The sequence below is a fragment of the Ylistrum balloti genome, unplaced genomic scaffold, assembly GCF_031769215.1.
Source record: "Ylistrum balloti isolate Yb309-2 unplaced genomic scaffold, AGI_CSIRO_Ybal_v1 Utg370554, whole genome shotgun sequence".
In the NCBI taxonomy this organism is placed as follows: Eukaryota; Metazoa; Mollusca; class Bivalvia; order Pectinida; family Pectinidae; genus Ylistrum; species Ylistrum balloti.
The window spans coordinates 1,285,551-1,429,729 of NW_026782349.1; the positions used below are offsets into that span (position 1 = coordinate 1,285,551).

The window sequence follows — 144,179 nt, forward strand, 5'->3', positions numbered from 1 at the left end:
GAATTTGTTCACAACCTCTGTTTCGTACTGTTTTAGCTCCTCGGCACCAGTGGCGCTAACAAGAACGGCGGACACATTGGGACTAAGGTTACCGATATAAGCCTCAAACATCGTGTCCAGACACTCGTCTATGTCGTCCCTGCCAAGGGCTAGCAGGTTATAGTTAAGGACAATGGTGAAACGATCGCAGCGGGCTTTTTTGTTATGGCGGGTCTCGCCTCCTACTATCAGTGTTGCGATCGTTTGTACAGGGAATTCGAACACGGATCCCTGTAATACCCCTAGTACCACGACAATAATTACACCGTTCACATATTCCGTCTGGTTCCAGTCCACGTTCATTATATTTAACACTATCGCCGCAAATGCCATGAATATCCATATAGAGAAATACAGATACACTCGTATGTTTCTGTTCATTGTAAAGGTGTTTAATTTTCTTATCAGCATATTTGTATGGCGAATACCTTATGTCTATACTTCACGACTTCGCAATGTTTTCTAAACATTTTGGAAATAATTACCATAGTTGTGGATTGTAGTAGGTAGGTCGGTGATTCGAAACGTTTTGGTGACACAGGCATTCTCATCCTCCTAGTTAGTTTATTGGCTAATGGTTGCTGCATCACAGATCTACCCGTCTGTAAAAAAGACGAGGAAAAAGATAAAATGTTGAGTACATTGCAGGATAATAAATTTATAAAGTAAAAATACCAGACCCCTGTGTGCGCATGTACTTAACTAACACAGTAGGTACGACTATCAATCAAATCCTTCAGATGATACAATGCCTGGAACGTCACAAAAATAGTTTGGCGAAGGTGTGAAAAATATGTACACCTAATTATACTCCTGACCTGGCGAGGTTTCTGCACCATCTGTATGTTAATTGATATGTAATAAGGTCAAAACCACACGAGATAATGTGCAAATTTTCCCTACAGAATGACAAGGATCAGGGCCAACAGATACACAGTGTGTCTGATACTCTCAGGATAGGTCACCACAAGGAAGTATCATCATGTTATAAAGAACCATCAAAGCAGCACCTATAACGAACTTTTCCCACGCTTTTGAGATACATGTGTATATATTGCCCGTCAATGAACAGGCTAAGATAGATATTTCAACATATAAATATCATTCAGTAGTGTGTGATGAAGCTGTATTTGGCCTCCGAGAAACCAGGAATGGCAAAGGCCTTGAGCAATTAAAATCTGGTAATAAATTGGTTTAAAAGCCATATCAACATCAATGCTGATAAAGAACCCACAACAGCGTGCCTTAGAACCGGAAGTACAAGGAGACAAAATGATGCTGGAATTAAAGAACAGACAAGAATAACTCACAAAAAAAGTTTTATGATATAAGAGAGAACATTTTAATACTGACATGGCTAAATATTACAATTACAAAAAGACCGTACCAGATGAAGTCGAAAGTTAACACCTTATCAGAGACCCATTCATCCTATCATAATATAGTCATATTCACTTCCGGTTCCCATTCCTAGAGCCATAAGGACGATTTATAGCCTCGTTTACATTTAAGATTTTGTGTGTGTCGTATACTGCGGATATTTCATGACTGTGAGCTTTTGATTTAAATTAGGACATGATGAAGAGAGAACCACTGCCTTTTAAGTCCGTGCCGAATAATTCTGGAGCCATATCAATAACTGTGTGACTCGCAGTGATAAAGTACACGACAATGTAAAAACTACTCTGGACTGGTTAGTTGATGAATTGTCGAGGTAGACCGCCGCACCAAGGTTCCACGTGGCCGATCGTGCAGATGTTCTATCGACATGTCATCACTCAGCCAGATCACAAGTCTGCTCTTATGACTTTTATCTTGTTTGTGGTCTTCGTCGATAACTGATTTTCTGATGAACGACAAGTCTAAAAAAATCTACACAAGAATGTTATGTTTGTATTTAGAGTTATAAGTTGTTCTGAGTAAAACATAATTACTGACCCCTCCCTCATCCATTTAACAAGTCCCGGTCTACAACATTAATCGAAAACGCGTTGTTTTACCGCAGTGATTGTGTGAGAAGGTTATCCCTTTTTAGGCAATAATCTTGTTTATACTTTTAAAAGAAATCTGATATATAACCATGGTTAGACCACGGTATAAAAGACGTATATATTGTATATAAGTCACAAGAAAGATGCAGTGACTGTGTCAGACATCAAAAGAAACATATAGGTCAGAGGTACAGATGGATCATAATCATTGTACCAGGTCCGGTATACAATGTATTATTTTATACCGTGTATATTTGTGGTTCCGGTTCACTATATATGCTTATCAATTTTTTACTCTACATTTGTAGTTCCGGTATAAAATGTATCACTTTGTATTGTGTTCTACTGAACATCCGGTATACAACGTTTCACTCTGTACCTCCAACTGTTGAACTTCCGGCATATAAAGTATCAATTTGTACCGTGTACATTTGTAGTCCCGGTACATAAATGTCACTTTGTTGTAGTTTTATATATAATGAATGCTGTTATTCCTTTCTTTATTTTGATTGATTGATTGATTGATTGATTGATTAATGAGTTTGAACTACACTTATTTCAAATTAATTTCTAGAAGATATTTAACTAAGAAATATTCGGATTCTAAGTAATGATGGGAAAGGCATTTTAATAATGATTGATATAAATCAAAATACGGATAAAGTAAAACACGTGATTAAGGATATAAGGATATTAATATATGAATATTCATGTTTGTAATCAAATTCAAACAAATGAGACAAGGATTTGTGACTTTCGAAATGCAGATGATGGGGTGGGGTGTGTTCTTGTGGGGATTCTCTAACGCCTGGGATTGGTGACTTTTGAACTATCGGTGTAGATTTGGAGTTGGTTTGTTGCCTAGGATTGGTGACTTTTGAACTATCGGTGTAGATTTGGAGTTGGTTTGTTGCCTAGGATTGGTGACTTTTGAACTATCGGTGTGGATTTGGAGTTGGTTTGTTGCCTAGGATTGGTGACTTTTGAACTATCGGTGTGGATTTGGAGTTGGTTTGTTGCCGAGGATTGGTGACTTTTGAACTATCGGTGTGGATTTGGAGTTGGTTTGTTGCCGAGGATTGGTGACTTTTGAACTATCGGTGTAGATTTGGAGTTGGTTTGTTGCCGAGGATTGGTGACTTTTGAACTATCGGTGTAGATTTGGAGTTGGTTTGTTGCCTAGGATTGGTGACTTTTGAACTATCGGTGTGGATTTGGAGTTGGTTTGTTGCCGAGGATTGGTGACTTTTGAACTATCGGTGTGGATTTGGAGTTGGTTTGTTGCCGAGGATTGGTGACTTTTGAACTATCGGTGTGGATTTGGAGTTGGTTTGTTGCCGAGGATTGGTGACTTTTGAACTATCGGTGTGGATTTGGAGTTGGTTTGTTGCCTAGGATTGGTGACTTTTGAACTATCGGTGTGGATTTGGAGTTGGTTTGTTGCCGAGGATTGGTGACTTTTGAACTATCGGTGTAGATTTGGAGTTGGTTTGTTGCCGAGGATTGGTGACTTTTGAACTATCGGTGTAGATTTGGAGTTGGTTTGTTGCCGAGGATTGGTGACTTTTGAACTATCGGTGTGGATTTGGAGTTGGTTTGTTGCCTAGGATTGGTGACTTTAAACATTGATGGGGGTTGAGGGTTGGGGTTGGTTTGTTTTGTAGGTTACCTAGAAAACGCCTGGGATCGGTGACATTCGAAATGTTGATGAGGATATCTAAATAAGGCTGATGTGGATATCTAAATAAGGCTGATGTGGATATCACATGGTATTTGAATTCAGATTATTTAGGAAATGTTCCTGTGGACGATTATGTTTTATAACAATCGAAGCATATTTTAAGTGTTTCTTATATTATATAACACATCAACTTAACATCGGAAGACTCGCGTGACTTATTTTATAACATGTAGACGTCGGCTAAGAACCGGCTGAACTTGTATATACCACAAGACGGAAGTGGTTATTCATTATAACTGATTACGTATTTCCGAATTATTCCTCGTAGCTTTTATTAATGACCTTTTAAATATTGTATGTAGATCATATGTACTTGTGCCACAACACAATTACATTCAATATCGTATACATCACGTGATGTGTAATAAACGTGCATTAACAAACGTGGAATATATCATAATATATCACCCATTATATATCATCTAAAATATATACTATTAAGCCATCGACATATTGAAAATAATACATTGTCGTCTAACAACCCCGTGGAAAGCCCACTGTTCTGACGGGGCGAGTCGACCATGGCATGCCTATGTTTACGATTGTGTACCGGTATACTTGTATATGATAATTAAGCCGGTATATTCTTCAGTCTAATACCATTGTTTAAACTACATCCATGTTCGTCCAGATTCCATGACTAAGTATAAATCGGGTAGAGCTGACCCCAACCCCCGGGTTATAGAGATAAGCGGTACTTACAATGTCCTGTGATCGGCTATCCGTCACCTGCACATTCCACTGTCATAACGCCTGTTGATTAAAATGTAACTATGTAACGCACATTTACATGTATAAAGAGGTCATAATGACGAGGTCCACACACAGTCTTCTCAGCTTAAAACAGTTGACAATACTGTTACGTCAATGACAATATCCCCCTGTAACAGCGATAATTACGATATCAAATATAACATTCAGTAAATATTTCTGTTGTTCTAATATAAATGTTTCATTTTTTTTAAAACATTGGCATGAAGTTAACAATGTCTATTGTGTTTTGGTGACGTAACAATCCAACGATTTCTAATTGGCTGGGATAGATCAAAGGTGCAGGATGATTACTAAACATTATAATGCATATTGTCCCCTATCCCCACCCTATAACATGTAGCGGATGTGGTATGGTAACGCCTCAATGATTCATGATCGATACATTCAATACGATGAAATCTAATTCTCGTTTTCATGAAAAATTCAGATAAAATCGTTCATTGTCAAGATATCGGTGGAAATATGTACCATGTGAAAACGGTCTGTGGAGACCCATCCGCACAGACTCCGGTCACTATTTATTTTTCTATGGGCTGCTGAAAATAAATTGTGACCGGTACCTATGCGTTAATACGTTTGACATGTTTACAATTATATTTCAAAACAGGCAGTGAAATTTTATTGTGATGTTCTTTTTGTACAAACGAAAAATGAAAAAAAATATATAGGTATGTTTCCATTAGAATTAAGAGAGAAAAGTGTTGTAAAGTGAGAATTAAAACACGGAATGTTTGAGAAAATAACAGTTAATGTTTGTCAGGCTTTTTTTTATTTGTTACAGATAAAAACTGCCATGTTTATAAATTCATATAAATTTATCTAAAAACGGGTAAACTAAAACGTATTTACGGAATAAGAAACTATATGTAGTTGGGATGAAGTAAGAGAGTATGATATTGAGTTCATATCTCTTTTTGTGTTGATGAAAATAACCTCGTCGAAAGCTCATATCAATCAATATTAAATGAATATTAGTGAGAGATCTAGAAACAACACATATCAACAAATTACTACACAACATGTGGAAGATGCATGCAAATGTTACTAAGTTATTATTTACATTTGATTTCGCTAAAAATTATAAGGGACCTTACCTTCTAGAAGAAATCTTACAGAAGTAAAGACGTCGTTTGGCCATAGTTGAAATCTGGCACGTGCTTTAAAGTACTTCCGTTACATCAGGTAAATTTCCAGGCCGCTACCATAGCCTACATGGCTATTTAAATCCTCTTTTAATCCAAATCCAGAATTCCATGTTTCAGGGTCAGTAAAAGACTTGGATAGAACTTTCGCAGGACTATTTAAATTCTGTTTACTATACTCGTTCAAATTACGTCCTGCTTAGATAAACACTATTTCTCTTCAGCAGCTGTTTAAATAAGATTGAGAATTCACTTAGAAGATCCGAAAAATTTATACCAGTGCCCGCCTTTCCACTGATTCGGCAGCTGTACGCCTCTGTTGACACGTGACCGACATTACTGTTCGCTGACCGGGCGTCCGCAGAGGGCGCGGGGTGATGACGTCACTGAGGATGGCGGGACACCCACACCAACCTACAGAACACGGCGGAATATATTGTTGTCGGTTTATAGTGACAAAAACATAGTGATTATTACACGGTCGGTCTGGGACGATTCATCACGATGCTCTGACGCTCGTGTGCCCTCCGTTGCGTTGGGTCATTGATAAAGGACCGATGTCTCTCAGGGATAAATAAAAAAGTAAACTCCAGTTGGAGTGGATTATTAGGTAAAACTCGTGATTACTGCAGTAATCCATAACATTGAATTCTGAAACACCTGTCGTCTAGGTACTTAGACTTGTACAGACAACATTGGCACGAAATCACACATTAGTATATATTTGAATGTCGCTTGATAACTTTATAGCAGTGTAAAACTAGACAACTGTGTGGACGACAAGAGACTCTGTAGCAACCCCGTCATGTAAATCACTGTCTGACAATCATACATAGTTCACCGTAATCGGCCAATTGAAATAGATATTGGACGGAACAACTGATACTTTTCTCGTCTTCAGTAAATGAAAGTTTCCTGTTGCGAATTTTATACTTCAACGGCCAAAAATTCTCCGATTGTTTAAAGGTTGTCAGAGAGAACCAGTGTTTCGTGAACATTTTAAAAATGTGAATAAAACAAACTTGGGAACATTCTTCTTTTCATTTCACATATATTAATTTTTTGAAATATGTCCTATTGATGTTCTTTGATTGTCAAATTTTCTATTCAAATCACTAATTTTTCCGTGATAACAATCTCGAACTACCAACATTGTTATTTATCCTTGTCGTCGTCCCGTGTAAATGATAACAAAGCAAGCAGTTATCCTTGTCGTCATGTGTAGATGATTCCGGAGTCGGCAGTTTTCTCTGTCGTCGCCCAGTTTAGATGATTCCGGAGTCAGCAGTTATCTCTGTCGTCGTCCCGTTTAGATGATTCCGGAGTCAGCAGTTATACCTGTCGTCGTCCCGTGTAGATGATTCCGGAGTCAGCAGTTATACCTGTCGCCGTCCCGTGTAGATGATTCCGGGGTAAGCAGTTATCTCTGTCGTCCAGTTTAGACGATTCCGGAGTCAGCAGTTATCCCTGTCGTCGTCCCGTGTAGATGATTCCGGAGTCAGCAGTTTTCCCTGTCGTCGTCCCGTGTAGATGATTCCGGAGTCAGCAGTTATACCTGTCGTCGTCCCGTGTAGATGATTCCGGAGTCAGCAGTTATACCTGTCGTCGTCCCGTGTAGATGATTCCGGAGTCAGCAGTTATACCTGTCGTCGTCCCGTGTAGATGATTCCGGAGTCAGCAGTTATCCCTGTCGTCGTCCCGTGTAGATGATTCCGGAGTCAGCAGTTATACCTGTCGTCGTCCCGTGTAGATGATTCCGGAGTCAGCAGTTATACCTGTCGTCGTCCCGTGTAGATGATTCCGGAGTCAGCAGTTATACCTGTCGTCGTCCCGTGTAGATGATTCCGGAGTCAGCAGTTATACCTGTCGTCGTCCCGTGTAGATGATTCCGGAGTCAGCAGTTATACCTGTCGTCGTCCCGTGTAGATATAAACGGAGTCAGCAGTTATACCTGTCGTCGTCCCGTGTAGATGATTCCGGAGTCAGCAGTTATCCCTGTCGTCATCCCGTGTAGATGATTCCGGAGTAAGCAGTTATCTCTGTCGTCCCGTGTAGATGATTCCGGAGTCAGCAGTTATCCCTGTCGCCGTCCCGTGTAGATGATTCCGGAGTCAGCAGTTATCTCTGTCGTCCCGTGTAGATGATTCTGGAGTCAGCAGTTATACCTGTCGTCGTCCCGTGTAGATGATTCCGGAGTCAGCAGTTATACCTGTCGTCGTCCCGTGTAGATGATTCCGGAGTCAGCAGTTATACCTGTCGTCGTCCCGTGTAGATGATTCCGGAGTCAGCAGTTATCCCTGTCGTCGTCCCGTGTAGATGATTCCGGAGTCAGCAGTTATCCTTGGCGTCGCCCCTTTCTAATAACTAATGAAGGTTAACGATCAGTTCCTTGTATGAAGACGTGATTCAGGAGACATTTATAACCCTGTACTGACGTAACGTGGCCTACTCGTTTAGGTTGACAGTATGTACAACATTCATATTATATTCCGGAAACAAACAACCGACGTCCGATATATCTTTTAAATATCAAATATTGAAACAAACAAAATAAATATTTAAACGCAAACAGCATATCAAAAGTAAGAAACCGGACAATAAGTTAACCTCTCCCCTCAACTTGAAAGTAATATTTGGTTTATCAGTCACCAGAATTAATTTTTTTTTACATATGATAATCAGTTAATCTGTTAAAAGAATTAATCTCTCGGACATTTACATATGTCAGTTAGCTAATATGGGAATACAATTGATCTTTTGGGCATTTACGTATGTTAATTAGCTAATATGGGAATAGAATTTGGGTATTTACATATGTAAATAAGTTAATCTGTTGACAGAATTAATCTTTCGGACATTTACATATGTTAATCAATAAATATTCTCCAGAATTAATCTCTCGGACATTTACATATGTTAATTAGTTAATCTGTCACCAGAATTAATCTCTCGGACATTTACATATGTTAATCAATAAATACTCTCCAGAATTAATCTCTCGGACATTTACATATGTTAATCAATAAATATTCTCCAGAATTAATCGCTCGGACATTTACATATGTTAATTAGATAATCTGTCACTAGAATTAATCTCTCGGACATTCACATATGTTAATCAATTAATCTGTCACTAGAATTAATCTCTCGGACATTTACATAGGATTGTCAGTTAATCTGTCAATAGAATTAATCTCTCGGAAATTCACATATGTTAATCAATTAATCTGTTACTAGAATTAATCTTTCGGAAATTTACATATGTTAATCAATAAATACTCCCCAGAATTAATCTCTCGGACATTTACATATGTTAATCAATAAATATTCTCCAGAATTAATCTCTCGGACATTCACATATGTTAATCAATTAATCTGTCACTAGAATTAATCTCTCGGACATTTACATAGGATTGTTAGTTAATCTGTCAATAGAATTAATCTCTCGGACATTTACATAGGATTGTTAGTTAATCTGTCAATAGAATTAATCTCTCGGAAATTCATATATGTTAATCAATTAATTTGTTACTAGAATTAATCTCTCGGACATTTACATATGATAATTAGTTACTCTGTCAATATAATTTATCTCTCGTGCATTTACATAAGAAAATTAGTCAATCTGTCAATATAATTTATCTCTCGGACATTTACATATGTTAATCAATTAATATGTCACAAGAATTTATCTCTTGGACATTTACATATGATAATTAGTTAATCTGTCAATAGAATTAATCCCTCGGACATTTACATATGATAATCAATTAATCTGATGTCAGAATTAATCTCTTGGACATTTACATATGTTAATCAATAAATATTCTCAAGAATTAATCTCTCGGACATTTTCATAATGATAATCAGTTAATCTGTCAATAGAATTAATCTCTCGGACATTTACATATGATTATTAATTATCATGTCAATATAATTAATCTCTCGGACATTAACATATGATCATTAGTTAATCTGTAAATATAATTCATCTCTCGGACTTCTACATATGATTGTTAGTTAATCTGTCAATATAATTAATCTCTCGGACATTTACATATGATAATTAGTTAATCTGTCAATATAATTAATCTCTCGGACATTTACATATGTTAATCAATAAATATTCTCCAGAATTAATCTCTCGTGCATTTCAGTAAGATAATTAGTCAATCTGTCAATATTAACATATGATTGTTAATTAATTTGTCAATATAATTAATCTCTCGGACATTTACGTATGATAATTAGTTAATCTGTCAGTAGAATTAATCTCTCGTGCATTTAAATAAGATAATTAGTCAATCTGTCATTATTAACATATGATTGTTAATTAATTTGTCACTAGAATTAATCTCTCGGACATTTACATATGATAATTAGTTAATCTGTCATTATAATTTATCCCTCGTGCATTTACATAAGATAATTAGTTAATCTGTCAATATAATTAATCTCTCGGCCATTTACATATGATTGTTAGTTAATCGGTCAATATAATTAATCTCTCGGACATTTACATATGTTAATCAATAAATATTCTCCAGAATTAATCTCTCGTGCATTTCAGTAAGATAATTAGTCAATCTGTCAATATTAACATATGATTATTAATTAATTTGTCAATATAATTAATCTCTCGGACATTTACGTATGATAATTAGTTAATCTGTCAGTAGAATTAATCTCTCGTGCATTTAAATAAGATAATTAGTCAATCTGTCATTATTAACATATGATTGTTAATTAATTTGTCACTAGAATTAATCTCTCGGACATTTACATATGATAATTAGTTAATCTGTCATTATAATTTATCCCTCGTGCATTTACATAAGATAATTAGTTAATCTGTCAATATAATTAATCTCTCGGACATTTACATATGATTGTTAGTTAATCTGTCAATATAATTAATCTCTCGGACATTTACATATGATAATTAGTTAATCTGTCAGTAGAATTAATCTCTCGTGCATTTAAAGAAGATAATTAGTCAATCTGTCAATATTAACATATGATTGTTAATTAATTTGTCACTAGAATTAATCTCTCGGACATTTACATATGATAATTAGTTAATCTGTCAATATAATTTATCCCTCGTGCATTTACATAAGATAATTAGTTAATCTGTCAATATAATTAATCTCTCGGATATTTACATATGTTAATCAATTGATATGTCACCAGAATTAATTTCTCGGATATTTACATATGATAATTAGTTAATCTGTCAATATAATTAATCTCTCGGACATTTACATATATTAATCAATTAATATGTCACTAGAATTAATCTCTCGGACATTTACATATGTTAATCAATTAATATGTTACTAGAATTAATCTCTCGGACATTTACATATGATAATCAATTAATATGTCACAAGAATTAATCTCTCGGACATTTACATATGATAATTAGTTAATCTGTCAATAGAATTAATCTCTCGGACATTTACATATGATTGTTAGTTAACATGTCACCAGAATTAATCTCGTGGACATTTTATATATGATCATTAGTAATAAGAAAATAGAGATTTTCAAAATTCTGTTTTTCACGTGTTGATAATATCCAATAATATATATAATTATGTGTTGTAATGCTGTAAACAAACCACTAAACAATAGATAAGTCACAGGGTAATCATTGTGTGTCGCATTGTGAGATGTGGAGATGTCGTAAAACCTTAAACCATCACCGCAAACATGAGAACATTGATAAATAAGGGTGTAGTCGGTTACAATGTATGGTTAAGGCATTAACCTCTGATGTACAACTATGTACAAATACAGAACAACGCAAATTATTTCCATGATATAGCGACACTGCCGTGTGATATACAAAATGTAGTCCTCATTAATTGACATGTGGTGTTACACAGCAGTAAAATGTATGTAACCCTAATGTCCCCTGTCAATATATTCAAAACAAAATCTTTGTTCAACATCAAATTTTATAAAGAGACATCACTGTCGTCACTCCGTGTGAACGATAATGGACCGACCAGGTATCCAAGTCGTCGTCACTGCGTATGAACGACAATGGACCGACCAGGTATCCGTGTCGTCCCTCCGTGTGAACGATAATGGACCCAACAGGTATCCGTGTCGTCACTCCGTGTGAACGATAATGGACCCAACAGGTATCCAAGTCGTCACTCCGTGTGAACGATAATGGACCCACCATGTGTCTCTGTCGTCACTCCGTGTGAACGATAATGGACCCACCATGTGTCTCTGTCGTCACTCCGTGTGAACGATAATGGACCCGCCATGTATCCATGTTGTCACTGCGTGTGAACGATAATGGACCCAACAGGTATCCATGTCGTCACTCAGTGTGAACGATAATGGACCCACCATGTGTCTCTGTCGTCACTCCGTGTGAACGATAATGGACCCGCCATGTATCCATGTTGTCACTGCGTGTGAACGATAATGGACCCAACAGGTATCCATGTTGTCACTCCGTGTGAACGATAATGGACCAACAGGTATCCATGTCGTCACTCCGTGTAAACAATAATGGACCCACCATGTATCCATGTTGTCACTCCGTGTGAACGATAATGGACCCACCAGGTATCCATGTCGCCTTCTATATATTTTTGTCATGGATCCGCCTAAAAAAGACGAGTCTTACCAGAATTACTTTGCATCCATGTGTAGGGTAATATTACTACTATATAACTGACAAACCAGATCTAGATATCCTTGTCGTAGCAAAGGATGAATGATAAAGAGATTCAATATGTACGCTTACTATCGGATAGTGTTGACGACTGACGATTTTATCATAAATTGTCCTTGTCGCCATAAATACTTTTGTAGTCGTCAACATTAAGTCCTATACGATGTCAATGAAAAAAATCCAATGAAAATTTGTCAATATTTTTTTGAAGAATATTTTCGAAATTCAGCCATTGATTTATTATTTACTTCCATCACGGATTTATATATTCATATGTAAATATATGCATATAAATACATGCATTTGTAAGCCGGTAGCTTCATGGATAATTTACATGATATTGAATATTATCCTCCGTAAATATAGCCACGCCCTGTCTTTTCCCCATACCAATCCTTTAGGTGTAACTCTGTCTTACACCAGTGTGAACAGCGGTGCATATATATATATGTATGTGTGTGTCCTGTTCATAAGTAATAAATGTCCAGATTATCCAACAACAAATCTCTGACAGGAACCATTAAATATCTACACGTCCTACAGTATTTGTTTACGGCTTTTATCAATGGACAATGTTGTACAAGCACATACTCAACGTCGTTTAATTGTGTAAAAATTCCGTAAAAAGAATTATTTATAAAACAAAAGCATAACATTATAAATAAAGTAAGATGGATTGTGGTACATATAGATGTACATGTATATACATAACACTAAGACGTGTAACAAACAGACAACGAATTCATCATCAAAATTAATGATCAGCGGTACTCTTGAGAAGGAATGTCACGTTTAAGTGTGAAATTCATGGAAAAAGTTAGAATATCGTCAGAAACATCCACAATAAGAGGGATTGACATGGACGACCAAACATGTAGGTTACAACATATCAATTTTGAACTAGTTATATTCTAACGCACGAATATTAAAGTTTTCTTAGAAATTACACAGCACTCTAAAGTAAACCTATTAACACTTAAGCCTTTGTCACACATCCATTAAATAACGTAGCTTAACGTACTTATATTAACATACTTCAGCGTAATTTAACGTCCCTTCACTTACTTTAATGTGCTTACTACCAAAGTTTTACTTCAGAATAAATTGTGAAAACCTTGAGAATGCTGTTAGTAGCGATTTGTCCTTTGAACAAGCTGAAAAAATAACATGTATTGGAAGCCTGAAAACAACTGAGCGTACTTCGGCGTACTTACATGTACTTTAGTATACCTCCTCTTGTACCTGTAGTTTAACGTGCGTTAATGCAGTTGTGCATACTTTAACGTAATTTAACGTTCGTTCGGATTTTGTTTAAAACACGAAACCAAATAAATTTTTGATCATAACCTTCCGAGCCATGCTGGCATCAAATAGTATTGTTAGTTTAAACATACAAAATGGAGCTGGCAGAAGTTGTTTCCTTTATATAGAAGCTATTATTTACTAATTCCGTTGTAATTTACTAGATAATTACAAGTTACCTGTATCTTCGACGACGAATTTACCGATAATAAACGTGTTACTTTAGCGAACGCAACCGTCGATAAACAGTTTATTCTGCTGCACTGAAACACATCTTCGAATTTTTATAGCAGACGGTAAAAATAACAGCAATTTCTGGACAAATTTCTCATGTTTAAATTATCATAGCTAGTCTTTTTTTAGAAGTTATTTGGCTATATTCTTCTATATAAACTTATTTTTTCTGTTGAAATTGAAAACTGCTGCATATATTGCAATCCATTGGAATAGTGGAATTTTATTTAGAAATAGTCAGAAAGACGTATCATGACCTAAAACCAAAACTAACTAATTTCTGGGAAGATCCGGATGCAGCATGAACAAATATCCAAAAACATCTGCAAGAACTGTAACTTACAGCCGAGGTCATAGAAACTTGTATTAAACTAAGTAGAAACTAGATCCATAAGACAAGCATCGGTCATACGGCTTTAGCAGGCTAATTGTAATATATATGTACAAAACGGTTCTTCGTCAGGTCGTGTGTTAAAACTGCCTTTGAGCTTTATGTAATCAGACAAGTAACATGGCATAAAAAGTTAAACGCCAAATCACGTGAGAAACAAAATATGTGTAAGCCGGAAAGTAAGTTGTTAACAAGCTAATACCAAGGAACGCTTCAGATTTCAACGACATTTATTAAGATACTTGGGAAACAGACCCGCTGTCACCAATAAATTAAATTACACTGCAACAATATGACATTACTATTACCTCTCCTTTACGTCACCTACAATACATGCACGGTTGGTTTTACCTCCCCTTTACATTACATACACTACAAACACATACAATAAATACACAGTTGGTATTTCCTGTCCTTTACATGTCATAAAATACATGCTAGTTGGTGTTATCTCCCATTTACATAAAAAAACACACACACAGTTGCAGTAACTTCCTCTTTACATAACATATAACACATTCACAGTTGGTATTATCTCCCCTTTACATCACATACAATACATACAGTTGGTATTATCTCCCCTTTACATCACATACAATACATACAGTTGGTATTATCTCCCCTTTACATCACATACTATACCAACAGTTAGTATTATCTCCCCTTTACATCACATACAATACACACAGTTGGTATTATCTCCCCTTTACATCACATACTATACCAACAGTTAGTATTATCTCCCCTTTACATCACATACAATACACACAGTTGGTATTATCTCCCCTTTACATCACATACTATACCAACAGTTAGTATTATCTCCCCTTTACATCACATACAATACCCACAGTTAGTATTACCTCCCATTACATCACATACAATACATACACAGTAGGTGTCATCAACCCTTTACGTCACACACAATATCAACAGTTGGTATTATCTCCCCTTTACATCACATACAATACCCACAGTTAGTATTACCTCCCATTACATCACATACAATACATACACAGTAGGTGTCATCAACCCTTTACGTCACACACAATATCTACAGTTGGTATTATCTCCCCTTTACCTCACATACAATACCAACAGTTAGTATTACCTCCCATTACATCACATACAATACACACAGTTGGTATTATCTCTCCTTTACATCACATACAATACCAACAGTTAGTATTACCTCCCATTACATCACATACAATACATACACAGTAGGTGTCATCAACCCTTTACGTCACACACAATATCTACAGTTGGTGTTATTTCCCCTTCACATTACATACAATACATACAGTTAGTGTTACCTCCCCTTTACATCACATATAATACATACAGTTGGTATTATCTCTCCTTTACATCACATACAATACATACAGTTGGTATTATCTCTCCTTTACATCACATACAATACAAACAGTTAGTATTACCTCCCTTTTACATCACGTACAATACAAACAGTTAGTATTACCTCCCCTTTACATCACGTACAATACAAACAGTTAGTATTACCTCCCTTTTACATCACGTACAATACAAACAGTAAGTATTACCTCCCCTTTACATCACGTACAATACAAACAGTTAGTATTACCTCCCTTTTACATCACGTACAATACAAACAGTAAGTATTACCTCCCCTTTACATCACGTACAATACAAACAGTTAGTATTACCTCCCCTTTACATCACGTACAATACAAACAGTTAGTATTACCTCCCCTTTACATCACGTACAATACAAACAGTAAGTATTACCTCCCCTTTACATCACATACAATACAAACAGTTAGTATTACCTCCCCTTTACATCACGTACAATACAAACAATTAGTATTACCTCCCCTTTACATCACATACAATACATACAGTTAGTATTACCTCCCCTTTACATCACGTACAATACAAACAATTAGTGTTACCTCCCCTTTACATCACATACAATACCACCGGTTGGTATTATCTGCCCTCTACATCACATACGATACAAACAGTTAGTATTACCTCCCCTTTACATCACATACAATACATACACAGTTGATTTCATCTGCACATGCAATACCTAGAGTTAATATTATCGCATGCATGTAAACAATACATACCTGAATGGAACAATCCTATTACATTATATCTACCAAACTGATCTTGCAATAAGTCAATAGTTTATTTCAAGACAATTACATAACTATTTTATTGAACAGCCAAAAAGTATGAGCTGTATCATTACCAGGCATGCGTTTTTTGCTGTGTGAATACATATTTGGCTGGTCACTTTCTACGGTATATATATATTCACTGTTGCTGTAACTATTCTAAACATGAACCATTGAATTACATAAAGAATACATATCTGGCAGGCATTTATCTGGGAACCATACATAAACAAGGGGCCCATGGGCTTTAACGGTCATCTTACTACAAATACTTTCAGCAGGAAGAAAGGTAATTTTTTCTACTTTGAATGAAATCTTACTAAGAAGCTGTTTTCCATGATGCAGATGGTAGTTTTGGTAAGGAGTAGGTAACTGTAACAAGTGTTACCTATTCTTTGACAGTAAAGTTGGAGCTCAATCCAACTGGTGAAACTTGAGAAGAGGTGTTGCACAGGAAAACAAAAAATTGTGCAATCACGTTACAAAATAACCTCCCTGGCTGCTGTATTGAAGTTTTGACAAGGTCAAAAAATAACACTTTTTAGCTCAATAGCTCAATAAGTTCAAAATATGTTTTTCAAGATGGTGGCCATTTTGGATTTCAGACAAACCGGTAAAATAAAAACACTTGGTCAGAACCACCTCAGGATCATTTCATGCAATTTTGAGCTCAATCCCACTAGTGGAACTTGAGAAGTTTGAAATGTCAAAAGTTTACGTACAGTGCACGATGACGGACGAAGAACGTCATCATAACCCTTCGGGTCAGATGACCTAAAAACTGATAAACAATAAGCAATGAAGATATAACATTTATAAATATATATATGAGGTAAATACGGTTTTGAAATTTATTTGATAAATTACAGCCATCTATGTATCATTTAATCATTTAATTTAACTGGGCTAAAATTTCATGTTTATTTCTTTAAGATCTAGGATGAATGTTTTTGCTTTTGATGAAGTCTTATATGAATTTTATAGTAAACAGATATCTTCAAATATCTTATCAAAGATGGAATTTTCAGCAGTCTGAAATGAGCAAAAGTGATATAAATTCCCCATGAATACAAGAAATTATATACATAGTGTATTGTTTGTTCTGCACTTCCCATAAATGCAATTCTTCACATCTAGAAAAAATCACATTGAATTAGTTTTTTTGAACAATATTATACAATAACAAGCATAACAATTATTGCTGAAGCAATAAATGTTCCCTACTGGTCACCACAGGTGACCTTGACCCAACAACCCTGAAACTTGAACTTGAAGATATTTTGAGGCTTCATAAGTGTGTGAAGTTTGATTTAAATACCTTAAGGAATGAAGCAGCCAGAGCACTGACAAACTTTCATAGATAAAGGGACGGACAGATGGACAGAGAGGAAAACTAAATCCCCAAATCTGCCTTAAACAAAACCTTTGTGTGTAGGGAAAGGGAGAGAACTCCTATCCATCTTTATATGTATAGGTTGATTACGTTCGGAATTGTTGGAAATAATTGATGCTACTGTTTTTCTTACTTCACTCTTTATTACCCAAGAATGTAGAGAAAGAGGATGTTGAGTTTTATATTTGGTTTCATTTGTCAATGCAATATTGCCCTGTGACCAGTTATCAAAGTGAAATAATCTTTAACATAGTGTCTTTATTTCTTTATAATAGCACTTGATGTGACACTTTTCAATATACCATGCAGAAATACGAATATCAATGAATTGAGTGGTTAAAGTGCTGTCTATTTCACTAGCTCTCCACCTCTGGATCACTGGTTTGATGCCTATGTTGGGAGTCGCCAATAAAGAACCATACTGACAGCAGTTTGATTGTTTTTCTGCAACACAGGCTTTCCTCTTCCACAAAAACCTGACAAATTCTTAAATTCCCCTTGCTGTCAGGAGATTGCAAATCAAGAATAGACCAAATGAAGATAATGAAAATAATTCAAGTGGTAGAAACACTACAAAATACTAAAGGATTTCAAACCATATGCTTATGTATTCCTTCAACACTTCCTTTTGGTAGGATTACCAGTAGCCTGTGAAAGAACATGTCAAGTAAGCTGAGCACTATTTACTGGCCTTCTGTCTGTGGGATCTCATTACTCAATGCTTGACCTTCAAACTGTATAATCCCTGACGAGGTTTCCACATCACAGGTGGGTGTGATTGGTGTAGTCTCATCCATATGGATAGTGTCATCTGTTTCATTCCCTATACAGTTACTGCTGTGTATAACATCCTCTATAATATCCTCAATGTCTTCAGACTTCATCAGGTTATTAAGAGATGTGTCCTTGTTTATATTAGATGGATTGCCTTCCTGCTCATTTCTGAAAAGTTGGGTTGTATAACTTGATTAAATTCTTACAACAGTTTAAAAATAGGTAAATCATCTGTAAAATGTAAAACATTATCTGAACTGCTGACTAAAACCATCTGTGTATGTTCAGCTATCCTCTACTCTTTCAAACACCTCACATGCCTTTATGGAGACTATATTCTTAAATTCAATTCTAGTGTTGTTAATTGCTTACACAGGCAGACATCTTCAATAAATCCCACCATGCCTGAACAAGTCAGACTTCGTCAATAGTAGGACTTTATACATGGATTTAAGATTAAGTTATTCATGTACAGTTTATAGTTCCTGAACTACCTGTAATGATGAAAAGAAACTCACTCAGCATTAGATGTTGTGGTTTTGGTTTTCAGGGTCTTAATGATAATGTCACGATGTCTTGTCTGCATGTGTCGTATCAGTGTGGCCTCCTTCACAAACTGACGGCTACAGTGACCACAAGTCAACATAGAAGTCTGAAGGTGGATATTCCTCATATGCCTGTTTAGGTCACCTGAACAGAAATATTGCAGTTATTATCAAGCTTGTCTACTTGTCCAATAGAATGAATAAAATTAAAATAAGATTTTACGAGATTTTCTACAGCACATCCCAATGAAAAAAATTCCATCCTAAGAATTACAGTCACAGGAATGTGAGAACAGATCAATGGTATTTTAAAGACTTTTTCTCTTTTACTGCATGAAGGAAATTTAGTCAGACACATAAATCCATTATTTAATTAATGTCTATCTGTTCCATGAATAATGTAAATGTTCAATCCCTTTTCAATTAACGAAGTTAGGTTTGAGACCCAGAAATTTTTTTTTAAAGATGCATTCTTAACATGTTAATTGCAGAAAATTCTTACAATAACAAAAACTTATATTTCAGAGCAAACATGAACAGCAAAAATGCCAGAAATTTCAAATGAATTCAGAAACAAAGGTTAAACAAAGAAGTTACATTTCTTAGGTGTACAGTAACAAAGATAGTACATGACCATTTAATACACAAATTAAATAATTCAAACTCTGATTACCTGACTGATAGAAATTTTTGGAGCAGTAAACACACTTGAATGTCTTCTCCTTCTTGTGAAATCTCATGTGAACCACCAAGTCACTCCTTCGTATATAACCTGTAGGATGTACAAGGAAGAAAATTGGTGAAAATAAAATCAACACAAATTCAAGTTTTTTTTAAAATACAAATTCCATTCCCCTTGTCAGCTAGATTCTATACCCCAGACGACTTTTTGTCTCTAATATGCTATATTGTTATATCCTATATTAGTATAAATCTTATTCTTATAGTATTTAAAGAACCTCTTCAGCATTATACTAAACAAAAGGTTTTTAGACATGCTTGGCCCCAGAAATATTATCTAAGGTAAAGACAAGTAAATAAAGGAAAGCAGATCAAAATCAGATGGTTTCGTTAGGAGATACAACACAGACAGCTGGAAGTCTAACATTATCACACATTCAACACATAGAGTCGCAACAGTTACCTCCCCTCACAGATTAAGTCATGTCTTTATTAAGTTTGTACTATCTGGCAAATCAAATACTGAACGTAAACTAGATATGGACAGTAATCATTTTACAAACATAACATTTAATGAATAAATACATTGTATAGCTTACCTCTGCCACATTCATTACACCTGAATGGCTGCTCGTTTGTGTGGATCAGCATGTGTCGCTTCATGTCACATCGCTGGAGGAACAGTCTTCCGCACTCCTGACACTTATAACGGTAATCATCCTGTAAACAAACAAATCAAGGCTGCATTCATTGCACTATGAATGCATGTGGTAAATTGCATGTGGTAAATCAGCTGATCTGGATTTTTTCCTAAAAAAAAATTGAATTTTATTAGATCAATTAATTTAACAAACTACAATTGTACCAGTTGTGTTTCATCAAACATAAACACTAAAATGAGTCATAATCTAAGATTGAAATCATGTATTCACATACACTGGGACAATGTTTATTTCACGAACCTTTGTATTGACAGTGTGGATCATCCTATGTCGAGTGTAGTTGCCATAGCGATTGAAGGAAGCACTGCAGAGATCACATCTGTACTCATGCCTCGTACTACCCTGTAGAGTAGTTGTTTGGTCTATCACAGTTACATCTTTCATTGGTTCCTGCTCCATCTCACTAGTCTGTGAAGTCTGTCCAACAGTATGACTTGGATCCGCATGATCTTGTGAGGTACTTTGACATGTTGTAAGAGATGAAGCAAGATTCAGCTTGATCGGATTCATTTGCATGATTTTATCAACATCTGACTTGTTTTGAACTTGCACTGGTAAAGATGTTGATACTGCTGTTTGTACACTGTTTGCTTTACCAGGTAATTTAGAAGAAATGTTTGGTTCTAAAATAGACACATATTTCACCTGTGATGAATTAACTGTGGAGTTGGGTTGGACTGTAGGTATACGGCTCTTTTCTGCACTAGAGGTGCTATCAGTACCAGAACATACTAATGAAGTCTTCACAGTTGATGTCCCTTGTTGGGAATTTAAAACTCCTGGAATAACTTGATTTAAAGATTTATTTCTACATGAAGTTGATGGAAGTACACCATTTTTATTTCTACAGTCAAATGTCATTGATATTGTTTTACCATATATTACAATTTTTGTATTTTTCTGTCCAGCAATCTTTAAACTGTCTGTTTTGTCTTGTTCTTGGTTTACCTTATCAGAACTAGCTGCTTCTGCAGCAGTCTCCTCTATCTTATTTCCATTCTTCCCACAATGCATCTGCTGGATACTTCCTGTTGTATTGACACTATGCAAAGAACTGGGACCTGTCTGAGCAACACTAAATAAAGTCGTCTGAACAGGCAAGTTTGTGCCAGTTGTCACTGAATGTGTGCAACTACTGGGTCGTGGAACAATCTTCTTCAGCAGTGCTTCAGAGGTATTTAAATTGGAAGAAGTTGCACATGATGGCTGCAAAGTTGTGTTAGTATTGTTTACACATAAAGAGCTGTTTGGATCTAGAGAAGTTACAGAAGGCTGATTCAAAGCCATATTTCCTTGTAGCTGGCTAGCAACAGGTTGTAACACTAAAAGATTACCTAGTAAAAATGCTGAAGTGGAACCTGACTGTAAGTTTATCAGTTGTTGAACAGTTTTTGAAGCATCTGTTGAGCACTGGTTAGAACCAATTGACAATTTCTGATTTTCCAAGTTGGAGAGACCGAGCACCTGGTTATTTTCATGTTGAAGCAGTGGAATAAGTTTTGGATTGTTTGTCTGCTGTGATCCCAGTTGAAGTATATGTCCCATCTTTTGATTCGCAGACAGAAGTTGTGCCACTGTTGAGTCACTGTTAGTTGGTCTTGCTGATGTAAGAAGCTGGAGTTGCTGAAGATTGGCAATGGGAACAACTTGTACAGCCTGGAGATTGGGTAAGATTGAGCCTAAAGGTAATGTAGGAATTGTATTGACAGTGGCACGAGATGGGGCCATGTGTTGCTTTAGGTCGGGATTGCCTTCCAGTGCAGCGTTTAGTATGCTATAACCCTCACTGTTCTCCTCTGTACCTCCATCACTTGTGATATCTGTGACCGAATTTTCAATAGGAAAATCTGCAGCAGATACTAAATCATTTGCTGGACCCAAATCAAGCTTGAAATCTGCTGCAGAGAGATGTTTGTCATTACCATCATGATCACCACATGCCCTTGATGGAGGCGAGACTTGATCAAGTACCAATAAATGATGAACTGCTTCAGTATTTGCACCCAAATTAAGCTTATCCGACAATTCTGTGCTAGAGGATACAAAATCACTCTCCTCAAGATTAGAGGTCTCTGACAATCCTGTTCCAGAAGACACAAAATCACTCTCTTCAAGATTGGCAGTCTCAGCAAAATGTAATTCCATCCCACAGTTGATATCCATGTTTAAAGGAGTTTTGGATCAGCTTCCCTTTTACAGTCAACTTGGATATCTTCTAGGTATTAGCTACATCTTTAAGATCACCTGAAGATGGAAGTTATACTTTTATCATCTATTCAATGCAATGGACAGTAAACTAATTGTTGTGCAGGATGAAATAAGAATCATGTTGCATTTTGCAGATTCAATTCATATTTGTACAAAATACAGAACAAACAAGAGTACAGGAAAGGACGGAATCCAGTATCATTACATTTACAGAGATAATACAATCAATGCTGGCTGTTTCTTCTGTTTAAAAAGACAGGTTAAAAAAATGAGCATTTTCTGTTGGACTAACAAGTTTGGTGCCCTTGACAACTTAATTCATACACTAGGCCTGTAGAGCAAAGCAACATACCGGTTGTAGTTTTCTTAGATGCTGAAAACTTAGAGTGATCAGGAGAGAATTGAAGAATAAGAGAGAATGAGTCGCCTTAATTACCAGATTTGGTTAAAGAGAATTTCCATTAAGCAAACTGGTAAATGTCCACCGCGATCGCAACAGGTTTAAAGGAAGGTCACACGTTCTAGCCTAATGTTTAGTCAACCATCATCAAATGATGGGTTGTTAAATCATCCTTAGCCCGTAGTCTGGTGTCAATCCGTTTGTCTTTAATTGTTATCTGTGTTCAAGCACAGAATGGATCTTTCTTGAATTTCACACGTTAATTCCCTTTGGTCCCTTGTTGTATCCCCATAGATTTTACAACTGATCAGGAAAACAATAGGCCCAATAGGCCTGCAGCGTTCACCTAGTACTAGCTATATATTAGGAAAAAAATGGTAAAAATTGCGAAAATTTTCACAACTGCATAACGTATGCATATTTTGAATGATTACCATGTTGGTTACCATAGCTGCAATGACTAATAAAAAATCTAGGTAAAGGTCGTTCCTTTCACAAACTTTGTTGGGCTTCATCCGAAGAATATACCAGCCAAATTTGACGCCTGTGACCTCGCATAGAAGTCAAGGTCATTTCTTATCTACAAACTTTGTCTGGCTCCATTCTAGAAACATACTAGCCAAATATCATGCAGACAGGTGGTCATCTTTGCCTTGAAAGTTACGATTTGTTTTCATTATTTCTGAAGAGGAATTTTCAAATTTCATTCTATAAAGACAAAAAAAAAAAAAAAAGATCAAATAAAGATCAAACAATTGTTGGGGGCTAAAATCCCCCTTGGATCTCTTCCATTGCTTATTATCTTGTTTATGTCTTTGGTCAATGAATTTGAGAAAGAACATGGAAAATGCACATTCCTGTCAAGTGCCTCGACCAAGAATCAAACACAGGTGTCTGGGATTATAATCGACTATCTCTACCAACTGAGCCAAAGAAGCAAGATCTGTCAGCTGAGTGACAGAGACCGTATCTAACACTATATACCAGCCACGCCAAATCACTCCTACTACACTACTCCCACGTTTTTCTGGAGATTTCCTAAATCTCAACCCGAGACTCCAAATACCACTACTTGTGGGATTTTGCTGGGCACCATGTGAAAGAACAGGGAAAGTACACATTTCTGTCGAGTGCCCCAACCAGGATTCGAACCCAGGTCTATGGCATGATAACTAACCAACTCTACCAACTGAGCCAAAGAAGCATGCTCCATCAGCTGAGTGACACAGACTGTATTTAAAACTAAATACAAGCCACACCAACCCACTCCTATTGCAAATTTAAGCCGTTTGCGTAACTCTGGTGATCAAAGAACTCTTTACATACACACCAGGTCGCATTACATTGACAACGAAGTTCAAACTATTTATTATGCAATACCATAATGTTGTACATTATGCAGAGTGGACAACCATTTAATGACTTTTGCATGACTTAGCAATGAGACAAAACTCAATATCAAAATGAATCAGGTCCTATTTTCTGCACCCTAAAATGCAGCTGTATACCTTACGTGTGTAACAGGAGCGGAAAATTCAAAGCAACGCGCTTCCTATTAATGGTTTTTTGTTAATCGTTTATATCCGAGGGCTAATCTACATTGATATATTTTTAATTCATAGTGGCAACATGTCCTTGTACAAGTGCATGTTAGACTCAACGCAAGATTAACTCTTGGTAACCGATCTCCGTCTGACAATGAGCGGAAAGGTTACAATACATTCATTTGAATCATTCTTTATTAACATACCTGTGTTTATATCACAAAAATACTGCCACAGCATGATGTCGCTGCTTTTCCATCGTATGGTGACTCCATCGTAAAAACTGGACAGGCTCATGGACAGGTGCATGGCTTTGTTTATGTTTCAACTTCGCGGAGACTGTTTGACAGCTGTCCCGGCCATGGCACAGAAAAGTAGTTTTAATTGCGTAGGAATATATATGAAAATGTGCACGTTTACGGGTTTTTTATGTTCCAGTGTCAAGATAGTCCACTGAATAAAACATCGAAAACATTTTCTTATAACTCACCATGTTATCTAACTACATTGACGCAATATTATTAACTCTACCATTACACCGGAAACTATATTCTGAAGCGGTTTATTTTATGTAAATCACGGCGATAGGGTTTTTTTTTTTAAAGACTTGTAGTAGTCCGTAATCAGAGTGACTCGTAATCCAATATTTCTAAAACGGTCATGATATTCGAAATAATAATTGATAGACTGATGAATGGTATCTAAAAAATGTGCTTAAAGCCAGAGACATTTGGTCTAATTTTAGGATACATTTCAAATTAAAGCATTTTCGAGTTATCCCCCTTACACCATAATTTTCCGTGTGGTAAAGCCCTAACATATCTATGTTGATCAACAAGATTCACATTATGAACTGTAAGATTCGTGCTTTCCTAATGCGTGTTAAAATAGCTGTTTATGTCAATATGATCAGTTTCGTCAAGACGTCTTGTGTTTTGTTATCGAATGCAAGGACGTGCTTAATATGTATATTTTTGGTGGTTATCCCCCGTTTTCACCGAAACGAGGGGAATTAATTTGGGTTCGTCCGTCCGTCCGCCCATCTGTCTGTCACACTTTCGTTTCCGTGTTCTAACTTAACCAAAAAAAAAAAAAAACATTCAATTTGGGTGAAACTTTTTGGTCGGTCAGTTTTTGTGCTCTAACTTTCCTAAATATAAACTGATTTAGATGTAATTTGAAGTCCAACAAATATTATCAGTTTATCATTAAACTATATCATTCTACATAGCATTATGACATGTTTACTCCTAACCTCTAAAATATTTACTTACAATATGCTTTGAAAGCGGAGATATAAATTCCATGAAATTGCTTGTATTTGTTACAGATATTAAACACTTTGAACCAGAAATGTGACACCATCATCATCACAGACTTAAAATGAAAATGTCTAAGTAAAGTATCAGTATCATAAGCTATTAAAGTACTACAATAGTGTCCTCATCAAGCTGACTAGTACATGTATCTTTTTTTTTAAATCTCTGTAATTACCAAAACCCATCCACTGCCAAATGTTGTTTTTTCGATCACCATACCGTCATCTTTCCACCACCCTAGCGGCTACGTAATTCTATGTTCATAAGCTTGCCCAATTGATATTGAGATGAAAAATGTCATGCGCTAATTAGTCAAGTTATGATCAATCTCATTCGGGTCCGTCCGTCCGTCAGTCCGTTATTTCGGTTTGAAAGGCTTTGAAAAATCACCAATTTCACACATTCAGATGTGTTGAAATACGTCTCAGTTTAAGAAAGAGAGCTCTTGTAATTTGTGGTTTTTCAAATATCACATTTGAAATAATTTTAATTGATTATATTGAACATGTTGTTATTTATTCTAGACTATTCTAACTGTTTGATAGTGACGTATAATGCACTGTATTACGTCATTGGCGTTTAACAAGGAAGTCTTTTGGCCAGTTTTATATTACCATTGTTCTGAATGAGGATTTACTTGTATGTTTGAATAAGAACTGAAACAACATGACATACATGATTAAAAGCTGCACGTAGCATATATTCTGTTCGTACGACTCGTACGGTAGGCATGGCGACGTGTTGGCGTTGTAGCGACTTTTCCGAACGGTCCTGCTGTACGTTGAAAAGTAGAATCTACACGTTGGGTATTGGAGAGAAAACACGTGTGAAAGGACTTACACTCATTTACTACTAACACGCACTGTTCTGTATATCATACCAGATATGTAGGCTAAACATGTAGCGTAAGAGTAAATTTTGAAATATCGCACGAGGGTAATTCGTGTCCTGGTTACTTGATTTCTGTTTCTCTTAAAGTTGCACGTTTAAAAAAGTAATATTGCTAGTTCTAAAACAAAACGAAAAAGGATGAAAGAAAACACGTTGAGTACACGTTAAACGCTGAGTATCCATTTTCGGGGCCGTGATCATATGACGTCGGTGACGCCAATGTGGTGTAAAAATAGCGAAAGTAATGTTCGTTTGCACGTCTTTTTAGGTAAGAGCGGCTACATTTTAAATCATGGTTTTTAATACTGTAGATTCGTGATGTTTCGTGTTCTATCTGTTGTAAATATCACGATGTATAACACTTACAATCACAGTTCAATACTTTATTGAATAGGCAATATTTCATGATTTGCACAATGCCTATGATGCCGTTTTTAAACCCACAGATGAATCAGGAAAAGTACGGCCCTTATCACCCAAAATATCACCATGTCTCGATATTTTGTTTTTATTCACTTTGAAATGCTAGGTTGAACTTACCCTTCATGTCACTTGGACATTGTGACGTTAGAAGGCCTCCTTTTGAGGCAAAGACACGCCAACGTCGTCCCTTTGGTGTATTTCTAATAGATGTTTCATAAAGTCGTCTTTGTGGGTGTATAATCATTTGCATACACGGTGCTGCTTCACTTAAAATTCGGCGCAACTAATAAAACCAGTCTATCGAGCGGTATTCATGTTTAAAATAACCAACTACGTAGCAATATTTTCGCGAAAAAGCTGAAATATTGTGAGATTTGAAGATGTTGGGTTCTGATGCAGCGGATCTGTTTTTCATATGTTCAATATACGTTAACTACCCCGTGATGCACAATGATATTATGCCAAAATAATTGAATAGAATTAGTTAAACGGAGGTGGAGACCGAAATTTAGTTCCACAATTTTCATAATGTAATACCCGAAGCTAAGTTTGATTTCCCTGGAAAGCATGCGTTGTCACATGAAAAAAGCACCCTGGATAGTGTTCTCATTATCCCTTTACCTAATCGCTTTTATGAATGTGGCTGTGGTTCGTACGTTACGGTGAACTCAGATTTTATACACAATTGGGGTTGACCATGTACTTATGTTTTGGTATTTATTAATGAATTTCCGTTTTTTCTTTGCGTGAGGTTAAACTATACGAGATGAGCGATTCCAACAGGGTCCGTCTTTTAACGTTTAATACGTTTATTCAACTTTTAACAACTTCTGTAAATTGCATTTTGTCGATATAATAAATCGATAAGGCAAGTAAGGAGAGAGAGAGAGAGAGAGAGAGATGGGGGAAGGGGGGGGGGGGAGGAGAGATGCGAATATAGTATACAAAAACATTGAGGAGGAAGGGGGTAATGGCTGGTAGCTGTGGTTTTAAAACGTGCGCTGTTCTGATATCTTTTATGAATTTTTTCCACTTTCTTCCATTTGTACACACATTTAACAGAAGGTATCTTTCCTTTACTACAAGATTGGGCTTTCTGATGAGCAATGATTGAACATCTAGATTAATGATTAAATTTTAAGTAACAATACAGATACTTTTTTTATATCCAGAATAATCTGATTGTCAAATTTATCTCGCCTGCTGAAAGACCATTACAGCGGACGTTACATCTGTTAAATAGATAAAGTTAACTTTATATATCGAAATGTTGTTATTACTGATCTTACCCAAAATGTATGTTTGTTTATTTAATGAAAAATGTATGAATAAAGCCTTCGACAACATAGCTAGTCACTGAATTGGATTTTGGAATTGATCACGTTTTCAGTGTTATAGGTATTCATCATTAAAATCATAAAGTTCTCCCCTCCGTTTTCATTGCTCTTAGTTTTTGAGTGGTTTCTCTCTGTTTAAAAAGTTTTAAAAAATGCAATTGAACCATTATTTTTTGGGAGACGGGACAGGTTTCACGCCAAATCAGGACCTTTCGGCTGTTGCCGTGTAAGAGACGGTGTATTTTTCGTTCATGGAAAGTGACGAAAGTAAACGAACCGAATAAACGTGCTGTTATCTTGAATGGTTAAAATTGGAATTTTTCAACGAGTTGTTGTAATCTCTCCAAGAGTGCATTGCGGTACCCATATAACAATGTTGTGACTGTTGAAGAACGATAACTCTATTAGCTATATAGGAGTTGTTGTGTTACATGCGATTCAAACCAATAACGTAAATGTTTGTTAGATTTATTTGAATTATTTAAAACTTTTAAGTTTTATTTCATTTCCACATGAAAACTTGAAAATATGTTTTGTCGGTCAAAATAGGTTTTAATTCAGTCAATAGGTTGAAAGTTCTCATTGCGTGCTGCGGTAAATGTATTGTGGGTGGAGAAGTTTAAAGTTGATCGTATGGGCAGCATAAGTTTTTTGGTTATGAATTACCACACACAATCTCATGAAGCGCTCGATGCGATCGCTATTAGATATAAAATGATGTGTGAAGTATTTACATACAAACATTGGCGTACCTGATTTGGGGGATATTCCTTAAAAAAATTTCTGTTTGTAAGAATGAGTGACTCGCGTACCAGGCCACAGTACCACACATATATATGGACCGTGGGGCGGGAACTCATGCCAATTCCCTGTGTACCAGGCCACAGTACCACACATATATATGGACCGTGGGGCGGGAACTCATGCCAATTCCCTGTGTACCAGGCCACAGTACCACACATATATATGGACCGTGGGGCGGGAACTCATGCCAATTCCCTGTGTACCAGGCCACAGTACCACACATATATATGGACCGTGGGGCGGGAACTCATGCCAATTCCCTGTGTACCAGGCCACAGTACCACACATATATATGGACCGTGGGGCGGGAACTCATGCCAATTCCCTGTGTATCAGGCCACAGTACCACACATATATATGGACCGTGGGGCGGGAACTCATGCCAATTCCCTGTGTACCAGGCCACAGTACCACACATATATATGGACCGTGCCAATTCCCTGTGTACCAGGCCACAGTACCACGCATATATATAGACCGTGCCAATTCCCTGTGTACCAGGCCACAGTACCACGCATATATATGGACCGTGCCAATTCCCTGTGTACCAGGCCACAGTACCACACATATATATGGACCGTGCCAATTCCCTGTGTACCAGGCCACAGTACCACACATATATATGGACCGTGCCAATTCCCTGTGTACCAGGCCACAGTACCACACATATATATGGACCGTGCCAGTTCCCTGTGTACCAGGCCACAGTAAATGAAGTTGGTTGCTCATAATGACTGATTCCGATCCTAAATTGTTTACTCATGAGTTTGATGAATCAATATTATACGTTGAGTTTGAACATAAGCACGATACACAGGGTGATTTGTTAATGGGCCGTATTTATCACCGAGGGCCTCTGGCCATTAACTGGTATGGCCGCCTACCTTTGAATCATGTTTTATATAAATAGTGACCAGGCCCTGTGGCTATTTGCGTAACTTTTCCCAGCTTGTCCTTAGATGACACATCAAACCTACTTCAGACCACCAGCGTTGTATCGATTGTCTTTACTTTCACTTCAAACTCTGTCCATTTTACTTCGTTACTCATTCTGTCTGCTAAAAGAGCGAAAGGTCGCAATATTACACAATGTAAATAAAGATAAATGGTTATTCTCCGATGGTAGACTTTGGCCTGTAAAATAGAACCAATCTTTACTAATAATAAACTTATGAACTGTTCTGATATCAGTAAAACAAATCTGTTACTGTCGGAATATATGACGGGGTTAATCAGTCAGTGAACGCCATCAAATGGTGTGTGATGTAATTGACGTTTAAACCGTCTCCATTGACTTTAAAGTATATATATGTGTATGAACTACAGTACATTTCATTTGTGCTTTAGCTGTAGTCTGTGGACTTCATTACTGTGTCGATGGGACGTTTCTAAGTGTTGATGAAATGCTAAATTTGATACTGCCAGAACCAATTAACACTACGCTATATCCGTGTGATTTGATTGAATAAAGTTATAAAACACCTCTAAAGTCCGATTATAAAGCATGCCATATATTCTAAAACGGATGTGAATCCCGTGTAATCATGCATCTGAACCAAATTATCATTAATAGTAATCAGAGTGATACTGAAGCCCATCATCTATGATCTTCAATGGTTCTGTGTTAGACTGTTAACTTCAGCTTTTGATTTTGTCCAAAAAAAATTAAGACCCAACAAGTGAGTTATAATTCACTAATCGATCTCTTTTACAACAATTTTCATGTGAAAAAAAACCCAAATGGTACTTAAGTCATCAACTGCCCATTGGTCACTCAGTACTGCACGTGATATAGTTGATAGATCAAAGGACAAGCCTCTTATTCTTGTTTATTCGTGCCTTGAGACACACTGGTCGGTCCTCGTGTTATCTCAACACATCACGAAGTGTTCAGTTTAATGTCTACTTCAACACCAGGATCCTACTTTTACCATTTCTGTGGTATGTTAATGTCTGTACTCAGAGTTTTTATTAGCCGTGCTATGACAATGATCAGTTGTATAGGAACCTCTATAATGGATAGCCACATAATATGGCTGACTTGATCGCTAATGTGAGTGATTCCATGAACATTTTGAAATGTCAAGGTATCCACGAAATGGCTCACCTGTAACCTTAACGTTCAGGAGAGTTTTCATGTACCGAAGATATGACTGGAGATGAAGCGTGAACAACGCATCCCTGGGAGAAAAACACACAGATTGTTCTCGGCCAGAACTATCGGCTAACGTGATTGTAATAGTGCAATGATGATTCATTACAATATACAGGAAGCATCATCACTAAGTCTTGTTAAGTAGGTCTGAAGAGAAGCAACTGAGAGCTGCTATTCACGAAAATGAGAGGGAAATCTAAGAGGGGAAATATAAACTATGTAAAAATAAACTTTAGGAAATAGGAGCGGAGAATACAAGTGGAAAATTGGAGAGGGTATAGGAGGGAAAAATTTGAGAGGGTTTAGGAGGTGGAAATTGGGTAGGTTATAGGAGGTGGAAAATTGGAGAGGTTATAGGAGGGGAGAATTGGAGAGGGTATAGGAGGGGAAAATTGGAGAGGTTATAGGAGGTGGAAATTGGAGAGGTTATAGGAGGGAAAATTGGAGAGGGTATAGGAGGGGAAAATTGGAGAGGTTATAGGAGGGAAAATTGGAGAGGTTATAGGAGGTGGAAAATTGGAGAGGGTTTAGGAGGTGGAAATTGGAGAGGTTATAGGAGGGGAAAATTGGAGAGGTTATAGGAGGGAAAATTGGAGAGGTTATAGGAGGGGAAAATTGGAGAGGTTATAGGAGGTGGAAATTGGAGAGGTTATAGGAGGGGAAATTTGGAGAGGTTATAGGAGGTGGAAATTGGAGAGGGTATAGGAGGGGAAAATTGGAGAGGTTATAGGAGGTGGAAAATTGGAGAGGTTATAGGAGGTGGAAAATTGGAGAGGGTTTAGGAGGGGAAAATTGGAGAGGTTATAGGAGGGAAAATTGGAGAGGTTATAGGAGGGAAAATTGTAGAGGGTTTAGGAGGGGAAAATTGGAGATGGTATAGGAGGGAAAATTGGAGAGGTTATAGGAGGGAAAATTGGAGAGGGTATAGGAGGGGAAAATTGGAGATGGTATAGGTGGGGAAAATTGGAGAGGTTATAGGAGGGAAAATTGGAGAGGTTATAGGAGGGGAAAATTGGAGAGGGTATAGGAGGGGAAAATTGGAGAGGGTTTAGGAGGTGGAAATTGGAGAGGGTATAGGAGGGGAAAATTGGAGAGGTTATAGGAGGGAAAATTGGAGAGGTTATAGGAGGGGAAAATTGGAGAGGGTTTAGGAGGTGGAAATTAGAGAGGGTATAGGAGGGGAAAATTGGAGAGGTTATAGGAGGGAAAATTGGAGATGGTATAGGAGGGGAAAATTGGAGAGGTTTTAGAAGGTGGAAACTGGAGAGGGTATAAGAGGGGAAAATTGGAGAGGTTTTAGGAGGGAAAAATTGGAGAGGGTTTAGGAGAGGAAAACTGGAGAGAATTTAGGAGGGGAAAATTGGAGAGGATATAGGAGGAAATTGGAGAGGGTATAGGAAGGGAAATTGGAGAGGGTATAGGAGGGGAAAATTGGAGAGGGTATAGGAGGGGAAAATTGGAGAGGATATAGGAGGAAATTGGAGAGGGTATAGGAAGGGAAATTGGAGAGGATATAGGAGGAAATTGGAGAGGGTATAGGAAGGGAAATTGGAGAGGGTATAGGAGGTGGAAATTGGAGATGGTACAGGAGGTGGAAATTGGAGATGGTATAGGAGGTGGAAATTGGAGAGGGTATAGATGGGGAAAATTGGAGAGGTTATAGGAGAGGGAAATTGGAGAGGGTATAGGAGGTGGAAATTGGAGAGGGTATAGGAGGGGAATATTCGAGAGGGTATAGGAGGGGAAAATTGGAGAGGGTATAGATGGGGAAAATTGGAGAGGGTTTAGGAGGGGAAAATTGGAGAGGGTATAGGAGGGGAAAATTGGAGAGGTTATAGGAGGGGAAAATTGGAGAGGTTATAGATGGGGAAAATTGGAGAGGTTATAGGAGGAGGAAATAGGAGGGAGAGTTATAGGGAAGATTAGAATGGGGAATAGGAGTGTAAGAAAAGAAGGGGCAAACAGGACGGCGAAATTGAAACGGGAAAATAGTAGAGACAAATGGGAAGGGGAAACAAGAAGGGGAAAATTCGAGTGAAAACAGGAGGGGAAATATGAAATGGAAATAGAAGGGGGAAATATGAAATGGAAATAGGAGGGGAAATATGAAAAGGAAACAGGAGGGAAATATGAAATGGAAATAGGAGGGGAAATATGAAATGGAAATAGGAGGGGGAAATTCAGAAATGAAGTAGACCAAACGTGAATTACTTTTTCACAATAATGTTTCTGTGTATAATCGCGAATTTAAGTTTGAACATCTTAATCACTTTCCATAGATATATTTCGATTAAAGCTCCAAGTGCTTCACGTGGAACAAGATTTCCCAATGTTCATGAATTCCAAAATGTATACTTTGAGGTGTGATACGTAAATACTGTGACCAGCCAATTGATCATTTAGTACTTTAAACAAAAAAGTAAACATTCAAAAAAGAGACGCAGTATCTCTTTTAACTTAAAGCATTTTGCTATTTCAAAAAGATAAAGATCTAAATTCGACAAGTCGCGGTACCCTTCTAAAGTTTAAACATCAAAATATATACAGGCCGAAGTATCCTACAAGAATGAAATCTCAAAAGCCGACAGGTCGAGGTATCCCCCAGTGTGGACACTCAAAAGCCGACAGGTCGAGGTATCCCCCAGTGTGGACGCTCGAAAGCCGACAGGTCGAGGTATCCCCAGTGTGGACACTCAAAGGCCGACAGGTCGAGGTATTCCCCAGTGTGGACGCTCGAAAGCCGACAGGTCGAGGTATCCCCCTAGAATGAAAGCTCAAAAGCCGACAGGTCGATGCATCTCCAATAATGAAAGCTCAATGCCGACACGTCGAGGTATTACAAGAGTAAACACCCAAGAACTGATAATCTTCAAGTCAAGTATTGGCAGCATTCCAAGTCAATAGAGATACCAAAGACGTCGTGGTACCATCTCCGAGGCTAAACACGGAATGTAACAGGCACCACAAGATACACAGAGAGCCAAGATTTCCTCTACTCAATCCGTAAATACTCCATGTGAAAATTCTTAAAATGTCCTTGTTATTAGTCAAAGATAAGTACAAGACGGAATGAAGATGTGTCATTCCCGCCGTATGGGATGATAACGTTACTATGACGTCACAACAGTAAGTTAATCGTTCTATATAATTACCACAGAGTAAGATAGACTTAGCACTTTTGTGAAGTCGTCCCTGGAGCCTGGGGCTTGGAATCGGTTGTAACCACGTCCACCAATGACGAAGAAATACACCCGAGTAGGCTTAGCAACAATTTCCGGGTAAAATAGTGTAAACTGAAATAACGATTAATCATTGGTCGATATTCCACTGATCAATCACCTGCCTGTGTACCTGTCAGGTGAGTCGTCTTCCTAGCATGAAGTGTCTGAAGTCATCAGGTGGAAACTTTCGTCACAGTACAGGTGTTGTCGAAGAATCTCTACGTGTACAAAGTCATATAAAAAGGTACGTCTTTATTAGAATCTTTCATTTCGAAACTGTGACGTTTTCGGCGAGGATTTCTATTAATTTTCCAAAGGTAGGATATATATACATGTATTGGATATAACTGGAAATCACTGGAATTGTGTGTATTATATGACTCTATAATTCTGGACTTCTCAGGTAACATATGCCTAAGTGACAAGTTGTTGCGTTGACAGATGTTGAAATTAATCAGCATGCCTAGTTATGTAATGTTTTTACAACATAAATGTACATCCGGATTACACTACTATTGCTTCTCAAATTTTACCTATTTATTTGGTCTTCGAGGTGTTACAAATAAGGTGTTAATTAACACTCGAGTTGACACTTTATTGGACTAAATAAATCCGTCAAATCTGTGAAAAGGTTCTCAGAAAAATGAGCATATATGAAGTTCTTTTAAAGTTATCCGACATTGAAAATGATGAAATTTGTTGAATTGCGGGGTATTTGTCCCCTCGCCGTCTTTTTAAAATATAAGTTGGGCTGATTTTGATTTACCTCAATTTCCTAGGTTTCAAAATTTAGGCCCTTAGCATCACCGATGATTCCGCGTTTGGCGAAACAGCTGTATGATACATATCAATATTTATTTTCTGTTTATATAAATCTTCCATTTGGAGGAAGTAAAGAGAAAGGCAACATGAAAAGATGCTATTTACTTGGATGTCAATCATTAAACCCCGTCATTATCGTATCCAAGAAGGACAAAACAGCTGTATGATACTACTAAACTGACATTTATTAATTTAGCAATGTCGACCCAAAATCTTATATTTTGAGAGGTAACTTTTATGTATTATTGTATATAACATATCCCATTTGGGGACATATAGTATACTAGTATTATATATCTCTTCAGATAATTAAGATATTTTAAAACGAAATAAGAAAAAACCGAATTATTATCCGCAAATCAGGCCTTTCTGCTACTACGACATATGACATAATTAAAAACAATGATATAAGACAATGATATAAAAACAATGATATAAGACAGGTTAGATATCATGTGAGATCGATATAAGGTATGAGATATTGTATACGATATCTAATCTAATAATGTAATTATAATATCTAATTATAGAACTCAATATAATTTCATGAAGTATAGGATGAACACTTGTTTCTTGAATAACTGACAATTTACTCTGTGCAAATTGTCTTGTCACAGAAATCGTTTATTGAATCAATGGGACGTGAAAGAATAGCATCTCAGATATAAAACTATATCAAAGTATACTTTGTCATCTTTCAATGTAAGTATCAACTATCAGTATATTTCTAGATCAGAATCCGGACTTTATCTGTATAACACTAGATCAGAATCCGGACATTATAAGAATAACACTAGATCAGAATCCGGACTTTATCAGTATAACACTAGATCAGAATCCGGACTTTATCAAAATAACACTAGATCAAATTCCGGACTTTATCAGTATAACACTAGATCAGAATCCGGACATTATAAGTATAACACTAGATCAGAATCCGGACTTTATCGGTATAACACTAGATCAGAATCCGGACATTATAAGAATAACACTAGATCAGAATCCGGACATTATAAGTATAACACTAGATCAGAATCCGGACATTATAAGAATAACACTAGATCAGAATCCGGACATTATAAGTATAACACTAGATCAGAATCCGGACATTATAAGTATAACACTAGATCAGAATCCGGACATTATAAGAATAACACTAGATCAGAATCCGGACATTATAACACTAGATCAGAATATCGGTATAACACTAGATCAGAATCCGGACATAAGAATAACACTAAGAATAACACTAGATCAGAATCCGGACATTATAAGAATAACACTAGATCAGAATCCGGACATTATAAGTATAACACTAGATCAGAATCCGGACATTATAAGAATAACACTAGATCAGAATCCGGACATTATAAGTATAACACTAGATCAGAATCCGGACTTCATCAGTATAACACTAGATCAGAATCCGGACTTTATCAGTATAACACTAGATCAGAATCCGGACTTTATCAAAATAACACTAGATCAAATTCCGGACATTATAAGTATAACACTAGATCAGAATCCGGACTTTATCGGTATAACACTAGATCAGAATCCGGACTTCATCAGTATAACACTAGATCAGAATCCGGACTTTATCAGTATAACACGGAGGCAGAATCCGGACTTCATCAGTATAACACTAGATGAGAATCCGAACTTTATCAGTATAACACTGAGTCAGAATCCGGACTTTAGCAGTATAATACTAGATCGGAATCCGGACTTTATCAGTATAACACTAGATCGGAATTCGGACTTTATCAGTATAACACTAGATCAGAATTCGGACTTTATTAGTATAATACTAGATCAAAATTCGGACTTTATCAAAATAACACTAGATCAGAATCCGAACTTTATTGATATAACATTAAGTCAGAATCCGGACGTTATCAGTATAACACAAGATCAGAATCCGGACTTCATCAGTATAACACTAGATCAGAATCCGGACTTTATCAGAATAACACTAGATCAGAATCCGGATTTTATCAGTATAACACGAAGTCGGAATCCGGATTTTATCAGTATAACACTAGATCAGAATCCGGATTTTAATCTGTATAACACTAGATCAGAATCCGGACTTTATCACTATAACACTAGTTCAGAATAAGGACTTCATCAGTATAACACTATATCAGAATCCGGACTTTATCAGAATAACACTTGATCAGAATCCGGACTTTAACGGTGTAACATTTAGTCAGAATCCGGACTTTATCAATATAACACTAGATCAAAATCCGGACTTTATCACTATAACACGAAGTAGGAATAAGGACTTCATCAGTATAACACTATATCAGAATCCGGACTTTATCAGCATAACACTTGATCAGAATCCGGACTTTAACGGTGTAACATTTAGTCAGAATCCGGACTTTATCAGTATAACACGAAGTAGGAATCCGGACTTAATCAGTATAACACTGAGTCAGAATCCGGACTTTAGCAGTATAATACTAGATCAGAATCCGAACTTTATCAGTATAACACTAGATCGGAATCCGGACTTCATCAGTATAACACTAGATCAAAATCTGGACTTTATCGGTATAACACGATGTCGGAATCCGGACTTTATCAGTATTACACTGAGTCAGAATCCGGACTTTAGCAGTATAATACTAGATCAGAATCCGAACTTTATAAGGATAACACTAGATCGGAATCCGGACTTTATCAGAATAACACTAGATCAGAATCTGGACTTTATCAGTATAACACTAGATCAGAATCCGGACTTTATCAGTATAATACTAGATCAAAATTCGGACTTTATCGGTATAACACGAAGTCGGAATCCGGACTTCATCAGTATAACACTAGATCAGAATGAGGACTGCATCAGTATAATACTGAGTCAGAATTCGGAGAGCATTCTATGACTAGACACATGGTATGTTTTGCACGTAAATGCTGTTTAAGGTCACATGATACGCGGCGTAAATGAAGCTGACGCTACTGAGAGAAACAGATTTTTTAGTGTTATGGAATGCAGATGCCTTCATCATTACTTTAAAGTAGAATAATAACCATATTTCCATTTGTGATTTGTTATCTTCATTTGCTTTTTATGTGAAAGGACTTACAAAATTGCTTATTTACGTTATAAAATACGTAATAATGAATTGGCAATTTTTTTCTTTTCAGGCCAAGTTAATCATGCATGTCCTCGTATTAGTGGTAGTCGTTCTGGTCCAGCTCACCGCTGGACAACAGAGTGACCCTTTCGCTATGTTCAATACCAACAATATCGTATCGGGATCATCGAACGATCTTGATCAGCCAACACAACCAGATGCCATCTCAACAAATACATTTGGTCAGCAGCCAGCGCCCACACAGTTTGGTCAACCACAGCCCAATAGTCAACAGCAGCCTCCGGCCGCACAGTTCGGCCAGCAACAGAATCAGTTCGGCCAGCAACAGAACCAGTTCGGCCAGCAACAGAGCCAGTTCGGCCAGCAACCACAAGCGCAGCCTGGCAGTCTGCCCAACAATCAGTTCGGAGGTAACAACCCAACTATGTCGTTTCAACAGCCCCAGTTCGGTCAACAGCAGACGACATTTGGAGGTCCGCCCAACAGTAACCAGGTCGGCAATCAGCCAGGCGGCTTCAACAACGGGATGCCACAAGGAAACAACCAACAACAACTGACACCCGACCAGGCGTTTTTAGTAGGAGGGCAATGGAACCAGCAGCAACAACAACAGAACAACGGTAAGATCACCACTTCTGTCACTCATGATCTCCTTCAACAGTAGAACGACCCTTAGATCATCACTTCTATCACAAATGATATCATACAACAGTAGAACGACCCTTAGATCATCACTTCTATCACAAATGATATCATACAACAGTAGAACGACCCCTAGATCATCACTTCTATCACAAATGATATCATACAACAGTAGAACGACCCCTAGATCATCACTTCTATCACAAATGATATCATACAACAGTAAAACGACCCTTAGATCATCACCTCAGTCACTAATGATCGTTCACTCCTGTGTACTTATGATGACGAATCTTTGATGTACAAATACCTGTAAGATGTAGTTTAATTCATTATTCATCTCAATGGTATCTTATTCTAAATTTATATATAATCTATCAAAAAAAAGCAAGAATTTACCTTTGTCAGTAATATTTGATACGCACAGTAAGTTGTCAAATGAATATTTTTTTTCGGGTCGAAATTTAAAGTTGTATGGTCTTGTTTAACAGGTAGAACTATGTTCTCAAGCTTTGACCCAAACAACCCGGTCCCATTCCAACAACAAGGAGGCCAACAGAATGGTTTTGGTAATGGCCAGTTTGGCGGGGCCCAACAAAATCCCCAGACCTTAGCAGGTTCTCCCAACTTTTTGAGTTTCGGAACGTCAGGAAATGATTTTAATACTTTCCAAGATAACAACCTCCCCGTCGGAGAAGTTGACAACATCCGGTTTGGAATCGGACCAAATCAGCAGCCTTTCCGTATGGACGTTGGAACCATGAATTTCGGAGGTCAGAACCAACAACCACAGGGAGCCTCTCCTAATAATTTATCTCCATTCACTCCTTTCGCTCCCGGAAACGGTGGCATGCCAGGAGGTGCAATGGGAGCCATGCCGGGCGTTGGTATGGGAGGGATGCCAATGGCAGGTATACCTGGCGGATTCGACAGCGGTTTTGGAGGTGGATTCGGTGGTCCGGCAATACAGGGTTTCGGATCGTTTCTCCCTCCACCACCACCTCCACAATCTGGCGGAATCTTCAGTAGGCTGTTCGGCCGAAGCAGTGGCGGTGGATTTTTCTCTGGTCGTAAGTATCCTTCATGGTCTGATGTTTGACTGAATGTCTATGAGATATACAACAATAATGACAGTCCTTTCTCTGATTGTACAAGAGACGCAAGTGATAAGCAACTTTTAATACAAAAATTAAACAGCCATATAATGAATTAAACTGCACCATACAGCTGTTTCGTCCTTCTAGGACTCGTTTTTCATATTTAAGTACTGATATGCTAACTTCATTGATTGAGCTCAGGTGTGTAAAAGTATCACACGTTCATTTATTTTGTTCTTATCAATGATCCCAACTTGTTTCTTTTTCAGTTTTTGGGAAGAAGAAGTAAGCACATTTTGAAAGTGGATACCTGGTTGACGAGAATTCCACCAAGGCTACGCCGTGTGTGGACTCCATGAAGTAAATGAAGCAAATTTATTCGGGATTCTAGGATTGAAAAGCATTAATATCTTTATTTCAATTTTTCCACATTAAAACGAATCTCGATCGGAGCAAAATACCATTTGGATTGTACGCTTTCGGTGATGACGCTACCCATAACAGCACTACACAATGCTGATAAATCTAGTGAGAAAAACCGCACTCTACACAATGCTGATAAATCTAGTGAGAAAACCAAACTCTACACAATACTGATAAATCTAATGAGAAATCCACACTCTACACAATACTGACAAATCTAGTAAGAAAAACCGCACTCTACACAATGCTGATAAATCTAGTGAGAAAACCAAACTCTACACAATACTGATAAATCTAATGAGAAATCCACACTCTACACAATACTGATAAATCTAGTGAGAAAAACCGCACTCTACACAATGCTGATAAATCTAGTGAGAAAACCGCACTCTACACAATGCTGATAAATCTAGTGAGAAAACCAAACTCTACACAATACTGATAAATCTAGTGAGAAATCCGCTCTCTACACAATGCTGATAAATCTAGTTAGAAAACCAAACTATGCACAATGCTGATAAATCTAGTGAGAAAACCGCACTCTACACAATAATACATCTTTGGGATACTTTGTTTCAACAATTATGTCCATTTGTACTGATCTAACTTAGATAAATAGTAAACATTAAACGTCTGTGGTAATATATCATACCAGTCCCCATCAGGAAGTCACAGTTATAAAATGGTTCCCAGTGTGATTTGTTAGTAATAATTATCTCCCTTGCAGGCAAGGGGTAGTTTTTACGTTAGCTATATATGCCTATTACCTATTGTAGAAATCTTTGTAATATATTTTTTGTAATAAAAATAATTTTCAATATTTCACATTTAATGTGATGTCTTAATAAACTTGGCGTGAAATGATTGCCATGTTCTCAAGCAACCTACTATTAAACTAAAAATGGCTTTGTATCTTACGACGGGGTTTGTTATTGTTTCGATGTTTAAGTAAAATGGTGAAATATGTGATATGTACAGCACACCAAAGACCAGGGATCCATGAAAGAGTTGTGGTATTGGCCTGTATTAGATGATGAAAACGCCACGAAGGCTGGAGGTTTTTATCAACCAGCTTCTAGATGGAGGCGGTAAGTTCAAGTATCAAATATTGATATGAAGAAGATCGTGACAAATAAGTATAAACAGTCGCTGCGAAATTAGTAAACGTGCTAAAAAGGAAAGAAAATATCGATATTTCAACAAAAACTTCATTCAAGTATGAACAGAGGATACGTTACATGGATATCAGTAGAAAAGAAAATAGGTCCAGGTGTTCGACAACACTTCCTATGTAAATCTTAGTCAATCCAAGAAAAATTGTCACGTTTCATCCGTCCTTTTTGGATTGACGTATGTTGTGATGTTTCTTACAAAGATTGTACAATAGACACACAAGTGAATAGCATCTTCTATTACAAATTTCTAGTTGGATTCAGTGAAGTTAAGAATAAAAATAAATCGAGCAGCAGTTTCTTCCTTCTAGAACTAGTTAATGATGCTAAGGGACAATGAGGCGACTGATGAAATCCCAAAGTGATCGATGAAAAAGTCAAAATTTAGATAAGGAGATGCATTAGACCAACAATTACGCTTCAGTATAACTCATGACTATATATTTATTCCATCTTTGGAAAGGAAGCTCGCATAACAAGAAACCTAAAGGGCCTTATTGGTCACCTGATTTGGTCGAGTTTCTTTCCTTCAAACAATAAAAGTATTAAAAAACATGATGGCCATTTTCCCCTTGACGCCCCATCAATTAGACCCTAGGTTGTCAAACCCACCGTTTAAAAAAAAGTCCCATTCACAAAAAACGCTTATGACTGATCAAAACATCTTCACTTAAACAGAAGACGAAAGATTGTAAAGTTTTCTCGTATTTTGTCCCATACCTTTGTTCTCTGGGTAGAACCATTGTATGCACAAAAAAGAGTTTACAACTGAGTCTTCTTCTCCCAAGGATGCTTCAGACAAAATCCAACAATTCCTACAGAAGAATATCTGTTGATGTGCTTAATGTCTCCAATCGTCTCAAGTGCCTTTGGCCACTGCAGATGAAGACTCATCATCTATACAAAATTACTTCCCCTTCACCCTTGGAAGGTTCAGACCGAATTTTGACAAATACCTTCACCCTACCTGCAAAAAGGGTTTTAAAACATATATTTTCATTTCCCTTATTGAGCCCTGCCCTTAGGCCCGATGATCTGAGACACATCATTTATTAAAAAAAATGGACCAATAACCTTAATCTCAGCAGAACGATTTTAAAAACTATCCTTTTATCTCATGTTGCCAAAGATGGTCTGACCTACCATTTATTGAGTTTTCTGCACCCAGACTAACTTTGGGCCAAAATTCCCGTAGAAGAGTTTTTTTTTTAAGATTCCTAGTCATTGTCTATTTTTGGATTCACCGCTGAAGAACCTAAGGGCCAGGACTTATCATTTGAAAGAAAACTGATTTCCTTTCCCTCAGAATGCTGCTGACCAAATTTGGTGAAAATCTACTCAGTCATTTTGATTAATAGCAATTCAATTCATTGAAAAAGGTGACGGATAATGCAGCCCGTGATATGGGCAAGACTGTTGCTAAGAACATCAGAACAAAGGCGTTACATTAGTTTGAAATGGAATGTGGTTGCAACAGAGTGGAAAATAAAATGTTCTTAAAGAAATGTTTTTCGTATGAGAAAGTTCAAGATTGGGTAAACGCTCTTTGGAGTTCTTTAAAATCAACATACCAGTTTTACAATAAGACAAAAACCCAGATTTGATAGAAGTTTCATAACGTTTTGGTTAAAACAAGTAGATGAGCAAACAATAAAACACATATGTTCATATGAATTATTGTGAAATCAAAGAATCCAGTATAAACAGGGGAAGTCTGAAGTGTTACCAATAACAGGCAAGATTAGACAGCATTTCTTTGGAAACCTTGGATAATATGTAGGTAGGGTTTCTATCATTATCAAGCATAGTATGTAGAAATGTCTGTAGATAAGGATCCATGGACGTGTTTCATAACATTTAGGACCCCTCATGAACAGATCCTGTAGCTTAACATTTAAATCGCCAGTTACTGTGTGTCCTACAGGATCATTGTTATAAGTAGAGGATGTACTACAGCATGTTGAAGGCGGATAAATGTCTTGTTCTTCATCGACAACATCCACTACATAAGTCTTGGTCAATTTGGGTAAGAAATGTAATGTTCATAAATCAAAACAAGGTTAACAACAATAGAACCAACGGGCATATCCTACCTACTATCAAATAGACAGCATAAAATATAAATAGGTATCTAAAAGGGGCACTGTGGTAAAACCACCTGAGGACGTCCAGGAGGAGTTGGTAAAACCACCTGAGAACGTCCAGGAGGAGTTGGTAAAACCACCTGAGGACGTCCAGGAGGAGTTGGTAAAACCGCCTGAGGACGTCCAGGAGGAGTTGGTAACAGAACTACCAGAGGAGGACCAGGAGGAGTTGGTAACAGAACTACCAGAGGAGGACCAGGAGGAGTTGGTAACAGAACTACCAGAGGAGGACCAGGAGGAGTTGGTAACAGAACTACCAGAGGAGGACCAGGAGGAGTTGGTAACAGAACTACCAGAGGAGGACCAGGAGGAGTTGGTAACAGAACTACCAGAGGAGGACCAGGAGGAGTTGGTAACAGAACTACCAGAGGAGGACCAGGAGGAGTTGGTAGCAGAACCATCAAAGGATGACTAGCATGAGTTGGTAGCAGAACCATCAGAGGAGGACCAGGAGGAGTTGGTAACAGAACTACCAGAGGAGGACCAGGAGGAGTTGGTAACAGAACTACCAGAGGAGGACCAGGAGGAGTTGGTAACAGAACTACCAGAGGAGGACCAGGAGGAGTTGGTAACAGAACTACCAGAGGAGGACCAGGAGGAGTTGGTAACAGAACTACCAGAGGAGGACCAGGAGGAGTTGGTAACAGAACTACCAGAGGAGGACCAGGAGGAGTTGGTAGCAGAACTATCAGAGGATGACTAGCATGAGTTGGTAGCAGAACTATCACAGAACTACCAGAGGGAGGAACCATCAAAGGATGACTAGCCAGGAAGGAATTGGTAGCAGAACCATCAAAGGATGACTAGCATGAGTTGGTAGCAGAACTACCAGAGGAGGACCAGGAGGAATTGGTAGCAGAACCATCAAAGGATGACTAGCATGAGTTGGTAGCAGAACCATCAAAGGATGACTAGCATGAGTTGGTAGCAGAACTATCAGAGGAGGACCAGGAGGAGTTGGTAACAGAACTACCAGAGGAGGACCAGGAGGAGTTGGTAGCAGAACCATCAAAGGATGACTAGCATGAGTTGGTAGCAGAACTATCAGAGGAGGACCAGAAGGAATTGGTAGCAGAACCATCAAAGGATGACTAGCATGAGTTGGTAGCAGAACTACCAGAGGAGGACCAGGAGGAATTGGTAGCAGAACCATCAAAGGATGACTAGCATGAGTTGGTAGCAGAACTATCAGAGGAGGACCAGAAGGAATTGGTAGCAGAACCATCAAAGGATGACTAGCATGAGTTGGTAGCAGAACTACCAGAGGAGGACCAGGAGGAATTGGTAGCAGAACCATCAAAGGATGACTAGCATGAGTTGGTAGCAGAACTATCAGAGGAGGACCAGGAGGAATTGGTAGCAGAACCATCAAAGGATGACTAGCATGAGTTGGTAGCAGAACTACCAGAGGAGGACCAGGAGGAATTGGTAGCAGAACCATCAAAGGATGACTAGCATGAGTTGGTAGCAGAACTATCAGAGGAGGACCAGGAGGAATTGGTAGCAGAACCATCAAAGGATGACTAGCATGAGTTGGTAGCAGAACTACCAGAGGAGGACCAGGAGGAATTGGTAGCAGAACCATCAAAGGATGACTAGCATGAGTTGGTAGCAGAACTATCAGAGGAGGACCAGGAGGAGTTGGTAGCAGAACTATCAGAGGATGACTAGCATGAGTTGGTAGCAGAACTACCAGAGGAGGACCAGGAGGAATTGGTAGCAGAACCATCAAAGGATGACTAGCATGAGTTGGTAGCAGAACTACCAGAGGAGGACCAGGAGGAATTGGTAGCAGAACCATCAAAGGATGACTAGCATGAGTTGGTAGCAGAACTATCAGAGGAGGACCAGGAGGAGTTGGTAACAGAACTATCAGAGGATGACTAGCATGAGTTGGTAGCAGAACTACCAGAGGAGGACCAGGAGGAGTTGGTAGCAGAACCATCAAAGGATGACTAGCATGAGTTGGTAGCAGAACTATCAGAGGAGGACCAGGAGGAGTTGGTAACAGAACTACCAGAGGAGGACCAGGAGGAGTTGGTAACAGAACTACCAGAGGAGGACCAGGAGGAGTTGGTAACAGAACTACCAGAGGAGGACCAGGAGGAGTTGGTAACAGAACTATCAGAGGAGGACCAGGAGGAGTTGGTAACAGAACTATCAGAGGAGGACCAGGAGGAGTTGGTAACAGAACTATCAGAGGAGGGTCAGGAGTTGGAATCATTCTACTCTTTCTAATCTTTGAAGCCTAAACTGGACATCACAATGTGAGACTGATCATTAGATATTGCTGAACACACCAACAGAAATCCAACCTATGCTACCATCTTGACACACTCCATCTTCTAGGTATCTACTACATCCTTAGCCATTCTTCAGCTGAACAAAGGATTCCCGTAACAATAGTAGGAAAACCTACACAATATTCTGATACCAGGACATGTTTTCTTCTTCGGGACCTTCCTGACCTTCCTGGAGGTTATCCTAGTTTATCCAATACCATGTCTGTCCTTATATGGTTATTTTATTCATATCTCTTATGTTTACTCAGATCTATACTACACTGTACTAAATTATATATATCGTATGTATCTTTCACCCTACATTCTTATGTTCTCAGCCACTGAAGAGGTTTTTTATCATTTCTCTCATACATTTTACGCTTATATAACTTATTATAATATATTCTCTGATTTTGAACCAGTTACTATACAGCTATGCTTGTTTTCCTTAACCACTTCCTTACTTACTTATTGATAACGTCAGGATTTATAGTTGTAATCAGATGACCTCTGTTGTCACTCCTGGTTGTTTATCATGCAAGCTGTGCCTGATGACAGCCTACTTAAGGCCGAAACATGTCAACAACTAGTTCTAGGAGATAGAAGATAGAATAAACTTTGATATGGAATGGATTTGCAGTGCTGTCTTCTCTCCTGCATCGCCAAAGGAGGTTAGTGATTATTTCTACTTGATTTACTGAAGATTGCTTGTTCCTGAAACTTTCCAAATAATGTTGTTTTTAACCAATTCAATCTTGAAATTGTGACAACAAAAACAGGTTACCTATTGGTGATACAGTTATATATCATTGATGTGTTTCTGTGATATCTTTATCCTCCTGAAAGTTATGGACCAGGAAAGAATGCAGTGCAAGTACAACCAGCAGTAATCTCCCTTGATAAAACTTTACCTCCTTGGTACCTTTTTCCTGTCTAGATTTGTCAAACTTAGAAGAAAAACATTTTTATATGATTAGTCTAACAAATATTTCAGCTAAAAATCCCTGACAGGTACGTAAAGCAGTAATGTATTAAGAAAGAGAAAAAACAACCTTGTTTGATGTAATTTATCTTCTTTTAATGAATTACTCGACTGTCTTCAACAAGTCAATCAAATAACATGAGGGAACTTTTAAAATCAACAAATAAATTCTATGTTTATAATTAATCACCTCCATGTAATACATGTGACCTGACATGTGTCACCAGGACTATACTAGTAATAACATCTAGCCCTTCCCATGATTGGTGTCATCAATAAAATTTGATAGATCATTTCCTTATACGGATAGAAGTGATTTGTTTTAGGATCAAGAGGTTAAGTAGATGTGCAGAAATCTTGTATATATGGCCTTTTTGTTGGACAGATTTTCCATGAACACATTATCTAGACAGTGTGAGTGTGTGCTATCTAATACACCTAATTGCAGACATCCTCCCAAACCCATTTTGCCCCAACTTTTATTCATTATGCCCCATTTTCTTAACTGTTTCTGATTAAATTGGCAAAATTTTCATATGGCCCCTAATCCTTTCACCCCTTAAAGCTATATCGCCCCACAAGGTTACTTGCTCGAAAAGACAAAAACCATAACAATATCTAACATGTCTAACATAAATTTCTATCATATCTATCATCGTCTATTTCTTTTTGGAAAACAAAAAAGTGAAATCAAGCATGGTAATGAGATCACTCTTTATATAGCCTTTATTTTGAGAGCACTGGTTGTTACAAACAAATATTGATTTTAATTTGAACACTTTTTGCAACAGAAGTTAAATTTATGTACCAAATACAGTGATTAAATATGAACTTTCGATGAGGCCAAACTGTTTTGAAACATTGCAAATCCACTTGAAGATACAGATGTCTTTCACTCTCAGATAATTGTCTGAAATTGATATTTGTCTATAATGTTATGAAAACAACTTTTGCAGTGCAATATCATATGGCAAGTAAACTTAATATAGAACAACAACACTTGACTTTATTAATTGAGAACTGAGAAATATATACATGTCAGTGCTACCTTAGTTATTTCATTTTAACCATTTTTCAGGTGATATTTACTTTTGTTGCGTAACAAATTTTTGGGGCGTTATGGTTGGGGCATTATAAAGCAAATTTGGGGTGAAATAGCTTGGGGCAAAACGGTTATGGGGGAATGTCTGACACTCAATATACCATTTCAGAATCCATGTTTGTTGGTTCTGCTGAGATACGATAGATGGAATTTTGACATAATCAAAGAAAAAAAAATTACTGGATTTTTGTGAATCTTTTGAATTTGACAATTATGACTGAATATTAGTTTCTTGTTACACATACACATGGGACAAAAAATCAGATTATAGATTGATTTACAAATCAAATAAGAATAAATTTTGAAAGGATCTATGGTAATTTCATGGATACAGAACAGAGATGAAGGAATTCATAATCACAGGTACTGTAGTTTTAGTTTTCCGTGAAAGCAATGACACAAATTTGACCTTCAAAGATGGTAGAACATCTTTTTCAATAGAAACTCAAAATCAAATATCAGTGTATGAGAGTTGGAGCATGATAACACCCAACAGATGTACTTAAACTTAACACTAGAAGATATAAAGTAACAACACAGCAAAACTAGAAACTGGAAATAGCAGTTGTCTTTTAATCACATCAACTGACATACTCCTAAAAGTATTGCAACTCAAAGATAAGAGATAAAATCTTTATACAAAAGTTTGAAATTACATTTACAGAATCTTGATTATCTTTGAAAGTGTGCAGGGGTTTTTGAAAAGAGTGCACACACCTGTGTTAAGTCAAAATGATGGTAAAGTCGTGTTTTTGGAGAACAAAGCCTTTAATATTTATCATTGTGTATGTAGTATGTAAGATTTACCTCCTTTCTCAGTATTTTATCTTATTTTTTATCTTTCAGCCATTTTTCCAAGTCTTTTAGGTACTTCTTTTTATTAAATTTATCTTTCCTAGGGTGTTTCCCTAATTTGGATTCTGCTTCATTTAACATTGAATCAGCGTCCAAATCCTTGCTAAGCCTCATTAGCCTTTTTTCTGATATACCTCCTTTTTTCAGAAATTTTAAAAGTTCTGCTACAGATTTTTCACCACCTGTTTCTGTTTTTCCTATTGTTTTTGTTGGGCTGTCAGACTCCTCTATAAAAGTCTTCTCTCTTTTCAACTTGTCCGCAATACCTGCAAGTTCTGGTTCCTTTACAGACTGTGATTTAAGTTTGATTGTCTCGCTCCATGACAATTTTTTCAACAAGCATGTTACTAATCCAATTTCAATCCAAGTCTCCAGTTCTTTCTGGATGGCACGTACTCTGTGTTCCTCATGGTAAATTGTCGGAAAATACTTGCTGCAATTAAAAACAATCCTATTATGTATGTGAGAATTTCCTTTGCTAACAATCTATGTGTAAATGAATGTCTATTCCCTCCTCCTACAGAACTTCAGTATTTGTTAGGGTACCATCAACAGAACTTAGTTAGATATGATCATATTTCTTATTATTCTTATAATTCTTCTTCTGAAATTTGTGGAGTCCAAATCTTTTGATCAGTAAGAGATACGTTTACTGTTGATTTAGTACTTTGAAAGCACTATCTGAAGATATATGTGTAACATTTTTAAGTAGGTCATGAATCTATCATGGCCACCTGAAGTCACATGTTAAAAACTTTAAAAAATAGCCAGATCTCTACAATTATTGATTGTATAGGGTTTGTGCAATTATATTATTTGTCGATGATTTCCATATATAACTTTTCTCCATCACTTGTGAACACAGAATATGTCAATAAAGAAGAGGGTCATGGCTTTAATGGTCAACAACCAATGAATAGAAGGACAAACCACAAAATTCACTGATGGTGGTCGGACAAATCTGATGTATTCAAATATTGAACATTCCTTAAAAGTATCAGAAACTCATAAATGCTAGGTTCTGTTCATGAAAAACAGTTACACAATCATGTAACAAAATGGCTACTGTGGTTACTATGTTTAGGTTTTGATCAGATTGAAAACAACAACTATTCATCCCTTTTCTTTTCCTTAAAAAAACAAATTCCAAATATTTTCTAATTGATGTGAATGAAACTTAAGAAGAAGTTCAGACTATTTGTATTAGTTGAGTTATGTTGGTTTTGGACCAAAGCAAAAAAGTCAGATTTGGTCAGTACAATCTCGTGATTACTTTACGCACTTTGGATATCATTGCCACTCCCTGATAATGTTTCAGGCCAAATTTGATAGAAATCTATTCAGGCATTAAGAAGGAATACCGTTTTGAAGCAAAATATTGTCTAATTTCCCCTTTTAGGGCCCCATCCCCAAGTCCCTAGTGGTTGGATAAAATTTATGAATTCAAAATATATTTGACAACCTCTACTGATGCTACAAAATTTGAATGAAATCCATTGAAGCATTAAAGAAGAGTAGCATTTTGAAGTGAAGTATTGTCTAACTACCCTTTAGGGGCCCCACTCCCAGGTTCGTAGGGGTCAAATAAAAATATTTGAATTTAAGAAATTTTTTCCCAGCCCCCACTGATGTTTGAGACCAAATTTAGTTGATATCTGCCTAGGAGTTAAGCAGGAGTAGTGTTTTAAGATAAAGTTTATGGACGGCAAACAATAGATGGTTCATGGCGCAAGGCAACAGATCATGCACAATAGCAATAGGTCATCTGGACCCTTTGGGTCATATTACCTAAAAAGACTGAATTTGACAGCACAAAAACAATACGCCCCTGATCTTTTAATTTGGGGGCATAAAAATCTGAGAAAGAGTTGCAGTAGGTGTAAGTTTTTGAAAATGTTTGCTTAGTTTTAGTAACAGTTTACCCCAGGTGTACAGGTAATCAATTTTAGTGTCAAGCTTACCTGAACCACAGATAATTATCTAGGCACCCAAAGACAGCTTCCATCTCTCTCAGACCAGCTGTAGTTTCTGGCATCTTTAGAGGCCAGCCCAAAAGTCTCATCAACCACGTTATATTGATTGGCTCTTCATTGTAATGTTTCCTCGCACACTGTAAATCAGAATATTTTTCATGAGAAAAGTTACTACCTCTTTAAGAGCTCTATAATGATTGTTTGGGATCAGTTAGAATTTGTGGTTGGTACCGATACTGTGGTGAATTGATTTTAAGCTGACTTTAGTTATTGCCAACATATTTAATCAAGATTGTGGCCATATTTAATTTCAGAAGAATCCAAACAGGAGGCTCATGGCCATTAACAATCACCTGAGTAATGAAATATTTCAGTCAACTTGATCAATTTTGGTCCTGTCTATCTGCCTTGTAAATATGTGATTACTATCAATCTACTATCCCATATTAATAATTCTAACCAAGTGTTAATTATTTTTAATGGTTATTTAAACATATGATGCCCAAAAGTATGTTTTCTCTACAAACTGTGTTAAATTTAACCCTATCCCCAGGTTTAATGTCCACCATTACAGATTTCAGTACCTTAAAAACCTTATAAGTGGGCCATGGTTGTGTCAAGGTCATTCATTTAAACAAACTTGGTAGTCCTTCATCCCAGCATGCTAAAGGCCAAATATCAGCACCCTAGGCCTTTTGGTTACTGAGAAGTCATCATGTACAGGTTTTAACACATTGGACCCCTGTGATCATGAAAGATGGGCAATGTCATTCATGTTAACAAACTTGGTAGCCCTTAATTCGTCATTAGACTACTTCATTCAGGTTCATGTTTTTGGGTCAACACAGGTCAATGTCAAACAAAGTGTTTTTCTTTAATCCCTATCAATATCATCCTTCATTGAAAGTGTAATGGTTGTGATATGACCTACCTCTATATATGCATTACACTCTTTTTCACTTTCGATGTCAATTGGTGCTTGTGAATAGAAGAAGCGGTCTCTCATGGGCAGTCCAATCTCATCCACTATGATCGCTAGTTGTTTCATCTGATGTAGGTCGCACATGAAAAAGTTTTCCGTGTCGTGTTTAGCCATGGATTCAAATGTATCCTAAAACACATTGAAAAATCAAGCCATCAGACCATAGAACAACACTATTCCCTCTGTATAGATGGTTTTATAAGCCACATGTTAACATGTTAAACCTATAAAAAATCTGTAAAGTATCATTTGCCATATTTTAATGCATGTCATTGTTAATGCTTGACAACTTGTGATAAAAACTTGAGGCTGAATATTTCAACTTCTCAAACTTCAGCAAATCCTTGGAAATGCAATGACATTACAGTATGTAAGACACAATTTTCACACTTTTCTAAAACACAAATTAAACATATTTCACATATCACAGCAAAGCAAGTGCTTGTAGCATTCTAGTTAAACAGTTACCTATTTTCAGGCCTTCAAAGTAGCCCCTGCCATTAGGTCAAAATTCTAATGAGGAGAAAGGTCAAGTAACGCTTTCACTTGGCAGAAGTGACATGATTGGGAAGATCTCCCCTTGTAAGCAATAAGATGTGTGTTTTACTCTTACATTTCTTGTATATTCTCAAAAACAGATACATTTGGAAGTGAAGATACCGCATGGTGGACATGTATGAGACCCATGTATATTCCATGTCCATGTGAAGCAGTCAGATTATGGAAATCACACAATATTCATCTGTATTATAAAAATTTGACTGAATACTGCACCATTTAAAACAAAGACCTGACTGGTAGATGTCTATGTCTGTCTTTATAAACAACCATGAGATGCGATAATGTACGAGGGCTGATTGATAAGTTCTGAGCCTCATATTTAAAGGTTTTATTTTTGGCGGACATATTGCATTATTTTTCAAAAGATCCCCTTCAGTATCTATACACTTTTGCCTGCCACGCTTAAATTCAGACACCCACCTTTTCACTGTAGCATATAAAGGGGCATCATTCCCTAGTGTTGCTACCATATCAGTATGGATATACTTAGTTGTTAGATCTTTTAATGCAAATATTGATTCACTGCTCTTTCTGCAATTTTCTCAATTTTGCACTTGCCTTGTTTACTGTAAGAGAGCTACCACTTCGACATAAACTGACCAAATGACTTCAGTCTTCAGTAACACAGCCTTAAGAAGTCAGGGAATAGCAGAGCTGAAAAAGGAAATTCCTGCTTAACTTCTTCAATACAAGGCTCTTAACTTATCTATCAGCCCTCATAGATGTGTTCTCTTACTATCACCATAAATAAAACTTTCATTTTGTTACATACACTTGGCCATAAGTTAGGAACCACCCAATCTTTAGACTTGACTTTCGTTTGCTGTATTTAAGGAAATCATGCAAAGACAATTTAACAGGATATATAGGGATGTTTTGTTTTAATTATCTAACAAAACTGAGCACAATCTTCATTAATTTTTTTTTACAGAACCAGCAATGCTACACCATCTTGAATAGATATGTTTAAAAAGACGTTCTCAAAGTCAAGAAAAAAACTTGACTTAACCTGTCTCTCATTAACGGATCTGTTATAAAATTGCCACAACATGCTACTTGATCAAGAAGTTTAACTTATCAACAAATTTTGTTGGGTATGCAAATGTCAATATCAGGTGAAGTCACTGCTTCTAGTAAAAGTCTTGTCTGTCATTTATACCACTGACCAGATGCCAAAGCTTGGTCTGAGGAAACCTTGAGTCTTTGGCATTTAGGTCTTGTGTACTGACCTTTTAACTAAAAGAGTCCTGCAAATGCTCAATTGGCTTGAAGGTCATAGGAGCACCTATATCACTTCTTTTTGAAGAAAGTCCTGCGCTAGACCGGCTCTGTGCGGTTTGGCATTGTCATCCATTAGGATAAGATGATCTGCCAATGGATGGCCATAAAAATGATGAAAAACCAAAAAGTCCGACGATCTGATCACGATACTTCTGCCCATTCAAAGTTTCATCAAGGACATGCAAGCGTAGCTTATAGTTTAGAGAAATGTATCCCAAACAGTAAAACCAAACACTGTTGTGCCCAGAATGTGATTCTGATGATATGCTGTATTTCTTGGTCAATAAACATAAACCCTGCCATCTGTCAGACTAAGTAATAAAATGGCTTTCATCAGATTAGTGGACTCTTTGCCAAGACTTAATATTCTATGTGTTGCCTATTGAGACTCAAACATTGACGCTCTACTGTCTTCTGGGCCTGTAGGCAGTGACCATGGAGCTTGCCTTGCATCTATACAGAAGTTAATCTTCTTTATGTGAAGTCTTTCGAGGTCTGCCAGACCTGGGACACTTATCACTATGCCCTCTTTGCTTCAGACGATCAATTTACCAAGAAATAACAGATGCAAATGCTACTTTAGGTGACAAAGTGAACTTATTTTTTGAGTATGGGGTACCTCAATATAGTACTGGTTATCATGGAGTTGGGTATATCCCTTCATGTCATACAGCACCAAACACAAAATGTGACACTGCAAGGAGTACAACAATCAGTTTTGATAAAAATTTTCCTACAGATATTGATGGTCTCTTATGGCCATGTGTACAGAAAAAGAAATCAAAAGAATTGGTGGTTTAATCCCATAACCACATGGCTGTCACATTCTATGCATGTCTTAAGTATGGAATTCAACAGATTTTTTGGCTGATCTATGGCTATTTGTCCTAGCGGCTATTGACATGAAGTCAATTCTGATGTCACAAATCTAAAAACAATTATATGAGCAAAATAAATAAAATTGTGAAAAATTGTGTCTTTCTTCATTTAAATCATTGACTCTCTTTGTTTCTTCAACATAACAGCTAGTAACCTTAACCATCATATTCTTGAAACTCAGCAGAGCTATTTTGATACTTTGTATCAACTTTGATCTTGAATTACAACACTGACAGAGGTTAGTAAGGGCCCTGCTTTCTGCTTTACCATATGCTCCTATAATCATCCTAGACACTGAACAAAGTAGCTCAACACCTGACAAACTTTACCATGTGCTCCTATAATCAGCAAACTAGCAAAACCGGTCAGCAACCAATAAAAAGTATACCACTCACTTAACCCTTGAAGCTGGTTAATGTTGAGAACATTCCTGCTTATGATGTAATGATGCTATTAAGTGACTACCTAGGTACCTGTTAGTATCCATTCTCTAGCAATTTAGCTACCTAAGAACCCTACTTCTGAATGGATGAGGGTTGAATAATTCTCTCCTTTTAGATATGTCAAACTGACAAAATGTCCCACTGCCAGTCAAAATGTTTGGAACCTTTTAATTTATTGGCTATGTTCGGAGAGGAACTCATGACTCCTGAAAAGAAATTAGCATCCTGCCTGTAGAACCAATGGTAAGAATCAGAAAAAAAACTGAAGTTCTGCTTGTAAACATTTACAAAATATCCATTTCAGTTCTACATCTCCATACCAAATTTCAATTCTATTTCTGTATCTAATAAAGAGTTAATCAACACAAAGGAAATTCTGACAGAATGCTGCAAGAGGTAAAATTCATTCCTTGATATTGGTGAAAAAGTCCAAGAGGAATTGTCTTGACAAAGATACAGGCTATTCTCTAACAAAGGGCCATAACTCCTAAGAAAGAGGCCCATAAAAATGATTCCCTGATATGTAATATTAATGAATGTTATGTTATTAAGGTTCAGTGAAATTGGATAAAAAACTAGTTAAGTTATCCTGACAATGATTGAGTGATATTTTTCAACAGAAAAAAATTGGTTAGAATGGGCCTAGTTGGACAGCATGATGATGGTGGGCAGGCTAAAAGCTATCAATACTAATTCTTTGGGATAATCAGGAGGTGAAAATCACTCTGCAGTATCTTATGTCTCGTGAACCCTTTCCTCCATTATATATATATATATTACCCAACACTTACCAGAAGTTCTTTGAGGGAAGCATCAGGAAGCTGATAGGAAAACATTTCCATTTGTTCAGGTGTGGGCTTCAATCCTGCAGACTACGGAGAGTCAAAACAAAACAGTTTGTAAATACAAGGTAAAATACACACCAGTAGAGACTGTCAGCAATAGGCCACAAGCTACTTCACCAGTAAGACAAGCAGCTACTGTCCTTATAACTAAGACACAAGCTACTTCACCAGTAAGACCAACAGCTACTGTCCTTATAACTAAGACACAAGCTACTTCACCAGTAAGACCAACAGCTACTGTCCTTATAACTAAGACACAAGCTATTTCACCAGTAAGACCAATGGCTACTGTCCTTATAACTAAGACACAAACTACTTCACCAGTAAAACAAGCAGCTACTAACCTTATAACTAAGACACAAACTATTTCACCAGTAAGACCAATGGCTACTGTCCATATAACTAAGACACAAGCTTTTCACCAGTAGGACAAACAGCTACTGTCCTTATAACTAAGACACAAGCTACTTCACCAGTAAGACCAACAGCTACTGTCCTTATAACAAAGATACAAGCTACTTCACCAGTAAGACAAACAGCTACTGTCCTTATAACCAGACACAAGCTTCAGCTACTGTCCTTATAACTAAGACACAAGCTACTTCACCTGTAAGACAAACAGCTACTGTCCTTATAACTAAGATACAAGCTATTTCACCAGTAATACAAACAGCTACTGTCCTTATAACTTAGACACAAGCTACTTCACCAGTAATACAAACAGCTACTGTCCTTATAACTAGACACAAGCTTCTTCACCAGTAAGACCAACAGCTACTGTCCTTATAACAAAGATACAAGCTACTTCACCAGTAAGACAAACAGCTACTGTCCTTATAACTAGACACAAGCTTCAGCTACTGTCCTTATAACTAAGACACAAGCTACTTCACCTGTAAGACAAACAGTTACTGTCCTTATAACTAAGATACAAGCTATTTCACCAGTAATACAAACAGCTACTGTCCTTATAACTTAGACACAAGCTACTTCACCAGTAATACAAACAGCTACTGTCCTTATAACTAAGACACAAGCTACTTCACCAGTAAGACAAACAGCTACTGTCCTTATAACAAAGATACAAGCTACTTCACCAGTAATACAAACAGCTACTGTCCTTATAACAAAGATACAAGCTACTTCACCAGTAAGACAAGTAGCTACTGTCCTTATATCTGAGACACAAGCTACTTCACCAGTAAGACAAACAGCTACTGTCCTTATAACTAAGATACAAGCTACTTTATCAGTAAGATAAGTAACTACTCTCGTTATAACTAAGATACAAGTTACATTACCATGAAGGCCTGTATATACTGTCCTTATAACTCAGATAAAAGTACCTCGTCATAAAGACCAGTTGATACTGTCCTTATAATTAAGTTACAAGTTGCCTCACTATAAAGGCCAGTAACTACTGTCATTACAACTCAGATACAAGTGTACTACTTTACCTTTATAGGTGTGACCTCCCGTCTGAAAAGTTTATATAAATCTGGAAGATCTGACTTTCTGAAGGTTGTCACTTCTCCATTTGGATACCTGGTCCCAAATCTGCCTGAGCGGCCTGCGATATGTTTTGCTTCCGAGGCATTGATAATTCTGTGTACTGTCTTTCCATTATGTGCAGATTTTTTCTTTGTTAATGTGTAGAATATAATCCTTCCAATGTTGCTGAAAAAAAGACACAAAGGATCTTAGCGTCCACCAACATGTGGACTATACTGGTTCTTTATAGGATGGATATTTTCTCTTTTCCCCCCTAATATCAAGTCTCCATTATACATTGCATTGATATGTGATCTAATTATATGGTAACATCAATAAACAAAGGAAACCTACATTATGGATTAACACAAGAGGCCCATAGGGCCTGTTTTGTTCTCTTGGCTTTGCTTGGCTGAAATTGCTTCATTAAAACTAAAGGAAAAAAAATTCTAAATATCTAAGCACATGATAAAACGTATATCTATTTTCTTATTGGACTTCTACCCTCTGTCCTTAAGGGGTCAGCTAAACCATTCATTTTTTACAGACCAAATCATTCCTACAGTAGAAGTAGTATTTTAAAGAATTTGCCCCATTTTCAAATTTGGCCAGGCTCTTCCCGCTCCAGGGGGCAAAGACCCATGGTTTATGCAAAATTCATTTCCCTTCACTCAAGAACATATCAGACCAAATTTGGACAAACTAGATTCTTTCCTACTGGAGGAGTAGGATTTTAAAGAATTTTCTCTATTTCCTCTATTGGGTCCTGCCCCTCCTGTCTCTGGGAGGAGAAATACACTGTTTACACAAAATAATTATTTTTCCCCCCAACAATGCTTAAGAGCAAAATTTGGGCTAAATCAAATCAAGATAGACGACAGATTTCATTATTCACACCAAATTATACCATTAACAGTTTCAAAAAAACGAACAGTGATGTTATTGCTTTAAATTAAATCTGATTAATTTATCTTCCTTCAAGTAGAGGAAGTATGATTTTAAAGATGTTTCTGACCCTTCCCTCAGGCCTTAGGAGTTAGACCTATTGTTTTGACAAAATAAGTTCTGTTTCCTCCAAGGATGTTTTGAACCAAATTTGGAAGACAATCTGTAATTCCTAGAGTAGAATAATTTTGAAGTAAATGTAAATGCCTTTATTTCATCTACCGGTATTAGGCCCCAACCATCTGCCCCAGAGAAGGTAGGTAAACAATGTTTGGATAAAGGTTTACAATATCTGTATAAAGGTAAACAATGACTGTATAAAGGTAAACAATATCTGTATAAAGGTTAACAATATCTGTATAAAGGTAAACAATGACTGTATAGAGGTAAACAATGACTGTATAGAGGTAAATAATGACTGTATAGAGGTAAACAATGTCTGTATAAAGGTTAACAAGGTCTGTATTAAGGTAAACAATATCTGTATAAAGGTTAACAATATCTGTATAAAGGTAAACAATGTCTGTATAAAGGTTAACAATGACTGTATAAAGGTTAACAAGGTCTGTATAAAGGTAAACAATGTCTGTATAAAGGTAAACAATATCTGTATAAAGGTTAACAAGGTCTGTATAAAGGTAAACAATGTCTGTATAAAGGTAAACAATGTCTGTTTAAAGGTAAACAATGTCTGTATAAAGGTAAACAAGGTCTGTATAAAGGTTAACAATGTCTGTATTAAGGTTAACAAGGTCTGTATAAAGGTAAACAATGTTTGTATAAAGGTTAACAAGGTCTGTATTAAGGTAAACAATATCTGTATTAAGGTTAACAATGTCTGTATAAAGGTAAACAATGTCTGTATAAAGGTAAACAATGTCTGTAGACAATGTCTGTTTAAAGGTTAACAATGACTGTATAAAGGTAAACAATGTCTGTATAAAGGTAAACAATGTCTGTATAAAGGTAAACAATGTCTGTATAAAGGTTAACAATGACTGTATAAAGGTAAACAATGTCTGTATAAAGGTAAACAATGTCTGTATAAAGGTTAACAAGGTCTGTATAAAGGTTAACAAGGTCTGTATTAAGGTAAACAATGTCTGTATTAAGGTAAACAATGTCTGTATAAAGGTTAACAAGGTCTGTATTAAGGTAAACAATATCTGTATTAAGGTTAACAATGACTGTATAAAGGTAAACAATATCTGTATAAAGGTAAACAATGTCTGTATAAAGGTAAACAATGTCTGTATAAAGGTAAACAATGTCTGTATAAAGGTAAACAATGACTGTATAAAGGTAAACAATGTCTGTATAAAGGTAGACAATGTCTGTTTAAAGGTTAACAATGACTGTATAAAGGTAAACAATATCTGTATAAAGGTAAACAATGTCTGTATAAAGGTAAACAATGTCTGTATAAAGGTAAACAATGTCTGTATAAAGGTTAACAATGACTGTATAAAGGTAAACAATGTCTGTATAAAGGTAAACAATGTCTGTATAAAGGTAAACAATGTCTGTATAAAGGTAAACAATGTCTGTATAAAGGTAAACAATGTCTGTATAAAGGTAAACAATATCTGTATAAAGGTAAACAATGTCTGTATAAAGGTAAACAATGACTGTATAAAGGTAAACAATGTCTGTATTAAGGTTAACAATGACTGTATAAAGGTAAACAAGGTCTGTATAAAGGTAAACAATGTCTGTATAAAGGTTAACAAGGTCTGTATAAAGGTAAATAATGTCTGTATAAAGGTTAACAAGGTCTGTATAAAGGTAAATAAGGTCTGTATAAAGGTTTACAAGGTCTGTATAAAGGATAACAATGTCTGTATAAAGGTAAACAAGGTCTGTATAAAGTTAACAAGGTCTGTATAAAGGTAAACAATGTCTGTATAAAGGTAAACAATATCTGTATAAAGGTAAACAATGTCTGTATAAAGGTTAACAATGTCTGTATAAAGGTAAACAATGTCTGTATAAAGGTTAACAAGGTCTGTATAAAGGTAAACAATGTCTGTATAAAGGTAAACAATGACTGTATAAAGGTTAACTATGTCTGTATAAAGGTAAACAAAGTCGTTTTATCAGTTGACAAGTTCAGCATATAGGTATCAAGTCTGAACATAATCCAATTGGTCTAAAACAGAAATTTCACATATAATGAAAATAATTTCTGATGTCTATGGAGTATATAGAGGCATGCTAACTCACAGATTTACACCCATCCCAATGGCATCTGTAGCCACCAACACTTTACACGGGTCCAGGGGATCGTTGAATTTTCTGGCTTGGGCAATCTTTGTTGCTGTGAAAAGAAGAAGACAACAGTTACATGGGTGTGGTAGTTTCAGGAAAATACAAGTGAGTTACATCTGTACTTATTCTGGTCCAATAGTAACTACACTCAGTGAAACTATATGTAAAAACATTTTTTTTATATATATATACTCTAAGAATAACTAAGACAAGAGATCCCACTGATTTTGGAATCCACCGTTTAACACGAGATTCCAGAGAGATTGTGGTACCCACCGTTAACATGAGATCCCAGAGAGATTGTGGTACCACCGTTTACATGAGATCCCAGAGAGACCTTGGCATCTACCATTAACATGAGATCACAGAGACACCTTGGCATCTACCATTAACATGAGATCCCAGAGACACCTTGGCATCTACCATTAACATGAGATCCCAGAGACACCTTGGCATCTACCATTAACATGAGATCCCAGAGACACCTTGGCATCTACCATTTACATGAGATCCCAGAGAGACCTTGGCATCTACCATTAACATGAGATCCCAGAGACACCTTGGCATCTACCATTAACATGAGATCCCAGAGACACCTTGGCATCTACCATTAACATGAGATCCCAGAGACACCTTGGCATCTACCATTTACATGAGATCCCAGAGAGACCTTGGCATCTACCATTTACTTGAGATCCCAGAGACACCTTGGCATCTACCATTTACATGAGATCCCAGAGAGACCTTGGCATCTACCATTAACATGAGATCCCAGAGACACCTTGGCATCTACCATTAACATGAGATCCCAGAGACACCTTGGCATCTACCATTAACATGAGATCCCAGAGACACCTTGGCATCTACCATTAACATGAGATCACAGAGACATCGTGGCATCTATCATTAACATGAGATCCCAGAGACACCTTGGCATCTACCATTAACATGAGATCCCAGAGACACCTTGGCATCTACCATTAACATGAGATCCCAGAGACACCTTGGCATCTACCATTTACATGAGATCCCAGAGAGACCTTGGCATCTATCATTAACATGAGATCCCAGAGAGATTGTGGTACCCACCATTAACATGAGATCACAGAGACACCTTGGCATCTACCATTAACATGAGATCCCAGAGACACCTTGGCATCTACCATTAACATGAGATCCCAGAGACACCTTGGCATCTACCATTAACATGAGATCCCAGAGACACCTTGGCATCTACCATTAACATGAGATCACAGAGACATCGTGGCATCTATCATTAACATGAGATCCCAGAGACACCTTGGCATCTACCATTAACATGAGATCCCAGAGACACCTTGGCATCTACCATTAACATGAGATCCCAGAGACACCTTGGCATCTACCATTAACATGAGATCCCAGAGAGACCTTGGCATCTACCATTAACATGAGATCCCAGAGACACCTTGGCATCTACCATTAACATGAGATCCCAGAGACACCTTGGCATCTACCATTAACATGAGATCCCAGAGACACCTTGGCATCTACCATTAACATGAGATCCCAGAGACACCTTGGCATCTACCATTAACATGAGATCCCAGAGACACCTTGGCATAACTATCATTAACATGAGATCCCAGAGAGATTGTGGTACCCACCATTAACATGAGATCACAGAGACACCTTGGCATCTACCATTAACATGAGATCACAGAGACACCTTGGCATCTACCATTTACATGAGATCCCAGAGAGATTGTGGTACCCACCATTACCATGAGATCCCAGAGAGACCTTGGCATCTACCATTAACATGAGATCACAGAGACATCGTGGCATCTACCATTAACATGAGATCCCAGAGACACCTTGGCATCTACCATTAACATGAGATCCCAGAGACACCTTAGCATCTACCATTAACATGAGATCCCAGAGACACCTTGGCATCTACCATTAACATGAGATCCCAGAGACACCTTGGCATCTATCATTAACATGAGATCCCAGAGAGATTGTGGTACCCACCATTAACATGAGATCACAGAGACACCTTGGCATCTACCATTAACATGAGATCACAGAGACACCTTGACATCTACCATTTACATGAGATCCCAGAGAGATTGTGGTACCCACCATTAACATGAGATCCCAGAGACACCTTGGCATCTACCATTAACATGAGATCCCAGAGACACCTTGGCATCTACCATTAACATGAGATCCCAGAATGACCTTGGCATCCATAACTGAATGACCTGATGAAGCTTTTGTATTTGCATGTCACAGTTTATTCAATATCAAAGACATGTTCCTAGTATCAAGTATTTTGTACAAGATGTTGTTAACTAACAGACAACTCATAACATAAGATTTCATGAGATACAGTTTGATGAAAGTTATGGGGAAATTTTATGGTTGACATAATGATCTCATGGAGAAATGTTATATATCCTTGTGTCATATGAAGCTGGATGTATTTGATGCTTGTTACTTTACCTGTTGGTTCTGTTGTTGTACACTATGTTCTCATTTAAGCCAGTATCAATACATGCATACCATCATAACTGTCATCCTAAACTAATAATTTCAAATGGTAAAAAAACAACATTATGATCAAAACTGCAATTTTTTTAAATAAAAATTATAGTAAAGTTAACCTCCTCAACAGGAGAAATGTGAGACAAATTTTGGTAAAGCACTTTAAGACGCTTCCATCCATGAAGAGCATTTGATCCTACCAAACCTGGGTGTTGAGAAGAATTTTGAAATTTAAGTCTGTCTGACCCCTTTTGGCATGTCAATCAGCCCCTGGAGGTCAACCAAGATCAATAAGGATCAATATCTACCATATCTTGGTGTTCAGAAGATTTTTGAAATCTGAGTCAATTTGACCCTTTGGCCCCACCCCTCAGGCCCCAATTTTGGTAATCTTAGGCCAGGGAAAGTTTCTGCAAAATTTCATTGAAATCAGTTCAGGCGTTTTTGAAAAGAAATTGATAATGTTAAAAAGTTTACGGACATACAAAGCTGGACAATGGTGAATGTGAAGGCTACCTAAAAAGTATTGACAATAGACTTCAAATTCCTAAATGCAATTTGACTGCCAGTTGGCCATTTCGTTTACTTAATCAGTCTCAAAATTAAAACTGGCACAACTACCAATCATGCTGCATACAGACATTGAGTAAATTCCCTCCAGTATTGTTAAAGCAATAGTGATAACAACGTATACTGTCAAAATGCAAGAAGGCTGCCCATCAAGCAGTTTGCATCACTGAATGGACTCCAAATGAGTACAACTAGTGACAGATCGGAATATGCTTTTGAAGTTTGGGAAATATCCATCACTTCTCAAGAAATAGCATTAACAATCCAAAGAACTATTTGTGGAAATTGACTGAAAGATTGGAACAGTTCTTCACCTGCTGATGAACAAAAAAGTGGTTTCTGCTGACTAAACAGTGTGCTCTACTTTTATTGACAGTAACTTATAAGGAACTGAACCTTACATAATATAATTCCAAAAGATGCCGTTACAATGGATATAGACAGAGTGATGAGTATTTCTTATAGCACTCAATAACAGTTGAGAGTCCTTCTGACATATAACATGGTCACCCTCTAGAGATATTTACCTGAGGGAAGGGTCATTCTGACATATAACAAGGTCACTCCCTTGTCATATTTACTTGGTGGAAGGGTCATTCTGACATATAGAAAGGTCACTCCCTTGTCATATTTACTTGGTGGAAGGGTCATTCTGACATATAGAAAGGTCACTCCCTTGTCATATTTACTTGGTGGAAGGGTCATTCTGACATATAGAAAGGTCACTCCCTCGCAATATTTATCTGAGGGAAGGGTCATTCTGACATATAAAAAGGTCACTACCTAGCAATATTTATCTGAGGGAAGGGTCATTCTGACATATAAAAAGGTCACTACCTAGCAATATTTATCTGAGGGAAGGGTCTGAGGGAAGGGTCATTCTGACATATAAAAAGGTCACTACCTAGCAATATTTATCTGAGGGAAGGGTCATTCTGACATATAAAAAGGTCACTACCTAGCAATATTTGCCTGAGGGAAGGGTCATTCTGACATATAACACAGTCACTCTATTGTGATATTTACCTGAGGGAAGGGTCATTCTGACATATAACACAGTCACTCTATTGTGATATTTACCTGAGGGAAGGGTCATTCTGACATATAACACAGTCACTCTATTGTGATATTTACCTGGTGGAAGGGTCATTCTGACATATAACACGGTCACTCTATTGTGATATTTACCTGGTGGAAGGGTCATTCTGACATATAACACGGTCACTCTATTGTGATATTTACCTGAGGGAAGGGTCATTCTGACATATAACACAGTCACTCTGGTGGAAGGGTCATTCTGACATATAACACAGTCACTCTATTGTGATATTTACCTGGTGGAAGGGTCATTCTGACATATAACACGGTCACTCTATTGTGATATTTACCTGGTGGAAGGGTCATTCTGACATATAACACGGTCACTCTATTGTGATATTTACCTGGTGGAAGGGTCATTCTGACATATAACACAGTCACTCTATTGTGATATTTACCTGGTGGAAGGGTCATTCTGACATATAACACAGTCACTCTATTGTGATATTTACCTGGTGGAAGGGTCATTCTGACATATAACAACATATAACACATTGTGATATTTACCTGGTGGAAGGGTCATTCTGACATATAACACAGTCACTCTATTGTTATATTTACCTGGTGGAAGGGTCATTCTGACATATAACACAGTCACTCTATTGTGATATTTACCTGGTGGAAGGGTCATTCTGACATATAACACAGTCACTCTATTGTGATATTTACCTGGTGGAAGGGTCATTCTGACATATAACACAGTCACTCTATTGTGATATTTACCTGGTGGAAGGGTCATTCTGACATATAACACAGTCACTCTATTGTGATATTTACCTGGTGGAAGGGTCATTCTGACATATAACACAGTCACTCTATTGTGATATTTACCTGGTGGAAGGGTCATTCTGACATATAACACAGTCACTCTATTGTGATATTTACCTGGTGGAAGGGTCATTCTGACATATAACACAGTCACTCTATTGTGATATTTACCTGGTGGAAGGGTCATTCTGACATATAACACAGTCACTCTATTGTGATATTTACCTGGTGGAAGGGTCATTCTGACATATAACACAGTCACTCTATTGTGATATTTACCTGGAGGAAGGGTCATTCTGACATATAACACTGTCACTCTATTGTGATATTTACCTGGTGGAAGGGGACATATAACACAGTCACTCTATTGTGATATTGGTGGAACATATAACACAGTCACTCTATTGTGATATTATAACACAGTCACTCTATTGTGGTGGAAGGGTCATTCTGACATATAACACAGTCACTCTATTGTGATATTTACCTGAGGGAAGGGTCATTCTGACATATAACACAGTCACTCTATTGTGATATTTACCTGGTGGAAGGGTCATTCTGACATATAACACAGTCACTCTATTGTGATATTTACCTGGTGGAAGGGTCATTCTGACATATAACACAGTCACTCTATTGTGATATTTACCTGGTGGAAGGGTCATTCTGACATATAACAAGGTCACTCTATTGTGATATTTACCTGGTGGAAGGGTCATTCTGACATATAACACAGTCACTCTATTGTGATATTTACCTGAGGGAAGGGTCATTCTGACATATAACACAGTCACTCTATTGTGATATTTACCTGGTGGAAGGGTCATTCTGACATATAACACAGTCACTCTATTGTAATATTTACCTGGTGGAAGGGTCATTCTGACATATAACACAGTCACTCTATTGTGATATTTACCTGGTGGAAGGGTCATTCTGACATATAACACAGTCACTCTATTGTGATATTTACCTGGTGGAAGGGTCATTCTGACATATAACACAGTCACTCTATTGTGATATTTACCTGGTGGAAGGGTCATTCTGACATATAACACAGTCACTCTATTGTGATATTTACCTGGTGGAAGGGTCATTCTGACATATAACACAGTCACTCTATTGTGATATTTACCTGGTGGAAGGGTCATTCTGACATATAACACAGTCACTCTATTGTGATATTTACCTGGTGGAAGGGTCATTCTGACATATAACACAGTCACTCTATTGTGATATTTACCTGGTGGAAGGGTCATTCTGACATATAACACGGTCACTCTATTGTGATATTTACCTGGTGGAAGGGTCATTCTGACATATAACACAGTCACTCTATTGTGATATTTACCTGGTGGAAGGGTCATTCTGACATATAACAAGGTCACTCTATTGTGATATTTACCTGGTGGAAGAGTCCCATAGATAATGGCTATTTGGATTCCTAGTTTATTCAGTTTGGCTGATACTTCAAATATAGTTTCTTTACTAAAACAAATAATGCAGTCTCCAGGCCGTATATTTGTCCAGTCCTCTGAAACCATAAGTTACATTTCACTGTATGAGATCTGTTCATAACATATGTTACAATAAATAACTTGTAATAATAATAACCATATGTACATTATAATAGCTTCAGGAAAATCAAAGGCTGAACAATTCTTTCTGACAAATTTGTTATCCAGATTCACTAACGATGAACCAAATGTAAGACTTGTCTCATGATATAGGCCTCAGCAGAGGACATTAACAGCTTCATTATAACAACCTATATTATCTTAGCTCTAATATTTACCAACAGCTTCGTCCAGTAATTTCAAAGGTGTTAATCTTTGGTATGTTTTCACCTACAACAACAAAATTGAAATAAACAATTAGGTGTTCAAAAAACAACAAGAAAATACCAACATGTTAACAAAATTATTATCCAAACTCAAATGATCTAAAACTAAAGTCAAAAGTTTCTATCAGTACAAGGAAAACATTGAAGTGATAGGTCTTTGACAGTACAAGGGAAGCTATTAATCATTTAGTCACTACTTGCTTTCTGTGTAAGGCAAACCATTAAAGGTATTAGTTACTACAGGCATAAAGGGAATCATTAAACATACTACTTTCTACCTGTACAAAGAGAAACCATTAAAGGTACCACTTTCTACCTGTACAAAGAGAAACCATTAAAGGTACTAATTTCTACCTGTACAAAGAGAAACCATTAAAGGTACCACTTTCTACCTGTACAAAGAAAACCATTAAAGGTACCACTTTCTACCTGTACAAAGAGAAACCATTAAAGGTACCACTTTCTACCTGTACAAAGAGAAACCATTGAAGGTACCACTTTCTACATGTACAAAGAGAAACAATTAAAGGTACCACTTTCTACCTGTACAAAGAAAACCATTGAAGGTACTAGTCTCTACCTGTACAAAGAAAACCATTGAAGGTACTAGTCTCTACCTGTACAAAGAAAACCATTGAAGGTACTAGTCTCTACCTGTACAAAGAAAACCATTGAAGGTACTAGTCTCTACCTGTACAAAGAAAACCATTGAAGGTACTAGTCTCTACCTGTACAAAGAAAACCATTGAAGGTACTAGTCTCTACCTGTACAAAGAAAACCATTGAAGGTACTAGTCTCTACCTGTACAAAGAAAACCATTGAAGGTACTAGTCTCTACCTGTACAAAGAAAACCATTATTTATGTTATTTATTCATTACTGTCACACAATGCTATGAGCCATGTATCCAGTAAACAACTGATGAAAACAGGGTCAATCTTTGATGCAAAATGTCTCCACTCGTAGAAACACAGTTAAGTTGAACCATTGGATAATAATACTTTATATGGTACTTCTGACTTTGACTTATCTATGTTTTACTTTATTTTTGTTGTTTTGTGCCCGAGTGATGAAATCTGAAGTGTTATCTTTGATGTAGTATTCTGCTGGTCCAGTACATTTAACTAAATGGTCCACCAACACAAACATCATTTTTCTGTTTCTGATATATTGTATTTATTTCAATAAAATTGTGATAGTGAATGTAGCAGACATACAGCTAACCAATGACTTAATTCACTTTTAGTTCGACCTTATATGAATGGGCAGGCTCAAATGAAGTACATAGAAGACACCAGATTGGTCTATAGTATGCCAAATCTAAGAAATAGTAATTTTGGATATAATCATTTCAGTGATGGTTCTGATATTTTCCTAATAATCATGTAAAATTATCTTTGCTATACTGCAGGTTGAAGAATAAAACTTGAAAACTAGCAATGTTGACTTCACATATTTTTGGTTGTCTGAAGTCATTAAAAGAAAAAACAAGAAAACACTGAGACTTGAAAAAATCCTTTACACAGACTTACTTCAAATTCATCCTTGGTCAACTTTGTCAAGTTTTCTATCAAAGGGACGGCTGATTCTTCACCACAGATGTGCACTTCATCAGCGTTCACACCAAGTACAGCTCTGGTCCAGGCCCAGCCTCGATCTCGGCTACGTATCATCTGAATTTCATCAATCACAGCTACATCATCTGAAACATTAAATAAATATTCAAGGTATTAATTGAAGAAGTGACTACAGAGGAATCTTGGGGTCCATTATGATATGACCTTTACTGGTGTAAAGTTTGTTTGGTTAGCCTGTTTCCAACTAGGAACAAAGGGAAACTAGAATACTCAAAAATGAAGAGCCTATCCTGTGAATGTATGTCCCCTATCATCATCGAGAAGCCATTGTAACCCGTATCACTGAGGTTGGCATAAACGTTTGGACTTCACAAGGATGCAAAACATCTCTACATATGTACTTAACTACACCACTGTTGACTTTTTACCACCATCAGATGTCAGGATGAGTGTTTTACTAGAATATTTCCATAAATAGTATTGACTAGCATAGCATCCACAGCAATTTGGTGGAAATGTCTGGCACAAGAATCTCAGTACAGACAAGTCTGTTTCTAAACTTTCAGAGAAAGACCAACTGAAATGGGTAAAGAGTGTCAAACATTTCTCAATCTTCACCTGGTTTTGTTCAGGCCAACACTTCATAATACCTACAGTGACATGTGTTACAATACCTACAGTGACAGGTGTTACAATACCTACAGTGACATGTGTTACAATACCTACAGTGACATGTGTTACAATACCTACAGTGACATGTGTTACAATACCTACAGTGACAGGTGTTACAATACCTACAGTGACATGTGTTACAATACCTACAGTGACATGTGTTACAATACCTACAGTGACAGGTGTTACAATACCTACAGTGACATGTGTTACAATACCTAGTGACAGGTGTTACAATACCTACAGTGACAGGTGGTACAATACCTAGTGACAGATGTTACAATACCTACAGTGACATGTGTTACAATACCTAGTGACAGATGTTACAATACCTACAGTGACAGGTGGTACAATACCTAGTAACATGTGTTACAATACCTACAGTGACATGTGTTACAATACCTACAGTGACAGGTGTTACAATACCTACAGTGACAGATGTTACAATACCTAGTGACAGATGTTACAATACCTACAGTGACAGGTGGTACAATACCTAGTAACATGTGTTACAATACCTACAGTGACATGTGTTACAATACCTACAGTGACAGGTGTTACAATATCTACAGTGACAGATGTTTCAATACCTATATTGACAGATGTTACAATACCTAGTAACATGTGTTACAATACCTACAGTGACAGGTGTTACAATACCTAGTGACATGTGTTACAATACCTACAATGACAGATGTTACAATACCTACAGTGACATGTGTTACAATACCTAGTGACAGGTGTTACAATACCTACAGTGACAGGTGGTACAATACCTAGTGACAGATGTTACAATACCTACAATGACAGATGTTACAATACCTACAGTGACAGATGTTACAATACCTACAGTGACATGTGTTACAATACCTACAGTGACAGATGTTACAATACCTAGTGACAGGTGTTACAATACCTAGTAACAGGTGTTACAATACCTACAGTGACATGTGTTACAATACCTACAGTGACAGATGTTACAATACCTACAGTGACATGTGTTACAATACCTAGTGACAGGTGTTACAATACCTACAGTGACAGGTGTTACAATATCTACAGTGACAGGTGTTACAATACCTAGTGACATGTGTTACAATACCTACAGTGACAGATGTTACAATACCTACAGTGACATGTGTTACAATACCTAGTGACAGGTGTTACAATACCTACAGTGACAGGTGGTACAATACCTAGTGACAGATGTTACAATACCTAGTGACATGTGTTACAATACCTACAGTGACATGTGTTACAATACCTACAGTGACAGATGTTACAATACCTAGTAACAGGTGTTACAATATCTACAGTGACAGGTGTTACAATACCTACAGTGACATGTGTTACAATACCTAGTGACAGATGTTACAATACCTAGTGACATGTGTTACAATACCTACAGTGACATGTGTTACAATGCCTACAGTGACAGATGTTACAATACCTAGTAATAGGTGTTACAATACCTAGTAATAGGTGTTACAATACCAACTGTGACAGGTGTTACAATACCTACAGTGACAGGTGTTACAATACCTACAGTGACATGTGTTACAATACCTACAGTGACATGTGTTACAATACCTACAGTGACATGTGTTACAATACCTACAGTGACAGGTGTTACAATACCTACAGTGACATGTGTTACAATACCTACAGTGACATGTGTTACAATACCTACAGTGACATGTGTTACAATACCTACAGTGACAGGTGTTACAATACCTACAGTGACATGTGTTACAATACCTAGTGACAGGTGTTACAATACCTACAGTGACAGGTGGTACAATACCTAGTGACAGATGTTACAATACCTACAGTGACATGTGTTACAATACCTAGTGACAGATGTTACAATACCTACAGTGACATGTGTTACAATACCTAGTAACATGTGTTACAATACCTACAGTGACATGTGTTACAATACCTACAGTGACAGGTGTTACAATACCTACAGTGACAGATGTTACAATACCTAGTGACAGATGTTACAATACCTACAGTGACAGGTGGTACAATACCTAGTAACATGTGTTACAATACCTACAGTGACACATGTTACAATACCTACAGTGACAGGTGTTACAATATCTACAGTGACAGATGTTACAATACCTATATTGACAGATGTTACAATACCTAGTAACATGTGTTACAATACCTACAGTGACAGGTGTTACAATACCTACAGTGACAGGTGTTACAATACCTAGTGACATGTGTTACAATACCTACAATGACAGATGTTACAATACCTACAGTGACATGTGTTACAATACCTAGTGACAGGTGTTACAATACCTACAGTGACAGGTGGTACAATACCTAGTGACAGATGTTACAATACCTACAATGACAGATGTTACAATACCTACAGTGACAGATGTTACAATACCTACAGTGACATGTGTTACAATACCTACAGTGACAGATGTTACAATACCTAGTGACAGGTGTTACAATACCTAGTAACAGGTGTTACAATACCTACAGTGACATGTGTTACAATACCTACAGTGACAGATGTTACAATACCTACAGTGACATGTGTTACAATACCTAGTGACAGGTGTTACAATACCTACAGTGACAGGTGTTACAATATCTACAGTGACAGGTGTTACAATACCTAGTGACATGTGTTACAATACCTACAGTGACAGATGTTACAATACCTACAGTGACATGTGTTACAATACCTAGTGACAGGTGTTACAATACCTACAGTGACAGGTGGTACAATACCTAGTGACAGATGTTACAATACCTAGTGACATGTGTTACAATACCTACAGTGACATATGTTACAATGCCTACAGTGACAGATGTTACAATACCTAGTAACAGATGTTACAATATCTACAGTGACAGGTGTTACAATACCTACAGTGACATGTGTTACAATACCTAGTGACAGATGTTACAATACCTAGTGACATGTGTTACAATACCTACAGTGACATGTGTTACAATGCCTACAGTGACAGATGTTACAATACCTAGTAATAGGTGTTACAATACCTACAGTGACAGGTGTTACAATACCTACAGTCACATTGTGTTACAATACCTAGTGACAGATGTTACAATACCTAGTGATATGTGTTACAATACCTACAGTGACAGGTGTTACAATACCTACAGTCACATTGTGTTACAATACCTAGTGACAGATGTTACAATACCTAGTGATATGTGTTACAATACCTAGTGACATGTGTTGAAATACTTACAATGCTCTTGTACATCGGTCATTTCTATGGTACATGCCAGGTGTGTTCCAGGTGTTTTGTCTTCATTAGCAAATCTAATCAGTTCACCTGTCCTCAGGTCACATGGTACACCCTGTAAATTCAAACATATTTCGTAATTATCAGAATGGGCAGTGATTACAATCTCATGTGTTCTAAGGAAAATTCTATTTACAAAAGACACTAACATTAAGGTTGTTTCTCAAATGACTTGTAGTTAAATCTTTTAAAAGTGCTGGAAAATTGTATCATTATGATATGAACTGTACAGTAATTAGAGCAAGAAATCAACTGCTTATTAGATCTAGGAATACCTACCTGTTGGTTAGGTCTAGGAACACGTACCTGTTGGTTAGATCTAGGAATACCTACCTGTTGGTTAGGTCTAGGAACACGTACCTGTTGGTTAGATCTAGGAAAACCTACCTGTTGTTTAGATCTAGGAATACCTACCTGTTGGTTAGATCTAGGAATACCTACCTGTTGGTTAGGTCTAGGAACACGTACCTGTTGGTTAGATCTAGGAATACCTACCTGTTGGTTAGGTCTAGGAACACCTACCTGTTGGTTAGATCTAGGAACACGTACCTGTTGGTTAGATCTAGGAATACCTACCTGTTGGTTAGGTCTAGGAACACGTACCTGTTGGTTAGATCTAGGAATACCTACCTGTTGTTTAGATCTAGGAATACCTACCTGTTGGTTAGATCTAGGAATACCTACCTGTTGGTTAGGTCTAGGAACACGTACCTGTTGGTTAGATCTAGGAATACCTACCTGTTGTTTAGATCTAGGAATACCTACCTGTTGGTTAGGTCTAGGAACACGTACCTGTTGGTTAGATCTAGGAATACCTACCTGTTGGTTAGGTCTAGAAACACGTACCTGTTGGTTAGATCTAGGAACACGTACCTGTTGTTTAGATCTAGGAATACCTACCTGTTGGTTAGATCTAGGAATACCTACCTGTTGGTTAGGTCTAGGAACACGTACCTGTTGGTTAGATCTAGGAATACCTACCTGTTGGTTAGATCTAGGAATATCTACCTGTTGGTTAGATCTAGGAATACCTACCTGTTGGTTAGGTCTAGGAATACCTACCTGTTGGTTAGATCTAGGAACACGTACCTGTTGGTTAGATCTAGGAATACCTACCTGTTGGTTAGGTCTAGAAACACGTACCTGTTGGTTAGATCTAGGAACACGTACCTGTTGTTTAGATCTAGGAATACCTACCTGTTGGTTAGATCTAGGAATACCTACCTGTTGGTTAGGTCTAGGAACACGTACCTGTTGGTTAGATCTAGGAATACCTACCTGTTGGTTAGATCTAGGAATATCTACCTGTTGGTTAGATCTAGGAATACCTACCTGTTGGTTAGGTCTAGGAATACCTACCTGTTGGTTAGATCTAGGAACACGTACCTGTTGGTTAGATCTAGGAATACCTACCTGTTGGTTAGGTCTAGAAACACGTACCTGTTGGTTAGATCTAGGAACACGTACCTGTTGTTTAGATCTAGGAATACCTACCTGTTGGTTAGATCTAGGAATACCTACCTGTTGGTTAGGTCTAGGAACACGTACCTGTTGGTTAGATCTAGGAATACCTACCTGTTGGTTAGATCTAGGAATATCTACCTGTTGGTTACATCTAGGAATACCTACCTGTTGGTTAGGTCTAGGAATACCTACCTGTTGGTTAGATCTAGGAATACCTACCTCTTCAATAGATTTATCAGATATTTCTAAGGCCAGTAAACGCAGTGGACAACAATATACAGCCGTCTTTGCATTTAAAAACATCTGCATGGCATGATGTGTTTTCCCACTGTTGGTTGGGCCGACGTGTAAAACAATTTTACGTGTCCTCTCTCTTGCATCTGTATACCTGCATAAATATTTTAAAAAGTTCATCAAAGAAGAATTTCTTGACTGAGCAATGACACTTTCAATATTAATACAATAACAAAACAGAATGACATCATAAATGTGGTGACATCATGGAAGGAAACTCTTATCATTATATATGTACAATTTAGAGTCGATTCCAATAATTGTGTATAGCCAATCATTCTTTATGTAAAGTCATTATATGCATTGTATAACTGTTTGCTAATGATTGAAAAAAGCCAATGATTAAAAATTTTATAGTTTTCATCAAACTGTTCTGTTTTTCCAAAATAAGTCTTCTAAATTGTTTCTTTTTTGTTAAATGGTCACATTGACACTTTAATCGTAGCCACATATATATGGTCAAATGTTCAACTGATTCTAATAACATATATTTCTAATATTAAATCACTTGTTGTCTTTTTACAGTAGTCAGATCACATGGTGACTTATTACAGTAGTCGGGTCACATGGTGACTTATTACTGTAGTAAGATCACATGGTGACTTATTACTGTAGTCAGCTCACATGGTGACTTATTACTGTAGTCAGATCACATGGTGACTTATTACAGTAGTATGATTACATGGTGACTTATTACGATAGATCACATGGTGACTTATTACTGTAGTCAGATCACATGGTGACTTATTACAGTAGTATGACCACATGGTGACTTATTACAGTAGTCAGATCACATGGTGACTTATTACTGTAGTCAGATCACATGGTGACTTATTACTGTAGTCAGATCACATGGTGACTTATTACTGTAGTCAGATCACATGGTGACTTATTACTGTAGTCAGATCACATGGTGACTTATTACAGTAGTCAGATCACATGGTGACTTATTACAGTAGTCGGGTCACATGGTGACTTATTACAGTAGTACGGTCACATGGTGACTTATTACTGTAGTCAGATCACATGGTGACTTATTACTGTAGTCAGATCACATGGTGACTTATTACTGTAGTCAGCTCACATGGTGACTTATTACTGTAGTCAGATCACATGGTGACTTATTACAGTAGTCGGGTCACATGGTGACTTATTACTGTAGTCAGATCACATGGTGACTTATTACTGTAGTCACATCACATGGTGACTTATTACAGTAGTCGGGTCACATGGTGACTTATTACTGTAGTCAGATCACATGGTGACTGTCTTTATTTCTGTTGTCAGGTCACATGGTGACTGTCTTTATTTCTGTTGTCAGGTCACATGGTGACTGTCTTTATTTCCTTAGCTGGATAATATGTCAATAGGATCCAACATAAAATAGTTTTGCATTTTTTTCACTCCAATTGTGGAAACACATTCTGACTTAATTGAACACTTGGCACAGTATTTACCTCAGGTTTTTTGACTACTGAAACGTAACTTACCATTTAGCTGGCAATGTGAGGTCTGAGATACTTTTCAACTGACTCAAGTGTTTCAGGTGGGGAAATAGTGTGTGTGCATGTTGCAGGAATAATGGAAACAGCGAGACAGTACTTCCTGTCAAAAAAAATAAAATAATATAAAAGCAAGGGCAGACATGTATATTTCTAAAATAGGCTAGAGGGACCCTTTGGTTACTTGAGTATAAAGATGAGGTCAAGAGGAACGTTAAACAGTTACTTGAGTATAAAGAAAAGGCCATGAAGGGCCTTAATGTGTAACCTGAGTGTAAAGAGAAGGCCATGAAGGACATTAATGTTACCTGAGTATAAAGATGAGGCCATGAGGGAACTTGGGGGAACTTTGGGTTACTGGAGTATAAAAAGAAGGCCATGAGTGACTTTAATGTTATCTGAATACAAAGAAAAGGTCCTGAGGTACCTAAACAAAATCAATTATAAATTTAGAAATTAACTACTAACATAGACCAACAGGATCATTCACTTTGGATGAGACAAGGGGACCTCAACCCAAGAGGAACATTTTACAAGTGAGCAAACATAAGCTTTGTAAGTGATTGATCACTTTTAGTCTTTCCTCTATCTCATCTGTCAGGTCTAGATTCCCCTATGTTACTTGAGGATTGAGATTTGCCTATGTTACCTGTGGGTTGAAATTCCCCTACCTTACCTGAGGATTGAGATTTGCCTATGTTACATGTGGCTTGAAATCCCCTACGTTACCTGAGGATTGAGACTTGCCTATGTTACATGTGGCTTGAAATCCCCTACGTTACCTGAGGATTAAGACTTGTCTATGTTACCTGTGGGTTGAAATCCCCTACGTTACCTGAGGATTGAGTCTTGTCTATGTTACCTGTGGGTTGAAATCCCCTACGTTACCTGAGGATTGAGACTTGTCTATGTTACATGTGGCATGAAATCCCCTACGTTACCTGAGGATTGAGACTTGTCTATGTTACCTGTGGGTTGAAATCCCCTACGTTACCTGAGGATTGAGACTTGTCTATGTTACCTTTGGGTTGAAATTCCTCTATCTTATCTGTAGATTGAATTTCACCTATCTTATCTGTAGGTTGAGGTTTGCCTATCTTATCTGTAGGTTGAGGTTTGCCTATCTTATCTGTAGGTTGAGGTTTGCCTATTTTATCTGTAGGTTGAATTTCATCTATCTTATCTGTAGGTTGAGGTTTGCCTATTTTATCTGTAGGTTGAATTTCATCTATCTTATCTGTTGGTTGAGGTTTGCCTATCTTATCTGTAGGTTGAGGTTTGCCTATTTTATCTGTAGGTTGAATTTCATCTATATTATCTGTAGGTTGAGGTTTGCCTATTTTATCTGTAGGTTGAATTTCATCTATCTTATCTGTAGGCTGAGGTTTGCCTATCTTATCTGTAGGTTGAGGTTTGCCTATCTTATATGTAGGTTGAGGTTTGCCTATCTTTTCTGTAGGTTGATGTTTGCCTATGTCATCTGTAGGTTGAGGTTTGCCTATGTTATCTGTAGGTTGATGTTTGCCTATCTTTTCTGTAGGTTGATGTTTGCCTATCTTTTCTGTAGGTTGAGGTTTGCCTATCTTTTCTGTAGGTTGATGTTTGCCTATGTTATCTGTAGGTTGAGGTTTGCCTATGTTATCTGTAGGTTGATGTTTGCCTATCTTTTCTGTAGGTTGATGTTTGCCTATCTTTTCTGTAGGTTGATGTTTGCCTATCTTATCTGTAGGTTGATGTTTGCCTATCTTATCTGTAGGTTGATGTTTGCCTATCTTATCTGTAGGTTGAGGTTTGCCTATCTTTTCTGTAGGTTTATGTTTGCCTATCTTTTCTGTAGGTTGATGTTTGCCTATGTTATCTGTAGGTTGATGTTTGCCTATCTTATCTGTAGGTTGAGGTTTGCCTATCTTTTCTGTAGGTTGATGTTTGCCTATGTTTTCTGTAGGTTGATGTTTGCCTATCTTATCTGTAGGTTGATGTTTGCCTATCTTTTCTGTAGGTTGATGTTTGCCTATCTTACCTGTAGGTTGATGTTTGCCTATCTTTTCTGTAGGTTGAGGTTTGCCTATGTTTTCTGCAGGTTGATGTTTGCCTATGTTTTCTGTAGGTTGATGTTTGCCTATCTTATCTGTAGGTTGATGTTTGCCTATCTTTTCTGTAGGTTGAGGTTTGCCTATCTTTTCTGTAGGTTTATGTTTGCCCATCTTTTCTGTAGGTTGATGTTTGCCTATCTTATCTGTAGGTTGAGGTTTGCCTATCTTTTCTGTAGGTTGATGTTTGCCTATCTTACCTGTAGGTTGATGTTTGCCTATCTTTTCTGTAGGTTGAGGTTTGCCTATCTTTTCTGCAGGTTGATGTTTGCCTATGTTTTCTGTAGGTTGATGTTTGCCTGTCTTATCTGTAGGTTGATGTTTGCCTATCTTTTCTGTAGGTTGAGGTTTGCCTATCTTTTCTGTAGGTTGATGTTTGCCTATGTTTTCTGTAGGTTGATGTTTGCCTATCTTATCTGTAGGTTGATGTTTGCCTATGTTTTCTGTAGGTTGATGTTTGCCTATCTTACCTGTAGGTTGATGTTTGCCTATCTTTTCTGTAGGTTGAGGTTTGCCTATCTTTTCTGCAGGTTGATGTTTGCCTATGTTTTCTGTAGGTTGATGTTTGCCTATCTTATCTGTAGGTTGATGTTTGCCTATCTTTTCTGTAGGTTGAGGTTTGCCTATCTTTTCTGTAGGTTGATGTTTGCCCATGTTTTCTGTAGGTTGATGTTTGCCTATCTTATCTGTAGGTTGAGGTTTGCCTATCTTTTCTGTAGGTTGATGTTTGCCTATCTTACCTGTAGGTTGATGTTTGCCTATCTTTTCTGTAGGTTGAGGTTTGCCTATCTTTTCTGCAGGTTGATGTTTGCCTATGTTTTCTGTAGGTTGATGTTTGCCTATCTTATCTGTAGGTTGATGTTTGCCTATCTTTTCTGTAGGTTGATGTTTGCCTATCTTACCTGTAGGTTGATGTTTGCCTATCTTATCTGTAGGTTGATGTTTGCCTATCTTTTCTGTAGGTTGATGTTTGCCTATCTTTTCTGTAGGTTGATGTTTGCCTATCTTTTCTGTAGGTTGATGTTTGCCTATGTTCCTTGAGGATCAAGCTGCCTCACTTGTTTTCTTAATGTTATCATTATCTCAATGTACAAAAAGGTTACATTTCGCTAAAAGTGTTTCTCACGTCATTTAATATGTAGATACACTTAGAAAGGAAACAGTAACATCAATTAATGTACCTTTCTTCTTGGTTAGATCGAACATCAAGTCATAGAGCTCAGGCGACATCGTCTCATTCAAACATATGGAACTGAATGACCGAAACGTTGATCTGAAAATGGCATCTGAAACATCAAGAACATACATTGATATATGGAGTAATTTATGTACTTACATATGGAGTAATTTATGTATTGACATATGGAGTAATTTATGTATGGATATATGGTGTAATTTATGTATTGATATATGGTGTAATTTATGTATGGATATATGGAGTAATTTATGTATTGATAAATGGAGTAATTTATGTATGGATATATGGAGTAATTTATGTAGGGATATATGGAGTAATTTATGTATGGATATATGGAGTAATTTATGTATGGATATATGGTGTAATTTATGTATGGATATATGGTGTAATTTATGTATGGATATATGGTGTAATCTATGTATGGATATATGGAGTAATTTATGTATGGATATATGGAGTAATTTATGATGGATATATGAGTAATTTATGTATTGATAAATGGAGTAATTTATGTATGGATATATGGAGTAATTTATGTATTGATAAATGGAGTAATTTATGTATGGATATATGGAGTAATTTATATATTGATAAATGGAGTAATTTATGTATTGATTTATGTAAATATATGCTAAAGTTATTACTCTAAAATATTATTTTACTAGCTGCACTTAAGTTTTACTATGCCAAAATAAATACAGAAGTACATTTGTGTAACAAATATTTGATATTTTGGTTCTAAAACCTCTTTAGCATAGTAGTCAACGTTAACATCAATATGCAACTATATAAATTATCATGATAAATGAAGCTTATGTAGAACAAATTTTATCATAAACTGTATCCAATCTAATTGGTACAATACAGAAAGTACTAATAAATATAATAGGTTTGTCAAACAAGTTTGTCCCTGTTCTGGCAAAAAATCGGAATCATATCACTAATTATTTGGTAAATTTCTCAACCAAAATCTTCAAACAAGAACTGCACCGTAAAACATTTCAAAATTAGGAATAAAAAATGAAAGTAATCTTCTGACTGTCTAGATACGATCATTCTCTGCTTAACTGCAAGCCCTAAAGACAACATGACAGCTCGAATAGCTCTACAGGGCATGTCTGTGAAGCAAGCCCTAAAGACAACATGAAAGCTCGAGCAACTCTGCAGGGCATGTCTATGAAGCAAGCCCTAAAGATAACATGACAGCTCGAGCAGCTCTGCAGGACATGTCTGTGAAGCAAGCCCTAAAGATAACATGACAGCTTAAAGAACTCTGCAGGGCATGTCTGTGAAGTAAGCCCTAAAGACAACATGATAGCTTGAGCAACTCTGCAGGGCATGTCTGTGAAGCAAGCCCTAAAGACCACATGACAGTTTGAGCAGTTTTGCAGAGCATGTCTGTGAAGCAAGCCCTAAAGAAAACATGACAGCTCGAATAGCTCTGCAGGGCATGTCTGTGAAGCAAGCCCTAAAGATAACATAACAGCTCGAGCAACTCCGCAGGGCATGTCTGTGAAGCAAGCCCTAAAGACAACATGACAGCTCGAGCAGCTCTGCAGGAAATGTCTGTGAAGCAAGCCCTAAAGACAACATGAAAGCTCAAGCAACTCTGCAGGGCATGTCTGTGAAGCAAGCCCTAAAGACAACATGACAGCTCGAGCAGCTCTGCAGGACATGTCTGTGAAGTAAGCCCTAAAGACAACATGACAGCTCGAGCAATTCAATAAGACATGTCTGTGAAGCAAGCCCTAAAGACAACATGAAAGCTTGAGCAGCTCTGCAGGACATGTCTGTGAAGCAAGCCCTAAAGAAAACATGACAGCTTAAAGAACTCTGCAGGGCATGTCTGTGAAGTAAGCCCTAAAGATAGCATGACAGTTTGAGCAGCTCTGCAGAGCATGTCTGTGAAGCAAGCCCTAAAGACAACATGACAGTTTGAGCAGCTCTGCAGAGCATGTCTGTGAAGCAAGCCCTAGAGAAAACATGACAGCTTAAAGAACTCTGCAGGGCATGTCTGTGAAGCAAGCCCTAAAGACAACATGACAGCTCGAGCAACTCCACAAGACATGTCTGTGAAGCAAGCCCTAAAGACAACATGACAGCTCGAATAGCTCTGCAGGGTATGTCTGTGAAGCAAGCCCTAAAGAAAACATGACAGCTTGAAGAACTCTGCAGGGCATGTCTGTGAAGCAAGCCCTAAAGATAGCATGACAGCTCGAGCAGCTCTGCAGGGCATGTCTGTGAAGCAAGCCCTAAAGATAACATAACAGCTCGAGCAACTCCGCTGGGCTTGTCTGTGAAGCAAGCCCTAAAGATAAGATATGAGCAAAGAATAAGGTGAAAAATGATCATCAATAATACCAATCATAAAGTTGAGGTCTCAGTCATGTTTTATGCCAATGGCAGATGGCAACATAGCGGACATAGCAACAAATGGCCTTGTTCACTCTGATGCTTGATCACTTTGTAATTACTGAGGTAGTGTGTGCAGATAACAAAATCTGGTTGAACGACGCTAAGAAATAAGTATCTTATCCGACAAACCTGTCAAGGTTGTCCAAACGAATAGACTAAGAAAGGCGAAACATGATAAATTAGGAAGGAACACAATAAATACAGTACTTAAGGGAGAAAATGTTTCTTTAACTCTAGGTGTAATAAATATTCAAGCTTAATATTTTATCACCTTAGTTAACCACAATACAAAATCTGATGATACTACACTCACTCCATATGGCTGTGCCATAATAAATATAATTTATTTTAGTGCTAGTATATTTCATTAATCCATGAATACCAAATTGTAAATAGTATATATCACCATGAACCTTATGGCTACTGGATTCTGTGAGTACAATTTCTTAAATAACTCAAGTGCCTACAAAACTTTTTTGATAAACCATGCCATTGAGCCTCTACAAAATATACAAATTTACAGTAAATCTAATGGATGACGTCACAATCTACCAAGTATCCGTGTACACTATATTGTCACTAACTGATAACTGATGACATCGCCATCTACCAAACCGCTGTGTAACACTACTCTGTCACTAACTGATGACATCGCCATCTACCAAGTCGCAGTGTAACACTTCACTGTCACTAACTGATGACATCGCTATCTACCAAGTCGCAGTGTAACACTTCACTGTCACTAACTGATGACATCACCATCTACCAAGCTGCCATGTAACACTATACTGTCACTAACTGATGACATCGCTATCTACCAAGCTACCATGTAACACTACACTGTCACTAACTGATGACATCACCATCTACCAAGCTGCCATGTAACATTAGACTGTCACTAACTGATGACATCGCTATCTACCAAGTCGCAGTGTAACACTTCACTGTCACTAACTGATGACATCACTATCTACCAAGTCGCAGTGTAATACTTCACTGTCACTAACTGATGACATCGCCATCTACTAAGCTGCCATGTAACACTTCACTGTCACTAAATGATGACATCGCCATCTACCAAGCTGCCATGCAACACTTCACTGTCACTAACTGATGACATCGCCATCTACCAAGTCGCAGTGTAACACTACACTGTCACTAACTGATGACATCGCCATCTACCAAACCTCTGTGTAAACTTCACTGTCACTAAATGATGACATCGCCATCTACCAAGCTGCCATGCAACACTTCACTGTCACTAACTGATGACATCGCCATCTACCAAGTCGCAGTGTAACACTTCACTGTCACTAACTGATGACATCGCCATCTACCAAGTTGCAGTGTAACACTACACTGTCACTAAATGATGACATCACCATATACCATGCCTCAGAAAAAATTTGGTCGAAATCTGTGTGGTCATTCTTGGCTTGTAGAGATTTTCAGTAAAAAGTAGATGGACGCAAGACGCCAGAAGCAAGGACAACAGATGTGGGATGTCCTTTGGACCAGGTCAGCCTAAAAACAACTGCAGTTTGACTGATAGATAATTGCAATTACAATTCATTAATAACAGGAATGCTATGTTTGATAAAGACTTCAGCCTTATGGTAAATTATAAATTAAACTTACAAGTCATGTTGGCATCTTTGCACATCTTATTGACCTCAGCAGTATGGCTGAATTGAGAAAGAACCCTTTTGACAGCATCTGAAATACGATAGAGAGAAGAAAACAATTAACATTATGATATATTTACATGACAATGTGATAATGTATTCACATAAGCTTGGACTTTCTCAAATCAGTTACTTTGGGATAATGCAGCTAAATGTATATTTTCTCCATACTCATTATGTTTTTCTTCATAGCTGAATACTATGAAATTCTTCCATCATCAAGTACTGATAACCATGTTTGACAGTGATAAAATTAATCAGGGCTGTTTTTTATGGGAGAAGTCTATTCAGAATTTTAATTAAAGCCTAATTAAGTGGTTGATCCCTTAACAGATTTTCATCAGGACTAAATGATGTGGCAAAATGTCTAAATAACTTATTCCAACAAAAAATAAAAATGCTTAGTACAGAGGTCCGTTTCAAAACCAAATGAAATCTTGGATAAAAAGGGCATTTATTGCTACTTTTTCCTGTGGTTAAGTTGTTGATGTGATGTTTGAAAGCATCATATCATATTGTACTGATTTGTTAGATTATTCATTTATAATGGTAGTATAGGGCTCTCATGAACAAAATGTCCAAACGTAACAGATTTCATTGTGGTCTTAAAACTCTTTATCAACTGTAAGACTGCAAACATTTCCTCATTTTTATCTTGGAGTATTTTTTTTTTCAATCATATCACCTGAAATTTTATTCTGTGTGAAACAGAAAATTTTCTAACTATATAAAGCCAAAGGAATAAATTTGTCAAAAACAAAATAATATTCCAAGTAAAAACCTCTCAAACAATATCTTTATGTGATTTCATGATAAATTAGCAATATCAATTACTTCTAATCATTCTTCACAAAATAAAATAATCTGCAATAATGAAGACAAATTCTGTTGCAGCCATGACATTGTTAGTAATGACATAACTTACTGTTCCTGTTACAACATATGTTGCCAGAAACATCTCCACCTGTGATGCAATATTTTGGGCACATACTGGATAATTCATTACCTTTTGTTTTTGTAACATACTCTGATATCTTTCATTTAAATGATAGCAAATGGTATCTTACTCTTTGCTTATACTCTCAGCATGAATGTGAATATTGATCATCAACTGACATACTTTTCATTATTACTAAACATAAAGATGGTTTTACACAAATGATGAAATTGGTATGCTCTAAAATTTATTGAAGCACTAACCAGTTAGCCAAAATTTATCAGTGTTTTATTTCTTTCTGAAGTGAAAGACATTGAGCAAATGTGCTCTGCACTTTACCCGTAGCTAATGTTAATTAAAAAACTATGACAGCATTTTCACGTTCCTGAATTTGTTTGACTTAATTTTAATTATTTCTGAACAAAAAGATCATTTACACAAAATTGAATAGACATAAAGCAAAACTTCATCACCCTTCCAAATACCCAGCGTATAATGCCAACCAATATCATGATGTCACAATAGTTGCAATAATTGTGTAATCAATCACTCGCTGTAGTGTTCCAAATTTGCTTCATTCTTGAAGCACTATTTATTGGTGTTTTCTTTTCTTGAAACCTTCAACTGATTCATACTATAAGTTCTACAAATGTACATGTACATATGTATGCACAATTACCTGCGATTTTAACCGGTTATCTGCTGATTGGTTTAATCTTTATTTCTTTTTAGTAAACTCACCAATGTTAAGTGTGTTGTCAACATTTTCTTCAGAATTATCCTTTTCTGGAATACCGTGATGTTCAGATTCAGGAACGTCAACAGTGTTAATGGTGGGACGAATTCCTGAGATACCGTGAAGTTTAGGTTCATGAATGGCTACGGATTTAATAGTTGGACTGATTTTTGGAACACTATAAAGTTTAGCTGTAGGCCTGACGTCAGCTTCAGTCGTTGGAAGGTTGTTTGGAACACCGTCATGTTTAGGCTTTGCAACTGAACGGTTATTCATTCTTTTATCACTGGCTATAGCAATTCTATTTCCAGTTTTTGGTGTTCTTGTTGCAAAACTTGAATAAAGGAACGCATATTTCCTTTTGCACCAAGTTGTCGACAGCTGTTTACAAAGGGGCGCGGTTCGTAGTGTCGCCATTCGTGTAAACTTGATCATTGACATACACGAGCTATCAATATGACTTTTGGTCTTGTGCCATGCGGGCTGCCATCTTGTATTTGTGACTAATAAACAAAACGGAACCTGCCCTGTAATTATACATATATCATGTCAAACGCAATGTTTTACTTAATAAAATAACACTATACGGAGTGAATATTTAATTAAGTAAAACAACACAATACAGAGTGAACATTTATTTAAATAAAATAACACAAAAAGAATGACGATTTACTTAAATGAAAGAACACAGTTCAATCGAACGGTAGAGAGTCCGGCTGGAGACCAAAGGGTCGCTAGTTCGAATACCATATGTGGCATGCATTTTTCATTACCCTTCCTATTACAGTTGATCCAGAGTTAAATGACAATTTTTCTCTATTATTACCAAATGTTTTCCGGAAATTGGATCGCGATACCGGTTTAGTTTCTATAACCAAATTAACGTCAGTCAAACGCTTACCCCCAATGACTGGAAAACCAATCGCAACACCTCGGGCGATTCCCATGATGGAAACAGCTAGCTAAACGTCTTCAGGATCGCGATTTCGTGTTTTCCTTTACCATGGCATTTCGACATGTCACAACAGTATTTTGAAACATAATTTCAGTACATGTAAAGATGTTGGATAGAAGCCAACATTCGTGTATTGTTTGCTTTTATAACGATTACTCAATCGGGGTCTTTATAAACTTTTACGATGGATCAAATCCAACACAAATCAAATATGACGAGAACAAATTTGAAACTGAGAGGTGAAGGTAAAACAGACGGGCATATTGGTTCTCTTGACTATCTGCCCGATGATGTTTTGTACGTTATCCTGCTAAAACTGGATATACAGTCCCTAGGAAGGGTATGTCGCACGTGTCGACGACTTCAGAGATTGGCAGGGGCAGATTTTGTATGGGCCAGACATGGAAACAACAGAACCTTGATTCAAGAGTCCGGGTGGTGCCATCAAAAACAAAAAATCACGTATGTCCTAGTATTACAGTCAACCATTCAACATTTATGAGACTGTTTGTGTGCCTGTCACAATAAGAGTTTTGTTTATGAGTTATGTCAAGTCGCGCTGTTTTAGAGCTTTACAATATACAGATACATCTACAACTTTATAAACACTGTCAGACTGTCCTAGCACATGTTTCATTATTTCGGTCCTTTTATTAGGTCATCTAACTGGAGGATCAGGTTTACCTATAGCTATTGTGTTTTGTCTGTCATCGTGCACTGTGAATTTTTCATTCAACTTACTTTTTCATAGAAACCAAAAGGTACAGGGTGCTGATATTGAGCCTGTAGCATGCTGTAATAAAGGGCTACATACCAAGTTTGTTCAAATGAATGACCTTGGCCAAATTTCAAGGTCACATGGGTCAAATGTGTTAAATTCATTAAATGACTTCTTCATGGAAACAAAAATGTCCAGGGTGTTGATATTGTATTGTAGTATATATAGGAAATAGAATTTTAAATTTTGCAGAAATTGACTGATAAGGTCTTCATGGTAAGCTGCAGAACATTTGAGCAATTCAAGTTCATTGAGCCACTGTCATATACATTGTGTGTATGGTAAAATGACCTCTAAGGCCCATGGGCCTCATGTTTTTAATGTTGAGGTCTTCAAATTTAGGTACTAGATGGTAACAAGGTTAAGACATGTGATACACACATGATAGACTAAGAATGTAATGCCTTGAATCACAGTTAGTATAACCTGGCATATTGAGATGATAGTGGATTGTAAAATGATGTTGTTGTTCTCTTATTTTTATGCAGATTAAGACATACAGAATGCTCTTATAAGGAAAAGTTACGTCTATCTTATAACTGGGAAAATGCTGTCTTCCACAGTACAGTGATCACACAGAATTCAGTAAAGTGAGTAAAATGTATTCTAGCAGTAATGTTCATGTACACTCTTTCATTTAGTTAGAGAGAAATTCATATAATTCTGCAGCCCCATTTATTGATTTTTAAATGTCATCAAGTAAATACCTAGTAAAAAGTTGTTATGTAAATTCTTCCATCAATGATACTAGGAGATTTTCTAAATATTCAAAAGGTCTAATATTAGCAGGTTAGGAAGAAGACAACAAATACCTAACACATGCAGTTGTTTCAGTGATAATAAGTATTACTATAACAATATTTCTGTTTACTGTTTGTTTGTAGTTGTGTATGTCAAAATTTGAAGATTGAAGATTTATTTAAGTTGCTTTACACAATGTATGTACATTGATAATGACTGATGGTCTGTATACCTGGCAGGCAGATGCCCTGGCTGCAGTGTGATCAGGGAGGACTGTGGGTCTCCACTGAACAGAACATCAAGTGTTTCAGCACCAACCGACACAGACGTTCCAAAAACCATCTTCACACACTCAGCGGAGTTAAACATGATGTAACACACTTTATTCTTCATGAAGAGTCTGTGATAGCTGGCTGTAGGTACGTATACCAAAGAACTGTTACATTTAAATGTATTGCTTGTGTTTGTGTACTCAGTCAATCTCTGCAACAGTAAAGTTTGTTAAGTCAAAACTCATCCTTCTAGCATGTAAATACTCAGCTCCTCAGTTCAACAATCTGTTGTGTAGAGACTTAATTAGCCCCTCTGATCAGTGTATTTCTGTACTAAGTTCTTCAGCTCTATGTAATGCTGTGTTTACAGTGATGGCAGTGTGGTCAGATGGAACAAGACATCAGATAGTCCTACATTTACACACAAGGTCCATGAGAGTCACATACACAAGGTAGACGCGAGAGCAAATCTGGTTTTCTCAGGCTCAGCAGACAACACAGTCCGCGTAAGTTAGATTGTATTGGAGTTATCTCCCCTGAATTGTTTTTGGTTGTCTCTGATTGTGGTACATATTACTGTACTTGGTAAATCATAAAAAGTAAACATTTGCATAAGTTTGGAAAATGTTTATATCTGTAATATGTTTTCCAGTCATCCTCAGTGTTTATGGAGTACATCATTATAACAAGCTAGTCAATACATAATCTTTCATAACAGGTTATAGACACCCTATGATCAGGTAATATAAAGATAAAACAAATAATGTACAGTAATGTCATTAGCTGCTGGTATCAGTCATGATCACCATCTATAGGTCTGTCACTTATACTATCTAAATCCCTGGAGCTGAAATGTAGCCAAAGTACGAAGTAATGTTATATATGCTACATAGTCTGACCGCTTATTGAATGATTTTTTTTTTTACAATTTTTTGAAAGCAATAAGCACATCATTGCTATTTTAAGGCATGCAGGTATGACAGAAACTAGTCATTAAATAATTTTTTGTTTAGTTTTTATCTGCACCAGAAATACTCTAATGACAGCAGTACATATCACAGAAATGTAAGACTATGCTTACTTAATAAGGTAAATTTCTGATCAACAGATTTTAGACACAAATCTAGGAGCAGAAAACAGAGTTGTGAAAGTGTTTGAACTAGAGGACAGAGTATGGTCAGTGGGTGTGTCACCAGATGGCAGGTCAGTATCACACTTTTTCACACTATCTGACAGGTCATTGTCATTCTCTTTTCACAACTAATGACAGGTAACTGTTATACTTTGTTTTATCACCAGTTGGTAGGTCAGTGTTATACTTTTACACAGCAGATGATTGGTTGGTATCCTAACATTTTCATAAGAACAGTTTTCCTTAATCTGATGGATGGAATTCAAATAAGTACATAGTCATGGTGCAATTTGTATCCAGCAATGTTTAGTTTCATTCAAAATAAATGTCATAAGGAGTCACATCTGGCAATTCCTATCTTGAGATCTAGAAGTTACCGGTATTTCAGCTATATGAATTGTTATAATTTTGCTTTTAGATGGTGTGTAGGAGGTACTGCTGCAAGCACAGAACAGACTCCGCCATTGATTGTGTGGGACGTAGCCAGGTTAGTACTCTATTGTGTGGACTCTAAACCTTACTGTATGTTGGTCAGATAGAGAAGGTCATTATCTGGAGATGAATGCTGTGATGTACAACATGTCAAAAGGTATAATGTGATAATTCATATATGATAAGTAATAAGTACGACTAGCTATAAAACTGTAACTGTTATAATATTCAGGTGATAAAATAAAAACATATGATATACAATTTAATGGTTTATTATGTTTCATTTAACACCTGATCACTATTGCAGTTTGACAAAGCTATGTAATCTTGGAACACATCACAAAAAAGGTGCTGGAGTGTTTGACATGAAGTTTGAGTCCCCAGATATCCTTCTTACGAGTGGCTATGACACGGTGTTAAGGATGTGGGACATGAGGACTCACACATGGTAAGTGCTACCACTAGAATAGGGCGGTAAAAATCTTTAAATCACTTCTGAGACTGACAAAATAAAATATTTATTGCAAATATTTTATCCCCTTATACAAACTTAAACGGCAGAACTTCAGAACTTGCCTAATGTTTTGCGGTTAGCTCGTACATTTGAAATGTCTACATGTCAGAGAAAGAATTAATGTGTTGATTGTAGTTCTTTTAGTGATAGAGACTTACTATGTTTAATTACAGTGTACGAAACTGGGTGGAGCCCTTTGATTATGCTAACTACTGCATCCAGTCAGATAATAACATGACCATGTTTACTGGGACGGCTCGCAGCAGTATGACCAGACTTTGGGACAAAAGGAAATCAAACCCTATCACTGTAAGTAAAGAAAGAGCATATCTTTCTTGCTGAACTTGTCTTCACAGTACAACTACAACATTCTGTTCCACTTTAAATACTTTGAGTTTGGTGGGATATCATTTTGTGATACAAGTTGTTTTTATGATATTGTGCCATTACCTCATATTATATAACAATATATGAATTAGTAGTTAACAACTAGTATCATTACAATCTTTAAGATTAATGTATCAAGTAAATACATTTCCTTTCAGTGACTTATCATGATATATTTATTTATACTCTACATCATTGTATTGGACAGATGTATCACCCACCCTGCCGGAGGAGAGATAGTCCAGTGTACTCAATTGCTCATGACACTTCACGACTGTTTATTGCTCTTGACCTTAGTATCCACATGCTAGACTTCTCAGTGAAAGGATGAAGGAGACATCCAGTTAACCTTGCTAACTCACAGTTTGATGCAGAACTAAAGGAGATGATTGTTTTCTGTCATACTGACTGCTGGACTGGATGTTGAACTGTTAATGAAAAAAAGATGACTACATGTAACTTAGAATTCCTAGGCCTGTGTTTTACAGGAATTCCCACTGATAGTCATATCATAACACATGCTTTTGTTGCCAGTAAGTCTATGAAAAAGGCATCGACTACATAAGAGCTGCAACTTCTCAAATGATGGACAATTCTATAATCAGTAAAACAAAGAGGACCTGCCTTACCATGACGACACATGTAGGTGTTATCAGTGAAATATAAAGAAAGGTGTACACCAGGTCAGAAGTAATGACCTGTCTGCTGACCCCAGTGAGAAGGAAGAAACAAGATTCAACAAAACAGAAAACATGCTCATTATATGTTGCAGCTGAACTGTAATGTCCCTGTCATTTTAGTAACCAGGTACTTCACTGACAGCTATTGCGTGGAGACTGTACAAAATGTATCATACTCTAAATCTGTAAATAAACTATTTCACACAAGTTCAGTTACATTGATTGATTTGTAAGCAGTACTTCCCTTCAATAATGTTGAGAATGTTTGTTGCAAATTGTAAAGTCATCTGCCCTATAGCCATCACAGTTCATGTGTTGTCTTGTGCCATACCTCATAAACTATAAAACAAGGTTTTGCTCATTGGATGTTTGTTATAAAAGACATGCCAGCTAATTTGAGAAATGATAGTGCAATCATTTCTTTTATTAAAAAACACAACTCTCAAAGTCTTCGAGTGCTATGAGAGGGATATAGTTAAAACCTGCCATATAATCCTGATATATTCCTTATCAAGTGTTGTTTTTTTCCCAAAAAGATCAACAAATCCAACAAGAGCGTCATTTTGCAAAACACATTTTTAGGTCACCTGGGACAAAGTTTCATCATGGCTTATTGTGATTACCTTTTGTTCTATGGCATCAACTTTTGACATTTTTTACTTCTAGGAAACCCCTGAACTGATGTCAATTAATCTTTGCAAAAACCTAAGGCAAAATGTTGAACCAAAATTGTAAACCCTATGGTCAGAACCCGTAGGGGACTGAGGGGCGGTGCCAAAAGTGGTCGAACTGACTCAATTATCATAAATTTTCCTCTCAACGCCCTAGATTTGTTGAATCAAGTGTTCTAATTCAGGGATTGAAGGGTCTGCAGCTGCTCTACTAAAATTGTAAATTTCTTTACCTCTGTGTCTAAGTTCCCTTTGAGGAGGAGATCCTGGCTATATATAGGTCGTAAGTGTTCCAAACAACTGTCGATGTCTAACATAGAAATCCTAGCTATATATAGGTTATAAGTGTTCCACTCAGCTGTCGATGTCTAACATGGAAATCCTAGCTATATATAGGTTATAAGTGTTCCACTCAGCTGTCTACATCTCTCACGGAAATCCTAGCTTTATATAGGTTATAAGTGTTCCCATCAGCTGTCGATATCTCTCACGGAAATCCTAGCTATATTCAGGTTGTAAGAGGCTGTCGATATCTCTCACGGAAAAGCTATATATATCCACTCAGCTGTCTACATCTCTCACGGAAATCCTAGCTTTATATAGGTTATAAGTGTTCCCATCAGCTGTCGATATCTCTCACGGAAATCCTAGCTATATTCAGGTTGTAAGAGTTCCAATCAGCTGTCGATATCTCTCACGGAAATCCTAGCTATATATAGGTTATAAGTGTTCCACTCAGCTGTCTATATCTCTCACGGAAATACTAGCTATATTCAGGTTGTAAGTGTTCCCTTCAGCTGTCTATATCTAACACGGAAATCCTAGCTATATATAGGTTATAAGTGTTCCAATCAGCTGTCGATATCTAACACGGAAATCCTAGCTATATATAGGTTGTAAATGTTCCAATCAGCTGTCGATATCTACCATGGAAATCCTAGCTATATATAGGTTATAAGTGTTCCCATCAGCTGTCTATATCTACCACGAAAATCCTAGCTATATATAGGTTGTAAGTGTTCCACTCAGCTGTCTATCTCTCTCACGGAAATCTTAGCTATATTCAGGTTGTAAGTGTTCCCTTCAGCTGTCTATATCTAACACGGAAATCCTAGCTATATATAAGTTATAAGTGTTCCCATCAGCTGTCTATATCTAACACGGAAATCCTAGCTATATATAGGTTATAAGTGTTCCCCTCAGCTGTCTATATCTATTACGGAAATCCTAGCTATATATAGGTTATAAGTGTTCCAATCAGCTGTCGATATCTACCACGGAAATCCTAGCTATATATAGGTTATAAGTGTTCCAATCAGCTGTCGATATCTACCACGGAAATCCTAGCTATATATAGGTTGTAAGTGTTCCCATCAGCTGTCTATATCCAACACGGAAATCCTAGCTATATATAGTTTATAAGTGTTCCACTCAGCTGTCTATATCTATTACGGAAATCCTAGCTATATATAGGTTATAAGTGTTCCCATCAGCTGTCTATATCTATTACGGAAATCCTAGCTATATATAGTTTATAAGTGTTCCACTCAGCTGTCTATATCTAACACGGAAATCCTAGCTATATATAGTTTATAAGTGTTCCACTCAGCTGTCTATATCTAACACGGAAATCCTAGCTATATATAGTTTATAAGTGTTCCACTCAGCTGTCTATATCTATTACGGAAATCCTAGCTATATATAGGTTATAAGTGTTCCCATCAGCTGTCTATATCTATTACGGAAATCCTAGCTATATATATAGTAACACGGAAATTATATATATGTTTCCAGTGTTCAGCTGTCTATATCCAACACGGAAATCCTAGCTATATATAGTTTATAAGTGTTCCACTCAGCTGTCTATATCTATTACGGAAATCCTAGCTATATATAGGTTATAAGTGTTCCCATCAGCTGTCTATATCTATTACGGAAATCCTAGCTATATATAGTTTATAAGTGTTCCACTCAGCTGTCTATATCTACCACGGAAATCCTAGCTATATATAGTTTATAAGTGTTCCCATCAGCTGTCTATATCTAACACGGAAATTCTAGATATAATTACAGTAACAGATCGTCAGATAGTCTCTATCTACAGTGACATGTCATTAGACAGTCTATATCTAAGGTGACAGGTCATTAGATAGTCTCTATCTACAGTGACATGTCATTAGACAGTCTATATCTAAGGTGACAGGTCATTAGATAGTCTCTATCTACAGTGACATGTCATTAGACAGTCTATATCTAAGGTGACAGGTCATTAGATAGTCTCTATCTACAGTGACATGTCATTAGATAGTCTCTATCTACAGTGACATATCATTAGATAGTCTCTATCTACAGTGACAGGTCATTAGATAGTCTCTATCTACAGTGACATGTCATTAGATAGTCTCTATCTACAGTGACAGGTCATTAGATAGTCTCTATCTACAGTGACATGTCATTACATAGTCTCTATCTACAGTGACAGGTCATTAGATAGTCTCTATCTACAGTGACATGTCATTACATAGTCTCTATCTACAGTGACATGTCATTAGATAGTCTCTATCTACAGTGACAGGTCATTACATAGTCTCTATCTACAGTGACAGGTCATTATATAGTCTCTACCTACAGTTGCTGGTCTATTTACAGTGCCTGTGAACCAGACTATTAGTGTTGACATTATTGATTTCTCACAACAAGGAAGAATGCTTTATATATCTGTAGCCATGGGGACCACCGGAGTCTGGCCAGTGAGTGTGTTACTTTATCTTACAGATAAAATGAAAATAAGGACGCAGGTGAGAGGAACTTACTGCAAGTAGCAGTCTTCTAATGGATTTTGATTCCGATGTCTTTGAAAATGATGTAGGTGAGTATCATATTTCAGTTACCAGAGGGATCGGTTCAACAATTAAGTTGTCACCGTGTATGATACTTTCGTTTTCACATTGCTGTTGTATAATACTTCACACCCAGGTGTGCACCACATGCATCCATGTCATCTTCAAAGTGTAGAAGAGTCCTTTTCATGTCTGCATTTTTATATCGCTTACATTAATGATATATCAATACACAGATACAACGTATAAAGCGCTCACACATTGTTATGACGTCATATTTTTAAGTCCGCGATAATAAAAGTGTATGACTACAATACGCTACGATAAAAATCCATGTACAGAAAGTGGTGTAAATATGACGTCATATACCATCATATGAACGTAACCATTATACAAACTCAAATTCAGGAATGCAAAATATGAACAAAAGAAGCATTTACACGGATACATGAAAAACAAGGATAAAAAGACTAGGTGTTCCGGAAGAGTAAGCGTCTTCTGTTATATCGACAACAGCTTCTATCTATGTTAATCGATCAATCCATGTAAGTAATACCGGGTTCTCACTTGAGAGCAAGATAGGGATAGGAATATATCTGCCTAAAATTACTTGACAATGACGTCATATAAATAAATCCGTCAATATAGTGGTGTGATTCCAATTCACCACAATGTAATCACTTCAAATGGTACCTGTGTAAACACTGTTGACAAATATCACAACATCACCAGTTTGTATTGTCTAGTCAACAAAAGGAGAGCTCAGGTTATTCCCCATGTTAGTTACATCCACTCTTATTCTTCTTGGCGATATTTCTCTCGTTTTACGTGTTATAAAATCCTAAACGCTTGATTCTTTTTGTGTTCTACAGTTAATTTCTTCTTATATTTCCCGGCACCTTTATTTGATGTGACAGTATGTATTATTATCGTGTGCTTTGAACGTATGACAGAATCATGGTGCACCTTCCTTTCTGTTTTCAGTTTAGCATACTGAAGACTTCGCCTGTTTTTTTTTACTGTAACAAATCTTTAACATTACCTCCCTCCTACACCTCTTCTTCCTGAAGGCACGTTTGCCATATTAACGATTACTACACATACACATCTCATTTTAGACTTTAATAAATGCCATAATTCTCTTGTTATGAGGGCTTTACATTAAAAAAATTCCAACATATGAACGTAATCATAATTCAATTCAAATTCAATAAAACTAGAGCAAAATATGAACAAACGGAAGATACACCAAGACTCCTAAAAATTACAGGGAGAACAGACCAGACGTTCCGGAAGAGTAAGAGTCTTCTACTAACCTCAACCTCAACCTTTCTCTTGACTGATTTGTTGTTAAACCTTTCCTACAAACTATTGACACACCCATCAGAACATTCTCTATCCTTCTGTTGGCCGATTTGGCGGTAAAACTATAAACAAAACACCAGAACAAGTTCGACCCTTCTCTTGACTGAGTTGGTGGTAAAAACCTTCCAACAAACTGTTGACATATTCACCAGAACAATCTCGACCCTTCCCTATTCTTTTCCTCCTCAGAATTCTTGGTTATATTGTCCAAGGATACTTTACTACAGAATCAGTATAATGTTATGACCATGTGACCCGATCGATCTTTTGACAGCGTCGTTGATAAAGAGAACCAGGTGCACGTTGGCTATGTCACTGATCTTAAATCACAAGACCTAAAGATTTTCTCCTCTTGTTATGGTCATCTTGTGTATATGAATCGCCTGTCTGTCGACATTGTGTCTGAATCACCTGTCTGTCGACTTTGTGTCTGAATCACCTGTCTGTCGACTTTGTGTCCGAATCTCCTCTCTGTCGACTTTTTGTCTGAATCACCAGTCTGTCGACTTTGTGTCCGAATCACCTGTCTGTCGACTTTGTGTCTGAATCACCTGTCTGTCGACTTTTTTTTCTGAATCACCTGTCCGTCGACATTGTGTCTGAATCACCTGTCCGTCGACATTGTGTCTGAATCACCTGTCTGTCGACATTGTGTCTGAATCACCTCTCTGTCGATTTTGTGTCTGAATCTCCTATCTGTCGTCATTGTGTCTGAATCACCTCTCTGTCGTCATTGTGTCTGAATCACCTGTCTGTCGATTTTGTGTCTGAATCACCTCTCTGTCGACTTTGTGTCTGACTCACCTCTCTGTCGACTTTGTGTGTGAATCATCTGTCTGTCGACTTTGTGTCTGAATCTCCTCTCTGTCGTCATTGTGTCTGAATCTCCTCTCTGTCGTCATTGTGTCTGAATCACCTCTCTGTCGATTTTTTGTCTGAATCTCCTCTCTGTCGACTTTGTGTGTGACTCACCTCTCTGTCGACATTGTGTCTGAATCACCTGTCTGTCGTCATTGTGTCCGAATCACCTCTCTGTCGATTTTGTGTCTGAAACATCTCTCTGTCGAATTTGTGTCTGAATCACCTCTCTGTCGATTTTGTATCTGAATCGCCTGTCTGTTGACTTTGTGTCTGAATTACCTCTCTGTCGACTTTGTGTCTGAATCACCTCTCTGTTGACTTTGTGTCTGAATCATTTCTCTGTCGATTTTGTGTCTGAATCGCCTGTCTGTCGATTTTGTGTCTGAATCACCTATCTGTTGACTTTGTGTCTGAATCACCTCTCTGTTGTCTTTGTGTCTGAATCATTTCTCTGTCGATTTTGTGTCTGAATCTCCTGTCTGTCGACCTTGTGTCTGAATCACCTCTCTGTCGACTTTGTGTCTGAATCTCCTCTCTGTCGACATTGTGTCTGAATCACCTGTCTGTCGACTTTTTGTCTGAATCACCTGTCTGTCGACATTGTGTCTGAATCACCTGTCTGTCGACTTTGTGTCTGAATCACCTGTCTGTCGACTTTGTGTCCGAATCTCCTCTCTGTCGACTTTTTGTCTGAATCACCAGTCTGTCGACTTTGTGTCCGAATCACCTGTCTGTCGACTTTGTGTCTGAATCACCTGTCTGTCGACTTTTTTTTCTGAATCACCTGTCCGTCGACATTGTGTCTGAATCACCTGTCCGTCGACATTGTGTCTGAATCACCTGTCTGTCGACATTGTGTCTGAATCACCTCTCTGTCGATTTTGTGTCTGAATCTCCTATCTGTCGTCATTGTGTCTGAATCACCTCTCTGTCGTCATTGTGTCTGAATCACCTGACTGTCGATTTTGTGTCTGAATCACCTCTCTGTCGACTTTGTGTCTGACTCACCTCTCTGTCGACTTTGTGTGTGAATCATCTGTCTGTCGACTTTGTGTCTGAATCTCCTCTCTGTCGTCATTGTGTCTGAATCTCCTCTCTGTCGTCATTGTGTCTGAATCACCTCTCTGTCGATTTTTTGTCTGAATCTCCTCTCTATCGACTTTGTGTGTGACTCACCTCTCTGTCGACATTGTGTCTGAATCACCTGTCTGTCGTCATTGTGTCCGAATCACCTCTCTGTCGATTTTGTGTCTGAAACATCTCTCTGTCGAGTTTGTGTCTGAATCACCTCTCTGTCGATTTTGTATCTGAATCGCCTGTCTGTTGACTTTGTGTCTGAATTACCTCTCTGTCGACTTTGTGTCTGAATCACCTCTCTGTTGACTTTGTGTCTGAATCATTTCTCTGTCGATTTTGTGTCTGAATCGCCTGTCTGTCGATTTTGTGTCTGAATCACCTATCTGTTGACTTTGTGTCTGAATCACCTCTCTGTTGTCTTTGTGTCTGAATCATTTCTCTGTCGATTTTGTGTCTGAATCTCCTGTCTGTCGACCTTGTGTCTGAATCACCTCTCTGTCGACTTTGTGTCTGAATCTCCTCTCTGTCGACATTGTGTCTGAATCACCTGTCTGTCGACTTTTTGTCTGAATCACCTGTCTGTCGACATTGTGTCTGAATCACCTGTCTGTCGACTTTGTGTCTGAATCACCTGTCTGTCGACTTTGTGTCTGAATCACCTCTCTGTCGATTTTGTGTCTGAATCACCGCTCTGTTGACTTTGTGTCTGAATAGCCTCTCTGTTGACTTTGTGTCTGACTCACCTCTCTGTTGACTTTGTGTCTGAATCATTTCTCTGTTGACTTTGTATGTGACTCACCTCTCTGTTGACTTTGTGTCTGAATCTCCTCTCTGTCGACTTTGTGTCTGAATCGCCTGTCTGTTGACTTTGTGTCTGAATCACCTCTCTGTCGATTTTGTGGCTGAAGCACAAACAATAACTATGTACCTTTAAATAATATATTCTAGTTGAGCTCAAATTAACTGGTTTTACAAAAAACCAAAACAAAACAAAAATCAAAACTCAAACACAGTGAATCAACAAAAAATAAGCCTCCACGAAAATTTATGGTATTCCAGCAACTTTTTCATGTTTTGACGAGGTTTTATTTGTATGTTGGGTAGAAAATTCTGCTATAAGATTTCTATATAGAGGGCTAACAAGAAGAACGGATATAACACATGTATGTTGTAACAAGAAAGTAGCAGTTATTTCGATATTCAATGTCATGTCCTCGACTTCATGATTCTGTGACAGCTGACAGATAAACCTTACAACACAGGGCTTCGAGATATGTATGTTGATGAAGGTTATGGGGAAGATTCATGGTCACCATAAGTGGGAGATATTCTATTTATCGTGTGGGATGGTTTCGTTGTTGTGTACCTTCTTCACAATTGAGAATGTGGTATTGCTTACTGAGACTGATTTATATGGCGTCCGTCGTTAATAATGGTGAAGACGCTTACTTTTACAGAACACCTGGTCTCATTTACCTTGTACCTTTTGAAGAATATTCAATCAGGTATGTTCATATGATGCCCTCGTTTTCTTGATTTTGAGACAATACAGCATCTATTACATCAAAATGTGAGAGTGAAACACGTGAGGTTTATTGAGGGGGTTAACTATTACTGTGGCCAGGGTTTATTGAGTGTGTTAATTATTATTGTATCCAGGGTTTATTGAGGGGGTGAACTATTACTGTGGCCAAGGTTTATTGAGGGGGTGAACTATTACTGTGGCCAAGGTTTATTGAGGGGGTTAACTATTACTGTGGCCAGGGTTTATTGAGTGTGTTAATTATTATTGTATCCAGAGTTTATTGAGGGTGTTAACTATTACTGTCGTCGAGGTTTTTTGAGGGGTTGAACTATTATTGTCGGCAGGCTTTATTGAGAGTGTTAACTATTACTGTCGCCAGGGTTTATTGAGGGGGTTCACTATTACTGTCGCCAGGGTTTATTGAGTGTGTTAACTATTACTGTCGCCAGGGTTTATTGAGGGTGTTAACTATTACTGTGGCCAAGGTTTATTGAGGGGGTTAACTATTACTGTGGCCAGGGTTTATTGAGGGGGTTCACTATTACTGTCGCCAGGGTTTATTGAGGGGGTTAACTATTACTGTCGCCAGGGTTTATTGAGGGGGTAAACTATTACTGTGGCCAAGATTTATTGAGGGGGTTAACTATTACTGTGGCCATTGTTTATTGAGGGGGTTAACTATTACTGTCGTCGTGGTTTATTGAGGGGATTAACTATTACTGTCGTCGAGGTTTATTGAGGGGATTAACTATTACTGTGGCCAGGGTTTATTGAGGGGGTTAACTATTACTGTCGTCGTGGTTTATTGAGGGTGTTAACTATTACTGTCGTCGAGGTTTATTGAGGGGATTAACTATTACTGTGGCCAGGGTTTATTGAGGGGGTTAACTATTACTGTGGCCAAGGTTTATTGAGGGGGTTAACTATTACTGTGGCCAGGGTTTATTGAGGGGGTTAACTATTACTGTCGTCGAGGTTTATTGAGGGAATTAACTATTACAGTGGCCAGGGTTTATTGAGGGGATTAACTATTACTGTGGCCAGGGTTTATTGAGGGGGTTAACTATTACTGTCGTCGTGGTTTATTGAGGGGGTTAACTATTACTGTGGTCATTGTTTATTGAGGGGGTTAACTATTACTGTCGTCGTGGTTTATTGAGGGGGTTAACTATTACTGTGGCCAGGGTTTATTGAGGGGGTTAACTATTACTGTCGTCGTGGTTTATTGAGGGTGTTAACTATTACTGTCGTCGAGGTTTCTTGAGGGGATTAACTATTACTGTCGCCAGGGTTTATTGAGGGGGTTAACTATTACTGTCGTCGAGGTTTATTGAGGGAATTAACTATTACAGTGGCCAGGGTTTATTGAGGGGGTTAACTATTACTGTCGTCGAGGTTTATTGAGGGGATTAACTATTACAGTGGCCAGGGTTTATTGAGGGGGTTAACTATTACTGTGGCCAAGGTTTATTGAGTGTGTTAATTATTATTGTATCCAGGGTTTATTGAGGGGGTAAACTATTACTGTGGCCAAGGTTTATTGAGGGGGTTAACTATTACTGTGGCCAAGGTTTATTGAGGGGGTTAACTATTACTGTGGCCAGGGTTTATTGAGGGGGTGAACTATTACTGTGGCCAGGGTTTATTGAGGGGGTTAACTATTACTGTGGCCAAGGTTTATTGAGGGGGTTAACTATTACTGTGTCCAGGGTTTATTGAGGGGGTTAACTATTACTGTCGTCGAGGTTTATTGAGGGGATTAACTATTACTGTGGCCAGGGTTTATTGAGGGGATTAACTATTACTGTGGCCAGGGTTTATTGAGGGGGTTAACTATTACTGTCGTCGTGGTTTATTGAGGGGGTTAACTATTACTGTCGTCGAGGTTTATTGAGGGGATTAACTATTACTGTCGCCAGGGTTTATTGAGGGGGTTAACTATTACTGTCGTCGAGGTTTATTGAGGGGATTAACTATTACAGTGGCCAGGGTTTATTGAGGGGGTTAACTATTACTGTCGTCGAGGTTTATTGAGGGGATTAACTATTACTGTGGCCAGGGTTTATTGAGGGGGTTAACTATTACTGTGGCCAAGGTTTATTGAGGGGGTTAACTATTACTGTGGCCAGGGTTTATTGAGGGGGTTAACTATTACTGTCGTCGAGGTTTATTGAGGGGATTAACTATTACAGTGGCCAGGGTTTATTGAGGGGATTAACTATTACTGTGGCCAGGGTTTATTGAGGGGGTTAACTATTACTGTCGTCGTGGTTTATTGAGGGGGTTAACTATTACTGTGGTCATTGTTTATTGAGGGGGTTAACTATTACTGTCGTCGAGGTTTATTGAGGGGATTAACTATTACTGTGGCCAGGGTTTATTGAGGGGGTTAACTATTACTGTGGCCAAGGTTTATTGAGGGGGTTAACTATTACTGTGGCCAAGGTTTATTGAGGGGGTTAACTATTACTGTGGCCAGGGTTTATTGAGGGGGTGAACTATTACTGTGGCCAGGGTTTATTGAGGGGGTTAACTATTACTGTGGCCAAGGTTTATTGAGGGGGTTAACTATTACTGTGTCCAGGGTTTATTGAGGGGGTTAACTATTACTGTCGTCGAGGTTTATTGAGGGGATTAACTATTACTGTGGCCAGGGTTTATTGAGGGGGTTAACTATTACTGTGGCCAAGGTTTATTGAGGGGGTTAACTATTACTGTGACCAGGGTTTATTGAGGGGGTTAACTATTACTGTCGTCGTGGTTTATTGAGGGGATTAACTATTACTGTCGCCAGGGTTTATTGAGGGTGTTAACTATTACTGTCGTCGTGGTTTATTGAGGGGATTAACTATTACTGTGGCCAGGGTTTATTGAGGGTGTTAACTGTTACTGTCGTCGAGGTTTATTGAGGGGATTAACTATTACTGTCGCCAGGGTTTATTGAGGGGGTTAACTGTTACTGTCGTCGTGGTTTATTGAGGGTGTTAACTATTACTGTCGTCGAGGTTTATTGAGGGGATTAACTATTACTGTCGCCAGGGTTTATTGAGGGGGTTAACTGTTACTGTCGTCGAGGTTTATTGAGGGGATTAACTATTACAGTGGCCAGGGTTTATTGAGGGGGTTACCTATTACAGTGGCCAAGGTTTATTGAGGGGGTTAACTATTACTGTCGCCAGGGTTTATTGAGGGGGTAAACTATTACTGTGGCCAGGGTTTATTGAGGGGGTTAACTATTACTGTGGCCAGGGTTTATTGAGGGGGTTAACTATTACTGTGGCCAGGGTTTATTGAGTGTGTTAACTATTACTGTGGCCAGGGTTTATTGAGGGGATTAACTATTACTGTCGTCGATGTTTATTGAGGGGGTTACCTATTACTGTCGCCAGGCTATATTGAGGGTGTTAACTATTACTGTGGCCAGGGTTTATTGAGGGGGTTAACTATTACTGTGGCCAGGGTTTATTGAGTGTGTTAACTATTACTGTGGCCAGGGTTTATTGAGGGGGTTACCTATTACTGTCGCCAGGCTATATTGAGGGTGTTAACTATTACTGTCGTCGATGTTTATTGAGAGGGTTATCTGTTACTGCCGTCAGGGTTTATTGGGGGAGTTAACTATTACTGTGGCCAGGAATTATTGAGGGGGTTAACTATTACTATCTTCGAGGTTAATTGAGGGGATTAACTGTTACTGTCGCCAGGCTTTATTGAGGGTGTTAACTATTACTGTGGCCAGGGTTTATTGAGGGGGTTAACTATTACTGTGGCCAGGGTTTATTGAGTGTGTTAACTATTACTGTGGCCAGGGTTTATTGAGTGTGTTAACTATTACTGTGGCCAGGGTTTATTGAGTGTGTTAACTATTACTGTGGCCAGGGTTTATTGAGGGAGCTAATTATTAGTGTCGCCAAAGTTTATTAATCTTAAATGTCATCCTTGTTCAAACATTTAATCAATACACCTAATACCATAAATTGTTTACATGATCGTTTGAACATATTACTGCCACACATCCTCCTGTTGTCATACGACAAACATACTCGTTAGATATCCTCGCCAAGTCCTCGCCTTATGTGACAAGTTAGGCTTGTAATTGATAATTAATGGTTTCATTACACATGATCTGGTACTTACCGTCTTAGGCAGGAAGCTACACGTGTGGCATGATTTCTGTATCCAATTGATTAAGTGTTTACCTGGGAGATCTACCAACATTGTTCGCCTGCCACAAATCAATTAATACAACCATTAAACTGTAATAAAGACGTTAAATATATCGTTATACCTGTCGTGTATACAATGGTGATAGAGGTAAAAGTAAACATTGATAATTGATTATACTTGGAGAAATCTAAGACACAGCAAAGTAATTGCTACATAGTAAATAAGACCAACCTCTGATAGGTATACCATTCCAAGTTGAAGCTGGTCTTCTCACGTCTGGTCCCTTTTCCCTCATATTTTGTTTATTTGAAAACTTTAATCTTCAAATAGATATTTGTTGTTTTATGTGCATTCCTTGTGGATAGGTAAAGTTATGCCATGAAAATGGTTTGCCGACTGTGTGACTGTTATGTCTTATATGAGGATGCCGTGTTTCTGAGTTGTATCATATGTTGTCATATATCATATATTTCATATATTTGAGAGAGAGAGAGAGAGAGAGAGAGAGAGAGAGAGAGAGAGAGAGAGAGAGAGAGAGAGAGAGAGAGAGAGAGAGAGAGAGAGAGAGAGAGAGAGAGAGCTAGCTTTGACGCTTTTCTGGTCATCAATGAAGCCTTTTCGCCCGTGTGTCGGTATCCACACAGCGATGCTACATCATACATATGTTTCGTCCTTCTACGACTCGTCAGTGATGCTACATCATAAATATGTTTCGTCCTTCTACGACTCGTCAATGATGCTACATCATACATATGTTTCGTCCTTCTACGACTCGTCAGTGATGTTACATCATACAGCTGTTTCGTCCTTCTACGACTCGTCAGTGATGTTACATTATACAGATGTTTCGTCCTTCTACGACTCGTCAGTAATGTTACATTATACATATGTTTCGTCCTTCTACGACTCGTCAGTAATGGTACATTATACAGATGTTTCGTCCATCTACGACTCATCAGTGATGCTAAGGGCCTGAATTTTGAAACTTGCGATGTAGGTGGAGAATGAGTGAAACCAAAATTTATTGAACGAAATGTTGAAATCTAGATCGGAAGTGTATTTGCGTTATAATTCAAGATATTGTGTAGTTTTCAGAAGAAAGTCAAATAAATATGTATATTGTAAATCAGGAATACATGTAGATAAATTAACTGACGAGAAAAAATCTGTTGTGTTCGATTTCAAGATCTATAAAGATATATATACATGTATATATATACGACCGACATGATCATTTTTGCAGTCACCATATCATCAATGTAAATTAATATAGAATTAGAAGGACATGATAAGGTATTTATTTCTATTTTGTATTATCCCTGTATAAACCTGACTAACATGTATATTGTAATATCGACCCAGTGTAACATACATAACTGTGGCCAGAGATTAATAAAGAATCAGAATCTAGAAATTCAGTCATTATTTACGTAAAAACATGTTAACAATGTGATAATCATTCACAAGTGACCCTCATTATATCGTTTGTTTTCTGATATACAGCCAAACCATATAAATATATTAATATCTGTTTTATAATAAGTGTCGGTCTATCTGTTACAACAATAGGTTTGGTGATGTGTTAATAAATGTTGTGTTGTGAACAAGGTGGTGAATCATTGCTCACTAAGTATCGTATGATAGTCCCAATGTGTTTATATGTGAGTCTATTTAACAAGTACGTCTGTAGTGTTTAGATAATTGTCTGTGGAATATCAGTTTAGAGGATTATTGTGGAGATACTTTACATGTCTGAAGATAAAGACAGATCAGTGCTTACCCATGTTAAGCCGAGGCATGGTGAGTGTTTCACGATCTGATTTATAGTAACGCTACATTTTAACAATTGAAAACATACTTATTTAGGATAAGAATGTGTCCTCTGCTACGATTACCAAACCTTTCCAATATTTCGTTCCACAATACTGTTTATATTTTCTCTTTATACGTTAATCTGATGAAGTGAATGTATAAGCTGTATTCGAAATGTTTCTCAATATTTCTGTCATCGTCTCGCATCCTCTGCCCTGGCCCTCTCTCTGATTTCGTGGTCCAAATCCCCTTGTTAAAGTCCGTCCCCAAAATTACTTCTCTGCTCTCCGTCTTTCTGTCGTTTTGTCCCTCCCCAAAATTCAAGTATCCCTATGACTACCACTTATCCTCCCTCTGTTACCATCCATACATCTCGCGTCTCCACACACCAATATATGACTACCAATAATCCCTCCCTCTGTCACCATCCATACATCTCGTGTCTCCACACACCAATATATGACTACCACTAATCCCTCCCTCTGTCACCATCCATACATCTTGTGTCTCCACACACCAATATATGACTACCAATAATCCTTCCTCTGTCACCATCCATACATCTCGTGTCTCCACACACCAGTATATGACTACCACTTACCCCCTCCCTCTGTCACCATCCACACATCTCATGTCTCCACACACCAATATATGACTACCACTTATCCCCCTCCCTCAGTCACCATCCATACATCTCATGTCTCTACACACCAATATATGACTACCACTTATCCTCCCTCTGTCAACATCCATACATCTTGTGTCTCCACACACCAATATATGACTACCAATTATCCCTCCCTCTGTCACCATCCATACATCTCATGTCTCCACACACGGACCTCCTCGAAGAATACATGGGATAGCCGAGGTATATGGTTGTTTGTATAACACTACCCCACCTACATAGTTAGCAGGTAGAATCAAGGAGGTATCCAATAAAAACTCCCATTACCTACAATGTATGATGTATCTAGATTGCTTTGTAGCTAGTTCGGCAAACAACAATATTGATATGGCAGACTAAATCTGAGATATAATTATATTTATTGACACCATGGCTTTGCTCTCTATATCTGGAAAGGTTTAGTGAAAAAGTATTCTATTACCATTACACATGAGCAGTGCCTGGCGTACGACACGTGTTGGAAATCACGGTGGATGTCACGCGACGCACACGTTTGGTACCTTAATCAGCGAACAAATATCCGAATACATTCTTCCTTTAAGAATAGTATAAAAGTTAAAAAGATGAATAACAGAATCCAATAAATGTTTAAAAACAGAAAAAAAAACCAAAATAACCAAACAATTAATTGAACTTCAACATACAGCTGTTTATTCCTAGAATTCGCCGATGATGTCAAGGACCCATATTGTTAAGAAGCGACCACGGATAATAAAAATGGCAGAAAGAGGTGTCACGGTATATGTGATAAGGAACACTAACACAGTTCATAACTTTAAACAGTGTGATTTCAAAATATCATAAAGTAATATGTACAAGTGTATAGTCTGATCCACTATTCCAATGAAATAAAAAGTGAAATGCGGTGTTACGGGGTTCTGTGAATCTACCCCTTTTGAACGCCTGTCCAAATGGTAGACAACTTTACTGTAAAGCATCACTTGGCTACAAAGTTGATCTGAAGTGTGACGGCAACTGAAGTGTGACGGCTTGTGTAGAGGGGTGTATTGTGTGAAAGAAAAAAATGCCTCTTTGAGACATGTCAAACAGATTGTGCCAGCAGACTGCCAGACATACATGTACTAACGAACATCAAATAGACCAATTTTCTAATGCAGAGATAAAAAGATTGTCTCTAACGAAATCATGATGGCAACCAAAAGACTACTTGTATCTTCCCACACGTTGTATTGTCAGCTTTTTCTTCATTTGTCGGCATTTATTACAGCAGAGTGAGAGTAATGAGAGTGAATCCTTGAACATCTAATCGAATGTGACATGAAAAACATCTTACGTTGGGGAAGCAGGGCAGTGTCACCAAGGAATGGAAAGCTCATACTATGGAAACTGAAATCATGAGCTAGGTGGAACGCTGTTCGTGATGGTTTTGTTAAACGTAAGGCAATTTATGTCATGCTCATTTTCAGATTCTTGATGTTTTGTGTTCTGTTAAAATATTCAGGTCTTAAAAATAAAACCTTCTTCCTTTGAAAACAAAAAAGATGTCAGTCGAAATGGGGCGTATTCAGTTCCAACACCAATAGTCGGTTGGAAGCTGCTATTCGAAATACAAGCATTATTACCATTTCGTTTTTTTTGGCGTTTCGTTATGAGATCAGAAGTGTAGGGTCCACCGCGGAAGTAACTTGCTAGCTAGTCTAATTAATCTAAACATACTGACAGGTTTTCATTGCATCCATCCTCTCATTATTATTCCCTTTAGCTTTTAACCTAACTGAACATCGGTTATGATCTAAGTAGGAATGTGTGGAGTTTTCCTAATCCACGGAGTTAGAAAGGCGGGCCCAATTAAAGAAAACAGATCTAGAACTAAAAAAAGAATTAGTTGTGTGAATGAATGACGCTCTACTAAGGAAAAATATGGATGTATTTACTCTCTTGGGAGAGGTGTAAAAGTTTTAACCAAATCTGACCAGAGATCTTGAAGAATGGTTTCACCAAGAACACTTGAAGTTCGTATAAACATATGGCATGGTTTGTTTTGTAGTACAATGACTGAATTTAAGCGAGAGACCGCTTCTATAACTACACTAGATACGAAACTGGGGCTTCACTTGGACAAGGATTTAAAATTGAAGCTTCACTTGGCCAAGGACACGTCATGCTTTATATAGTCCAGGACCAGCGGGAAAACTATAGATATTGATTTCCATCGGACTAATTTTCAAAAATATTTCTCTCTGAACACATAATTTTTCATACATTATTTGTACGATGACTTGGCCCTATCCATGCCATCTGAAGTCAAACTTTATCTGAATAATGCCACTATAAAAGGGATCTTGGGTGATTATAAAAAAAGGGGGTTTTGTTTCTGTACGACCCTGCTGTACTCTAACAAATCGTTATGAAAGTGACAACATCACCCTCCTTTAACAAGTAAGTAACGTTAGTAAACAGCTATTTGTGTAGAAAAAGTGTGGGTGAATGTGTGTAACTAACCACCCGAATTAGCTTTATCTGGAATAAATTCGGCATATTTGAAACCGTTCCTTGCTGTTTGTCGTTCACAGTTGAACTATATATAGACTACGTGTGGACTGACTTATGACATCACCACATAAAACAATGTTTAAATGTTCATTCAGAACTGATTAAAGACATCGAAATAAAATTACACAGTCACGTAAGTCCGCGTTACCTGTTATATTACTATTGACCAAGTAAGACCTGTCGAGGCGTGACGGAAGTTTTACGTCCTCACAACTTAACAATAGTTTATACACATTTTCATCTTGTGAATTTGGAGAACAAAATCACAAACATTTCCAAGTTTTGTTTTTACAAGACCATTTCAAACTCAAGCAATTATTTGTATTTCTTCGCTAGAATTTAAATCATACCAAAATTAATTCTGTGTTACGATCATAAAGCTGAAGATATTTTGAAGAGTCTATCTTGATATCAACCGAGTGGCTTTATTTACTGGTTACCTGTCTTTATTTGTGTCCATTGATCGCAATAGTTGAGTATTGAGTGGTGGTCGTGTCTAGGGTCAACATATAGGATTAACCTACCGCTCCTGGCTGTTGTCTGACTCTCCCGATCCAATAAAAAGGTGGAATACATTTAGTCTGAGTCCAGCAATTCTATCGAATACCGCGGTACTTTAAAGTACTAGAAATACTTGATGTATCTCAACTTCAACCAAAAACAGTTCTATGTTATTATTATTGTTTTTGTTCGTAATATGAGTGTTTACTAATTAAAATGAAGTTCAAAGTATTTTTACATGTACGCTTACTGACTGGAAAATAGTAATAGTCTTGTTTATGGATGACATCCGCCTTAAAATCAGTCGGTATAAGAGAGTGGGGGTTGTCATTCGTCAAGTATAAAAACGAAGCAACTACCCGATTGGATACCGTTAACGGCTACAAATGTCACTGAAAGTCTGATACTTTGGAACTTGGCACGAATCATACCCTCCCTTCCCCCACTCCCTGACGAATCCCTATAAAATAACACTGTACGTGTACCACGCCCCTGCGCGAACTAACCCTAAAAAATTAACTGCTGTCCGTAATAAATATCAAATGTAGATACGGTATTGGAAGTATTATTGAGTGAAAACGGAAGTGCAAAAGTTGATGAATTGTGATCATCATGCTTTTCACACACGTAAGAAATATATAATTTTTTATGGTTGTTCTAACAAACATTGTATGGTAGAAGATTTCACAAGCCTTATGATTTTTCAGCATTGCAGTATTATTGCATTTTTATGAAGATATTTGTTACATACATGTTGGTGTTATTGTTAAATAGTGTGCTGATGCCCTAACCATCTGCCGACTATATCTAAATAGTATATCTTTGTTTAGACATTGATTGAAAAACTATCAAAGATAACCGTGCAGTTATTAAAAGAATTCTCCACAAAGAGAGGTCGTCTGCACGGGCAGATCGCTGTGCTCTCTCTGTAAATTTGTGTGTTTGGAATTGTCAGCAACTAAATCAGCGTAACGGAACTAGTCAAGTGTGTGACCCGGAACGGTAGCAATTAGTGTGTATACCTGTATACACATTAAACCTCCGACACCTCAACTCTGTCTTGTCTTCGTGGTAAAGACTGGAGTTTTTTATAATCAGAGACCACCAACAGGACCAGTTTTGATCGTGGATTGTGTCTCTTCCGTCCACATTATGTACGGAGTATGACATGGAAGTGTACAGTGATAGTCGTGTTATTAACAGTCAACACGATCGTGTGTGACAGATGCTTGGATGTGTATGGAACATGCATTTATGGATATGACGAGTACACAATGTTATGGGTAGGTAAATACTGTGTACCGTTATACCGATCAGTAGTGTGATGAAATCGGCTGTACATCACAAACTACTGCTGATCGCAAGTAAACAAATACATGTTTGTCTGATGTATTTTAAACGTATTAGGGAGATGGAATTTACATACCTCAGGTTAAACAGTATGTCCTAAACAGGTGTTACATCGGGTCTTATTGTGTCAGTGTATGTGTTATCACAGGTGTAATCACCAGACAAGTGTTATCACAGGTGTTATGACCAGACAAGTGTTAACTCAGGTGATATGACCAGACAGGTGTTATCACAGGTGTTATGACCAGACAGGTGTTATCTCAGGTGTTATGACTAGACAGGTGTTATGACCAGACAAGTGTTATGACCAGACAGGTGTTATGACCAGACAAATGTTATCTCAGGTGTTATTACCAGACCGGTGTTATCTCAGGTGTTATGACCAGACAGGTGTTATGACCAGACAGGTTTTATCTCAGGTGTTATGTCCAGACAAGTGTTATCTCAGGTGTTATGTCCAGACAGGTGTTATCTCAGGTGTTATGACCAGACAGGTGTTATCTCAGGTGTTATGACCAGACAGGTGTTATGACCAGACAGGTGTTATGTCCAGACAGGTGTTATGATCAGACAGGTGTTATGTCCAGACAGGTGTTATGACCAGACAAGTGTTATGACTAGACAGGTGTTATGACTAGACAGGTGTTATCTCAGGTGTTATGACCAGACAAGTGTAATGACCAGACAGGTGTTATCTCAGGTGTTATGACCAGACAAGTGTTATGACCAGACAGGTGTTATCTCAGGTGTTATGACCAGACAGGTGTTATCTCAGGTGTTATGACCAGACAGGTGTTATCACAGGTGTTATGTCCAGACAGGTGTTATCACAGGTGTTATGACCAGACAGGTGTTATCTCAGGTGTTATGACCAGACCGGTGTTATCACAGGTGTTATATCCAGACAGGTGTTATCTCAGGTGTTATGTCCAGACAGGTGTTATCACAGGTGTTTTGACCAGACAGGTGTTATCTCAGGTGTTATGTCCAGACAGGTGTTATCTCAGGTGTTATGACCAGTCACGTGATATTTCTGGTGAGTCATCTGAACAGTTCTTTCCTCAAACCTGCTCACAGACTATTTGTCAATCATTTTGTCTGTAATTAATAGTGTCTTTTAGATAGTCAACTGTGATATATAGAGAAATATCAAATTATTTAACTACAATGAAAAATAAATCCACTGTTGAAGAATTCCATCTATAAATACTGAACACATTTCCAGTTACATTGATGAAGCAAGATTAAAAAGCAAAGGATTTTATCATTTGTACCAAAAGATGTGAATTGTCATTGAAAGCTTTAGGTGTCACTTTTAGGATGAATGTTAGGCTACACATTATAACCGATGTGTTAAATGCCAGATTTCCTGTATGACAAGTACTACCCAACAACTACTGTGGTGCTCAAACATAGCCGCTAATGTGTAGTTGTCACTTTGATATGTAGGCTATTATATGGAAACTTTAATTGTCAGTATAGGGGTCAGATAGATAATATATTTCTACAAGGCAAATTCTAGTTAAATACTTTATGGTGTTTAAACTCAAGGCTGAACAAAAATCATATATTTGATCAATAAGTAATTTTCTTCCACAGTGTTATTTAATATGAACTCACTGTGTGTTTTTCTCTTGCACTGTATTTGATATGATGACTGAGCAGACTTTAACGTTCTTAATCCTACTTTGAGAAGGGTTAATAACAAATCAAAATATTTTAACATCATAATAAAGAATAAGATTACTGCTGTTGTAGAATACCAAAACATACATAAACTACCAGTCTACCACTGATGTAGAATACCAAAATATACATAAACTCCTAAACTACCACTGATGTAGAATACCAAAACATACATAAACTACCAGTCTACCACTGATGTAGAATACCAAAACATACATAAACTCCTAAACTACCACTGATGTAAAATACCAAAACATACATAAACTCCTAAACTACCACTGATGTAGAATACCAAAACATACATAAACCACATACCAAAAAACTCCTAAACTACCACTGATGTAGAATACCAAAACATACATAAACTCCTAAACTACCACTGATGTAGAATACCAAAACATACATAAACTCCTAAACTACCACTGATGTAGAATACCAAAACATACATAAACTCCTAAACTACCACTGATGTAGAATACCAAAAAATACATAAACTCCTAAACTACCACTGATGTAGAATACCAAAACATACATAAACTCCTAAACTACCACTGATGTAGAATACCAAAACATACATAAACATACCTAAACTACCACTGATGTAGAACTACCCAAAACATACATAAACTCCTAAACTACCACTGATGTAGAATACCAAAACATACATAAACTCCTAAACTACCACTGATGTAGAATACCAAAACATACATAAACTCCTAAACTACCACTGATGTAAGAATACCAAAACTAAACTACCACTGATGTAATACCAAAACATACCTAAACTACCACTGATGTAGAATACCAAAACATACATAAACTCCTAAACTACCACTGATGTAGAATACCAAAACATACATAAAAACTCATACATAAACTCCTAAACTACCACTGATGTAGAATACCAAAACATACATAAACTCCTAAACTACCACTGATGTAGAATACCAAAACATACATAAACTCCTAAACTACCACTGATGTGAATACCAAAACATACATAAACTCCAAAACATATGTAGAATACCAAAACATACATAAACTCCTAAACTACCACTGATGTAGAATACCAAAACATACATAAACTCCTAAACTACCATGATGTAGAATACCAAAACATACATAAACTCCTAAACTACCACTGATGTAGAATACCAAAACATACATAAACTCCTAAACTACCATGATGTAGAATACCAAAACATACATAAACTCCTAAACTACCACTGATGTAGAATACCAAAACATACATAAACTCCTAAACTACCACTGATGTAAAATACCAAAACATACATAAACTCCTAAACTACCATGATGTAGAATACCAAAACATACATAAACTCCTAAACTACCACTGATGTAGAATACCAAAACATACATAAACTCCTAAACTACCACTGATGTAGAATACCAAAACATACATAAACTCCTAAACTACCACTGATGTAGAATACCAAAACATACATAAACTCCTAAACTACCACTGATGTAGAATACCAAAACATACATAAACTCAGAAACTACCATGATGTAAAATACCAAAACATACATAAACTCCTAAACTACCACTGATGTAGAATACCAAAACATACATAAACTCCTAAACTACCACTGATGTAGAATACCAAAACATACATAAACTCCTAAACTACCACTGATGTAGAATACCAAAACATACATAAACTCCTAAACTACCACTGATGTAGAATACAAAAACATACATAAACTCCTAAACTACCACTGATGTAGAATACCAAAACATACATAAACTCCTAAACTACCACTGATGTAAAATACCAAAACATACATAAACTCCTAAACTACCACTGATGTAGAATACCAAAACATACATAAACTCCTAAACTACCACTGATGTAGAATACCAAAACATACATAAACTCCTAAACTACCACTGATGTAGAATACCAAAACATACATAAACTCCTAAACTACCACTGATGTAGAATACCAAAACATACATAAACTCCTAAACTACCACTGATGTAGAATACCAAAACATACATAAACTCCTAAACTACCACTGATGTAGAATACCAAAACATATGTAAACTCCTGAACTACCACTGATGTAAAATACCAAAACATACATAAACTCCTAAACTACCACTGATGTAAAATACCAAAACATACATAAACTCCTAAACTACCACTGATGTAGAATACCAAAACATACATAAACTACCACTGATGTAGAATACCAAAACATACATAAACTCCTAAACTACCACTGATGTAGAATACCAAAATATACATAAACTCCTAAACTACCACTGATGTAGAATACCAAAACATACATAAACTCCTAAACTACCACTGATGTAGAATACCAAAACATACATAAACTCCTAAACTACCACTGATGTAAAATGCCAAAACATAATATAATGTAAACTTCAAAACTACCACTGATGTAAAATACCAAATCATATGTAAATTGCTATTGCAAAATATCAAAACCTTTTAACTACTAGGTATTGAAATATAAACTCCCAAACTGATATCCTTCAAAATGACTGAGAATGTGAATATTTCATTCAGCCAACAGATTCTCTGTCAGAGTTTGAGAAAGTTGAAGAGATGAGACATGATTGTTTGGTCAATATTTTACTGGAAGATTTTTATTAAATGAAAATTCAATACCGTTTTTAATGTTTCACTGGATTTGTTTTACTATTGACAAAGCTTCATTGAAGCACACACCTAGAAGTGTGTTTGTTCTGTATTATTTTATCACAGGTGAACATTAAACACCTATAGTCTATATTGATTGTGGCCGTGGATAATGGTGAAATTCTATATACCGCTAAGGTTATAACAGAAAGTTATGATAACAGAGCCTGTATACTTAACTATTATGTACCTATATATACCATGGTATATCATAATGAAAAGTTCTCATATGTCTGAAATATTCCACAGTTCATTTGCCTATATATAGAAGTGTAGTTATCTGTGGCAGTTAACAGATCAGTTGTGTATTCACATGTAGGTGTGATTTCCTTTCTATATCAGAAATCAGTAATCATTAGGGTAGATATCAACGAACAATATTTACCTGTATTCACATATGAATGTAAACTGTTATGTATCTGAGATAAAAGCAATTATGAACTAACATATTGCCAATTTTGAACATTTCATATACAAGTGGATTCTATAATAATGGATTCTGTAGTTCTCACATGAGCAATTTCCATAATGTATCTACCTGTACACATACTTGTAAAGTTGTTAAGTGTTTCATACCCAGGTGTTTTATATATAGGATTATAAATGAGTTTCCATTTAACATGAGATTTTATGAAACAAGTCTTAAAAGGTTTTATTTTGCAAGCCTTCTGGCACAGCCAATGAAAAATTCTCAAGGGTTTCATTGTTTGTTGTTTATCACCCGAGGAACAGCCAGGTAATTTTTACGCCGGTCTCCTTGTTGTGACTGGTGAATACCTCACTGAACAACATATGGAAGGCCCGTCATATTTCCAGATCAATTAGGGTAAAGTGTCTTGCTTAGAAACGAAACCACAACAGTGAGCACCAGTCCATTTCTCAGCTTCCTGAAAAACACGTACAATTACCATGGTTAGTGAGTGTTTTTGTAGGCTAACACTCTGATTGACTGAGCTATTACAGCCCCCAGATTATATTCCACTAACGACATACACAAAACATGGATGAATTCTGACAGTGGATAAACAGGTCAGTTATGTCAAAGTGTTTTTGTATAAAGTTTTTTTCATTATATCATTCCTCTGTATTAGACAAGTGCTAACATTATCAATAAAGTTGATCTTCAAGTATTTCTCACATTCAGTTTTCATTATCATAGATTACAATTGAGTGAATATTCATAGAGGCGGGCATATCGGTAGACCAGTCACTCTATAAGGATGTCATAGAGGGGGGCATATCGGTAGACCAGTCACTCTATAAGGATGTCATAGAGGGGGGCATATAGAGGGGGGCATATCGGTAGACCAGTCACTCTATAAGGATGTCATAGAGGGGGGCATATCGGTAGACCAGTCACTCTATAAGGATGTCATAGAGGGGGGCATATCGGTAGACCAGTCACTCTATAAGGATGTCATAGAGGGGGGCATATCGATAGACCAGTCACTCTATAAGGATGTCATAGAGGGAGGCACATCGGTAGACCAGTCACTCAATAAGGATGGTCACCAAATTTGTTCTGTATGGACCTAGCTTACAGATAAAGGTCTAACAATGAAATGAATAGCCCAACTGTAATATTCCAGGTGAAGATCAATGTGACAGGTCAATCTGGTACCAGTACTATAGACCTTCAATCTGTGTTTCATCCATTCCTTGCTCTGAAGCATTTCAACAGATGGAGTTTATAGATTGGAAATATTCAGTTAGTCTATTCAGTCGTGCAGTCTAGACAGTACACAATGATTTGTCTGCTAAATATCCCTTTCTCTCAGTTTTTATGAAATCAGTTCACAAAATGGAAATCAAAATAATTCTCTCTTGTTTACTTGTGATTTATGTTTTTATAGCAATATACATGCACATATTTTTGGTAATTCCATTTTATATAGTTTTCTGCAGCAATGCAGTTTTACTTCATTCTATTGAATCTATGTACATTTCATAGGTTGTGTGCTGCAATAATTTCCCTGGAATAATGCACATTATTTGGTAATTCCAATTTATATAGTTTTTCACAGCAATGCAGTTTACTTCATTCTTTTGAATCATAGGCTGTGTGTTTACAATAATTTCTGATTTTCTGAGGGAGCTCAATGCCCCTGGAGTGATTTCATCACTGAAACCTTTGACTTAATTTTGACTTTTACTTTTAGCTATGTTTGGACAGATCAGGTTTTGAAACATCACCGCCTTTACACTTGTATAATGTTATATAAAATGTCCCCCTTGTGTGTTTCATAACTAAAATATAAAATCCTGCTGACTAAAACTACCACAATGATTTTTAGCAGATAAATCAACCTACACCCATGATCTGTCAATCCCTGAACAAGTTTTGTTATTGCTATTTCTTGAGAAGTACTGGATGTATCTTTCTCAAATATATAGTTTTCCCTTTGTCCCATTTTGTGCCACATCGATTTTAGGTTTGATCAGAAACACAAAATGGCTGACAGACAGCCATCTTGGATTTTTGCATTGAAGTTTGCTTTCGCTATTTCTTGAGAAGCACTGGATGGATCTCTCTCAAATTTCATGTGTAGGGTCTTCTTTTGCCTTAGTTGTGCCCATTTAATTTTGAGTTGATTAAAAAGATAATATCTTTGATTTTGAAAATGAAAGTTTGTCATTGCTGTTTGTTGAGAAAACTATAGAATAGAATAGATCATTCTCAAATTTCATTGTTTGATTTTGGGACTGATCAGAAAAAAAATGGCCAAAAGATGACTATCTTGGATTTCATCTAATAAAGTTTGGTATGGCTCTTTCTTGAGAAGTACTGGATTGATCTTTTTCAAATTTCAAATGTAGGTTCCTTTGGTACCTAATTGTGCATGTTTGATTTTGGGACTGATCACAAAAACAAAATGGCTGTCAGGCAAAGTTTAAGATTATTATTGCTATTTCTGCAAAAGAATGTTCAAATTTCGTATCATAAAGAAAAATACAGAGAAGAGAAGAGACAAAAAGGAAAACGATCAACTTTTTAGTAACATATAAAGATCAAACAATGATGGGTGCCAAGATCCCTTAAGGATCTCTTGTATTTACTTGTTCTGATATGTAGTGAAAGGTTCTCCCACCAGTATATACTACAGAAGGAAAAACATTTCCGTGATAACCTTGATGACTTGTATAAATCAGGTTGGTTATATTGAACGTTTTTTACTGTTGTGTGTTGTAGAGGCAGACTCGGACTTGGAAGATTTGTACCTCGCTCACCAAGCAGCAGCTAATGGAGACAATAGCCTGCTAATACAGGCCATACAGAAGGATCCCAGTGTTATAGAACAGCCTGATATAGATGGTCAGTTATACTTCTGGGCCTGATACAGGTCATACAGAAGGATCCTAGTGTTATAGAACAGCCTGATATAGATGGTCAGTTATACTGATACAGGTCATACAGAAGGATCCCAGTGTTATAGAACAGCCTGATATAGATGGTCAGTTATACTTCTGGGCCTGATACAGGTCATACAGAAGGGTCCTAGTGTTATAGAACAGCCTGATATAGATGGTCAGTTATACTTCTGGGCCCGATACAGGTCATAAAGAAGGATCCTAGTGTTATAGAACAGCCTGATATAGATGGTCATTTATACTTCTGGGCCCGATACAGGTCATACAGAAGGATCCTAGTGTTATAGAACAGCCTGATATAGATGGTCAGTTATACTTCTGGGCCCGATACAGGCCATACAGAAGGATCCCAGTGTTATAGAACAGCCTGATATAGATGGTCAGTTATACTGATACAGGTCATACAGAAGGATCCTAGTGTTATAGAACAGCCTGATATAGATGGTCAGTTATACTGATACAGGTCATACAGAAGGATCCCAGTGTTATAGAACAGCCTGATATAGATGGTCAGTTATACTGATATAGGCCATACAGAAGGATCCCAGTGTTATAGAACAGCCTGATATAGATGGTCAGTTATACTGATACAGGTCATACAGAAGGATCCTAGTGTTATAGAACAGCCTGATATAGATGGTCAGTTATACTTCTGGGCCCGATACAGGTCATACAGAAGGGTCCTGGTGTTATAGAACAGCCTGATATAGATGGTCAGTTATACTTCTGGGCCCGATACAGGTCATACAGAAGGATCCTAGTGTTATAGAACAGCCTGATATAGATGGTCAGTTATACTTCTGGGCCTGATACAGGTCATACAGAAGGATCCTAGTGTTATAGAACAGCCTGATATAGATGGTCAGTTATACTTCTGGGCCCGATACAGGTCATACAGAAGGATCCTAGTGTTATAGAACAGCCTGATATAGATGGTCAGTTATACTGATACAGGCCATACAGAAGGATCCCAGTGTTATAGAACAGCCTGATATAGATGGTCAGTTATACTTCTGGGCCCGATACAGGTCATACAGAAGGATCCTAGTGTTATAGAACAGCCTGATATAGATGGTCAGTTATACTTCTGGGCCCGATACAGGTCATACAGAAGGATCCTAGTGTTATAGAACAGCCTGATATAGATGGTCAGTTATACTTCTGGGCCCGATACAGGCCATACAGAAGGATCCCAGTGTTATAGAACAGCCTGATATAGATGGTCAGTTATACTGATACAGGTCATACAGAAGGATCCTAGTGTTATAGAACAGCCTGATATAGATGGTCAGTTATACTTCTGGGCCCGATACAGGTCATACAGAAGGATCCTAGTGTTATAGAACAGCCTGATATAGATGGTCAGTTATACTTCTGGGCCTGATACAGGTCATACAGAAGGATCCTAGTGTTATAGAACAGCCTGATATAGATGGTCAGTTATACTTCTGGGCCTGATACAGGTCATACAGAAGGATCCTAGTGTTATAGAACAGCCTGATATAGATGGTCAGTTATACTGATACAGGTCATACAGAAGGATCCCAGTGTTATAGAACAGCCTGATATAGATGGTCAGTTATACTGATACATGCCATACAGAAGGATCCCAGTGTTATAGAACAGCCTGATATAGATGGTCAGTTATACTGATACAGGTCATACAGAAGGATCCTAGTGTTATAGAACAGCCTGATATAGATGGTCAGTTATACTTCTGGGCCTGATACAGGTCATACAGAAGGGTCCTAGTGTTATAGAACAGTCTGATATAGATGGTCAGTTATACTTCTGGGCCCGATACAGGTCATACAGAAGGATCCTAGTGTTATAGAACAGCCTGATATAGATGGTCATTTATACTTCTGGGCCCGATACAGGTCATACAGAAGGATCCTAGTGTTATAGAACAGCCTGATATAGATGGTCAGTTATACTTCTGGGCCCGATACAGGCCATACAGAAGGATCCCAGTGTTATAGAACAGCCTGATATAGATGGTCAGTTATACTGATACAGGTCATACAGAAGGATCCTAGTGTTATAGAACAGCCTGATATAGATGGTCAGTTATACTGATACAGGTCATACAGAAGGATCCCAGTGTTATAGAACAGCCTGATATAGATGGTCAGTTATACTGATACAGGCCATACAGAAGGATCCCAGTGTTATAGAACAGCCTGATATAGATGGTCAGTTATACTTCTGGGCCTGATACAGGTCATACAGAAGGATCCCAGTGTTATAGAACAGCCTGATATAGATGGTCAGTTATACTGATACAGGTCATACAGAAGGATCCTAGTGTTATAGAACAGCCTGATATAGATTGTCAGTTATACTTCTGGGCCTGATACAGGTCATACAGAGTGATACCAGTGTCATTAATATGTGTCTGTGAGGTTGTTATCACACTTTAGTTAGAGTTTTGCATGTTTAATTTGAGAAGGAACTTTCCTTGAAAACAGATTTTAACTTGATCTATTTTAACCCCCAGATTTCTATGACTTTGTTACTGTATATATGCTGTACATCATTTCAGGATTCACTCCGTTGTCTCATGCTGTGCGTTCAGAACAGCTAGGTGCAGTGAAGCGTCTTATAAAAATGGGTGCTGATGTGAACACCCGTGATGGACAAGGTCGTACTTGTCTCTCCACTGCCGCATATCAGGTAAGGTATTGGTGAATATAGTGTGCTCGTTAAGGAATTCTGATATACTGAGTATGTCTCTATACAAATTATACTATTTCTCTATAAATCATTGTAGTCCATCATTGTTACAATGTGTTAACTTTGACAAGGATCAACTATGACTAGTATACCAATGGTCTGTGTATAAATTTAGAGTTGTTGATGGAAGTTTGATCATATAACGTGTCATCACATTATGGCCATGCATGTCATAGATATCATAAGATGTGTAATAATGCTGTTGTCATGTCATAAATATAAGATGTGTAATAATGCTGTTGTCATGTCATAAATATAAGATGTGTAATAATGCTGTTGTCATGTCATAAATATAAGATGTGTAATAATGCTGTTGTCATGTCATAAATAAGTCATTTGTTGATGACATCACATGCTTGTCTCAGTAGTTAATAAATCAATGTTGAAAAGAGTATGTCTTATTGGGAAATTAATTTGAGAAATTTTGCTTATTTTTCCGAAATACAAGCTAAAGCATTGATAGAATCTTGTACCCTAGTACTGATGTAACTTATTAAACTTATTAGAATTATTTCATATATAATTCTCAATTTCTCATTGCTGAGCAATGATGTATATACAGGCCTGTTTGACTGTTTGTGTTGTGGGGTTGGTATGATGGTGTAATGTACAGGCCTATTAGACCTCTTGTTTGTGTTGTAGGGCTGGTATGATGGTGTTATGTACAGGCCTATTAAACCTCTTGTTTGTGTTGTAGTGCTGGTATGATGGTGTAATGTACAGGCCTGTTTGACTGTTTGTGTTGTAGTGCTGGTATGATGGTGTTATGTACAGGCCTGTTTGACTGTTTGTGTTGTAGGGTTGGTATGATGGAGTATATACAGGCCTGTTTGACTATTTGTGTTGTAGGGATTGTATGATGGTGTTATGTACAGGCCTATTAGACCTCTTGTTTGTGTTGTAGGGCTTGTATGATGGTGTTATGTACAGGCCTGTTAAACCTCTTGTTTGTGTTGTAGGGCTGGTATGATAGTGTTATGTACAGGCCTATTAGACCTCTTGTTTGAATTGTAGGGCTGGTATGATGGTGTAATGTACAGGCCTATTAGACCTCTTGTTTGTGTTGTAGGGCTGGTATGATGGTGTAATGTACAGGCCTATTAGACCTGTTGTTTGTATTGTAGGACTGGTATGATGGTGTATATACAGGCCTGTTTGACTGTTTGTATTGTAGGGCTGGTATGATGGTGTTATGTACAGGCCTATTAAACCTCTTGTTTGTGTTGTAGGGCTGGTATGATGGTGTTATGTATCTCCTGAGAAAAGGTGCTAAACAGAACATCTCAGATAAATCTGGGAGGACCCCTCTGCATGCTTGTACATATGATAAAGACATCAGGTGAGATTAAGTGTAGTCCAGCATCAAAGTAGACAGGTGCCAGAAACAGTGTAGAGTCTTGCATCAAAAGAGACAGAAGCAAGAAATAATATACCAAAGTTCTTCTTTCAGTAACCTCGTTTTATCATGCAGTTGGTATACTGAATTACAAGGATGTTTAATAAAACCAATGGGCAATGTAACTACTTCCCTTCAGTATAACCTATTTGTTATATTTTTAAGGGAACCTTTTAAAAATATATTCTTGACAAATTCGAAGCTCTAGAAAAGTGATATCTTCAAAACATGCAATATTTACAATAAGTTACATAAACTGAATATTACAAATGAAAATTTGATAAAAACCAAAATTTGAATTGTAAAGCCTAATATTTGACATATAGCCTACATAACCAACAAGTACAATGACAGAATATTAACCATAGCTTTCCCTATAAATCAGTTTAATGTAGTTGTAAATGTTACAGAATTATTGGAGTGTTACTGCAGACACTGACGAACCAGGAGGTCAATCAGCCAGACAATGAGGTATTGTTACATCCAAACTTCTTGTAACTTATACCCCCATCAAGTACATTTAGCATAACTCCCCTCAACTGTCTATTAAAGCCTCTTTTTTAAGTCTTTGTGTAATACAATTAGAGAAGTTGAACCTCTTTACAAAGGTCAACTGTCTGTAAAGGCCACTTGTTTTAGTCCTGATGTAATACATTTTATTGATGTTGAACCTCTATAAAAAGGTCAACTGTCTGTAAAGGCCACTTGTTTTAGTCCTGATGCAATACATTTAATTAATGTTGAACCTCTTTAAAAAGGTCAACTGTCTGTAAAGGCCACTTGTTTTAGTCCTGATGAAATACATTTTATTGATGTCGAACCTCTATAAAAAGGTCAACTGTCTGTAAAGGCCACTTGTTTTAGTCCTGATGAAATACATTTTATTGATGTCAAACCTCTATAAAAAGGTCAACTGTCTGTAAAGGCCACTTGTTTTAGTCCTGATGAAATACATTTTATTGATGTCGAACCTCTATAAAAAGGTCAACTGTCTGTAAAGGCCACTTGTTTTAGTCCTGATGAAATACATTTTATTGATGTCGAACCTCTATAAAAAGGTCAACTGTCTGTAAAGGCCACTTGTTTTAGTCCTGATGTAATACATTTTATTGATGTCAAACCTCTATAAAAAGGTTAACTGTCTGTAAAGGCCACTTGTTTTAGTCCTGATGTAATACATTTTATTGATGTCAAACCTCTATAAAAAGGTCAACTGTCTGTAAAGGCCACTTGTTTTAGTCCTGATGTAATACATTTTATTGATGTCGAACCTCTATAAAAAGGTCAACTGTCTGTAAAGGCCACTTGTTTTAGTCCTGATGAAATACATTTTATTGATGTTGAACCTCTTTAAAAAGGTCAACTGTCTGTAAAGGCCACTTGTTTTAGTCCTGATGCAATACATTTAATTAATGTTGAACCTCTTTAAAAAGGTCAACTGTCTGTAAAGGCCACTTGTTTCACTCCTGATATAATACATTTTATTGATGTCGAACCTCTATAAAAAGGTCAACTGTCTGTAAAGGCCACTTGTTTTAGTCCTGATGCAATACATTTAATTAATGTTGAACCTCTATAAAAAGGTCAACTGTCTGTAAAGGCCACTTGTTTTAGTCCTGATATAATACAATTTATTGATGTCAAACCTCTATAAAAAGGTCAACTGTCTGTAAAGGCCACTTGTTTTAGTCCTGATGTAATACATTTTATTGATGTCAAACCTCTATAAAAAGGTTAACTGTCTGTAAAGGCCACTTGTTTTAGTCCTGATGTAATACATTTTATTGATGTCAAACCTCTATAAAAAGGTCAACTGTCTGTAAAGGCCACTTGTTTTAGTCCTGATGTAATACATTTTATTGATCTCGAACCTCTATAAAAAGGTTAACTGTCTGTAAAGGCCACTTGTTTTAGTCCTGATGTAATACAATTTATTGATGTCAAACCTCTATAAAAAGGTTAACTGTCTGTAAAGGCCACTTGTTTTAGTCCTGATGTAATACATTTTATTGATGTCAAACCTCTATAAAAAGGTTAACTGTCTGTAAAGGCCACTTGTTTCACTCCTGATGTAATACATTTTATTGACGTCGAACCTCTATAAAAAGGTCTGCATGCTAATGAAGCTCTACATAAAGTCTACCTTGTAATAATCAGGACCAAGATAAGAGGCTTTTATATATAGATGGCCTTGACGACAAGTTTGACTGCATGCCTTGACAACAAGTTTGACTGCATTGATACAGGACTTTGGCAATGGCTAATTTGTTTGACCAAATCAGTCATACAGAAAAAAAAACTACATTAATATTTGACATATTTGTTAATTTGAGATTACATAACCTCAAAAAAAGGTATATACAAAAATAATGGAAAAAAAACCATTCAAAGTAAATATCTGAGCATGTATGATATTCTTGTGTCCTGAACTGTCATGTAATTTCTTTGAAGAAAATGACACCACTACACTGGGCAGCCTTCCATGACAGACCAGAGCATGTACAGATGTTGATAATGCATGGGAGTGACATGACATGTCAGGATGTGGATAATAAAACTGCCCTTCACTGGGCAGCACAGGTACTCGTTGGTCAAATGGTCATTATTTGTTGAGAGATGTTTACTGTTTTATGTAAAATTAGAGCATTACTACATAATTATACTTGAACTGTGAGAAATTTGGATAAGCTTTGACTTAGTGATGGTTAAGTACAGTAAAATTGGTTTATTTTCTTGGTTGATTGCTTTGTGAACTGCCAGGACTAGTAAATATACTTTGCTTTGAAATCAGAAATTTTAATGGGAGATATGATTTTGATGATTTCATGGGTAATCCCAATGAATCTTGATATGGTAATATCCACACTAGTGAATTTCATAAGTACTATTCATCCATGAAATTGTAGGTCAATGATGGTGCAATTTTCTGTAAAACCACAAAATCTGGGCTCAACAAAAACATATGATTTTACAATAAATACAGTTTGTGCCATTGTATCTAAGAGTCATGCTTGTTTTATTGGAACAAACTATATGTTTATAACAAATTGTTTGTCTACAGAAAGGAAGTATTGGGAGCTGTCGTGTACTTATACAATGTGCCAAAAACCAGCGATTTGTCAACATTCCTGATTCCTCAGGAAAGACAGCTGTCCACTATGCTGCTGCTGCCGGAAATGTCAACATCCTGCAGGAACTCGCCAAACTAATGGGGTGTGAACTGGAGTGTGAGGATCCAGATGACAGGTAATTATCTCCCTTGTCACAGGTGTATTACCTTCATCTGAATTATAAGTTTCCCCTCACCTTGGTACTGTTACAAGTGACTAACTTCCCACCTTGTGTACCCTGGTAACTGTGATAGGACCCCCTTACACTGGGCCACCTTGTGTACCCTGGTAACTGTGATAGGACCCCCTTACGCTGGACCACCTTGTGTACCCTGTTAACTGTGATAGGACCCCCTTACACTGGGCCACCTTGTGTACCCTGGTAACTGGGATAGGACCCCTTACACTGGGCCACCTTGTGTACCCTGTTAACTGTGATAGGACCCCCTTACACTGGGCCACCTTGTGTTCCCTGTTAACTGTGATAGGACCCCCTTACACTGGGCCACCTTGTGTACCCTGGTAACTGGGATAGGACCCCTTACACTGGGCCACCTTGTGTACCCTGTTAACTGTGATAGGACCCCCTTACACTGGGCCACCTTGTGTTCCCTGTTAACTGTGGTAGGACCCCCTTACACTGGGCCACCTTGTGTACCCTGTTAACTGTGACTAACTGTTTACCACATTGTTGTAACAGGACCCCCTTACAATGGGCCACCTTGTGTACCCTGTGAACTGTGACTAAATGTTTATTGTATTGTTGTAACAGGACCCCCTTACACTGGGTCACCTTGTGTACCCTGTGAACTGTGACTAAATGTTTATTGTATTGTTGTAACAGGACTCCCTTACACTGGGCCACTGCCATGGGTCATATGTCATGTGTAGCTCTTCTCCTGCGTCTGAAAGTCACACCTAATCCTGTTGACATTGAAGGAGGGACACCCCTGGATTACGCTCAGCAATCAGGTCACAAAGGTTAGCTGTTCTTTCATCTTATTTTATCCACATGTTGAATCATTACTTCAACTATGTTTAAATGAGTTTGATTCTGTAATAAATTTCATCCTGTTGGTGTTACTTTAAAACTAAAGAAACAAAACACTGTTTCATGAAAATAAAACTTTTTTCGTAATTATATTCAGATAATGAAACTGATAACAAATCAGTTAATTGATTTACCTCTGATAAGTAAAGTTACTGTAATTTTAAGTCTACTTTAAAAGGGAAATTCTGTCAAGCTGAGTATCTAAGATGATAGTTATATTTTACTTGTGTAACAAAGATGACCCAGTCTAGTGTGTCAGTATTACATTTCAGAATGTCAGGCACTGTTAGAAAAGGCAATGGGAATAAAGCCCAATTCTCATCCAGAAACCAAGACAAAACCATGGAAACGAACATTTGATAATAATTCATCTCGCAAGGGAACAGTACGCAATCCCATATGGAAATTAAAAGATCTGTTCCGTCCTCGTCATAAAAAGAGCACTACCGGAACTCCAACATCAGATACGACAAATACAAGTGATTCTATAGAGATGAAAACTTTAGTACCTGATAGTGCTAGCTCTAGAGACACCAGTGGGAGGTCAAGGGTCAGAAAAAATTCCATTGAACTTCGAACCCAGAGGTTAACCCATAGGTCAACTCAGGAAAAGACAATACTCAATTCCTTATCTAATCAAAACGAAACAATGCTGAATAATTCTTCACTCCAAAGGGAGACAACTCTTCACAGAGAAACAATGAATAAGCCTGTGGTGAGGAGAACCATGACAATCCCTATTCCTATATTAACGGTTAGTCAACCTGATGACGATGATGATACACCCGGACGACCTATAGCTAGTGCAAGGTCACAGCTCAGAAGTGCAAGGTCACTGAAATCACCTATGTCCTCTCTAATCGTGGAACATGCACTGATCCACCGTGAAAAAGACAGTAGTGATAGTGATAATTCCCCACCCAAAGGCTCCCCACCCTGGGGCTCTCCACCAAAAGACTCTCCACCACGACAGTTGATTGTTCCTAAAATAGTGCTGTCCACAGTAACTGATCTGGATGCAGATCAGTCACCAAAACAACGAAGGAAAAATAGGAAGTCAGCAAGGAAGGTAAGAGTTGATTTTACAGAAACTTAATCAAGTTCGGATATGATATATTACTGCAAATGGCTATGAATGATGAAATATCACTAGCAGTCTGGTGTCAGTGTGGACTGAGTCGAGAAATTTCTCAAGTACAGACATAAATAACTGGCCTAGCTGTTCAATATGATTATGACTATTTTATACTCTGTTACAGAAAGTGTTGATATTTGTTACAGAGCCCACACCCAGATCCCCTCCATATCCCTCTACCACAACCCTATATGATAACTCAACCTATTGGCATGCCTGTTTCACCTAACTTACCCCCTGTCATGACTCCAAGACTATCACCACTATCTACCAATGTGCTGCCACGGCAACTACCCTCGCGGAAAAAACAGGAAGATTTAGCACCACTACGTATTCCACCTTCTCCAATACCTGTTCCTATGAGAATGCCTGCACCTACATCACCAGGTAAAGAACTCTGAAAATAAATGAAATGATTACATCACTTAAAAGTGAATACACCAGTTGTGCCTGACCTTGATGTTACTTTGATACATATTTATGATTTAATAGAATCTATCAGTCTTTTAGGCGGATGGGATAGTCAAGCTCATTTAAAATTTCCATACTTTGGAAATATTCTATAGTAACACTATAATCTTACCGCAGGAGTTGAGATTCCCATCTCCTTCCAGAGGGATGTATTTGCTTTTTCCTGCCCTACCCTGTCAATACACTAAGTTGGTGTTACAGACTACACCCAAGGAGTTATTCATACAGTGGAAATGCATCTTTTAGAAATATAGATATTTGTTGGGCTATCAAATCATACAGACTTAAAGTGAAAATTATTAAATTATTCAGACTATCATTGACATATTTTCAGAATAAATTTAATGGAAATGATTTTTGTTCATAGCTGGTTTCCGGGGAAGACATGCAGACAGACCGAAGAAATCTCCCACTCCACCACCCACCATCAAACTCTGGCCATCTGAGTAAGTATTTACTGGCTATATCCATGACATCTCCTTGTAAGGTTTAAGGTCACTATTGGAGAGTGTACTTAATATAACTCTTCATGATGTTAAAGGTCACGATTAGAACTTGTGACTATTGAAACACTCCATGAGGTCACAAGGTCATAAGAAAGTGTGCCTCAGACACTCTGTATCTCTGTAACAAAAGCTGCTATATTGCTTGTTCAGATTTAATTTACTTTGGAATAACTCAATTTTATCTACTGTTACATGATTATAATGAAAACTTGAAATTGTTATTTTCATCAGTGAGAACATCCCACAACAACCAAGTCCAAATCTCTCACCGAGTCCTCTGGTGTTCGACTCGGAGACTTCAGAAAAGATAAGACGAAGTGTGCACCGCCGATTAAGTGGATTTAGCGAAAAGAGCGGAATATCTCGTAGGTTGAGTGGACTCAGTGAGGCATCACAATTTCTGACAGTGGATGAGCGTGATCGATTTGGTGGTGGTGGATCAGATCATTTGTCATTGTCCTCAGGGTCAAGGTTGTCCATGCATTCTGGTTCACAATATTCAGGACCACGGAGTCCACTTCCATCTGCTAGGAGTGATGCAAGAAGTATACAGTTAACACCACTTAACAACAGCTTCGGCTCAAACACGAGTGGAACTCTTTTGTGTGCCTCTCCTGTACCCATGACAACCATGGAGAAGAAAAGTATGGATCGCTCCATACAAAGTTTACTTCATTGATGAAACTGTGAAACCATATATAAATTGAATGGGTTTCAATGTACCATGTAGCATGGAGAGATAGCAGCTTGATAAACCATGTTAAGTCTAGTCTATTGAGATATGATAGGTGGAAAGTATCAGAAAACAAGGAAGTTGACTACAGCTTTTCCTGGTTAGAATTAAGAAAATTTGGATCAGTGTACTATGTTCAGTTAAAAATGGATTTTTGTTAAAGAAAATGAAATGCTATATGTCTATTTAAGGGAAAGTGGAAAGTATAATGTTTAAAAGGAATATTGGAAATGTTATGTATATCAATAGAAGAAATGGGATGTCATCTATTGTTAGGTTGGAAAGAGATAATGTACACCATATAAGATTCTTTTTTGAAAACGGGACGTCATTGCATGTTACAAAATGTTGCTTATAGGGAAGTATGATAAGGTAAGTTAAGAATTGTTTAAAGTTTGTTGGGTGTCTCATTTTAATACTTGGTAGATAGGAATCTACAGATTACCTTATAAAACTTGCACAAATTTGTCATCAAACCAGGCTGAAATTGTGATATAAAATGGGAGTCGCAGTTCACTGTGTTAATAAACTTGTCATTTTATAACTAACTTAAAAGTGTGAATTTATTTACAGACATCTAAACAATATGAATATATGTTTATTGTCTTTTTCAGTAAATGTATATTACGTGTACTATTACAACTAGGTGACCTGTATTTTATACTTATTTTTTGAGGAATTCCCCCTACTTACACATTGAACTTCATTTATGATACATACTTCTTTTTTTATGACAGCCATGCATATCATTTTCATGTTTTGTTGTAAATTATCACTAATTTTTAGGAAAATGACTCTAAAGAATCAATATTTTGAGAGTTAATTAGATGGTGTGACTGTATCACATATAAAAACATATGGGAAAACAGATGTTTGGTAATAAAACATCATCAACATGAAAAAGGTATTAAACATTTGTAAATCACTGGTGACAGAAATCATTGCCGCCAGATCTTTATTTATTTTACAACAATTGTGATGTAAGCTCACGAGGGGTCTGATGAAAACCCACATGATCGGACAGGTGACACCACACCTTTTCATATCCATTCTGGAAATCAAACTCCAGATATCTAGGTTAAAGGCAAGTGCACCAGCCGACCATTGCACCACCCACCACCCAACCACCCAACCACCAAAAAACCCACCACCCAACCACCCAACCACCCACCACCCACCACCCTTATGTAGTAGTTATAGCAAATCAATACAATTAGTTCACCTTTCACATAAGTGCCTCTTATAGATCAGCTCATTAAAAATCTAGTTTTACTAGCTGTGTTATTTCCCCCACTAGTTTGGGAACGGTTTTAATTTACAATGTACCTGAGGACTGAATATGTCGCTGCTCCATCTTATGTGTATAACAATGTAAATCAGTGATGTGTGACGGTCAGGCCTATGTCATTGTTTAAGGACTAGTCAAGTGTTTCTCTGGTTTCATTCTTACTGATACAGATATCAGTTTAACCTTTCTTCTTTTGTCTCTGCAGAGTTACAGCCCTTGATATTTACATAGTTATATTTTCACTGTCCGCTTGCATGCTTGAGAATAATTCTTTTCATAACATTTCTACAATTGTGTGACCTATTTTTGGTGACATTTTTTTAATGAATTCCTGTTTTTTATCATGTTTTTAAATTCTAAAATTGATTGCCTTATCTTGGTATTCTGTATTTTAGCAGACCTTGTAACAGAGCTTCAACTGTTGGCCAAAACTGTGTTATCTTATCTGATGTCTTAATCTTACTTCTGAATTAATTCTTTAAAAGATATTTAGCTTGACACAGTACAATGTAATTTTGTTTAACAAACTGAAGTGCTATTAAGTACAGATGATTTAATTTTAAAAAGGCAGATTGTAATAACTACTTTTTAAATAAAAATACATGTGTTTATCAGGTGCATGTTTTAATACTTGTTAATTCAAAGTTCCAGTCTTGCTGTCATGAAAAAAAGCAACATCTTCTTTCAGTCTTATGACAAGTAGAGGAGAACAGAATTTAACAAACATCATACAGGAAGACATTTGATAGCCTTACAGAACAATCATGATAGAATATGCTTGAACCAGATGTCATGTTGTCAGAAAGTCAATCGGCTCAAATGTCATGTTGTCAAAAAGTCAATCGGCTCAAATGTCATGTTGTCAAAAAGTCAATTGGCTCAAATGTTATGTTGTCAAAAAGTCAATAGGCTCAAATGTCATGTTGTCAAAAAGTCAATCGGCTCAAATGCCATGTTGTCAAAAAGTCATTCATATGCAATGTGTTGTTGCCAAAGTATTAATCAAATAGTATATCACGATACTAGTTAGCTAGCTAGTTAGGATGGCAAGTTGTACAAGGCTGGCTAAGAGGTCATCTTCTCATAATGTGAATCCTTTAGATATTAAAATGTTATTTAAAAACAAGTTGATTTGGACATCTTCTTGTTCACAAATAAAAAATCTGTTTTGACATCATTAAGTCTGACAGTCATTCAGCCAGGATGTCATGCTGTTTTAATAGAAAGTCAAAAAGTCAGTCTGTTAGGATATCATATAATCAATTCATTTTCATGCTGGACTGTAATTGAACATGTTTGTCATTATAAATAACCAGGAAATGTGTGTAACATTTTGATATTGTACAGTTTTAATGAGGCTGAATAAAAACTAATGAGTTCGATTTGAAAAATATTTTAATGATTTTAATAGCATGATTTATGGGAGAGATTAAACAGTATTTCTGCGACGATGTAGACATAAGTTTGTGTTGTATTCAGTGAGGAGAGAGTACTCAGTATATCTGTGATGATGTAGACATAAGTTTGTGTTGTATTCAGTGAGGAGAGAGTACCCAGTATATCTGTGATGATGTAGACATAAGTTTGTGTTGTATTCAGTGAGGAGAGAGTACCCAGTATATCTGTGATGATGTAGACATAAGTTTGTGTTGTATTCAGTGAGGAGAGAGTACTCAGTATATCTGTGATGATGTAGACATAAGTTTGTGTTGTATTCAGTGAGGAGAGAGTAGCCAGTGTTTCTGTGATGATGTAGACATAAGTTTGTGTTGTATTCAGTGAGGAGAGAGTAGCCAGTGTTTCTGTGATGATGTAGACATAAGTTTGTGTTGTATTCAGTGAGGAGAGAGTACCCAGTATATCTGTGATGATGTAGACATAAGTTTGTGTTGTATTCAGTGAGGAGAGAGTAGCCAGTATATCTGTGATGATGTAGACATAAGTTTGTGTTGTATTCAGTGAGGAGAGAGTACCCAGTATATCTGTGATGATGTAGACATAAGTTTGTGTTGTATTCAGTGAGGAGAGAGTACCCAGTATATCTGTGATGATGTAGACATAAGTTTGTGTTGTATTCAGTGAGGAGAGAGTACCCAGTATATCTGTGATGATGTAGACATAAGTTTGTGTTGTATTCAGTGAGGAGAGAGTACCCAGTATATCTGTGATGATGTAGACATAAGTTTGTGTTGTATTCAGTGAGGAGAGAGTAGCCAGTATATCTGTGATGATGTAGACATAAGTTTGTGTTGTATTCAGTGAGGAGAGAGTAGCCAGTATATCTGTGATGATGTAGACATAAGTTTGTGTTGTATTCAGTGAGGAGAGAGTAGCCAGTATTTCTGTGATGATGTAGACATAAGTTTGTGTTGTATTCAGTGAGGAGAGAGTAGCCAGTATATCTGTGATGATGTAGACATAAGTTTGTGTTGTATTCAGTGAGGAGAGAGTAGCCAGTATATCTGTGATGATGTAGACATAAGTTTGTGTTGTATTCAGTGAGGAGAGAGTACCCAGTATATCTGTGATGATGTAGACATAAGTTTGTGTTGTATTCAGTGAGGAGAGAGTACCCAGTATATCTGTGATGATGTAGACATAAGTTTGTGTTGTATTCAGTGAGGAGAGAGTAGCCAGTATATCTGTGATGATGTAGACATAAGTTTGTGTTGTATTCAGTGAGGAGAGAGTACCCAGTATATCTGTGATGATGTAGACATAAGTTTGTGTTGTATTCAGTGAGGAGAGAGTACCCAGTATATCTGTGATGATGTAGACATAAGTTTGTGTTGTATTCAGTGAGGAGAGAGTACTCAGTATATCTGTGATGATGTAGACATAAGTTTGTGTTGTATTCAGTGAGGAGAGAGTAGCCAGTGTTTCTGTGATGATGTAGACATAAGTTTGTGTTGTATTCAGTGAGGAGAGAGTACTCAGTATATCTGTGATGATGTAGACATAAGTTTGTGTTGTATTCAGTGAGGAGAGAGTACCCAGTATATCTGTGATGATGTAGACATAAGTTTGTGTTGTATTCAGTGAGGAGAGAGTACCCAGTATATCTGTGATGATGTAGACATAAGTTTGTGTTGTATTCAGTGATGAGAGAGTACCCAGTATTTCTGTGATGATGTAGACATAAGTTTGTATTGTATTCAGTGAGGAGAGAGTACCCAGTATATCTGTGATGATGTAGACATAAGTTTGTGTTGTATTCAGTGAGGAGAGAGTACTCAGTATATCTGTGATGATGTAGACATAAGTTTGTGTTGTATTCAGTGAGGAGAGAGTAGCCAGTGTTTCTGTGATGATGTAGGCATAAGTCTGTATTGTATTCAGTGAGGAGAGAGTAGCCAGTGTTTCTGTGATGATGTAGGCATAAGTCTGTATTGTATTCAGTGAGGAGAGAGTACCCAGTATATCTGTGATGATGTAGACATAAGTTTGTGTTGTATTCAGTGAGGAGAGAGTAGCCAGTGTTTCTGTGATGATGTAGACATAAGTTTGTGTTGTATTCAGTGAGGAGAGAGTACCCAGTGTTTCTGTGATGATGTAGGCATAAGTCTGTATTGTATTAGGAATATGGGAGTGTGCAATTTCTTTCTTCTGTTAACATCCTTACATACTTAATTTAGTTGATACATCTCTTCCATGTAGTGTCTTGATTTTATAAATGATTTTGTTTGTATGGTTTAGTTTCTATCACTGATGTTGACGTTGTTTGATTAAGATGCTGGCGTTGTTTGATTAAGATGCTGGCATTGTTTGATTAAGATGCTGGCGTTGTTTGATTAAGATGCTGGCGTTGTTTGATTAAGATGCTGGCGTTGTTTGATTAAGATATTGGCATTGTTTGATTAAGATGCTGGCATTGTTTGATAAAGATGCTGGCGTTGTTTGATTAAGATGCTGGCGTTGTTTGATTGAGATGCTGGCGTTGTTTGATTAAGTTGCTGGCGTTGTTTGATTAAGTTGCTGGCATTGTTTGATTAAGATGCTGGCGTTGTTTGATTAAGATGCTGGCATTGTTTGATTAAGATGCTGGCGTTGTTTGATTAAGATGCTGGCGTTGTTTGATAAAGATGCTAGTATTGTTTGATTATGATGCTGGCATTGTTTGATAAAGATGCTGGCATTGTTTCATTAAGATGCTGGCATTGTTTCATTAAGATGCTGGCATGGTTTGATTTTGATCCTTTCTAATTGAGGGGTAGGCATCGCAAAGGTACAGGGCACCGAAACTTGTGGTGACAGGAGGAGCAGGTCGGGGATCTGAGGGGTAGACATTGCAAGGGTACAGGAAACCGAAACTTGTGGTGACAGTAGGAGCAGGTCGGGGATCTGAGGGGTAGACATTGCAAGGGTACAGGGAACCGAAACATATGGTGACAGAAGGAGCAGGTCGGGGATCTGAGGGGTAGGCATTGCAAGGGTACAGGGAACCGAAACTTGTGGTGACAGGAGGAGCAGGTTGGGGATCTGAGGGGTAGGCATTGCAAGGGTACAGGGAACCGAAACTTGTGGTGACAGGAGGAGCAGGTCAGGGATCTGAGGGGTAGGCATTGCAAGGGTACAGGGAACCGAAACTTGTGGTGACAGGAGGAGCAGGTCGGGGATCTGAGGGGTAGGCATTGCAAGGGTACAGGGAAACTTGTGGTGACAGGAGGAGCAGGTCGGGGATCTGACATTGGCAACAGTGGTCTGGGGTAGTGATTAGGATAAGGACCGGGGTTCGAAATTAGGAATAGGGACTGGGATGAGGAAAACTGTTGAGCATGGATGGGCAGGTAGGGGACCCGGGTGGGAGACAGTGGACTAGGGTGGTGAGTTATACCATGGGTTAGAACTGGGGTTTGGGACTAGGGATAGGGACTGGTGTTTGGAACCATGTTGAGCAGGGTTGAGGCAGGTAGGAGACAAGGATGGGGGACAGAGGATTGGGGTTGTTTGTGAGGCAGAGACAAGGAATGGGGACTAGTTGAGGACTGGATAGGGGACTAGTTCAGGGAACTGTGTCTAACAAGATATTCTTATTGAGAATTATGCCCTGTCAAAGTGACCAGGAACCAATGCCTCAGTCGTTACTTTATATCTCAAACAGACATATCTAAAGCTGGTCTTGATGAGTCTGGTCTGTTGTTGTCAACATCAAATAAAAGCCTTAGTTATATAGTTTCATGTAAGACTAACATTGTGAATCAAAGTCTTAGTCTTGTTTTGACTAAAAGTTTGTAAGATGATAGGTTTGAGTGCGAAAATAATTTTTGTTTTGATTGTGATAAGATATTTTTATGGTAACAATATTGACAGAGATTTCCAGTCAGTATAAGGAGAGAAGTAACATTATTGACAGAGATTTCCAGTCAGTATAAGGAGAGAAGTAACATTATTGACAGACATTTCCAGTCAGTATAAGGAGAGAAGTAACATTATTGACAGAGATTTCCAGTCAGTATAAGGAGAGAAGTAACATTATTGACAGACATTTCCAGTCAGTATAAGGAGAGAAGTAACATTATTGACAGAGATTTCCAGTCAGTATAAGGAGAGAAGTAACATTATTGACAGACATTTCCAGTCAGTATAAGGAGAGAAGTAACATTATTGACAGACATTTCCAGTCAGTATAAGGAGAGAAGTAACATTATTGACAGACATTTCCAGTCAGTATAAGGAGAGAAGTAACATTATTGACAGAGATTTCCAGTCAGTATAAGGAGAGAAGTAACATTATTGACAGACATTTCCAGTCAGTATAAGGAGAGAAGTAACATTATTGACAGACATTTCCAGTCAGTATAAGAAGAGAAGTAACATTATTGACAGACATTTCCAGTCAGTATAAGGAGAGAAGTAACATTATTGACAGACATTTCCAGTCAGTATAAGGAGAGAAGTAACATTATTGACAGACATTTCCAGTCAGTATAAGGAGAGAAGTAACATTATTGACAGAGATTTCCAGTCAGTATAAGGAGAGAAGTAACATTATTGACAGAGATTTCCAGTCAGTATAAGGAGAGAAGTAACATTATTGACAGAGATTTCCAGTCAGTATAAGGAGAGAAGTAACATTATTGACAGACATTTCCAGTCAGTATAAGGAGAGAAGTAACATTATTGACAGAGATTTCCAGTCAGTATAAGGAGAGAAGTAACATTATTGACAGAGATTTCCAGTCAGTATAAGGAGAGAAGTAACATTATTGACAGACATTTCCAGTCAGTATAAGGAGAGAAGTAACATTATTGACAGAGATTTCCAGTCAGTATAAGGAGAGAAGTAACATTATTAACATAGATTTCCAGTCAGTATATGGATAGAAGCTTTACAGGTCACACAGATTTTTTAGTCTTTAAACCTACTTTGAAATCTTTAAGAAAAAAACCCCTTTTTTTTATTTGTATCTCTTTTATTCCTAAATTACAATTGTGTCACTGCACCAAGGTGTCACTCTATCAAGGTGTCAATTTACAATTGCGTCTCTGCACCAAGATGTCACCGTATCAAGGTGTCACTCTATCAATGTGTTACTGTACCGATGTGTCACTGCACCAAGTTTCTTGAAACAACAAATGACTGATTTGGTGATAATTACAATGGTATTTTATATATGTCTGAAAAATCTTTCATAAAATATATGTTTACACTGAGATTCCCGTGCCTGTAACTAATTCCTAGTGCCTTTTCATTGTCCTACCAAACAATCCAAACTCATTCAATCATTTACTACACTACTTTTTGATTTTCGTTGATATCTGTTTTTCAGAAGTATTATATTGATAACTTTGTAACATATGTGTAAGTTTAACAAACATTTTGTTTATGTTATAAGTGACATCAATTGGTTGGTTACAGATCTTTTGTCTCTAACACTCATCAATTACATCAGTTTTTATATATTGATAACAGGGTAAAAAGACAAAATATCAAGTGTATTGTTATTAAAAAATACCAGTTATAATGTTTGATTAATAACAAATTTGTGTACTTTATCACTGGCTGACCGGTAAAGACTGGGATATCTGTCACTATTCTAGGTAGGAAATTCTCTACTCTGATTTTGTCAATTGTCTATCTAGTTTGTGATCTTGATTTGTAATGTTTGATTTCCCTATCTGGTAGTAATTTTTAATTACCCCCACGAACACTAAAGCGTCCCACAATCGTTTCTTTTATATGTGTCATAAATCTTATGACGATAAGATCGTAGATACTTTTTTCTGAGATGATTGGTTTGTTTTAATTTCATTTTTTTGTCTTTTTTATACAACTAATAATTATTATGATTACACCATTGTTTACAGAAGCATCCTGTCAGTGATTATCTCCCTACCTCACCTCCTGTTTACTCTTTAGTTCTATATAATCAGACCAATATCTTGGATAGGTCTGTTGGTATATCATAATACTTTTTCTAACTTTTAAATAATGCAAAGAAAACGTTTAGCTGTGTCAGCTAATACACAAATATGATTTCAAATATTACATCAAGATTATGTTCTTTGTATTTGCATGTGCCTTAAAAGAACAGAGTTTAAAGAAAACAAGCTACTATTGTACCTTTTTAATTTCTCATTTGATGCTACAGTAGTCACACTGAATAAAGAGAAGAAATAGTTGATGAATCTTTGAACAATCATCCCTTACAACACAGACAACATACTCTGGCTTCCCTTACAACACAGACAACATACTCTGGCTTCCCTTACAACACAGACAACATACTCTGACTTCCCTTACAACACAGACAACACTCTGACTCTACAACACAGACAACACACTCTGACTTCCCTTACAACACAGACAACATACTCTGGCTTCCCTTACAACACAGACAACATACTCTGACATCCCTTACAACACAGACAACACACTCTGACTTCCCTTACAACACAGACAACATACTCTGACATCCCTTACAACACAGACAACATACTCTGACTTCCCTTACAACACAGACAACATACTCTGACATCCCTTACATCACCGCCACATACTCTGACTTCCCTTACAACGCAGACAACATACTCTGACATCCCTTACATCACCGCCACATACTCTGACTTCCCTTACAACGCAGACAACATACTCTGACATCCCTTACATCACTGCCACATACTCTGACTTCCCTTACAACGCAGACAACATACTCTGGCTTCCCTTACATTACAGACAACATATTCTGGCTTCCCTTACAACACAGACAACATACTCTGTCTTCCCTTACAACACAGGCACCATACGCTGACTTGCCTTACAACACAGACAACATACTCTGACTTGCCTTACAACACAGACAACATACTCTGACTTCCCTTACAACACAGACAACACACTCTGACTTCCCTTACAACACAGACAACATACTCTGACTTCCCTTACAACACAGGCAACATATTCTGTCTTCCCTTACAACACAACAACATACTATGACTTCCCTTACAACACAGGCAACATACTCCCACTTACCTTACATTACAGACAACATATTCTGGCTTCCCTTACAACACAACAACATACTATGACTTCCCTTACAACACAGGCAACATACTCCAACTTACCTTACATTACAGACAACATATTCTGGCTTCCCTTACAACACAGACAACATACTATGACTTCCCTTACAACACAGACAACATACTCGGACTTCCCTTACATTACAGACAACATACTCTGGCTTCCCTTACAACACAGACAACATACTCTGACTTCCCTTACAACACAACAACATACTCTGGCTTCCCTTACAACACAGACAACATACTCTGACTTCCCTTACAACACAGACAACATATTCTGACTTCCCTTACAACACAGACAACATACACTGACTCCCCTTACAACACAGACAACATACTCTGGCTTCCCTTACAACACAGACAACATACTCTGGCTTCCCTTACAACACAGACAACATACTCTGACTTGCCTTACAACACAGACAACATACAACACAGACAACATACTCTGACTTCCCTTACAACACAGACAACATATTCTGACTTCCCTTACAACACAGACAACATACTCTGACTCCCCTTACAACACAGACAACATACTCTGACTTCCCTTACAACACAGACAACATACTCTGACTTCCCTTACAACACAGACAACATACTCTGACTTCCCTTACAACACAGACAACATACTCCCTTACAACACAGACAACATACTTGACCCTTACAACACAGACAACATACTCTGACTTCCCTTACAACACAGACAACATACTCTGACTTCCCTTACAACACAGACAACATACTCTGACTTCCCTTACAACACAGACAACATACTCTGGCTTCCCTTACAACACAGACAACATACTCTGACTTCCCTTACATCACCGCCACATACTCTGGCTTCCCTTACAACACAGACAACATACTCTGACTTCCCTTACAACACAGACAACATACTCTGACTTCCCTTACAACACAGACAACATACTCTGACTTGCCTTACAACACAGACAACACACTCTGACTTCCCTTACAACACAGACAACATACTCTGACTTCCCTTACAACACAGACAACACACTCTGACTTCCCTTACAACACAGACAACATACTCTGACTTCCCTTACAACACAGACAACATACTCTGGCTTCCCTTACAACACAGACAACATACTTGGTATTGGAGATTAAAGATAAACTATGAGGTTGCTGAGAGTCAATATTTATGTATAGATTAATGTTATTTTATATATTATAGTAGTTTACATACATTATATATACAAGTTTCTGGTCCACTTGTTATACTAAATAAGAATATCTGGAGGTGTTTTATTTTCAGCAAATTGTTCTGTAATAATTGATAACAAAATTGAAGTTTACATAATAAAAAATGTTTTATCTTTTCTGGTTTGTCCATAATTATCAACGTCCGCTATCACAATAGTTAAATCATCACATAAAAACATTTCCAAAAATATGTTGTCAAAAATAGACAGAAAAAAATAGTAATCACACACATGGAAATGACAAACTTTCTTTCCAAGATAAATGATCACACTAGGGATTGGACGCAATCACACCATCTCGTTTAGTAGACTGGAAATAATGTCACAGGTGAGAATAAAGTAGATGAATCGAAATGAAAGCAAGATCAGTTCTCACAAAAAGAAATAGATTCATTATCAAACACGAAAAAAGGGAAAAATACATCATCATATTATTACACAAACAACACTCATTCTCAGGCAAGGAAATTATAATATGATTTCCATGACGGCAACCTGAAATAATCACAGATCGAAAGAAGTATAGATAATCACACATCGAAAGAAGTATAAATAAACACACATCGAAATAAGTATAAATAATTACAGATCGAAATAAGTATAAATAATCACAGATCGAAATAAGTATAAATAATCACACATCGAAATAAGTATAAATAATCACACATAAGTATAAATAATCACACATCGAAATAAGTATAAATAATCACAGATCGAAATAAGTATAAATAATCACACATCGAAATAAGTATAAATAATCACACATCGAAATAAGTATAAATAATCACAGATCGAAATAAGTATAAATAATCACACATCGAAATAAGTATAAATAATCACACATCGAAATAAGTATAAATAATCACACATTGAAATAAGTATAAATAATCACACATCGAAATAAGTATAAATAATCACACATCGAAATAAGTATAAATAATCACACATTGAAATAAGTATAAATAATCACACATTGAAATAAGTATAGATAATCACACATCGAAATAAGTATAAATAATCACACATTGAAATAAGTATAAATAATCACAGATAGAAATAAGTATAAATAATCACACATCGAAATAAGTATAGATAATCACACATCGAAATAAGTATAAATAATCACAGATCGAAAGAAGTATAGATAATCACACATCGAAATAAGTATAAATAATCACACATTGAAATAAGTATAAGTAATCACACATCGAAATAAAGTATAGGTGAACGGAAAAGGATAATTTCTCCTTTATATATAATTCTCTATCATGATAGTATGATACTATGGAAGTCAAAAATTATAATTGGATTGTCTCCCCTAGACAAAATCTGGAAACTCTTCCTAGCATCATTTTTCAAATTTTAAACATGTATTGTTTCAAGTAAAGGTAAACGATTGTGAATATCACAATATTGATTATAAGATACTAAGATCGCTTGTCACATACCTTCGCATTTCAGAAATCACAAAAATCATGAAAAATTGACAAAGGAGGTTACTTTACTAAAATTAGAATTCATCTGTAGTATTAGGGTCGTTACTTTTGTGCCCAAGGCTTTCTTCCCTCAACATTCGAATAAAGCGGAATTGATAGCTTTATGTCACTCATGTGTATTTCGTATAGTTTACTACAGCAAATACACACAACCCTGCACGGACTGTCTACAAAATCCTATCATGCACAGCATCAACCAGATTTTTGAAATTTTGCTAAACTTCCGTTATTTTTAAATCTCAAATGTGAGGAATAAAAAATAACCAGGTTTAGCGATCGGGAAAAAGAGCCGTGTTCAGCTCCGAAGTCTACAAGATGCACTATGAATATTTCAGTAATTTCTACCCACCTTATTTTGCTTATAATTATTCGATAAATACGCCTTTAATTTTTTTTGTACATATATTGAAATATATTAATCCAGTACAGAATCTGACAAAACATGTATTAAAAATTTAAAAAGCCACGAACATAGATATCTACGTCCATGGAGCAATGATGTACAATCATGGACAGAGATACCTACGTTCATGGAACAATGACGAACAATCATGGACATAGATATCTACGTCCATTGAACAATGATGAACAATCATGGACATAGATATCTACGTTCATGGAACAATGATGAACAATCATGGACATAGATATCTACGTTCATGGAACAATGATTTACACTCGCGGAGAGAGATAGCGGTGTCAGTGGAACTATGATGAGACAATTCAGAATCAGCAATAATTACAGGAAAATGGTGTACATGAACTTGAAAAGTCCTTTACCTTAACTAGGGGGCTTATAAAATATCTTGTCCACTATAATCTATGAAAAATGTGAGCTTTAACTCTTTAACACCATGAATTTAATTTTTATATTATAATATGAAAAAGGAGAAAGGTTGGGGTTGGAGGTGGGGTTGAAGGTGAAGGTGTCAATTGATATCTTATACACAGGCTCTCTTTCGCCAGACAAACTACCTGCGTGAACTGGGCTATAATTTGCACGGACTCAAGCACGTGTGTATATATCAAAGTGACACGTGCACCTGGTCATCAACTCCATTTTACTGTTTACTGCTCCCCATGCGACTCAACTTTATCTACAGCAGACCCCTAGACTAACAGATAGTGTCAGAACATGTACTGCCAGGAGACTATATAGTGGCTCACTGGGTGGTACATACAACGGTTCACCAATGGCTCCTCCTCTGATCCAGTTTACAACCTTCCAAACTTCCATATTCTACCTGTAAAGAGCCCCCCTCATCGTATCTCCTCAGGGTACAACAGCTTCAGATTTTTCTCCGAGACAGATTTCACATTTCTACCCAGAGTTCGCATCTCTTCCTTTTCCCCCAGTTCCCTCTAGTGGAGTCTACCTGTAGTGCCCTGACGTCAACGCCGCCACTCCCTGGAGTTCCGTCCCACCATTGCAATCTACTCCGCTCCACGAAATCCTTTCTTCCTGAAATCTACTTCGGTCCCTGAACCCTCCTCTCCTGGCGTCAATGCCGTCCCGTTGAGGTCCTTGCCCCCCCCATAACATCGGGATCTATACCATCCCAATGTTTTATCCGCTTCTGGAGTTCACTACCCCTCTCCGAGTGTATTCTGCT

The 144,179-nt window shown here is 37.3% G+C and overlaps 6 protein-coding genes across 6 annotated transcripts in view; 2 read left to right on the forward strand and 4 right to left on the reverse strand.

The window, feature by feature from the left end:
• Window positions 1–450, reverse strand: part of LOC132556171 (uncharacterized) — a 2,061-nt gene extending 1,611 nt beyond the window's left edge. The window contains exon 1 of the mRNA XM_060220559.1: window positions 1–450. This exon is cut by the window's left edge and continues 1,611 nt beyond it. Within this exon, the coding sequence (XP_060076542.1) occupies window positions 1–450 (450 nt within the window).
• Window positions 451–17,312: 16,862 nt separating this feature from the next.
• On the reverse strand, window positions 17,313–25,088 carry LOC132556222 (zinc finger protein 510-like). Its single transcript, XM_060220615.1, has 6 exons — window positions 24,950–25,088; window positions 20,832–22,835; window positions 20,469–20,589; window positions 19,862–19,960; window positions 19,162–19,333; window positions 17,313–18,811 (listed from the first exon to the last, which is right to left on the reverse strand). The coding sequence occupies exons 2-6, from the start codon at window positions 22,752–22,754 to the stop codon at window positions 18,553–18,555; spliced, it is 2,574 nt and encodes an 857-aa protein (XP_060076598.1). The 5' UTR covers window positions 22,755–22,835; window positions 24,950–25,088; the 3' UTR covers window positions 17,313–18,552.
• Window positions 25,089–45,057: 19,969 nt separating this feature from the next.
• On the reverse strand, window positions 45,058–46,530 carry LOC132556203 (basic proline-rich protein-like). Its single transcript, XM_060220596.1, has one exon. It carries the CDS (start codon window positions 46,528–46,530, stop codon window positions 45,058–45,060), a length of 1,473 nt encoding a protein of 490 aa, XP_060076579.1.
• Window positions 46,531–49,222: 2,692 nt separating this feature from the next.
• On the reverse strand, window positions 49,223–86,357 carry LOC132556185 (ATP-dependent RNA helicase SUV3 homolog, mitochondrial-like). The gene is made up of 15 exons (XM_060220575.1): window positions 85,887–86,357; window positions 84,162–84,239; window positions 80,092–80,196; window positions 76,809–76,923; window positions 75,244–75,412; window positions 73,504–73,615; window positions 69,539–69,708; window positions 67,959–68,010; window positions 67,569–67,697; window positions 61,151–61,244; window positions 57,949–58,168; window positions 56,438–56,518; window positions 52,432–52,611; window positions 51,489–51,637; window positions 49,223–49,960 (listed from the first exon to the last, which is right to left on the reverse strand). Exons 1-15 carry the CDS (start codon window positions 86,320–86,322, stop codon window positions 49,501–49,503), a joined length of 2,550 nt encoding a protein of 849 aa, XP_060076558.1. The 5' UTR covers window positions 86,323–86,357; the 3' UTR covers window positions 49,223–49,500.
• Window positions 86,358–86,903: 546 nt separating this feature from the next.
• LOC132556207 (F-box/WD repeat-containing protein 4-like) lies at window positions 86,904–91,979 on the forward strand. The gene is made up of 9 exons (XM_060220600.1): window positions 86,904–87,298; window positions 88,103–88,204; window positions 88,595–88,774; window positions 88,998–89,133; window positions 89,736–89,830; window positions 90,178–90,246; window positions 90,499–90,639; window positions 90,879–91,014; window positions 91,301–91,979. Exons 1-9 carry the CDS (start codon window positions 87,021–87,023, stop codon window positions 91,421–91,423), a joined length of 1,260 nt encoding a protein of 419 aa, XP_060076583.1. The 5' UTR covers window positions 86,904–87,020; the 3' UTR covers window positions 91,424–91,979.
• A 26,414-nt stretch (window positions 91,980–118,393) lies between these two features.
• LOC132556204 (protein phosphatase 1 regulatory subunit 12A-like) lies at window positions 118,394–129,973 on the forward strand. Its single transcript, XM_060220597.1, has 12 exons — window positions 118,394–118,409; window positions 118,711–118,833; window positions 121,435–121,565; window positions 122,855–122,964; window positions 123,432–123,492; window positions 125,473–125,601; window positions 126,083–126,267; window positions 126,976–127,112; window positions 127,455–128,251; window positions 128,464–128,704; window positions 129,156–129,234; window positions 129,526–129,973. The coding sequence occupies exons 1-12, from the start codon at window positions 118,394–118,396 to the stop codon at window positions 129,971–129,973; spliced, it is 2,457 nt and encodes an 818-aa protein (XP_060076580.1).
• Window positions 129,974–144,179: the final 14,206 nt, after the last annotated feature.

Bases quoted from the DNA above. Each gene is read 5' to 3' on its own strand.
- LOC132556185 (XM_060220575.1), bottom strand. From the start codon at position 86,322: ATGTCAATGATCAAGTTTACACGAATGGCGACACTACGAACCGCGCCC. The intron at 61,245-67,568 runs GTAAATATCACA...TTCTTTTCACAG, and splicing joins CTATGGGACTCTTCCACCAG to CAACAAAGATTGCCCAAGCC. The intron at 52,612-56,437 runs GTAAGTGTTGGG...AATGTGTTTTAG, and splicing joins CTTCCCTCAAAGAACTTCTG to GATACATTTGAATCCATGGC.
- LOC132556203 (XM_060220596.1), bottom strand. From the start codon at position 46,530: ATGATTCCAACTCCTGACCCTCCTCTGATAGTTCTGTTACCAACTCCT.
- LOC132556222 (XM_060220615.1), bottom strand. From the start codon at position 22,754: ATGGATATCAACTGTGGGATGGAATTACATTTTGCTGAGACTGCCAAT. The intron at 20,590-20,831 runs GTTCGTGAAATA...GTTTGTTTACAG, and splicing joins TCCACACTGTCAATACAAAG to GATGATTACCGTTATAAGTG. The intron at 18,812-19,161 runs GTGAGTTTCTTT...CCAACTTTTCAG, and splicing joins ACCACAACATCTAATGCTGA to AAATGAGCAGGAAGGCAATC.
- LOC132556204 (XM_060220597.1), top strand. The intron at 118,834-121,434 runs GTCAGTTATACT...ACATCATTTCAG, and splicing joins AGAACAGCCTGATATAGATG to GATTCACTCCGTTGTCTCAT. The intron at 127,113-127,454 runs GTTAGCTGTTCT...ATTACATTTCAG, and splicing joins TCAGCAATCAGGTCACAAAG to AATGTCAGGCACTGTTAGAA.
- LOC132556207 (XM_060220600.1), top strand. From the start codon at position 87,021: ATGGATCAAATCCAACACAAATCAAATATGACGAGAACAAATTTGAAA. The intron at 87,299-88,102 runs GTATGTCCTAGT...ATTTTTATGCAG, and splicing joins CATCAAAAACAAAAAATCAC to ATTAAGACATACAGAATGCT. The intron at 91,015-91,300 runs GTAAGTAAAGAA...TGTATTGGACAG, and splicing joins GGAAATCAAACCCTATCACT to ATGTATCACCCACCCTGCCG.